The following is a 144,179-nucleotide window of genomic DNA, read 5'->3' on the forward strand; positions in this document are numbered from 1 at the left end:
TTTTTGTGGTCGTCAATAGGTTCTCGAAGATGGCCATTATGGCAGCTTGCGAGAAGAATATCACAGTAGAAACCATTGCTAAACTCTTCTTTAAACGAGTGTGGGTACAATTTGGGATCCCAGAGTCTGCCATTTGAGATCGAGACAAAAGGTTCCTCAATACATTTTTGTCCAGTCTCTGGTCGATGTTGGACACCAAACTCACTAAGTCCACATCCTTCCATCCCCAAATTGATGGCCAGGCAGAGGTTTCCAACAGGATGATCGTACACATTTTGTGCATATACAACTCAAAACATCCACACACATGGGATGAGAGCCTCCCCTATGTTCAACACAGCTATAACTGGGCTCTCCATAGTGCGATTAGCCACAGCTCTTTTCAGGTGGGCTTGAGATTCTAGCCACTGTTTCCCATTTATGTGGCCATGCCATTTGCAGCTACTTAGGAAGGTTCGACTCATGTCTAGTCTAAAACAGATAAGGAAAAAAATTTCATTGAGCACATCCAACATATCTGCTGACAGGTCCATAACATTCTGGAGAAATCAAATGCCAAGTACAAGCAGTGACATTATCAACATCTGGTGCCACACAAGTTTCAAGTGGGTGACAAAGTCTAGTTGCATTTACAAAAGGAATGCCCTACCGAAGCCTATCAGAAACTCAGTCCACTCCGATGTGGTCCTTTCACCATTACCAAGGTTGTGGGAGACAATATATTTGAGCTCAACACTCCCCCATTCCTTGGCTTGCATTGAGTGTTCAATGTGGACCGCCTTCGGCCATACTTTCCACCATTACTAGACACATCCAACATTGTAGAACAACTCACACCAACATAGTTAAATCCAAATTCCATGGAACAAGTTGAAACTGGCCGGATCATGGACACACAAATCAAGCACACTTACCAGTAGAAGATCCAACTATATCTAGTTGTCAAAGCATGCCAACTCCTTCACCATGTAAGTGGCTCACGAGGGACCAAGTTATGCAGAAGTTTCCTCATCTTATGGAGTAATTGAACACAATGGGGACCATTTCTTCCTAAGGGTGGAGGAATGATCTAGGTGGATATTGGTGGCCACCCTCCAATTCCACATGGACCCCCACCATTGTTTCTTTTAGTTTTTTAGCTTCCTTAACTGTAGCTTAGTTTACTTATTTTAGTAGTTTTTCGGGTCCTAAACTTCCAGAGCCGTTTTGAGGCCCTAAACGACATTTTTTTGGCAATATACCACGAGCAATTCCCGAGGAAAATCGTATTTTTTGTCGTAGTTCTTGGAGATATCTTTCCAATGGTGCTTCAAACAGAGATAATATGACCAAGTCACGACCCGGGGAAGTTGGCTATCCAACTAACCCCAATGGGGCCCATAAACTCTTAGTGTTACATCTCCTCAGGTTAGGGTTTTGGTTATTTAGGGTTTGCTCTTATTGTTCAATAATAAAAATGCCCTTGAGCCTTATTCTAAGGAAGTTCAAAGGCATGTAGCCACCACATCTCTTCTCAGGGATAAGATACCATCACCCAAGCTAGTTTATTTCCATTTCTGTTACTAGGCATATTTCAGTACTTTACATTAATGAAACAATGTATTATTTCTGTTGCATCTATGTATTTACGGTTATATCTGTAATTTGTTGTTCCTGTTTAAATCCATATCAACAACTAATTGTAAGTATCGAAGCTTAACTGCTATCATGTGAAGAACATCTCCTACTAATGTTCTTTTGCATGAATTATTTTTTGTCTTAATTTTTTTCCAACTTTCCATAGTCTCCTAATAATAGTCTTCTTCAGAAACAATTTTTATAAAGATAACCCTCATAAAAACCAAAACCCTCGATCTTCTAAAAATGTGACCCAATTTTGGGACGATTCAACAAGTATACACCACATTGGCATTGAACAACTTGCAACATCTAATTTTGTAGCTTATAGTAGTATACTTTCCCAAATGGCTGAAAATTTGTAACCTTTTTTTGCCAAAATTGCTTCTATATTTTATTAACATCATTTCGTAGAAAATGTGCAACCTTTAAAAAAATATTCCCATAATGTCTCTAGTCGAACAACACATGTATTTCCATTATCACTTTTCCTTATTTTTGTATAATTTCATTTATTTTTGTAATTATCTTCATATTTTATTTTTTTGGCTATATGAAAAACAATATTTCAATGGAAAAGGAAAATTTTAAAGATGAGAATTTTTTCTTAAATTTTATAAACCCTAGCAAATTTTACTAGTCTCTAATATTCAGGCTATAAACATTTTGGTGATGCTCTTGTAAAAATATTCAAATTTCTATTAATTTTATCTTTTCCCTATAAAATTTTGGCTATTTTTAAGAGAAAATAATTTTATAATATTTTTGGAAAAAATGGAAATTGGCAAATCTTTTCTTAGGAGAAGCCAAGGAAAATTAGTCCACATAGAAATATTAATGCCTAAATTTAGAAAAGCTATATAGATTCCGAAAATTGAACCAGGTCATTTAACTTGCAAGATAATCTAAATGTTTTATGTCATTAATGTAATCCTCCATTTTCCAATTACACTTATGTTATTTTTTATGGTTTTTCTTAACTTAAAATATTTAATTTTTCTATGAAGAACATGGTTGAATGAAACCAAATTATGAGAATGTAATCACATAATTTTGTTTACAGAAATTTCCAAATTAATGGTATCATTTCTCTAGATACTTGAAAATCATGCTCACCATAGACTTCCTCTTCATAGAGAAAGTGATAGTCATTTTCGTCATTTTGGTGGAGATATGGCTTGAGTTCATAACTGTTTACATACCAAGCCTGACAATATTTGTATTATCCAAATGTGCTTTACTTGGAATGGATCTTATCCAAGTATATAATTTTTTAGAGGCTCTGAAGTGAATATTTTTAAAAGATGTAAGAATGAGAGAGGCTCCTACTCTTTACCCAATTTTAGTAACATAAATCCTAGTGAGAAACCTCATATTTTAAAATTTCTTATGAAAATTGTGGACATTTTAATAACACCAATCAATCCAATATTTTAGGTGATACTTTCTTATGTTGGAAAATATAAATAGAGTGATCAAAAAAATAGCTTTCCATGAAATATATTTGTTATTTGAAGCAACCTCCCATGACATGTTGAACAACTCAGCTTTCTAATATCAAGATTCATGGTACCCACTCCAAACGTCATGAATGTTATGTTAGGATATAACAAGTGATGGGTTCATTTCTTTACAAAATTAAAATGGATAAATATTATAGGGATGATGAGACTAACATGGATTCAGTTTTTGCTTTTCTAGAAAGAGAAACTAATGTGTCTACTAGGATAAAATTTATTGATTGTGACATTGATGAAATAGAGAGAAATAATATGGTAATTGAAGGACTAGTCCCTAATAAATTGTACTCTCATTGTTCATCCTCTAAATTTAAGCTACCCATTGAACGAAAGGAAGTGGGTTAAATAAGAAGAATTATTGAAAATTTAGATTCTACATGTAATCATCCATTCTAATAGCCACATATAGGTTCCTCATCTATCAATGAACTATCAATGAATATATTACTAAAGGTTTACTAGAAAAACCATTCCCCATTTTATTTAGTAGTGGTGATGTTAATTGGTTACATTTACATATTTGTGATGTTGATATGCATGAATATGGTTTTCATGCACTTCAATATTTTGGTCAAAGATTTGGAAGCCATTGTTAGATTCAATATTTCTGGTTGAACATGATTATGTATTGTCATGGCAAAGAAAAGGATTCCTTATTAATACAAAATAATATTGATGATAGTGCACCTACAACTATTTACGACTTGCAGGAGAAACTTAATGATATATTAAATAATCAACTAATGCATATTACTTATTCTCGTAGTGGTACGGGGAATTATTGTATAAAATATCGTACCAAATTGGCTAACATTATTTCCTAACTTATTTTTCATCTTTCCTTTTTACTTTAAGTGTATCTCATGCCAAGTGACCTAACTTACATAATCTAATGCCTTCGGGTGCAAATTCTTATATAGAGAAGCAACATAAAAAATATCCATGTATATGCACCATACATTATATATGTTCTAGGAATTATTTCTCCAAAATTATTTTGGAGCTAACTACTTTTGGTATTGGTTTCTTTTCAATTGATTTTTAAGTTTATTCTTTATAATTTTGACACATCTTTTTCTTCTTTTAATTCTTTGTTATATATTCACTGTAGCTTATTTTTGTTTAATTATGAAAGGAAAAATAGAGTTTTAGGCCACATCCATTGTTTCTTAGGGTTTCCAAGTGCTCCAAACATGGAAAGATTCAATTGGTTTAGCCTTTCCAATGTGTATGTTCTAAAGATATTTTTTTATAAATATGTAATAGTTTGGAATCCGACAGCAATACCTGAAATTGTGGAAGATTGAAAACTTAGTTCTTGCAGCTGTTTATCGTGTTTGTTTTTAGAGGATAGTACTCCATTTTCTTGTTAGTTTTCATGAATGTCTGGCATACATTTAGTATTTTTTGTTGCGAAGCTCATTTAGCGTGGATTGATAGACTTATTCATTTTTGCTATTGGATGGCTTATAACAATTTGAGGTGACCAACAGACCCAATTTCCCATCTAGGCAGGTTGACTCCACCAAAACGATGTATATGGCTTAACCTGGTTTCATGTGAATAGAAAAGAAAAGGTACTACCGTAGATTACAAAAAAAAATTGCAAATGTATTTGGATGTGAAGATCTATCATTGTGTTCATACAAAAGGTTCCTTACAGAAACATTTATTGATCTTAACATTGGAGTACAAGAACCCCCCCATATTTGTTAATGTGACCACTTACTTTTTGTACTCCCAATTTTTTTCTATGGATGTTAGAACCAAATTATTGAATAAAATATCAAGGGATGCTCATCAATTCTCTTTCAAACCTATTTTGGTCAAGATATATAAAAGTTGACATGATTTTATAAAACATTTGTCTATTTCTAATGAGGGTTTAAAATATTTTGAAAGATTTTGTTGGATTATGTTTCTTTTGTACAACTCATTTTATAACATTCCATCAGATATATGATTTTCATTTGAAATAGTGATTCATAATTGGACGAATATTAGATATCAACCACACCATGTTGAATGAGTTCCTTTTTCATCTATAAATGAAGAAGATGATGATGACCTCCTAGTAAAGAAAACCAATGTTGATGAAGATATTGAAGTGTATGTTGTATCTTTGTAGATAGTTCTTAGTTGTTGAACTGTGCGAAAGCATCTAAGTAAGGTTTTTATTTAATTGGATGACCAATGCACTAAAGCTTTAAACAGTTGTAAATTCTAGGTATTTCTAAGAAAATTGAAGTGTTTATTTTCATTCCTAACAAAATTTTTCTTTAAATTCATTTGAAAATCATAAATTAAGAAGCTATATAGTTGATAAACATTCATATTGAACATATAGTTTATCATATACAATATATGCATGTAGAATCTTTCTATAGCCAAACAATACATATCCAAGAGATGATAGAAAGAAACAATTAAAAGATTTAGAAGAACTAACTAAGGAACATTGTTGAATTCTGAACTAGATGGTGATTAGAGTAAATGAATAGCTATGATGGATAGGAGAAGGAGAAAAACATGGGAAATGCACAAAACTAGGGTTTGAAGTAGGGTATCAGTGTTGGGCACCATGGAGGGGCAAGAAGGGGGGAGTTCCACTCCCTCCTACAATCATGAAGTCTTGAACTGCTTCAAGAAGCCAATAGAAGCAGAAACCGGGGGTATCGACAAAGAAAAACAGGAAAATAGTAGAGCATAGGGCTAGGCAGAAAATCAGAAGGAAGTCAAAAGAGAGAAGAGAATAGGAGGAGGCAGTCAGAAAACTTACCATAGGAATCTGATAGGACCATGTAAACCTAGGTCAACAATCACACCCCAAGTGGTGTTAAGTGATCCAGTGCTACAGGCACATAGGGATCACATGGCAACTTATGCAAATTTATGGGGATATGGCCAAGGGAGAAGGCGTTGCATGCTTGGATAAAGAACCATTAGAAACCTAAGGGAGAAATAAATCTGCACCTTGGATCCAAGGGTTTCTTCACAGTAGTGTTCTCAAGCTTAGAGGATAAATACAGAGTGTTCGAAGGAGGACCATACTTCTATGTTGTTACAGGCCTCTATATGCAGCCTTGGGTGATGAATTTTTTTCCGGAGCAAGAGAAATTCACTTCAGTGACGTTATGGATAAGACTCTACTCCCTACCTTTAGATTATTGGTTGCCAAAATGCTTAAAAGCCATAGGAAATAAACTACGGAATTTTCTAAAAGTATCAGATGCCACTCTGCGAGGAAAATACACCTCCTTTGCCTGAATATGCGTAGAAATGGACCTTTCTCGAGCCCCACCAGATGAAATCATTCTAGAAGTTTAGGATGAAGAATGGGTGCAGGCAGTGGACTATGAGCATGTCCCTTTCATATGTTGTAAATGCCATTGACATGGGAACCTCTTCAGAGATTGCCCTTCAAAAAAAATGGAGAACAGTATTAAAGCCACCTCAGAAAACGATACGGAAGGCTTTACCAAAGTGGGAGGTAGAGGGAAACAAGGGAGAAAGAACTAGAAGAAAATCAACAAGGAGAAGCAGCCAAGTCATAATAGATTCAAGATATTAGAAGAAGAAGATGGGAACAATGGAGTGAATCAAGTAATGGAGGATAGTCCTACAGAGAAGGAAAAGGATGACAACATGGAGGATAGACTTGTAAACATCCAACAAAAGGAAGATCTTCCGAGCACTATGGAACTTAACAGGGACCATGAGATGACCCCAAGCGAAGTGGGAATGGAGGATCATGAGCTGCAGGAGATTCTTGAAAGGGAAAATCTAGATCTAGAAACGTTCCTGGAGCAAGGAACTGCCAAAGGGGTGGATTCGCTACCTCAAGAGCAGTTTAACAGAGTACAACAACTTTTCCTCTGGAGATCTCAAGAAAAGGGTTTTGGGGTAAAAAGGAACCATGATAGTCAGCAAAACAGAGGGGTAAAAACAATGGAGGCAACATTGTGACAAGTTCCCAAGAACCCAGGTAGGAAAAGAAGAAGAAAAAGATAGAATGAGTTGCTGACAGAGTGTGGAAAACTGATGGTCAACTTAGGTAAGATGAAAGATCTAACTATTTACTCATTTTCAAATATTTCTTAATGAATCTTACAACATGGAATATTAGAGGTCTAGGAAGTAAAAGGAAACAAAGAAATCTCAGCAATAAAATGAAAGAAGAAAAACCAGATATGGTTTTTATCTAGGAAACAAAATTTTCAATAGATAAAATATGAGTGATACACATCAAATGGCTTATTAAGTATGAATATCTAGAAGTTAAAGTAGAAAACATAGCAAGAGGAATTCTCACACTATGGAACCCTAAAAAACTGGGAATCCTAGATGGTGAAGCAACTAGGAACTACCTATCAGTGGTTATCCAACCTTTGGGTGATAAGGAATTTTGTTTGATCACAAATGTCTCTGGTCCACAATAACTTGAAGATAAACTCAGGCTTTTGATCTCACTGGAGGAGCTAAGAGAAAGATATCCGATTATCACCTGGATTCTAGGAGGGGAATTTCATATGATCAGATCTCTCTTTTGAAAAAAAAGGTGGGACCAGATCGCTAGGCAGATATTCCATAGCATTTCAGAGCTTCATAAACAACATGAAGCTAGTAGATATAGAGACAATAAATGGTACCTTCACCTAGAATAATAAGAGGGGAGGGGTTGCTCAAGCTGCCTCTAAACTAGATAGGTTCATTATCTCTGAGGATCTCATTCTTACGGGCCTTGACTTGTAGGCTTTAATCTTCCCTTTTGGAGGCTCAGATCATTGACCTATTCAACTTGAGGCTTCCTTTATAGGCACTCCAAGAAACAGACCTTTCAGGTTCGAAAAAACTTGTCTTACACATCCCAGCTTCATCAGAAATATTGAAAAATGGTGGATAGAAGATATGAACGTTCATGGAACTAAAATGTTCCTTTTGCATCAGAGATTGAAACACATCAAACTCGGGCTTAAAGATTGGAATAAGAATGAGTTTGACAGCATATTCAAAGCAAGAAACGTAGTTTAGCGGAAACTACAAGGAATTAACCAGAGCCTCCTCACAGATGGCTTCACTGAGGAAAATAAAATACAAGCTGACTCTCTTCAATAGGACTGGGAAGGTTTATGCAAGCAAGATCAGATCTTCTTGAGACAGAAATCAAGGGTACAATGGATAAAAGAAGGAGAAAGAAATACAAGGTTTTTTCACAAGTCTACCATGGATCATAGGTCTCATAATAGGATTTCAAAACTCAAAGATACTCAAGAAAAATAGCTCAATACCCACAAAGAGATAGAATCTGCTCTCCTACAACATTTCCAAAGCATAGCAGAGAAGCCTCCCATACATAGATCACAATTCATCAAGGACTTCACAAAGCACATTCCTAAGCTTGTGACAAGAGAAGATAATTGCAATCTTAACAGGCCAGTGACTGAAGAAGAGATCAGAGAAGTCATCAAAGAGATACAAAATGGGAAAGCTCTAGACCTGTATGGTTTCACTGTTGACTTCTTCAAAGCCTGTTGGGAAATAGTTAAGGAAGATATCCTCGATGTGGTGGATGACTCGAGGAAAAACAAAACTACTTTGAAGGCGCTCAATGCATCTTTCATATCTTTGATTCCAAAGCAGGAAAATTCCATGACTCCAGACAGATTTAGACCCATAGCAATATGCAATGTGGTATACAAAATCATTTCCAAAATAATTGCAAACAAGCTTAAGACCCTTCTCCCAACTCTTGTGTTTGAGGAGCAAACTGGATATGTGGAAGGAAGGAAAATTCTAAATAATATCATTCAAGCTCACGAGGTGGTACACTCTCTCAAGAGCAATAAGCAGGCAGGTATGATCATACAACCTGACCTAGTGAAGGCTTATGATAAGCTAAGCTGGGAATACATCAAGGAAGTTCTCATAGCATGTGGGTTTGACCATAACTGGATAAGATGGGTAATGGCCCTTGTTACTACCTCTAGTTTTTCGATCCTTCTTAATGGCTCACCATCAAAAACCTTTAAACCTTCGAGAGGACTTAGACAAGGAGATCCGCTTTCACCCTTCCTCTTTATTCTCATGATGGAAGGTTTAGGTAATGTGATCAAATTTTCCAAGGAAGAAGGAAAAATCCAGGGTCTTAAACTAACCCTGAATGGGGATGCCTTCACTCATCAACAATTTGTGGATGATACCATGCTGCAGGGTACCCCCACGGTCAAGGAATCTCTTTCCTTCAAGAAAATCCTAAATGACTTTGCTATGGTTATGGGTACAAAGGTAAGCCTTACCAAATCAAAGATTTTATTTTTTAATACTGACATTTCTATTCATTGAAACCTCACTAGAACTATAGGTTTTCAAAGAGATCAGCTTCCATCCAAATACTTTGGAATACCTCTCACAGATAAACCGCTAAGCAAGGCAATTTGGGAGCAAGTCACTAATAAACTACAGGACGAAACCCAGAAATGGACAAACAGGTCTTTGAATTTAGTAGGACGGCTAGTGCTTACAAAAGCTATCCTACAAACTGTCCCCAATCTCATGTTTTCAGCCCTTCCAGCTCCTCAAGGAGTTGTGCAACACATCAGAAATATCCAAAGTGATTTGCTTTGGGGAAAAGGGGAAGAGAAAAATAAATGGGCTTTGGTAGCTTGGGAAAAAATTTGTAAACCCAAGACACATGGAGGTTTGGGACTTGATGACCCTGAAACCCCAAGCAAATTTTTGGGGGAAAAACTTTGTTGGAGATGGCTAAAGAAATTGGTATCCCCTTGGGCCAAGATACGGAAAAAAAAATATGCAAATAATTCATAAGAAAAGGAGCACATTCAAATGTCTGGGCTCATTAAAGGCTCCCACATTTATAAAAAAGCTTGGGAGAATAGAGCCATTATTCAGAAACATAGTTCCTAGGAGATTAGATATGGAAACCTAGCTTAGTTTTGGGAGGAAAATTGGAAACAGGAACCTAACTTGTTAAGAGAAGAATTTACCAATCTCAAGAATGATATTGATGACAAAGGTTTACTCAGGGTAAATGACTTCTGGGATTAGGATAGAAGAACTTGGTATACAGTGATGACTCCCCTTTGAAGGCCCAGGCAGAAGCTCTTGCAACTATCTTGGAACAGAGAAAGATTTTGGCTTCAACATCTTCAGACCAACTGAGATGGGGAAAAACAACGAATTCAACTTCAACCTCAAAGAAGCTAAGAGAATCGCCCTAAGACTTGAACTTCCAAACCCTGGTAAGGTATGGAAGGACCTATGGCAGAACAAGAACTGGATGAAAATCAAACTGTTCATGTGGTTGGTGCAACATAAAAAAATATTGACTTGGAAAACCCTTCGGAAAAGAGGTATAGTTGGTCCATCTAGATGCCAGCTATGTGAATCACAAGAGGAAACAATGGAACACCTACTCAACCTCTACTCATTCACCTCCACTTTGTGGAATTGGCTGGCATAAATCTTCAGACAAATGGAGAGGGACATTTGCAGCATCATAAGTACTTTGAGGAATTGGAGAAACTTCTTTGAAAATGATATGATCAATAAAGCTTGGGCCATAGTTCTAGGATTTCTAATATGGGATGTCTGGAAAGAATGCAACAACAGGATCTGCAAGAATAGAACTAGTTCATCTCAGAGTATCATGACACAGATCTTAAGACATCTCAGAGAGATCGTAGGAACCCTTCTAAAGAAATCCTCTGAGAACGAACCTCAAGAATAGGATAAGCAAATTCTTCTTCATTTGGGCCTACAGGGGCTTTTCCCCTAGGGCATAAAGAAGACTATAAGTCATATAGATAAGGACTTCTGGCAACCTCCCCCTCATGGTTTTATGAAATGCAATATAGATGGAGCCTCTAAAGGAAACCTTGGTATAGTTGGTTATGGCGGAGTAATAAGAGATGACAAGGGTGTCATAAAAGCCATATTTCATAGTCATTTGGGGAGGGCCACTAATAATATGGCAGAGCTAATGGCCCTTGAGCAATGCCTAGAAATCTTGAGGGAGTCAAATTCACATAATACTATAATTGAAATTGATTCTGAATTGATAATTAGTTCAGTCAAGAAGATATGCAATGGCTCAGCTCCAGAAATAATGTCAAAACACTGGAGGCTACTACAGGCCTATCAATGTATTCAATCCCACCTGCAAACCATGAGACCCCTTAGTTTTGTTCATGTGTGTCGATCAGCCAATAGGTTAGTGGATATTTTGGCAAATGAAGGATTACTCTGTTCCAAAAGAAATAAAAGATATGAATGGATGGTGGCTCCCTAAGGACGATTGCGAGAAGACTTTCACAGACAAGCGACCTTAGATAGAGAGCACCATCAGAGAATGAGAAATGAGCAGAGTGAAGACTGAGGGAAATAGAAGATTTGGGGTCATTACAAGGAAGGAGCATTTAGTTAAGTGCGGGCAGGATGACAGACACCTGACTAAAGGTCACCTTTGGTTTTTGGGTGGAAACTGCACCATGGACACTATATTCTTATGGTTTTCGGGTAGGAAGCTACATATAGGATAAGTCTATGAATGGACCCATAATACATTGTTTATGGCCTTTTAACTCTTTGGGCCTGTTTACTTAGTTATTGAGTGGGCAAGTTTATGAGATCGTTGCCATCCTATGGATTTCGAGCGACAAACTGCATGACCGATAAGTTTCCATCCAGACCTGAAATTCTTTCAGGTGGTGACTTATTTTTGTTTCAAGCCCGTTACAACAGTTATAGCTTGTGCTAGTTGTACTGTCCTTTATGGATCTCTTGCATCTGGTGAATTTCAGGCGGTTAAGCTGCTCGATGGTTATCTCCCCATTTGGACCCGAAATAGTTTAGAAAGTTGGCACATAGTTCTTTTTGGGTCCATTTGAACGGATAAAGGGCATACTTGTTGCCATCCTGATATCACCTCTTGACCGTTGGACCTTCGAAGGTTGATCACATGGTCTTCAGGATTTCAAGTTCTATGGAGGTTTTGAGGGAGTTATTGGCATTGTTTTGTGGGCATTTGATACAGTGAACCCCGTCGATAAAGGTTTTTTGGTGGCTTGGAAATAAGGATATAAGGGATTTATCTCACTGGTTTCCCCGATTGATGCCTTTAGGGTGGATGGTTCTTTGGTGTCCATTAGTTTCTTTGCTTGCTTGGATAAGAGGTTGTGTGGGCTTTTGCTCCTTTGCAGCTTTCGCTGCCTTACGTATATTATGTAATTTTTTTCAGATTAATAGATGGTCCTACTCTCACTTGATCAAAAAAAAAACTAAGGAACATTTTTCAGTTAATTAATATCTTTTAGTAATTATAAATTTACATGGGATTTCAGGGAAATTGACACTCAATCTATTCCCAAAATCCTATGTTACCTTAAGCATGTGCATAAATAAATATGAAAAACATAATTGAAGAACAAGAGAAACTCACATATATACACAATTTGTTGGGAATGAATCTAATATCCTTCAGTTATCTTCATAAATAACTTAGAACATTACAATCCTCTCATTGATTCATCGTAAGGGCTCAACCCTACCTTTTTAGAATTACAAAATATTTATAGAGTCTGACTCCAAATATCTGAATTTCAAAATAAAATTTATTACAAACTAAAATATTATCGAAACTAATTTGGATATTTATTAAAATAGAATAGAAAAATAACTATTCTAAATTGATTTGGACAGTCAATGCACATTTTGACATTGTTGTTTGATGACTGATGCTTGAAATTTAATTTTTTGTTTCTTATCCATGTTATTCTGCTTTTTGCTCTTGTTTTTTCTATCTTCCAGTGACTAAAATTTTGCATTTTGTTTTATTCGACGAGCTCAAGTAATTTATTCCATATTTTATCATCTTGGATTTAAAATTTGGTTAACTTCTTGTATGACTCATCAACTTCTGGATACTTTTGAAAAGTAGGCTTAATTAAAAATAAATTTTGAATTTCATGTTTAATAAACAAATCATATTCTAGGCCCTTGTTAGGATATTCCGACACATAGGAAATAGTTAAGTACAACTTGGTCTAGTATAGAGTTAGGTATAGAGTTAGGTAAAGTGTGTTTCTTTACCATGTACATTTTGTAACTTACAATCTGACGGTCACGATATGTAGTGATCCGAAGGTTCATTCTCTCCTCGGTATTACCGACACTTGATCCATGGCTTAACACCCGATTGGTCCATGATCTCTATTTAAAGAGCATGGAGGGTCATTTGTAGGGTAATCCGTCTATGAGAGAAGCATATGTAAATTTTCATTCTTTTATTTATAAATTGCTTGAAGTGGCCGCGTTGTCTCATGCTATGGACTGTTTCCCTCTTTGAGGGTTTTAACCACGTCAAAATACTGGTGTATTGATCTGTGATCTGTTGTGAGCGGTGTCCTTTGGTGTTCTGTCTGAGGAACGTACCCTGTAAATTCCTACATGGTATCAGAGCTATTTGAGGGCCACGTCCGTTGGTGATCCAAATCTGAAGCTGGTAGAACTGCATCCAACTGCCGTTTCCTAGATCTACTGTTTCTGACTGCTTCCGAGCTGAGAGGACTACTCTGTTGTGTTGGGAGCATCTGTTCCAGTGAGGAACCCCTTTCGTTTCATGCGAAAAGGTTTTCGGTAGCCCTAGTTGCGTCATTTTTAAGATCTCGAGGTATATAGTGTTTATTTGCAGTTTACAGTTATTTTCTCTCTCTTTATTTCGGTTTCGGTTTATTTAGATTTTTTTTATTATCGGATCTATACCTTTCATTTCTACGTATGCACTTTGCCGTGCGACTCTGTGTGATCTGGGCAAATCAGAAATAGAAAGGAAGGATTTTTCTCATGCGTATGCTCTTTTCCGCTGCGCCTTAGTGTGATCTCGGAAAATAAGAAACATTGAGGAAAATATTTAGTTTCTGGCTAAAGCTAACTTCGAGCCGCAAGGTTCATTTTTGAAAATATTTAGTTTCCGGCTAAAGCTAACTTCGAGCTGCAAGGTTTGTTTTTTTTGTATGCCCATGTTGGGTTTTGTGTTTTTTGCTTTTTAGGGAAAAAGAGCTTTCTCAAAGAAAGCACGCAACCCAAAGCATCAACCCCCCCCCCCCCCCCCCCCACATCTCTCTCTCTCTCAAACTTTTTGTATAGCTCACTTGGTGCAAAGCTAATTTATGAGAGTAGAGGTCTTGGGTTCAAGTCTCCATTTTGTCGGGGCGGATTTTTTCATTTCCACACATTCCCGCACTTCGTCAACGACTTCGTCAATTTTTTTTCAAAAAGCGATAACTTCTTCATCCGGAATCCGTTTTCAAAACCGCTTTTTTGAAACGGCCTAATTTGTCGAGATCTTTCCATTGGTACACTTAGTTTCAGGATCTACAGCTTCAGTTTCTATTAAAAATGGAAATTCCATGCCAAGTCATTCTTGATAGCACTAACTACTTCCAATAGTGGTCCTCCATTGTGGATTTACTTAGAAGTAAAGGCCTTTACAGAATAGCCATAGGCCAAGAGACCAAACCGAAAGATGAAGATAAGGCAGCTAAATGGGAAAATAGGCAAGACCAAGCATGTGGGTTGATAGGGATGTCTATTTCTCCAGATCTTAGATTCCATATTGCAGAACTTGATACTCCTGATGAAGCACTGCAACAAATTACTAAAATCTTTGGAATTAAAAATGAACTTAAAGCCCATCAACTTGAAAATGAATAGCTTACATTGGACCCCAATAATTTTTCTTGCATTGAAGATTTTTTGTTCGAGTTCAAGACCCTTAGACTTCTCTTGGAAGGTGTTAAGGTTAAGAAAGAAGATAGTAGCCTTATCTACTCCATTCTTACTAAGTTGGGACCAGCCTATTCTGTGTTTGTTTCCACCTTCCATTCTACAAGAGAAGCCTTCATTTCTCAAGTACAAACCTACAAGTCCCCTTCCTTTGATTCCTTTTGTGATTCTTTAATAAGAGAACAAGAAAAACTCTTACACCTTGGCCTTATTCATCTTCGAAACTCTTCTAAGAAAGCGTTAGTCGCCTAGCAGCAACCAAATCCAAAGAATCCTAAGAAGTTGTATCCTAAAAAGAATGGTCCTAAACCAAACAAGGGTCCTAAGCAATTTCAGCCTCAAAATGAAAAATCATTTCAACAAAATGATAAGAAAAATAAAAACAAAGGGAAGAAGTCTGATAGACATTGCAACTTTTGTAATCGAGATGGCCACTTAGAATCCAAATGCTTTAAGAAGATGGAAGCCTTGGAAGCAGCAATGAAGAAGCATAACATCCATTTGGAGCACTCTTCAACTTCAACTTCCTCTTCAGGAATGGCACTTTCTGCATGTGGTTGTCAAGTATCTCGGTCTGGCTATGCACTAAATGTATCTTCTTCTTCTTCTCATTCTCATGAGTGGCTCATTGATTCTAAAGCTTCTGATGGCGTGGGTGCAGGCGTTAGAGTCAATTTCCCAAATCTGTCAGCAAGTTCTTCTATGCCTTGGTTAATTTCCTTTTTTTTTATGGAATGAGCGCATCAGTCATTAAATTGATGGTTCATTTCAAAAATTCCAACATCATGCTTTACTAATTAACCGTGGCTGAAGGCTTAAAAGCGATATCTCTTTTGTAACTTACATATACAATACATATATCCACTTATCTATATGCCCACGCAACATATGTCTATGTTGTATATACCCGTGGAATGTTCTTACCTTCTCTTACATCGGCGATGGTTATAGGCTGCTCTTTGCCATAGACAACGGCTCATATGCCATGGACTGTTGGCTATGTAAACCTCAACTCCCTATAGTGGTTCGATTCAATATATATATCGCTATACCTTTCCATCCTTTATGTTGGGTTTATGGCCGATGTATATACAAATCAGCAATCGCTCAAACAAAGGTCTTTTGAGCGGACCTGATACACCTATAATCAGTGGTTAAGACTTCGCCAGTTCCGCTTTTCGGAAGCTGATACAAATGACATCTTCGCTGTCTCCGCGATGACGGACTCCGCGATATATATTGACTCCAATTTATATCGTTTCGGTTCCAAATTTGGAACTCGCCCTTTTATCACGCTATACTCCCTTCGCCACAGGTTTTATGAACAAAGCACGCAACTAACAGTTTCAAAAGTCTCCTACGCCGGTATAGGTTTATAATCACGATGGTAAGAGCTTATGGTCATAGACTTTTAATCTACTACACCCATCAAATGGAAATCGCAAGAGCTCTTGGTATAGATAGAGGCATATGCGCAATTGAATCCAAGCTTGTATGAACATAAACGAAAGGGAAATCGATTCCTATAATCAATATAGAGTATTGGCAGCGTGAGGAAATCCAGTCATCGATTCAACCATATTAGGGCGCCTTAAAAATAAACTATGCAAGCACTTTACAGAGTCATTAAATAAGAGGCACCGAGAGAACAAAAATTTCAAAATAAAACTAAGGCGCTCGTCCCTCTCCTCTGTCTGATGAGAGCTTTGCTGCCATTTTATTTATAACAAAGGATAGGCCCTCTCGTCCTTATCTAATACAAAGAAAAGCATGCTTTACAGGATGATTTAAAGCTTGAAAAGCTCTATTACAAATAGCATGATTTATTGCTAGAATTTATTCTATTTTTAACTAAGAAAACATAGAAACTGCAAGCTAAAGGACCCCACTCCCTTGCCTGTAAATTTTTTTGGATTTTTGGAATAATTTGGAAGATTTTTCCCCTCTGAGTCACATGCTCCCGCATCAGACTCTGAGGACAAAATTCTTCATGGGCTCTTGTCCATGAGCTCATCTATAGATTTTCCCAATTTCTGTAGAATGTCTTCTATAACCCAAGTAGCTTCAGTGATCGGCTGTCCCTTCCATTTCACCAGATACTGGAAATACTCTCGTGCCCTTGTCTTCTTATATACTTTCTTGTCTAGGATTCTTTCTGGCTGTAAATTCTTGGCTGTGGGTAACTGTTTTACCCAGTCAATCTCTGGAGTCTCTTGATCCTGTGCTTTATCATCTGCAGCTTCATTCTCATACTTGTACAGGTCTGCAACATTAAAAATTTTTGATATTCCCACACCAGGTGGTAATTCAATCTCATAAGCATTTGCAGAGAATTTCCTCAATACCCTGCATGGTCCAATTTTCTTGGATTTTAACTTATTATACTCTCCCTTTGGAAATCTCTCCTTTTTGAGGTGTGCTAAAACCAAGTCTCCAACTTCAAAGTTCATTTCTCTTCTCCTCATGTCTGCTCTGGTTTTATATTGAATGTTGTTGTCCTGTAGCTGCTGTTTCACTTGTTCATGTATTGCCTGCATTCTTGAGGCAAAGTCTTCACCTTCTGCACTTCTCATTTCTTCTTTTCCCAAGTTCCTTAATTCAGATATTCCCCTTGGGTGCATTCCATAAACAATATGGAATGGGCTCTGTCCTGTGCTCCTGTTCGGTGAATCATTATATGCATATTCAACTTGTGGTAACACTTGATCCCATTGCTTTGGATGCTCTGCAGTAAAGCTCCTCAAAAGATTGCCTAAACTTCTATTCACAACTTCAGTCTGTCCATCAGTTTGTGGATGATAGGCATAACTGAAATTTAATTTAGTTCCTGACCTCTTCCATAGTCTTCTCCAGAAATGTCCAACGAACTTTGAATCCCTGTCTGAAACAATGCTTTTGGGCAATCCATGTAATCTTACAATTTCTTTAAAAAACAAGTTAGCAATATGAGAAGCATCACTAGTTTTATAACATGGAATAAAGTGTGCCATTTTTGAAAATCTGTCCACTACCACAAAAATTGAATCATAGCCTCTTTGAGTCTTTGGCAATCCTAGCACAAAATCCATACTTACCATATCCCAAGGCCTATCTGGAATTGGCAATGGAATATACTACCCTGTGTTCTGGCTCCTTCCTTTTGCATACTGATAGACTTTACAATTTCTTACATACTTCTCTACTTCAGTTTTCATTTTTTGCTAGAAGTAAAATCTGTTGAGCTGTTCAAAGGTCTTTTCTCTACCAAAATGCCCTGCAAGTCCTCCACTATGCTTCTCTTTGATTAAATTCTCTCTCATTGAACAATTGGGTATGCACAACTGATTTTTCCTAAATAACAGTCCATCATGTATAAAATAATCCAGCCACTTGCTCTTGCCCGCCAAAACAGGATTTTCACAAGCCTCAAATGCCTCCTTAAAATCTGAATCGGTTTTATATAATTCTTTAAGAAAATCAAAACCCAACACTTGGATTTGACTTTCTTGCAGCAATACACTCCTCCTACTTAAGGAATCTGCAACTTTGTTTGACTGTCCAGTTATATGCTTCAACACAAAATGAAAGCTTTGAAGATATTCGACCCATTTAGCATGTCTTTGGGTGAGTTTTGGCCGTTGTACTATAAACTGCAATGCATGATTATCTGAGTAAAGAATAAATTCTTTCGACATTAAATAATGCCTCCACTTCTTTAGTGCATGTACAACTGCATAAAACTCTTTATCATAAGAAGAATACTTCCTTTTTGCATCATTTAACTTTTCACTGAAGTAAGCTATTGGTCTATCTTCTTGGCTCAAAACTCCTCCAATTGCTTCTGCGCTTGCATCACACTTAACTTGAAAAGTCTTGTTAAAATCAGGAAGAACCAAAACAAGCTTTTCAGTTATTTTCCTCTTCAACAGCTGAAAATTTCTCTCTGCTTCAGCAGTCCATGTAAATGGATGTTTATCTTTCTTTATGGTCTCAATAATAGGTGCATTAATCTTACTGAAATTCTTAATAAATTTTTAGTAAAAACTAGCAAGACCATGAAAACTCCTTACCTAAAAAATACTCTTGGGTGAAGGCCACTCCAAAATTGCTTTAATATTTTCTGGATCCATCTTCAATCCTTTAGCTAAGATAACAAATCCCAAGTACACTAGCTCTTCTTTCATAAATAAACACTTCTTCAGATTCAACAATAATTTTTCTTGCTGCAGCTTCTGTAGAACATAATTTAAATGCCTCAAGTGTTCTTCCTTGGATCTGATATAGACTAATATATCATCTAGATATACGATTACAAATTTACCAATGAATTCTTTAAGAACTTCATTCATAAGTCTCATGAATGTACTTGGTGCATTGGACAGCCCAAAAGGCATCACTCTCCATTCATATAATCCTTCGTTGGTTTTAAAAGCAGTTTTCCATTCATCCCCTTCTCTTATCCTTATCTGATGATAACCACTTTTAAGATCTAACTTTGAAAAATATTTTGCGCCAGATAAGCAATCCATTAAATCTTCAATTCTGGGTAATGGAAATCTGTACCTAATTGTAATCTTATTGATGGCTCTTGAATCTGTACACATTCTCTAGCCTCCATCTTTCTTCGGGCTCAGCACTGTTGGCACTGCGCAAGGACTCGGGCTTTCTTTAATCAACCCCTTGTCAAGAAATTCTTGCACCTGTTTCTTAACTTCCTCATTTTATTGCAGGAGTCATTCTATATGCTACTTTGTTAGGTAGGCTTGCTCCAGGAATCAAGTCTATATGATGCATGATTTTTCAAATTGGCAGTAATTCATTAGGCAAATCATCAACAATAATATCATAATAATTCTCCAGCATTTCTTGAATTTCAATCGGTAATTCAGAAATTTTAGTAGAATTCAATATTACCTTGGGCTTGCAAATTACAACAAAATTTACCTCATTTTCTTCAATTTGCTTCAAGTACTCCTTCCCTCCAAGTAACAGAGTTTTTGGATCAGTCTTCTGTCCTGGTACATCTTCTTCTTGCAAAGGCAACAATGTATGATTAACACCATCTTTTCCAAACTTGTAGGTGTTTCGCTTCCCGTCATGTATGGCTCCTCTGTCATATTGCCAAGGCCTTCCAAGCAATATGTGACACACGTCCATAGGCATCACATCACAAACGATTTTATCCTTGTACTTGCCCACTTGAAATTCCACTTCACACTGTTCACTTACCAAGAGTTGATGTCCCTTTTGTAACCATGACACCTTATAAGGTGTTGGATGCTTCATTGTCTTCAGCTTCAATTTCTCCACTACCTTTGTAGAGACCAAATTATCAGTGCTACCACTATCAATGATCATCTGGCAACATTTGCCTTGGACTTTGCACACTGTCCTGAATAAAGTTTCCCTTTGTGGCGGTTTAGCCATCGCCTCTTTCACTGGCTTAAGAAAAACTTTATTAATTACCAGAGATTCTCCTCTTTCTGGTGTATTTTCTTCTTCTGCTACCGTTGTCGCTGGTGCTTCTTCTTCCGCTGGAGCAACAATTTCATTCCTCTGCTTTGTGTCTGCATTCTCTGGCCACTCAAAAGCTCTGTGTCCCAGCTTGTTACACCTGTAACATCTTATTTCTCTGCCTCTTCCTCTGCCTCCTCTTCCTCTGGAAAAACTCCCTCTGCCTCTTGCATCACCTTCTCTGGTTGCATGCTGGGTTGAGCTGCTACTAGCTCCATCTCTAGGTGCTGTAGATCTACCTCTACCACCTTGACTTCCTTTTCCTCTGAAAGTCCCTCTCTCTTTGGCAGACTACTTCCTTATGAGTTTTTCCTCTGCTTTCAGCGCTATCTGATAAGCTTCCTCTACTGTTTTAGGAGACAGCAGGCTTATCTCATCCTGAATGTCCATCCCGAGGCCATTCATATATCTAGCCACCTTCTCATCTGTGTCTTGGGCTTCTCCAGCTCTTATACTCACTTTATAAAACTCTTCTGTATACTCTTTTACTGTTAAATCTCTCTGTTTAAGATTTTGCATTTGTCTAAACAACATTTGCTGATAATTACTTGGCAGGAACTTACCTCTTAACTTTGCTACCATTCGGCTCCAGTTCTTGATTGGCTGCTTACCAAGTCTCTTCCTTTCTGCCTGCACACCATCCCACCAGAGTGTTGCATGTCCTTTTAACTTGGTGACAACAAACTTTACTTTCTTCTCATCCTCTGTTTCCTCGTAATCGAAGAATTTCTCCATGCTGTTAATCCAGTCGATCAATTCTTCTGGATTCAATCCTCCTTGATATACTGGTACTAATTGGTTCCATGGCCTGGCTGTGCATTTTAACACTGACTGAAAGAATCTCATCTCAGGAGTAACCTGTACAGCTTCCTCCTCTTCAGCAGCTTCAATTTCGGGCTCACTTACATCCCCATCATCTCTATTTCTATTTGAAGTTAATGCATCCACTCTAGCTCGCAGCTCTTCTACTGTTTCCATTAGTTCAACATTTGCAGAAGGTCGTCCTCTTCCACCACGTCCTCGTCCTCTTCCAACTCTGAAAGCCATCCTTCTTCTGCTCCTCCTGAGATTCAATTCAATGTCAATTGTGGGCTCTGATACCACTAATGATGGCATGGGTGCAGGCGTTAAAGTAAATTTCCCAAATCTGTCAGCAAGTTCTTCTATGCCTTGGTTAATTTCCTTTTTTTTTTCTGGACTGAGCACATCAGTCATTAAATTGATGGTTCATTTCAAAAATTCCAACATCGTGCTTTACTAATTAACCATGGCTGAAGGCTTAAAAGCGATATCTCTTTTGTAACTTACATATACAATACATATATCCACTTATCTATATGCCCACGCAACATATGTCTATCTTGTATATACCCGTGGAATGTTCTTACCTCCTCTTACATCGACGATGGTTATAGGCTGCTCTTTGCCATAGACAACGGCTCATATGCCATGGACTGCCGGCTATGTAAACCTCAGCTCTCTATAGTGGTTCGATTCAATATATATATCGCTATACCTTTCCGTCCTTTGTGTTGGGTTTATGGCCGATGTATATACATATTGGCAATCGCTCAAACAGAGGTCTTTTGAGCGGACCCGATACACCTATAATTAGTGGTTAAGACTTCGCGAGTTCTGATTTTCGGCAGTTGATACAAATGACAGCTTTACTGTCTCCACGATGACAGACTCCGCGATATATATTGACTCCAATTTATATCGTTTCGGTTCCAAATTTGGAACTCGCCCTTTTATCACGCTATACTCCATTCGCCACAGGTTTTATGAACAGAGCACGCAACTAATGGTTTCAAAAGTCTCCTACGCCGGTATAGGTTTATAATCACGATGGTAAGAGCTTATGGTCATAGACTTTTAATCCACTACACCTGTCAAATGGAAATCACAAGAGCTCTTGGTATAGACAGAGGCATATGCGCAATTGAATCCAAGCATGTATGAACATAAACGAAAGGGAAATCGATTCCTATAATCAATATAGAGTATTGGCAGCGTGAGGAAATCCAGTCATCGATTCAACCCTATTAAGGCGCCTTAAAAATAAACTATGCAAGCACTTTACAGAGTCATTAAATAAGAGGCATTGAGAGAACAAAAATTTCAAAATAAAACTAAGGCGGTCGTCCCTCTCCTCTGTCTGATGAGAGCTTTGCTGCCATTTTATTTATAACTAAGGATAGGCCCTCTCGTCCTTATCCGATACAAAGAAAAGCATGCTTTACAGGATGATTTAAAGCTTGAAAAGCTCTGTTACAAATAGCATGATTTATTGCTAGAATTTATTCTATTTTTAACTAAGAAAACATAGAAATTGCAGGCTAAAGGACCCCACTCCCTTGCCTGTAATTTTTTTTGGATTTTTGGAATAATTTGGAAGATTTTTCCCCTCTGAGTCACATGCTCCTGCATCAGCTTCTTATCACATGGCCAAAAACAAAGCCATGTTTTCTTCTTTAAATGATTGTAACACCAAAAATATATATGTTGGTGATGATAGATCTCTTAGTGTTGTAGGGACTGGAACTGTTCATATAGACAATGGTCAGGTTAATGATGTATTATGTGTTCCAACCTTATCCTGCAACCTTCTATCTGTATATCAGATAACTCATTCAGGTGAAGGTAAAATCGTTGAATTTTCACCTCACGATGTTGTAATTAAGGACCTAAGAGATCCTAGACAGATTTTAGATACTCGCATTGCTGATGATTCTACAAGGTTGTATAAGTTTCACAACTTTGGGTCATCAAATCTTCCCTCAGTATTTGTTGCTCATAATGATGAAGTGAGCAAACTTTGGCATGAGCAATTTGGTCACTTAAACTATCGCTCTCTTCAGAATCTATGTAAAGAAAATATGGTGACAGGTCTTCCAATGGTATCTTGTAGAGATGGTGTTTGTTTCGGATGTGTACTCAGAAAACATCATCGGGACAGTTTTGAAAAACGTGCCTCTTGGCACGCCTCAGCCCCTTTATAGCTCGTGCATAGTGATTTATGTGGTCCACTTCCAGTTGCTTCATTCTTTGGCTACAAGTATTTCATAACTTTCATTGATGATTTCTCGAGACACACTTGGGTATACTTCTTAAAACTCAAGAGTGAAGTATTTAACATGTTCTTGGCCTTTAAGGCCTTTGTTGAAAAACAATCTGGACATCAAATTCTTAGGCTAAGATCTGATAATGGCAGAGAATATGTTAAAAACACAATCATCAAATTTTGCACTGAGAATGGAATTCAAATGCAACATACTGTTCCATATACTCCACAACTAAATGGTGTAGTTGAGAGGAAGAATCGCACCTTAAAGGAAATGGCTAATTGTATGCTTCAATCTGAAGGACCTAGTCTTAATTATTGGGCAAAAGCAATTAAATGTGCAAATTACATAATAAATCGCATTCCTACTAAGGTTTTAAAGAATATCACTACAGAAGAAGCATGGAGCTCAATCAAACCAGATGTAAGTCACTTTCATGTTTTTGGAAGTGAAGCATGGGCCCATATTCCAGATGAGAAACATAAAGCTTTAGAACCAAAGAGTGAAAAATGTATTTTTGTTGGATATTCTGAAGATGTCAAAGGATATAGACTTATTCCACTTAAGTCCAAAAATGTTATCATTAGAAGAGATGCAAAGTTTGATGAAAATAGATCGGCCTGCGAGCCTTGTTTGACGGATGTGCCACCTCTCCCTATCTCTTCTACTTTTGAAAATATTTCTTCTTTGGATGATGAAAGCGAGGATGAAAATCCTCCCCCACCTTCTCAGGATCCTCCTTCAGCTCCTCAGCTTCCAAAATGGGTCCGTGCTACTTGGGATGCAACAGGTGATCTTGCCGGTGATCCTACAGATCAGCGACGTACACGTTCTCAGTTCGAGAGAGCCTCTTCTTTACTGGCTCAAGCTTCAGTGAATTATGATCCTGACACCTTTGTAGAAGCTTCAGGCCATCCAGATTGGGAAGCATCTATAAATGAAGAATATCATTCATTATTGGCAAATGATACATGGGATCTTGTTCCTCTACCAAAGGGATGAAAACTTGTTAGATGCAAATGGGATTACAGAACCAAGTATGGACCAGATGGGAAAGTTGATAAACATAAAGCTCGTCTTGTTGCTAAGGGTTTTTCACAAGTTGAAGGCATTGACTACACTGAAACCTTCTCCCCTGTTGCCAAAATGAACTCTATCTGCCTTGTTCTTTCTCTTGCTACTTCTTTCAAATGGGAAATCCATCAGATGGATGTTAAATCCACCTTCTTGCATGGGGACTTGCATGAAGAAATCTATATGGAACAACCTACTGGATTTATACAAACAGACTCCAGCCTTGTATGTCGGCTTAAGAAATCCCTTTATGGTCTCAAGCAAGCTCCTCGAGCTTGGTATGCCAAAATGGATAGCTTTCTTTTAGAATTTGGCTTCTCTAGGTGTCATTCTGACAATACTGTCTACACCAAGAAAGTCGGCAAGTCTCTTATCATTCTTGTTCTTTGTGTTGATGATCTTATCCTGACTGGTAGTGATCCCAACCTTATAAACCATGTGAAGTCTAGCCTTAAAAGGAAGTTTGAAATGACAGACTTAGGACACTTACATTATTTTCTCAGTCTTCAAGTCCTGCAATCCAAGGAAGGTATTTCCCTTTCTCAGTCCAAGTATGCATGTGATATTCTATGCCATTTTGACATGGAAGACTGTAAGCCAGCCCCTTCTCCCTTTCAGTTTGGAGTCAAACTTTCAGTCACTTGTACTTCTCCTGAAGTTGATGCTACCTTATACCATCAACTTGTAGGAAAACTTTTGTATCTAACCCATACTCGTCCTGACCTTTCCTTTGTTGTTGGCCTTGTTGCTCGGTTTATGCAAAACCCACATGAAAGTCATTGGAAAGCAGCTAAAAGAATACTTAGTTATGTTCGAGGTACAATTCAGTTTGGGATTCATTACAGTGCCAAAGCAGCTCCTCTATTGTTTGGTTTTACTGATTCCGATTGGGCTGGTGACCCTGATGATCGGAAGTCTAGTGCAGGTTATGTGTTCACTCGTGGTTCAGGACCTATTACATGGGCTTGCAAGAATCAAGGTGCCATTTCTCTTTCTTCAGCAGAAGAAGAGTATCGTGGTGCCGTAGAAGCTAGTAAGGAAGCCTTGTGGCTTCGTCAGATCTTGTCAGAGTTTGGCTTTCAGCAGCAGCATCCGACTACACTTTGGTGTGATAATCAAAGTGCCATTTAGCTATGCAAAGATCTAGTCCAACATCAGCGCAGAAAACACATTGAACTGCACATGCAGTTCATCAGAAAGCTCATTCACGACCATGTTCTTGAAGTGCAATATTTTTCAACATATGATCAAGTTGCAGACATCTTTACAAAGGCTCTCATAGAGGCGAAGTTCACTAAACTTAGATTTATGGTTGGAGTTCAGGAAGTTGTCACTAAGGGCGGATAGGCTCTAGTGTCTCCTTCCTTCTCCTATTGTGTCATATTTGTAAATCCTTCAATCCTATCCAAGTTGTTCTTAAGGGGGGATGTTAGGATATTCCGACACATAGGAAATAGTTAAGTACAACTTGGTCTAGTATAGAGTTAGGTATAGAGTTTGGTAAAGTGTGTTTCTTTACCACATACATTTTGTAACTTACAACCCGAGGGTCACGATATGTAGTGATCCGACGGTTCATTCTCTCCTCGGTATTACCGACACTTGATCCGTGGCTTAACACCTGATTGGTCCATGATCTCTATTTAAAGAGCATGGAGGGTCATTTGTAGGGTAATCCATCTATGAGAGAAGCATATGTAAATTTTCATTCTTCTATTAATAAATTTCTTGAAGTGGTCGCGTTGGCTCAGGCCGTGGACTGTTTCCCTCTTTGAGGGTTTTAACCACGTCAAAATACTGGTGTATTGATCTGTGATATGTTGTGAGCGGTGTCGTTTGGTGTTCTGTTTGAGGAACTTACCTTGTAAATTCCTACAACCCTCAGTGAGATTTCTAGATGATTATCCCTCTGACTTTGGAAAATTTAGTTTTATATGTTGTTATCACATTTAACTTGTGTTCATTGTTCTCTAATGCGATCAATTGGCCACTAGAATTTCATAGATCTCGGAGTCTTTTTTGGTGCAAAGAAATAAATTTTCTATTGAATTTTTTGATCTGCGGATATATGTTTTGACACTTATTATTGAGCTGTAACATTAGATTTCTCCTTGCCAAAACTTTTCTTGTTGTCTTCAATTACAAATTTTTCAATATCTTCCTTTGTTTTGTAATGCAGTACTTTAATTATCCTAGTAGCCTCTCCTAGTTTATGATCGAGATCTTATTTAATCTCTCCTATTGTTCCCTTTGAACTCTACAATAAATCTTCCTGCTAAAAGATAATTTCAATTTATGGTATTAATTTAGTCAAAGATGCACTAATATCAATCCATATTTTCTCTTTAGCTTGAGATACGGTCTATTCAGTCAATGATTCATTCAAAAATTTATAATTGCTTATCAGTTTTAATTTTATTGTCTTCAATCTTCTCAATCTGCACTCTAAGTTTCTCAATTTCCATACCCTTGAAGGATAGATCTCTCATGAACTTTGACAACTTCCCTACTGAATTTTGACCAATGGGCTCTGTCTCTGCTTTAGAGACTACAATTGTAGAAGTTCTTACTATAGAAGTACCCACTATAGTGTTGAGTTGTAGCTCTCTTTCCTTAATGCACTTTTCCATTTCTTCTTCCATTTTCTAAACTTGTATGTTCTTCTCAATAATCATTTGAAGCATTTTATATTTCTCCTTTGCTAGCTCATTGACTTCTTGAGCCAGTTGATGTTCAATTGTTGGCACATTCAACTATTTCCCCAAAGCTTAGATATTGGCATTCATTTTTTATATTATCTCTTATTCTTATTTTACATCTTTAGAATCCAATCCTAAATTCAAAAACAAGGTCCTCAAGTCCCTTAATTCTAGTATCCTTAGATAGAGAAGACATTTCTTCTAGATTTAATTGATAATGAATATTATTTAATGACGCTTTCACCTTAGAAGTTTTCATGGCGGAACTTGTAAAATTTTTATAAACCATCTCCCCTACTTTTTAATGTAGATCAATCTAATCTATTGGATGAATCTGTTTTATATCAAAGGAAAATAGGGAATTTTGATAGTCTTCAAAATATTTAGGTACATGGACCTTTGGATCTAAAAATGCTAATTGGAATTGTCCCCTTTCACTGTCTAATGTTGAAAGTAATCTACTATGAATTGTAGGGGATTATTTCCAAAATTCTGCATATGTGGAAGTCTTTAGTGTCTCATTCTTCTTTTTTATTTCTAGAAATTTTGAAAAAATACTTTGTTTCCTTGAAGAAGGGGAAGAAGGAGAAGGAGAATCTATACTAGTTTCTTTAATCTGCTGAAGTGAAAGTGGAGATTCTTGTATGAAAATTATTTTAGAAGTTCCTTCAAAAGTCTGAAGTTCTGAGGATTCTTCTTCCTCATCACTTGTTGTCTTTCTTCTTTTCATGGCCTTCAAAGTTGTTTGCTATAAATTTGATCCTCATCGTGACTAGGGTTTTGTTGGCCTTTTTAATTATTTCTCTATGGTATTGGAGTCTCTAAAATTGTCTGACTGGATATTTCTTCGTCAACTTCCTATAAAGTGTTTTCCTCCCATTCTTCTTTATTGAAAAATTCCTCAATCTCTAGTTTAGCCACATGAACATAAGGTGTTGATTTATGTGCAACTTTGACTGATGATATAATCCCTAGTGGCCCATAAGACCAACTGAGACTCAGCTCAAACTTCATCTATTTTAATAAATTATCTACCTTGCTATATGCAACTCTTATGTTGGGTATGAATGGGGAAACCTATGCTTTCAATTTAAATTGATATTTTTGTTTTCTAGAAACAAAATGAACATCATCTACATTCGTCATTTGACTAATATATTCAAGAGAAAAAATTCTCATTGAGAGGAAGATAGGCAACTTGTATGGTTGTAGCTCTCATTGATAAATCCTAATTTCTATAAAATTATGATATAAATAATTATCTCCACCCTTTAACTATTCAATAAGATGTAAAATTATTTTAATTTCATTTGGAATCCTAGGAACAACATCAATGTTTAACAAACAATTTTCTACATACAAGAATTAATTGACAAATTTACGAAAGGAGAACTCTTTAGAAGTATTTCTCACTAGTGAATTCCAATGAATAATTGACTATGGAATTCTTGTAATATCCAACTTCTACAAAGGAAACTTAAATCTCTCTCACTAACGATATAGAAATAGATAGACCAAAACTAATTGGTGCTTTAAAGATCCTTGAGCACTCAACATCAAAAAATTGCTCATGAATAATCTCTGAAAGGTACTAACTATAATTGAACATAACTGAGGTCTTTTTACCAAAGGAAAAGATTGATAAAAATCCTAAAATTACTTCATAGAACCATTGGTCATTAGGGCATCCTAATAGGGAAGAAACCAATGAAATGACCTACCTAGACATCTCAGGGAACATGGTAGAAGAATAGGGAGGATTTGTCTTGGGTAATTTAGAATTCTCAGTCATAAAAGATTAAAAAATGTGAGCTCTTTCAGAAAATGAAGGTTTTTGGTAAATCTCTATTAATGCATAAATAGAAAATAAATGTAGGGATTCTTGATAATTCAATTGAAGGGCTTGGAAAATTTACTCAGGCGTTACATAAAACTAGGTTTCTTTATTTTGAGCAATGATAAGTCTCTGACTTGGGAGACAGAAAGCTTCACACCAAGAAAAAAAATATGCAAAATGGTAGGTCCAAGGGAATATAAATTGACTTAATATGGATTCCCACAATGAAAATTCATCACTAGCATCATGGTATTTGTAAAAGGCCCAATTGTTGAGTTCATAAAGGTTGAACTCACAATTGGTCTTTCGAATTTTGAATTGAGTGTCAACTAAAGATAATTCATCTAAATTGATTATAGAAGGTAGCATTGGACTCTCTACAACTTTGGATTTTCCTTTATCAGAATCCATTAAGGAAAAAATAATTATTGGGGATTAGTAGAATAGTTACCCATAAATAAGATGATTGTAAGCTTGAATATTACTAGCGTTCACCTGCATATTCAAGCTAGAAGCCTTGATTCTAAGAGGAATTCAGGAAAGAAGATAATTTTCAATGGGATAGGATTTTAATCAAATGTTGATAATGGGTGAAAATGGATAATGGTAATGGAGTGGGAGAATTTAATGTTTCAAACAATGGTGGAGGATTAAATTCATGACAATTATTTGATAAAGTTATCGGGGATGTGGCGATGGTTAAATGTAGTGGAGGTTTTAACAATGTGTGAAATTGGCCAAAGCAATAGAGGAGGGATGAATGATGGAATGGCGGTTTACAGAGGGGGCAGAGGTTGTGTGTGGTATTTTTGGAGGGGGATACCACAATGCATATGGGTATATCAGGTACCTGAAGGTGGGATCGGGAAAATTGCTTTATGGACCCCCCCCCCCCCCCCTCCCCCACAACATTTGACAATGCAAGAGGGCTCCTAATTATTGAGGAATCATTGATCTGGGAAGGCCCGATCTCATCAATTCAAAACTGAACAGTCACTAAATATATCCAACAAATAAATAAAATTGATTTATTACAAATACGTAATCATTTTTAAAATCATAAGGATTATTAAATTAAAATAAAAAATAAAATGATGTTGCATTTGGATGTGCATGTGATATTAGGGATATTATTTTATTCTTTTATATTCGATCTCTTTGTTATTCTTTCTTTCTTTTGATTTTTTTCTTTTTTCTCTATTTTTCTCTTTTTATTTTTATTTTTGAAAATAAAGGAAAAACTACAAAATATTACACAGGTAAAAATAAGTTAAAACATCGACTCCATCTGGGGATTGCCTCCCCTTGTGGGATGCAAATAACTTGCATATCTATGTGCCTTCTCCTCAGGTTACAGAGTTTATGCTGTGAAAATCACACTTGTTCATTAAATTTAAAGAAAACCAGAGATTTACAATGATGATAATTGTAAACACTTAATATTGAATATAGTTCTTGAGGTATTTCCCATTCACAGGAAATGAGGAGTACTCTCCTTCCAGGTTCTGTAAATTTAATGTATTGTTTCCCTTCCCTTCTACAATGCTAAAAGGTCCCAACGATAAATTATCAAACTTTCCATGCTTGCTACTTTCTTCTCTTCTAGTATCCCATCTCAGAACTAGATTTCCTTGTCTGAAGTCTCTTTATATATCCTTTCTGTCAAACAAACTCTTTATCGAGTCTTGATATTGTCGAATTTTATGTTGAACTTCATCTCTCTTGATTTAGCTCAATAATTTGATTGATTTTTCTTGAAAATTCATCTTCTTATTTATATGGTTCCTACAAAAACTTCATGACTGGAAATGTAATTGTGTAGGAAAAATTGCTTCAATTCCATATACAAGTTGAAAAGGAGATTTACTAGTAGACCTTTTAGGTGAAACTATGTTTTCCCATACTGCATATTTAAGATGACTGTCCCAACTTCTTTTATGATCATATAATACTTTCTTAATGACTTTAATTAGAATTTTATTTGATGATTCTGCCAACCCATTACCTTGTGGATAATATGGTGTAGAATGATGTAAAGTAATATGATATTTCTGACAAAATTCTATCATTTTTATACTACTGAAAGCTTGTGCATTGTCTATAACTATTTGTCTTGGGAAACCAAATTTAGACAATATATTTTCTTCAATAAATCTCATCACTACTGTATCAGTTTCATTCTTAACAAGAGTTGGTTCTACCCACTTTGTGAAATAATCAGTCGTTGTTAATATCCATCTATGTTGATTATTGGAAGTTGGAACTACTTCATCAATGAAATCTGATCCCCATTGTAGGAATGGAGCTTCAATATAAACTAGAAGAAGGGAAAGTGTTCCTAACCTCCGTTTTCCTGCAAATATCTGACATGGGATACAACTACTCACCTTTGCTCCTACCTATGTAAACAATTTAGGGAAATAGAAACCCTCTCTCAAAATTTTATATGTAGTAGCCTTCTAAGCATAATGTCCTCCACAAATGCTTCATGAGATTTCTTAATTACTCCTTCAGTTTCATTTTTGGTCCAACATAGTAAGATAATATTTAAAAGATCCTTCTAATACAAATTTTCATTTATTATATATTATTTCATGGCTTTGCATCTACAAGATATTCCTTCATTCTTTGTGACTTCAAGAGGATACTGAAAATCATGTAGAAAATGGACTATATCCTTATACCAATAGGGTAGTAAAGGAATTTCATTAATATGTAAAGGAAGAGAAACATGAACTATACTTGAAGAAGGTTCTTGTGATTTATTTTCACCTAAAATCTGAGAAGGTTCTTGTGGATTCTTCTCACCTAAGATATGAGAAGGTTCTTGTGGATGCTTCTCACCTGGAATCTAAGAAGGTTCATTTCACTTGGAATCTGAAAAGGTTCTTGTGAATCCTTCTCACTTGATATCTGCATGATATTGTTGATAGAACATATTTTACAATTTGATTCAACCAAAATTTTAGCTAAATCATGTCCTTTAACGAACTTTTTATGTTTGATGTCTAAATCAAACTCAAGTATCTTAGGAATCCATATTTCCCTCTTTCCATCTGCATTAGGCTGAGTCAACAATGTTTTTACTGCATTGTTAGGAACATAAGCAATTATAGGAGAATGCAAAACATAAATCCTAAATTATTTCAAAGCTTGTACGAAGGCATAAGCTTATTTCTCTATGATGTCATATCTCAATTCCACATCTCTCATAACCTTAATAAAAAAGGAAATTGGTTGCTCATATTGATCATCATTTATTTATAATAAAACAACTTCTATGGTAGTATCTCAGGAAAAGTAGAAGATACTAAATTTTTTTGTGTAGTCTGGACTAGCTAGCAACAATGCTTTTGAAATTTCCTTTTCTATTTGTGAAAAAGAATATCTAGCGTGTGATTTCCATTTAAATTATTTTTCCTTATTGGGCATATCAGTAATATCTTTAACAATCTCAGCACAATTAAGTATAAATCTTCTTAGAAATGTTATCTTTCCTAAAAATGACTGAATTTCTTTTTTGTTTCTTGGAAAATTGATTACCTAAATTGCTGAAAATATTTTTGGATCAATAACAATTCCCGGTTTTGAAATTATATTTCCCAATATCTTTCCTTATTTCATTGCAAAGAGTGACTTCTTTTGATTAAAATAAATCCCATATTTTCTGCATCTTTCCAAAACTTTCCTCAAGTGTTTCAAGTGTTTATCATCAGAATTAGAAAACATAGTTAAATCATCAAGATAAATGACAATGAATTTATTTATCTTACCAGCAAATTCCAAATCCATTTCTCTTTGAAATGTTTCTCCCACGTTGATTAAACCAAAAGGAATCCTTGCACACATGAATGTACCCCATGGAGTTGTAAATGTTGTCTTTTTTCTACCTTTTTTACTAACCAAAATCAGGTTATATATAGAAAAACCATCTAACATCGAAATCTTGTTAGAACCTGATACTATTTGAAGCAATTGATCCATATTTGGTAATGGATAATTGTCTTTTAAGGACAATTTTTTTTGATTTCTAAAGTCAACACATATTCTTATTTCTCAATTTTTCTTCCTATTGAGGACTAGGTTAGCTATCCATTCAGACTATCTTAAGGGAACAATTTTTTTGCATCCAATAGCTTCTTTACTTATTTCTTAATTATTGGAAGAAATACTAGATTTATTCTTCTTATTTTTTGCTGAAATGGTTTAGCTTCTAGTTTAAGAGGAATTTTGTGTTCAATAATCGTTGTTTCATAGGTTTTCAATTCCTCATATGGCCATGTAAATGCATCTCTATAGTGTTTAAAAATATTGATATATTTCTCTTTCATTTCTTGAGGCAAAGATGTTGAAATTTTAATATTCTTGATTTCTTTAGAGCTACAAATATTACAGTCTTAGACATCTTCTTGCTGAGAATTTAGTAATGACGTTTTTGACACATCATTATGATCAAATTTTTTTTGAAGGGGAACAAACCCCTTTGGGATGTAATTATTTGATAATTTAATGATATCATGATCATCAATTTTCTGTTTTAAATGTAAATTTTAATCACCCTAATTTGATTTGATTTCATCACTATTTTCTTCCTCAACATGCAAAGCAGAAAATTCATATATTTCTTGTAAGAAAAATTGAACCGTTCATCGTCTTCAAAAACTTGCCAATGTTTCAGATTATCAGGAATGGAAGGTCTATACTTCAATATGATAATTTAATTGCAGGGTATCATGTATTTTGAAAGAACTTGGATAATTTGCCAAAGCATCCACATTGATAATTTCTTCTCTTGGGATTGATGTGATATTGAAGGATTGAAAATGATATTCTACACAATCCCAAACTTCATTTCTATAAGCTATGAGGCTAGGATACTTGGTTTGACAAAGCTTCCTGATCTATTTTACAATCAACTATGAAAGAACATATACTTCCAAGTTTTGAACTTTCAAACTCTTATCTAACTCCAATTGTAAAATAGGGCTTCATATTATGCCACATTGCTTATGACTTTAAAATCTAATTTAAAGGATTGGGTTATATTTTTCTTGTTAGGAGAAATGAGTACAATTCCAACCCTAGCTCCATTTTTAGAAAATGTTCCATTAAAGTACATTTTTTAAATGTCAATTTTTCAAAAGTAAGGTGTATTGACAATTTCATCAATGTTCATTTGAGAATTTGAAAGATCATTAACAACCATAGTAAAGCATCAAAAACATTGATCAATAGCATAAATTGGATGATTAATTGCATGATTTTATTTAAAATGTGTATTTATAAATCTTACTTCTTTGTATAGGCTTAAATGTTCACCTCTATAAACTGGGATTGTAGCATAGGACATGTCCATTTGTGGACTTCCTTCCAATTTAGCACATCAAGATCCTGACAATAACATTCCAAATTTTGGGGGAATATCTGTAACAACTATGCCCAAGATTATACCTTTCATAGGGATCTGAGCAAGTGTTACAACTAAATCCTTCATTAATCCCAAGCAAGGTACTTTCTTGGAATCAAAAGTTTACAAATCATGACATGGTCTAGTGATTTGCAATTGAAGTTTATCTGTGATTGCTTTAGGCATTAGATTATGGGGAGCACCAGAATCTAATAGAAAATTGTATAAAAGGTAATAATGAACTTTCAATGTGACATAAAAAAGAGGTATGCTTTCATCAATCATATATGAACTAGGACGAAAAACAACTGAAGGTTTTTCATCTTGTAAACTAATCACATCCCCCTCTCGATCTACACTTGAAGATTGAATCCATTTAGAGGCTTCTCCGTTGAGCCTCCATTATTGAAATTTTATTAGACATATTTCTTAGTAAAGAGGTTATTTCATCAATTTGATGCTCTTCATCATTATTTTTTATGATGAGGTACTTTCCTCTTTAGATTTCATTTGCTTTTTAGCCTTTTATACCTTTTCTTTTAATTTGCTAGATGTTGACCTATTAGATTCTACTTCAATTGCATTAGTTTTCATGTCTGCTAATGTTTCATATTTTGTCTATCTAATCATTATAGCAAAATCATCTTCAAATTCTTTAGAAAACCTAACTTTAGCTGTAGTGGATGGAGGTTTACAATTTGGGGGCATCTTGTTATAAATTTTATTGAATCTCTTATTAAAATCAACAATAGGTTCACGAGGATTCCTTCTCAAATATTTAAATTACGTTAAATAGTATACGTTGTCCTTTCTAATTCCCCACTGATTCTTGAAAATTTTGATTAATTTAGCCCATGAATTAACATAATTTTCTTGTAGTTTCATGAACGATATTCTAACATTTCCTTCTAATGATTGATAAAAAATTCTTGTGTAAATATCTTCATGCTCAATATTCATGTTGTCAGCAAAATAAAGGAATGCAACCAAGTCATCTTCAATAGATGACATTGTTTCTCCATAAAATCTAGGTAAATGTTTCAAATATGCATCAGAAAAAGCATGAAGTTGAGCTTCTGGTGGAAGAACAAATGTTGTATATTTAGCTGCCACAATTTGTTGAAATCCATCCATTTGATACTCTAATGGAACTATCTGTTTTGGGGAAATAACTTTACTTGAAGATGATTGTGATGGAGTTTTACGATTTTGAAAAATTGAGAGTTAATAACCAATTTATGAACTTTAGGAAAAAAAAATTCAAGATCTTCATAAGCTAGAGGATTAGTATAAATACTAAGATCCTCTTCAGGTTTAGTAGAAGTAGAGGGTTAAGTATGTAGAGTATAAGATTTGAAATGAAATGGTTTAAATTCAAGGAAGGAAATTTTAATATCTTCTTTGCTATCATAAATTTCTAAATAGTAATAAGGAAAGTCAAAGGTCTCAAGGTGATGAACTCATAATGCAGTTTGAAGATCTACTCCTCTAGAAAGTAGTTCTAAAACTTTTGTACGAAAATCTGATAATTCAACAGGTATTGGAGTTAACGGAGAAGGGTCAGATTATGAGGGTACTTTAGATAAAATAGAGGCAAAAAAAACAATAGTGGCTTCTAACCTACGTATAATAGATGCAATTATCATAAGTCTCTATGGATCTAGCAAAGGAGGGAGAAGCTTTGGATCTGACTGAGATATGGTATGCTTGTGTGAAGCTAGATTTAATATGTGGTGTCACGACATGAAATATTTTAGCCTATTGACCTATTATCCACTAATAGGAGGCAATTCTTATCATTTTCTGGGGGAAAACAATCTTCAAACTTCATTCCCCGACAGCAACACTAATATGATGTTGTATCTTTGTAGAAAATTCTTGGCTGGGGACTGTGCCAAAGAATTTAAGTAAGGTTTTGATTTAATTAGATTACCAATGCATTAATCCTTTATACATTTTTAAATTCTAAGTATTTCTGAGAAAGCTAAAGTGTTGATTTTCATTCGTAACAGAATCAACCTTTAAATTGATTTGAAAAGCAGAAATTAAGAAGGTACATAGTTTTTAAACATTCATTTTAAACATCTAATTTAACATATACAATAGATGCATGTAGAAGCTTTCTACAACAAATCAATACATGTTGAAGAGATGACATAGGGAAAAAATTAAAATATTTAGAGGAATTAACTAAGATAAATTGTTCAGTTAATTAATATCTTTTAATAATTATAACTTTGTAGGATCTTTAAGGGAAATAGACATTCAATCTAGCCTTTTCCAAACTCATATGTTACCTTAAACATGTGAAAAAATCAATATGAAAATCATAATTGAACAACTAGAGAAACTTTGTTAGGTCCCTATACTACTAGTGTAACCCCTTATTGTTATTAGTACTACCCCCTTATTATATCGCTGTGCACATGTACTCCCCATATTGTTATTATTGTGCCCCATAGAAGCCCACTGATGGTATTATTGTGCCCCTACATTATTATTGTTATGTCAGCTCTAATTATATTATGACCCATTAAAAACCTATATATAGAAAGGAGGTATGGTAATTTGTATCATCCAAGAATTATTCATTTGTGTAATGCAAAGGAGGTTGCCCCCTCAAAGAGGTTGAATTATAACGTGTTGATCTATCTTTTCTATCTTTTTGTGAGCTGGTTTCATAACATTTGGTATGAGAGCTTTGGATTCTAGGGTTTCGCTGCTCCAAAAAGGTTATTGTGGTATTTTCACTATAAATTTTCCCCTATGAATTTTTAGACTCTAAATAACAAAACCATTTGAGTTGACATCCTGTTGAACCTCGGGTCTGAATTTCAGATTTTGAATCGGTATATTTTCGGAGATATGATCTGAGGAAGTTAGAGTTTTTGAAAACTCCAGAATTCCATCTCAAACAGGTCATCGTGGAATTTGTGCTATAATTATTTTTCGGTGAAGTTTAAGACTTTGAAATTAAAACCCATTTTAGCGACAATTTGGGGGAAGCTCAAGACCGAATTTTAGATCTTGGTTCACTATATGTTTGGAGATATAGTCCAATACATTTATGGTTTATGCAGACTCCCGAATTACATCCTAAACAAATGACCTTGGGAAAATCGTCATAATTGTCTCTCTGAGCATCAAATTGAAATTTCGTAAGAAGTTTCAGAAATAGGATAGATTTAGTTTTCTGTGTATTGTTTTCAGGTCCTAAGGTTGAAACAATGACACATGGCACTTTGTACAAGTTCGCTCTACTAAAACAGTCTATAATCAGGTCATCGTGGGAGATTTGACATAACTCTTCCTTGCAGAATCCAATCTTTATTAGACTTGCTAGTTTAGAAAAACGATGTAAAGGGATATTGCAGGACATAATTTCAGAACTTGGAGATCTGAAATTACAGAGTTACAATCATTTCAAGATCAAGCTCCTAAAATCAAGAAAAGGCGATATGAGGATGTTTGATGGCAAGGATCCTGTAAATTGGATACTATAGATGGAGCAATAATTTGATCTACATGAGGTGTAGCTATTACAAAAGGTATGTATTTCATCTTCATGTTTAGAACTGAATCATTTTTTATGGTATAAAGGGCTTTGTTCTCATAAACCACATGTTACGTGGTCAATTTTCATGGAGGAAACGATAGCCCATTATAAGGATACAAAGAGTAACACCTTCTTTAGCCAATTGATAAATCTCAAACAAAAGTGTTCAATGGCAGAGCCTATTGAGGACTTTCAAAAATTGAATATAAGGGAAAATTATATTCTAGAGAAGTAGAGGATTGATGTCTCGATAGCGACTTTAAAGGATAACATTCAACATGAGGTTCCTCTTTGGGAACCTGATTCATTGGAGAAGGCATTCAGGTTGGAAAGAAAAGTAGAAAGGAAAATTATGGCAACAAGGAAGTCTACCCCTCACAACTATAAAGATGGAAGTGTTGTTTCTCCTAGCCTTCTAGAACCTACAAGGTTGACACCACAACAATTGGAAGAAAAAGGAGCAAAAACGGATTTGTTACAATTCTGATAACAAATACATTAAAGGTCATAAGTGTGCTGAGAAGAAATTATCTTACATTGGTTGTGGAGAGGAGGAAGAAAAGGATCAAGAAACATCAAAAGAAGAGGATATACACCAGGAACCAACCCCAAAGAAAGAATAAATGAATCTGACCATATCTTGTAAAGCATTGGCAAGAATTACCACTCCCCAAACTGTCATGATAAAAGGACATATCAAGAAGAAAAATGTTCAAGAAGTGAAAGATCACATCGAGCATCAAGAAATGAATTTGACCATATCTTATAATGCATTGGCAGAAATTACCACTCCTCAAACTCTCAAGATAAAATGTCATATCAAGAAGAAAAAGGTTCAAGAAGTGAAAGTTCACATCGATAAAGAAGAAATGAATCCGACCATATCTTGTAATACATTTGCCAGAATTACCACTCCTCAAACTATCAATATAAAAGGACATATCAAGAAGAAAAATGTTCAAGAAGCAAAAGATCACATTGAGCATCAAGAAATGAATTAGAGAATATCTTGTAATGCATTAGAAGAAATTACCACTCCTAAAACTCTCAAAATAAAAGGACATATCAAGAAGAAAAAGATTCAAGTAGTGAAAGATCACATCGAGCATCAACAACAATTTCTCCAACTTTTAAAGGATAATGCCACTTTGGTGCAGAATCGAATGAAACAACAGGGAGATCAACATTGTAGAGAAAGAAGTTTTGTTGTAGGTGATTGGGTATTTTTATGGCTACATCTAAAGCAAGCTATTTATGAGAAGGAAATGTTGGCAATACTACATGTACTTACGAAATGTCGACCTTACCTAATGGGAGGACACTTAAAGGTAAGAATGGATCATGATAGTCTTAAATACTTTTTGGAACAAAGATTATCTTTAAAAGAACCAAAAAAATGGGTCAAAAATATGTTGGTTTATGACTTTGAAATCATATACAAAAAAAGGGAAGCAAAATGTTGTTGCAGATGCACTCTCAAGAAAGGATGAGGATGTGGAAGAATTTTTTTGTGCTATCTCTGTTATCCAACCAGATTGGATAAATTAAGCAAGGGATGAATGGAAGAAGGATGAAGAAGTGTGGCCACTCATTCAAAAGTTGAAGAATATCCCAGTTCGAACAATATTGCCAGAACTTGACGAGGAAGGAAAAATCATATTGGAACCTTGAGTAGTCACAGAGACAAGAAACCGAAAGCTATGAAATCGATCAATTTCAGAGTATCTCCTCAAGTGGAAGAACTTACCCACTAAAGATTCCACATGGGAGGACAATAATTTTGTACAAAAGCATCAAGAACTACTCAAGCGTTGAGGACAACAGTTGTTGAAGGAGAGGGGCATGTTAGGTCCCTATACTACTAGCGTAACCCCTTATTTTTATTAGTACAACCCCCTTATTATATTTTTGTGCCCATGTAGTCCCCATATTGTTATTATTATGCCCCATAGAAGCCCACTATTGGTATTATTGTTCCCTTACATTATTATTGTTATGTCGGATCTGATTATATTATGACCCCTTAAACTCCTATATATAGAAAGGAGGTCTTGTCATTTGTGTAATGTTAATGAGGTTTCCCCCTCAAAGAGGCTGAATTCTAAGGCGTTGATCTATCTTTTCTATCTTTTGTGAGCTAGTTTCATAACAAACTCACATATATACACAATTTGTTGGGAATGAATCTAGAATCCTTCAATTATATTTAGAAATAGCTTCAAACTTTACAATCATGTCACTCATTAATTGCAAGGGATTCAACCCTGTCTTCTTCGAATTACAAAATATTTATGGAGTCTAACTCCAACTATCTGAACCTCAAAATAAAATTTACTACAAACTAAATCTGGATATTTAGAAAAATTGAATAGAAAAATAGCTATTCTAAACTGATTTGGACACTCAAAAAACATTTCGAGGCTGTTGTTTAATGACTACTACTTGAAAATGAATTTTCTATTTGTTTTTCCTATTATTCTGCTTTCTTCTCTTGTTTTTATGTTTTTTGGTCACTGAAATTCTGCATTCTATTTTATTCGATAAGCTCAAGTAATTTATCCCATCTTTTATCATTTTGGATAGAAAATTTGGTTAACTTCATGTATGACTCATAAACTTCTATATACTTTTCAAAAGTAGGCCTAGTTGAAAATAAAAGTTGAATCTTATGTTTAATAAACAAATCATATTTCAGACCCTCTAGGAAAGATTTACTAGTCATTATCCCTATGACTTTGGTAAATTTAGTTTTATCTGTTGCTATCTCATGTAACGTGTGATGAAAATTTTCTAGTGGGATCAATTTGTCACTAGAATTTCACAGATCTGGGAGTCCTTTTTGGCACAAAGAATTAATATTTATATGGAATTTCTTGATCTACGCTTCTATTTCTTGGCACCTATTCTCCAGTTGTAACATTATATTTCTCTTTGTAAAAAACTTTATTGTCTCTAGGACTACATCAACCCTATCTTTACTTCCAAATTCTTCAAGTTCTTCCTTTTTTTGGAATGTGGGAGTTTGATTATCCTAACAGATTCTCTTCGTTTATGATCTATATCTTCGTTAATCTCTTCTACTACTACCTTTGACCTCATCAATAAATCTTCTTGCTCAAAAATAATTTCAATTGATGGGCATAATTCAGTAAAACAATATCAGTCTAGATTTTCTCTTTGGCTTGAGATAAAGTCTATGTAATAAATGATTCATTTTCATAAATTTCTAATTTCTTAGTTAACTTGTAATTTTTATGTATTTTGGCCAAATATGCATTATTAGTTTTAATTTTATTCTCTTGAATCTTCTCAATCTTCACTCTAAGTTTCTCAATTTCCATATCCTTCAAGGATAGATATCCCATGGCCTTTGACAACTGCTTTGCTGAATTTTGATTAATCGGCTCTGTCTCTACTGTAGAAAATGTTGTTGTAGAAGTTCCTATTGTAGAAGTACCCACTGTAGTGATAAGTTGTAGCTCTCTTTCCTTAATCAATGTTTCCATTTCTACTTCCATTTTTTGAATTTGTATGTTCTTCTCAACAATCATTTCAAGCTCATGCTCTTTCTCCTTCTCTAAGTAACTAACTTCTTGAGACTGCGGATGTTCACTTGTTGGTAGCTTAAACTATTTCCTCAATGGTTGGATATCAACATTCCTATTTTTTATTATCTCTTCTGTTTCTTTTACATCTTTAGGATTCAGTCCTAACTTGAAAACTAGATTCTAAAGTCCCTTAATTATGGTATCCTTAGCTAGAGAAGACACTTTTTCTAGCTTTAATTAAGAATGAATATTATTTAATGATGCTTTCACCATAGAAGATGTCATGGAAGAACTTGCCAAAGATGTATAAATAATCTCCCCTTCTTGTTTATGTAGATCAATCTGATCTATGGGATGAATATGTTTTGTATTAAAGGAAAAAAAGTAAGTTTTATAGTCTTTAGTCATTTTAGTTACAAGAATCTTTGGTTCCAAAACTGCCAATTGGAACTATCCCCTTTCACTCTCTAATGCTGAAAGTAGTCTAGTCTGTGTTGTAGTGGATTGTTTCCAAAATTTTACATTTTTGGAAGTTTTCAGTGTCTCATTTTTATTTTTTTATTTATAGAAATTAAAAAAAATTACTTTTTTTCCTTGAAGAAGGGGAAGAGGGATAAGGAGAATCTATGTTGGTTTCTTCAATCTCCTAGAGTGAAAATGGTGATTATCCTATGATAATTATCGTAGAAGGTCCTTCATAAGTCTTAACTTCTGAGGATTCGTCTCCCACACAAGTTGTTTTATTTCTTCTTTTCATGACATTAAAATTTGTTTGATGTAAATCTAATCCTGATGATGACTGAGTTTCCCTTTTAATTTTTAATTCTTTCTGTGTGGTCTTTGGTGTCTCTAACATTGTCTGACTAGATATTTCTTCCTTGACTTCTTGTAAAGCATTTTACTCCCATTATTCTTTATTTGAAAATTGCTCAACCTTTGATTTAACAACATGAACATAAGGTGCTGATTTTTGTGCAACTCTGACTGATGATATAATCCTTAGTGGGTCATAGGAACAACTAAAACTCAACCTGAGCTCCATCTATTTCAATAAATTATCTACCACTTCCTATGCAGCTCTTATGTTGGCTATCAATGGGCCAACCTGTGGTTTCAATTTAAGTTGAGCTTTTTTATTTCTAGAAAAAAAGTTAACATCATAGACATTCATCATTCGTATAATATATTCAAGAGAATAAATTATCATTGGGAGTAATATAGGCAAGTTGTATGGTTGTAGCTCACATCCATAAATCCTAGATTCTATAAAATTCTGCTATAAATACCATTGTCCAATATTTAACTATTCAATAAGAAGTAAAATTATTTTAATTTCAATATAAATCCTAAGAACAACATCATTATTTAATAAACAATTTTCTACATACAAGAATTGATTGAAAAACAAACTAAAGGAGAACCCTTCAGAAGTCTTTATTACTATTGAAGTCAAATGAATATATGACAGTGGACTATCTGTAATATCCAACTTTTTCATAGGAAACTTAAATATATTTAATTGAAGATATTGAAACAGATAGATCAAAACTGGTTGGTGCTTGAAAGAGCCTTCAAAACTGAACTTCAAAAACTGCTCATGAATAATGTCTGAAAGGAATTTATTTTAGTTGAACATAACTGAAGTCTTTTTACTAGAGGAAAATAATGGTAAAAATCATAAAATTACTTCATCAACCCATTTGTCACTACCATATCCTAATAGACAAAAAGTTAAGGAAATCACCTACCTAGACATCTCACGGAAGATGACAGTCGAATAGGGAGGATTGGTCATGGGTAATTCAGAATTCTTAGGCATAAAAGATTAAAAAATATGAGCTCTTTCAGAAAAGGAAAGTTTTTGGTAAATCTTCATTAATGAATCAATAGAAAACATATGTAGGGATTCTTGAGAATGCAATTGAGGGGATTGAAAAATTGACTCAGGGGTTATATTAAACAATGTTTCATTGTTTTCAGCAATGATAACTCTCTCACTTGGGAGATAGTGATCTTCATACCAGGAAATGAAATCTGGAACATGGTAGGTTTAAGGGAATATACATTAAGGTAATATGGATTCCTAGAATGACAATTCATCACTAGCATCCTAGTATTTTTAAAGGCCAATTATGAAGGTCATAATGGTCAAAATTGCAATTGGTCTCTGCAATTTTTAATTAAGTGTCAACTAAGGGTAATTCATCTAAATTGATTACAAAAGGTAGCATTTTAATTCCTACAACTTTGGATTTTCCTTTATGAGAAGCCATTAAGAAAAAAAAATATTGGGGATCAGTAGAACAATTACCTAGAAATAAGATTATCATAAGTTGGAAGAATGTCGATGCTTACCTACAAATTTGAGCTAGAAATCTTGACTATAAGTAGAATGCAACAAATAAGATAATTTCTAATGGGATAGGATCTTAATAAAACTTTTATAACAAGCAAAAATGGATAACGGTAATGGAGGGGGAGAATTTAATGTTTCCAACATTGGTGGTGGATTAAATGCATGATGGTTATTTGATAAATTTATCGGGGATGTGGCGATGGTTAAATGTAGTGGAGGTTTTAGCAATGTGCAAAATTGACAGGAGGAATTATAGAGGGATGAATGATGGAATTATGGTTTGCGGGTGGGTGAGAGGCTTGTTTATTGTTCTTCATAGGGGGGTACCGAAATGGATGTAGGTATACCACATAACCGAAGGAGGGATTTGGAAAAATGCTTTGTGAAACCCCCTCCCCCGTCCATTAATAGTGGGCAACATGGGGTGTCCAGCAATTGGGGTCATTGATCTGGGTGGACCCAATATCATCCTTTCAAAAATAAACAATATTTAAATCTATTTGACAAATCAATAAAATCAATTTATTACAAATAGATAATCCTTTTTAAAATGCTAAGGATTATTCAAATAAAATAAAAAATAAAATGATGTGGCATTTGGATGTGCAAGCGGTACTAGGGATATTATTTTATTCTTTTATTTTTTATCCCTTTGTTATTGTTTATTTACTTTTATTTTTTTTTTATTTTTCTCTATTTTTCTTTTACTTATTTTATTTCTGAAAATAAAGGAAAAACTACAAAATATTACAAGGGTAAAAATAAGTTACAACAGTGTAGAAACTTTTGCCTTGGGCACTTACTCCAAATAATGTAAATATTTTTTACCTTCACAATCTCAGTGAAGCGAATTTAATATATATTATAACTCAAAACAAAAAATACCCTCATATGATTTTATACAACAAGTTATTCATTTTATAATAAATGGAAAACCTGAAGCTATTACTATTGACAACTCAGTTGGGAAGGCATTTGTCTCACCATATTGCATGTCAAAAAAACAATGACTCCTTTTAAGATTATTTTATGCCACTACATTATGAAAAATATGACTATATTAAAATTATTATTGAAGGAACAAATTGCACTAGAAATATTTTCATATTCATTGTGTTTCTCATGATCTTTCTACTACAATAGATAATGGTATTAGCCTACTTCTATTGTTCAATCCAACTGGTATTTCTATGTTTAACTTATGGATTAAAAAAATACACACATCTCTAAATATTCTTATTAAAGATATGTTACCACTCCATGGTCAAGATTTGGAAATATTTCAAGAAGAACTGAGTAATGTTTGATATATATTGATTAATGAAATGATATTTATAGGTTGAAGGTTTTTCATGGAAAAAGATTCTCATTTGGTAGAAGAATTCCCATATAATAGATCTACTCCATCTGGTTGTACATCTACCTTTTTGTTATTGATCTTAGTGATTTAACACCACCCCCCCAACCCCCCCACCCCGCCCCACACCCCCCCAACCCCCCTACCCCGCCCCACAACACCCCCCCCCCCCCCCCCAAAAGATAAGCCTTTATATGTAGGTAAAATGATGAGAAAAGTATTATAAAGAAATTTCAAAAATTTTGTGAATTTGGATACTATTTTATGACAAAAATAAAATGATCCAAAACAAACCACTATTTATAATATTTTATCTAACATTGGGAAGGTAAAATCCTTACTTTCTGTTTGTGATACCCTTTCTGCAATTAATTTTAGAGACATTATTGTCTTACATTTAATTGTAAATATTTTGGAAATGTTGGTTGTGGGGCTAAGAGTGAAGTTAGTTGATTAATGTATATAATTTTTATAATAAATAAATGTTTATGTCTCTTGGAAATGATGTTGGAGACGATAAATAAGTATTTATGCTTATTGTTTTCCAATAAATTATTAAGTGGTTATCTGTAAGTGGTGGACGGAAAAGAGGAAAGTGGAAGAGGTCACAATTAGAACCTTCACAAATCCTCCAAAAATTCCTAGGAGAAATATTTCCACTAGGAAACAACATAACTGGAGAGAAACGTTATGTTGGATGGAAATATAAGCTTAGTGCGACGAAAATTCTAAGCTAGGGGAATATATAAAAATAAACATACCTGGACAGAAAGGAATTCTTTTGGCAGAAAAAGAAACCTTTTTTCCTTTTTTGGAAAAACCCTAGGTGTTATATGAAAAAGTCACTTTTGCAGACAAAAATGAATTTCGTAGATCTAGTGGTCTAATCTAAAACAATAGAGGAAAAAAAATCAATTTTTTTGTTGAATAAATTGAAATATGGAAAAGATACATGCCAAAAAAGAAAAACTAAAAAGAGAAAAGGCATCCCAAAAAAATAGGTATCTATTTTTAGCAGTCAGAGTTACACTTGAGTTATTTTTGGAAATTGCCACTAAGTGTCATTTTTTCCTAGATTTTTGGCCTTCGTGTCATAAACCCTAAATTGACAAAATATATTTAATGGACACCCAAGAGCTCATTTACACATTCAATCTTGCAGCTCTAGCATTCTTGAGGAAATCTAGGAGCCTTTGGCACAATCATCGGAACATTTTCGGGTAAGTCTTACTTTTGTAGTATTTTCCTGCTTTTCTGCCACTTTTGTTTTCTTGGCTTGTAAAAGTGTTGTTTTACTCATTTTATTGAACGAAATTTGGAGTTATGATTTGTTTTAGCTTGTATAATTGTTGTTTTAAGTTTTTCATTTCCTTTCCCAAGCGTCGGATGCATAACCCAGTTTTTGCACTAATGGTCACCATTGTTGTGACTCTGTCCACATGCTTCATCATTATTCATTGTGATTGACCCTGAACTAATTTTACTAGCATGCATCATCATTCACTTAGATCTGCACCCAAATTCACTTCTACTTTCATATCTTCTTATTTTCATGTTGCCATTGGACAAACCTAGGCTACCTTGGCCTAGATATAGGTCTTCCCAAGTAAGCACTGTGATTTTTTGAATCTCAAGGCTCCACCTTGGCTCCACGAATTGTGCAGAGACTACCAAGGCTTGGTTCCAAGTGCACAATTCTAGGATTCAGTCCTCAGCCTTGGTCACTGGGATTCCGCAATGTGCAGTCCAAGCCAGCCTAAGCTAGACTAACTGAGCATTACGCAGTTCCAATTAGTAAGACCTCCCTACTATCAGATGGGATTGTGCAATGCGCAAAACCAACTAGAAATTAGTCACTGTGAGAGATAGTATTGCGTAATTATTCCTAGCAGTTGCTTAGTTTATTGTTTCATATGTTCTTGAAGTGCTTCTGGTTTCACACTAATATTTGCATGCCATGTGTGTCCTCTCTGTCTCGATGTACAACATTTGTTGAGAAATTCTCCAATTGTTACAGGTCACATGGATTCCAAGATAGATACATCGTAGGATACTATTGAAAGTAACATTGGGGATGTAGTTGAGTAGGTGTCCATGAATTTTCGAGTTTATGCAGACATTTATATGTTCATTGAGAAGGGCACGAAGTTAACATGGTAGGAAATAAAGGATATATTCATAGTGGACTTCAAGGAAGATCTAGAATATCTGTAGGTGTATGTCAATATCCACTAGTCATGATTACACAAGGTTGCATTCATGTACCCCACCTTCCCATGTACGGACATCATCTAAAGGATTCTCTCACACACAAATCTTGAGACTATGACATTTAGTAGTTCCAGTCAAACACATCTTTCTACCTTAATTAGATGTATCGCTTACCTCAGTCGGTGAACCACATGGATGAACTTTTCTATGCCACCCACAAATATGTAAACAACAGAGATATTATAAAGCATTGGGTGAGAGAGCCATCAAAGTTAAAATAAACACCCAATAATGTTTACAAGACAAATCCACTTAGAAAGGCCTACCAATTCTTGATCATCTTTGAATGAAAATTGTATGGTCAAGAGAGCATGGAGACCTTTCCACAAAATTGGGTGGTTGTGTTGGACTAGTTGCTGAATGGTGAAAAACCATTCAAATGGTCAGATATGTTGGCTCATTAGTTGAACGTCTAGGTGACTAATGCCTATAATACACTTAAGGATGATAAAGTGATATTCTACATGTTCGCATATATACTTTATGCAATCTGTTCCCAGCATCAGTTTCCTAGCATGGGTTGGATATGGACAGCAGAGGAGCATGCCATCAATATTTATTGTAAGTTTCATTCCAAGTGTAACTACCTAGGAGTTATGGTGAGGCTAGCTGACCATTTCACCACCCCGATGTGCACATTGATCTTTTGATAGGATCGAGCTTGCATGTCCCATGAAGCGATGGATGAATTGCTTAACATTGCAGATTGGTATGCCTCACCCCATGGCATCTTCATCAGGATGTTTGGTAGACAGAAGCCTCTACATGTTCTACCAAGCTATACCATGGAAACGTTGGTCATGCAACTAGTCACATATCACATCCCCACAGGGTTATAAGAAGGGCTCCATACAAGGAAGAATGCACGTTGGCTTGGTATTATTCTTTGGATTGGATTGTATGAGATTAAGATATTGAAATATGAAGATGCTGAAGCTAAGAAGATAGTGCAGTTTGAGTTCGACACTAGAGATTACAATCTGTATGATCCCCACTAGATTTGCAGGAACCATTATGCGAGGGTGTATTATTCATGGATCCACGGAGCATGTCATTGGGCAGAGGAGGACCCTTGGATGTATTGTTACAACCACTCCAATCTCAATGAACCATTCAATATAGTCACAACATAGAAAGATGTTATTAATACAATAGCACCATAGGAAGAAACAACAACAACAAAAATAATAAGGAGTAAATTGACAAATGATAAGAGTAAAAGGAATATGGCCGAGAATCTAGAGGCTGAGAAAAACTATAAGTTCAACAAAGATCCTCTCATTGTGAAGGAAGGAAGAAATAAAAACAAAGGTTGAAGGAAGTAGAAAGGGAGGTTGTAGGAAACGTAGAAGAATTTGAAGGAAGAATAATAGCTAAGAAGAAGAGAGGGAAGAGAAGCAAAAACTAGAACAAGAAGAAGGGAAAGGTGCAATGACAGAGAAAACTACACCCATATAGGTTGAGGGGTTAGAAGGGCCAACAGATGAAGAATAAGGTGAGCAAATGTAGGATGAGGAGATTTCTTAGCAGATTGAGCAAATGGTTGAAGAAAACGACAATGAGTTGGGATAGGATCCACAAAACCAAGATATATACCTCATTTCAAGAGCATTTGAGGTCACCCTGTAGTCTCCACCACCTCCAGTATCATAACCAATCCCGAGTGAGCAGGAGAGGATGTTCTCCTTGATGTTGATCCGGTGATGGTTGTGTACAAACTGTCATTTGATGAGTTGCAACAGAATATTGTACAAGCGCGGGGAAATAATTTCCCAGATGATCACATGTCACCTTCATTTACGAAGGAAACAATGATAGTGCCAAATGTCAAAAAGCATCTGGTCGCCATGGATGATTCCACTATGTATTATGCATGAGCCACGAGCTCAAATGTCAGTTTCTTGTTAGGAGAGAATGAACAGATGGAAAATAAATTGCAAGCATTGAGGCAGAAAGCAGGACAATCCACAGGATCAGTAATGGCAGAGATGAGGAAAGTGATACTTACTGAAGTATCAACTCTTGAAACCATGAGGAAACTCTATAACAAATTTATCACCATCCATAAGGAAATTTTCCATCTATTTTGTTTTCATTTGCGATGCAGTAATATTTTTAAAACTCTCAAGGACATACACGCTGCTATCGCCCATGTGCAACAATGGACAATGAGATACAAGGGAGCCCCGCTCCCCTTGCCGAAGATGATGAAGCCACAGGTAGAGATAAAAAAGTAAAATATCCAAATGGAAAACCAAAATTATGAGTAGCTCGCCCCATTCGTTGTATAAGATTTTGGTTGTGATGGTGAGAATGCACAAGATCCCGTCAATCTGTTACCTCACCGTAACTAAGGAGAAGAACCAAGTCTCACTAGAGATCGACATGTACATGGAGCAACTAAGGAGAGAGGCCACTAACGATGACTTAGAGATGAGCGCAAAAAACATGCAGAAGTATATTGGTGGTCTTGTTGTGGTCAAGAACATGTTGCGCATGCTTTAGGAGGAGTTTGATAGGGGTGTGAAGACCATATACCCATTAGCTATGGAGGCAAAATTTCTCTTTCAGAAAGACATGATCAAGTAGTATGGGGACACAATATCATAGTACCAAGCTTGGTATCAGTATGTCACCAAGAGTCATGAACTAGATATTGTTGAGTTGGTCTTTCCATAAAATTCTAAGTCATATTTTTTTGTCTTGTTAAGCTATCTCTAGTCTATTTTGTCTCACATGGGTACATGTGGAAAATATATATTATTTGTAAAAATGTTGCAAGTGAAATTCCAAGTGTCATTAGTGGAATGTGAATAGTCACTATGTAATGTAATGAGTTATTTGTAAAGAAGTTGAAGAGTCATGAGGGTAGTGAAAGAGTCAAAGGGGGATGTCAAGGGTCACCCCGCCCTTTTATATAAATAGAACCTCCTAACTCATAGAAGAGGGTTTTGGGAGTCATGATATTGGCTAATCTTAGGCTTAAAAAAGGATTTGTTGTATTGTGACAAGCCTTGTCTTCTCCATAGCATAGAGCAAATACACTTCTTTGGAGGAGCAGGTGTTCTTAACTGTAATGTTCCACTATTGGGGCTAGTGGTTGTCAATGGTGTATGTATGGATGGAACTTTCACTTATAATAATATGTCTGAGCCAACACGTTTTCATGCATATGTTGTTATTGCGGTTGGACTATTCTAGTTTCTTTAAAAAAGTATGTTGTTCAAATTACGCATTTTCTTATGAACTATTTTGCATGCAATTGTATGAACTGGTTGAAGGCGTGTTGTTGGATTAACCCATCACTTTGTTTTGTGGATTATTCATCACCACAACTTGTGATGTCACTCTGCTCATGTGTTCCTTTCAGGTTACGTACTAATATAGGCTTCTAAGCAACACACTTCATTTTCCCCTCTGCGTGTTAGAACCCCCCATGCATCTCACTTGACTCCCTGCAAGGTCACACACTTTCTTCTGACCAAAGTCATCATACTTATATCTGCACGCTACCATGGTCAAGGAACTATATTACCACCGACTATTGGTACTCCTACTCCAAATGGTATGAGGTCTAGTTGGGAGTTCTTATTAGCGATATCCTCTTGAATGTTGGCGGGCTCAGGACTGTCAACATTATTGGAACTCAAAGGAGGGCCAAATGACAAGTTCAACCCTCTAAGTCTATTTTTCATCTCTCCACATCATTCATGACTTACATCACAATCTCAACCCTAACATGTTTTACTCACTCTCAGGATTTCAAAGTGTCAGAGGATGTTATACATGACTTGTCATGAGTTAAATATGGTGGTGAAAGTGGAACATCCTTGTTAATTCACAGAGTTTCCTTTTTCAGTTTCTGTGATAGAAATGAAGGCCCCTTAGATGGCATTTCCTATGGGTTGTTCGCTTACACGTTTGAAGGGTGCGTTAAGAAATGGTATCTCACATTGCCCGCAACCTCTATACACCATTTCAATCATGTGATCAGAGAGTGAGGCTGTGGTTTCCTTCATTATGACTGTAAAGCACTTAATCATAAAATTCTATATTTGTGAGAAGCACCTCATGAATATGTTGTGCATTTTTATGAACGCTTTCATCATCTTTGTTTTGAATTTCTAGAAGATGAAGTTGATTCAAAATCTATGATTGAAATATTTCAGTATCTTCTTCATGTCTTGAACTATCCACAAGATTTATAATATTTCGAGCCCCTCCTAGCATACCTTGGTGTTAGAGCCTATAAATATGATATAGAAAAGGTTGTTGTCACAAGTGACCCTCCATCCTCTTCTCATCAAATATCTCTAACTCTTCATGACAAGGTGGGAGAAGTTTTCAAAGTACCTATTGAACTCTCACCTCCTCCCACCCCACTTGCTCTAGATTTTAGCACATATTTGGACTATAGGCATAATTGTTGTCATGTGGTATCATCTATATTACCTCTGTCCATTGGTTCCTTTGATCCTCCAGATTTTGGTTTTTTTTTATATGTTTCATATTCCACATGTGGTTTTCACGAGGATCAAGTTATGCATGGAGTTGTTGTTGAGCATCCAACCCGCACTATCATTTTGGATGAGTATGTGTGCGAATCTAAAGAATACATTGTAGTGAAGGGTGAACTCCTATCCAGACCTCGTCTTCTTTATCCTGACATCTTTAACGATTCTTCCTTTTTTGATTTTCTTGTGAGAATTTCACCCCAAATGTTTCTACTTATGATCATTCACAGAACATGCTAGATGTCAATCTTTCATTTGATTACAGAGAGGACAAATATTTCTTCCTAAATCTACTTAATCTCTCATATTTCATTTCCAGAAATCAGAGGGTGAAAATTTTTCTTTCACATCATGAGGATGTCAGTTTCCATATTTATTTTTTTGATCATGGTTGTTGTCATATTTTCACTCTTTCATCTAGTCAAAATTCTAGTTCACCTGCTATTCATATTTCTAAGCCATCGGTCTTTGACGATAAATCTTTTGTTGAGGTAGAAACCCCTCAAGTTGTCGAGGCACTTCAGCCCAAGTTGATGGTTATGTCAGGTTATCGTAGCCTTGGAGTCAGTTCCACTTTTGATTAGAAATTTGTTGAATCACCCCAGGCTCCTCATCACTCTCTTGTTTACATTGAAAACCAATCTAGTTTATATTTTTCACATTCTCCACTGGAATCACACAATCTATCCCTCATGCATTGGAGGAGTCATATGCAGAAAGCACTATTGTGAAAGAAAAATTTTCTTCTTTATTCATGTTTGCTCATTTTTTACGTTCGAAGGAGTGTATATGTTTCTCATCCATGCAAAATGTTACACAACACTGTGATTCATTTGTAGAATTCCTTTCATGTGTTTTCAATATTTTCTTTTCTATAGACGCATTCAAACATCAAACATTTTTGTTTGCATTGTTTCATCTTTCTTGTCAATTGGTTTTCTTGAATATATTTCTAGTTCATCGTAGGAGTAGGAGAAGTGTTTTATTTCCTACTTTTGTTTTTCTTACTTCATTTCACTTTCATTTTACTTCTTTCCTTTGCTTGTTTGTTTGTTTTTTTCACCCTTAGGATTAGTTTCCCCATGAAACCGTGTTCGACTTCTTAAGACAAGCAGGGTGAAATACAAGATGACGTGTACAACTATCAACTTTTGGTTATCTGTCTATTCCCTCTCCTTATCAAGATATTGCATTTATTTTAGTCAATGATAGCCTGATGGAAAATACATTCCCTTTAGGGTTAGTCTTGGTGAAATCGCAATGCTTGCACTTTAACTAGTACAACCTACTCTAATAGGTTTTCTATATTCGATTAACCCTTGTCAACTAAGTCAAGTAGAGTAAGGTGAGGCATAAAACCTTAAAAAGTATGTCATATATATATATATATATAAACATCCTTCTTTGAAGGGACAACCTCTTCTGCTCTCAATAAGTTGGGATCCCTCTTCCGCGTCATGAAATAAATAAGTGCCTATGCACAGTTCTTTGAAAAGAGAAAAAAATGAAAAAATAAGATAAAGGTAAAAGAAAAGAAATACGTCTTTTGCAGAGAGGTGAAGCAAGTAAATCTCATGGGGTACTTTCCAAGATTGTTGGCAGTGGAGCAATGATTGTGTTTCTAAAGTGACTCCAGGAGGGTACTGGCGAGTCCTGCTGGTGGTGGATCAATACCAGAGATGAAAATAAAACTCCAAAAACATATATTTCTTGTGCACCAATATACCCTTGTTGTAGCAGCTACAATCACCCTCCAAAAATTTTCCTTAGCCTGTTATGGAGCCTCCCCACCAACCTTACATAGCACTTTGTCTTGCTTTGTCAAGTACTCAAGATTCATTGTTTTCATTGCACAAAGGTGTTTTGCTATTCAACAACCCCCCTATTTATTAATGATAGTAGTTAATATTACATTAATAAATGGGGACCCTTTAAAAAATCTATCCAAAAAACAAAACTTAGCATTTAGACATTTCTTTTATTTTTTGGAATAAAGCAAAGATATCAATCAAATCCCCCTTTTTTAGAAAACTACTAGATGCTTACCTACCCACATATAGCATGATTAAGCACCACTAAAAGACATTTCTAGCCCTCAAAAATCAAGTAAAATAATTAAATAAAGATTCTATGCTCGAAACTATCATAAAACCAACATAAACTAAGTCCTTAAGCTTTTTAGGCTTAGTCTTGCATCACATGACACCGCTCATAAAGGACCCGCCTTAAAAAGGTTATTGAGAAACATGCGAGATGCAAAATTGTGATGGTGTTATAACCTTTATCACATTCCATTTCTGGAATTCAAACGAACACCGCAAACTTACCACTAGCCAATATTGTGAAATGTGATCAAGACCTGCACACACTCCTTAAATATATCATAAGCCAATTTTTTAGGTCCACCACTCATTAAAAAGGGTCTTTTACATAGATAAACCTAGCAAGTAGTTATGCTATGAAATGATTAATGAGTGGCTTGCATCTTGCATCTCGCAGAAACAAAAGAGGAGGTAAGAAAGGCAAAAAAGGTAATGCGATATTGCGATCTGCGATATTGCTTCGCAAATCGCACAATCTCCATCATCCTAGTCCAAAGGCTCGCCACCCTAGAAGCTTTCTTCTCATTTTACGATGTAGACATTTATGAGCATTAAAGCTAAGGGATAACGAAGCATTAGTGAGTATTTAGTAAGAGATAACTGCATTTATGTGTGAAAAGCCATTTAGCATGATATGATATCTTCTTACATGCGTTTGAATAAAACTCCTTTTATCACCTTTACAAGTTATCTGCATTATTTCATTTTATGTTCATTATAATATTTGTGTATCCAATAGTTGTTGTTCTTCACTTTAAGGGAAAATCCACAGAGCAAATCATTGAGAACAACGGTGAAGAAATGCAAGGTAGTTGTCTCTGAGAATTCAGAAATGACTCCTCTATTTACCGATACTACATGCAACACAGAGGGAGGAACCTATACATGGGAGGTCATGTATAATATACTAGAGGAAGAGCATCCAATGGTTCTGGAAACAAAGATTACAGTTGACAAACATGATTACTCAGATGCTTCCATGTTAGAGACGGCATGCTCATTTTTTCACCGCATAGTTGTGCGCCCGAATATAATACCTTATACCAACATGGTTAAATGGGTTATTGATGAAGCCAACATTTCATACAGAGAATTCAAGACAAGAAGCCAGGAGGTCATGGGATCTTTTACCCCAAAAACCTACGGCTTATGTACCACCTACCAGAGCCACAAGTCATCTACAACAGGCAGTTTGTTGAGAAGTTTTCCAAAGATAACGATGAACCAACAGACTACACCCAGGCCTGCTCAAATAATGGGGAAAAAATCAAGAAAAAAACGGTATGTACACTACTTCGTCTATTTGTCCCCATCATAGTTTTGCAGTGCCCATGTTATGTAGACTATTTGATAGATCTGATAGTACTACGTTCTCCCCATTGTGGTTTTCATTAATAGATGTAGCTATTAACACAATTGTAATGAATTGGGCACAAATTTTGTCTCACAATTTAGAAAAAAAAAATATTAAGTATAGAAGGAAAAGAATTCTTGCTTCGAGGGATTACCCTCCATTTTTTATGAGCGCCTATGTAATGGATGCAATTTGTTTTAGTTCAAAATTCCCTATCATGGGATGGAAATGGACTATTCGAAATCCACTTCCCATTCACATATACAATAAGGACATGTGGGAATCCAACTTTCAACCACATTTTTTCAAGATTTGTCATGGAGTTATTCTCCCTATTCACAAGTGCCTTTATAATCGAGATGCCCCCAGGTTTTCCCAAGAAGCTAATGTAGATATCCTCCCGGTGGCCAGATGGTTTGGGGAGGAAGCATTTACGTATATCAGGGTTTTTGGTAGCATCACCTCCCCCCATGTCCTCCCATACTATGTTGTAGACAAATTGATGGCTAGAGAGATAGCTTATCAAAGAACTAGTGAGGGAGGGATAAGCAAGATTTTAAAGGAATCAAAAAAGGCCATCTTGCCTACATTCCCTTTACAGTCTGGATCATTTGCATTGCACGACCTAGGGCATGCATTTAGAGAAGCAGAGAATATGTTATCTCTGTGATTACCCAAATTCTCTGGAAGACAATATGACTTGTTCAGCACTGTCGAAAATTTCACCACTTTAGTGAAGATAAAAGTATTCAGTAATGAGGAAGATTCCTTTGATGACATATTTTTGCAGAAAAACACCTTCACATAGGTGAATCATATGGCATAATTAATTTTTGACTGTGAAGATCTGGAAAAATTTACAGCTACACAAAAACGAGGATAGGAAAGGTCCCATTGGACCAATTATTGATTGAACGAATAAGGGAGCCTACTCCTAGTGTGACTATAGAAGGTGAAGCCAAAGAAAATTCTAAAATGATTCTAGAGTAGAATGCCTAGACAAATCTACCAGGGAATCACAGAAGTCATCACAAAATGGGAAAACCAGAAGCATGGAGACAGTAAAGGATACAACCCAATCTACACAGAAGATAGCTGAAGAAAATTTAGTCAGCAAGCAGGATAAAATCCTTGCCACCTCCACATAGCCAATAAAACCCTTGGTAATTTATTTAGAGGAAGAGTGGGACAATTTTAATAAAAGTCTCAACACAGAGGAACAAACGCCAGAGTTGCAAACTCCACAACATAAAACAACTCAGGAAATTACAGCCGAAGAGATTGTAAATACATAAGAGGTAGAACACATCCATGTTAACCCCACCTCCAAAATAGTTTTGAGAATTGAAGAAATTCCCCCTCTAGATGTGTTTTATAGCCCACAACATAAGCCTGTGGTGAAAATACAAAGAAAGAAAAGGAAGTTGGACTTTACAGCTGCTACTACCCCTGAAAATGAACCAATCGATGTTCTCTGGAAAGACTCACCTCTTGACCCATCTGCCAATATTACTAGACTCTCATAGTTTGCAGGTGCTTATGCTACAACGACCATGAAAAAAGAAACATAAGTAAAAATGTTGCTTAGAGAAAAAGAAGATAAAATAATGTCACTTGAGCAACAATTACAGTAAGCAAAATTTGACCAGCAAGCAGAGATACAGTTAGCCAAGCTACAACGAGAATTCAAGTAGATGAAAATAGAAAATCGAACCATCTTAGCCAAGAAGGAAGCAAAAATACAGGCAATAACTGATCTACACAAAGATGATCCAAAAATTGATCAATTTGTTACCGAAGCACTCGGTCTTAACTCCCAGCTGATGCACTAGAAAGAATTATTGTGTGAAATGATTTCAAAATGAAAATATTATTGAGAAACAAGTGATAAATTGACAAGTCAAGTGGTGGAGATGAGACTTGAATATGATGAGATCTTTAAAAATGTCTCTGATTTCATCTCCTGGCAGAATAAAAAAGATGGGAGAAAAGCTGACTTGCCTAAACTAGAAGAATTGCATAAATAAATCCTATTTGCGAGCTGGGATTCTTGGCTTGAAGAAGCAGAAAAGGCAACAATAGACGTGGTAGCAGCAACTAACATTGTCATAGAAAATATCAATGAAAATTTACATAGTGCCAACCTTGTGGCAGATTCCATTCCAGGTTTCCTTCCTAATGCGAAACAACTTGAACTATAGTGGAAACAGGAAACAGAAGAAAAAGCAGAAGTGATAAGGAAGACGACTAGGCTAAACTTGGAATCATATTGGCAACATTTGTTAAAACCTCACATCTATGGATGACCCTGCGATGCCTAACCACTTCTACGAAGAAAATGGCACCAACACTGACCGATGTTGTATTCGCTGGACAGTTGAATGCTGAAGTCGGCCAACCAACACATCTCAAGCCCATGATGGACATTTGTGATCTAAAGGATCAAATGAAGGATAGTTAGTCACCATGTTTATTTCTATTTTGATTTTATTTTTGCATAATTTAAGGTAAGTCTTTTAAACCTCCTCAAATATTTTTGTAATAATCTATTTTTAGTTTTATAGTTTAAGTATTTAAACTCGTATCATGTACTTAGAGAGGGGTCCAAAAATTTTATCATAAATTTTAGAAGAATATGAGTTATCCCAGGTTAGTGTTACCTCTCAGTTCACCCCATCTCAATGGTTAACTAGAGCACAAAGTGAAAAGTTCGGAATCCATTTGTTCGAATTTCCTCTCCCAAGCAGTAAGAAAGCTAAGAAAACACCATCTGAATCTCACAACGAGGTTTTATCATCATCTTCATTCATTCCATTTATACTTTCACAAGAGCAATCATCCACCTCGTTGATGAGCGTCATAATTGGCTAATTATGTGGGCCTTCATTGGCCTTAATTCACCTCCTAGATTAGTCAAACCAACTATTCTCAAAACTTATTGCATAATTTTGATTATATTTTGTTTATGAGATGAGTTAGAGTTGCATATTTTGCTTTGTGGTCTAATGTGCATGTAATGCAGGAATAAAGGAATAAAGGGTAAAAGCAAGGAACTGTGGCAAAGACCTTGGTAAAAACTCAAATGGGACAAGGGAGAGTAATTATAGGAGGTAAATCCTCCTCATTTACAACCCCTCCAATTGAATATTACTCCATCAGCTCGAAGTTCAAACAACCATCACTTTAAAGACTAGAAGAGAGCCGAGCAAGAGAAAGGGACATAAACCTGTTTTTCTTGAGTTGGGAGCCAAGCCTCCCTAATTGGAAGGAAATCGTTAGATACTTGAGATGTATAAATAGAGAGGCTTAGGACCTCAGTATGATTCAGACTTCTATTGTAAAAACTCTGCTTTATTTCTAAGTTGCAAGACTTGTGACAGTTTGTTATGTAATCCATGGTTTTCATATTGAAAATGAGTTATGTTTTAAGCCTGCTCTGAGTTAATTCAGAGGATGGAAGCTCTTAGGTTAGGGCCCGACTCGAGCAGCCAAATCTCCTCTTTACTATACATGTATGCTAGCATAGTTTACTGGTTTTCATTGTTCATTTGCTTAAGTATCATAGATTCATGTTTCTGTTCATTTGTTTAAATAGATTTCTAGTTCTATTCATCTGTGTTGTGCTTCACTTTACTTCCATTTATGCCTTCTTTCAGTTCATAGGTTAGCTAGGAGAAAAATACCACCATAAGGTTTCTCGTAGGTGTCTCAGCCTCATCTCCTCCCTCTGGGACCATGACTTGAGGAAGAGATCCTTCAACAACCCCAAAAACATAGGTTTCTGGTTCTTGCATGAGCTATGGAGTTCATCGTTTGATGTTGTTACTCGTTCACCCTCAGTGTGTTTTCTTGTCGTTTTCATTTAAAAAACAACTTCAACACGTTATTCATGCATCGCTTCCTCGTTGTTCGACCCACAACACACCTTCACAATGACCATCTGATTCATTATTTTTTGTAACTGTTGCCTCACGTGAAGTCTTTCACTTACTTTATGCACTTTAATCTCCACCATCTATCAGTCTCTTGATCTGATGGCTATCACATCACCTAAACACTTTATGCACTTTAAACATCTATCGTTGATCTGCCTCGCCTGATTCGACAGCTATTGCGTCACTCAATCGCCAACTTGCTTGGCCGATCTCCACTGTTGATCAGCCCTGCCTGATCCAATGGATATCATCCAATCTCGTGCAGATTATTGCATGATCGTTATTGTTTAGTCAATTTAGTATTTCCTAAATTGCTACATTAATTGTCAATCTAAGAGTCGTAAACTAATGAAGTGTGACGCACTGTATGTGCAAGACAACCTCTTTCATACTTTTTTAAATTTTATTTTGTTTGGGGTTTTGTCTTTGTTTGTCTCCTATTGTCAATGGAAATCCTATTCCTAAGTTTTCAGAATACTTTAGAAGGCAAGTATGGATATAGATTCAAGACAAGGTTTTATTCCCCTTATAATAACTTCTAGAGCTTAACACTTCAAAGGATATCAAAACATACTAGTGATAAAATGAGTACTTGAACAAGAATGTAAATGTGCAGCTATTTAAATCCAACAAATGATGAAATATTGATCATGAAATCATTGTCTCTTTTAGAGAGAGGAGGAATGACCTGTTGTAGAGTTTTATGAACCCAACGTTTTGGACTACCAAGTGAGTCCATCATCAGGGGAGAATGCGTCAATAGATATTCTTAAAATCATAATGATGTATCCATGAGCTATAATTAGGGTATATATATAAGTTATTAAACAAAAGAAATAAGAAAATAGGTCGGCTCTTATCTTTTTATTTAATTAATTAATTAAATTATTTATTATTTATTATTATTATTATTATTATTATTATTATTTAATTAATTAATTAATTAATTCAAGGGGATAACTTAATCGAATAATTTTATTATCTATAGAATTAATTATTATGTTTAATTCTATTTTAAATAATTGGTTCCATTGATTCATTAATTTGGTTAAATAATAAATTAATTTGTTTGATTAATCAAATTAATTAATTTAATTATGTATTCTTTATTAATATGTTTTATTCATTTATTTACATTATTAATTTATTAATTTAATTAATTAATTAATTAATTCATTAATTAATAAGTTTACAGGGATACAAAAATGAAAATTAAACTATTGCACTCAAACAAACCAAAAATTGCAAACTAATGAAAGTAAAATCAATTGACTTCACTTATAATCCAATAGCTCGCCATGTAGCTTTTTAGGGTTAAGCCATGGCTCCGTAGATAACGTCAATAACATGAAGAATTGATATCTAAATTACCTACTTGCAAATGAAAGTAAAATTAGGTCACTTCACTTATAATCCGATAGCTCGCTAAGTAGATTTTCGGGGTTAAGCCATGGCTCTCGAGATAACGTCAATAACATGAAGAACCTGAGATCTAAATTACCTACTTGCAAATGAAAGTAAAATCAAGTTACTTCACTTATAATCTGATAGCTCGCCAAGTAGCTTTTTGGGGTTAAGCCATGGCTCTGGAGATAACATCAATAACATGAAGAACTTGATATCAAATTACAAAGATGAAAGTAAAATCAAATCGCTTCACTCATAATCTGATAGCTCGCGAAGTAGCTTTTCGGGGTTAAGCCATGGCTCTGGAGATAACGTCAAATGACATGAAGAATTTGATATCGAAACTAACTAACAACAACAAATAAATAAGACTAAAATCAAAGCATAACTAAAATTGAAAAGCTAAGAAAACAAAGTCAGTAGAGAGGCCAATCAAATGTCACTATTTGATGCAAAAAGTATATGAAAACGCTCGAGCATAGCCTATCCTGAAACACATTGATCAGTGTTAGAAAAAATATACAGTTTTGGTAACTCATGTACAGGAATGAAACATTAACATCATAAATGAATTAGGAAATATATACACAGATGAACAAGCTATGAAACATTTACAATGGAAATAAGAAAAAGATACATGAAGACTTTACAGAAATAAAGAAACAAAACCTCAGCTAGTAGGGGCCCTCTGCACGGCCTTGGTTAATACGTTGTCAATCCAAAATTACGCTCACACAGTCATAAGAAACAGATTCTTTATATTGTAAAACAGAGGAAGTATCCTCTCGTTACAACAACAGGACTAATGCTACGACAATAGTATATAAACTAACAGCAAGACTATATCAAGACTAGCTACATGCGTTCGCAAACGCATTATTTATAGAGGAAATTACATAACTATTTTTTATGAAAAACCTTTAGTAGGGGACACGTAAAAAGACAGAACCCGTGAGCTTAGCATCTTGGTTGCCATGATCATTCAATATACATCTGTCAAAAGGGATCCAAGGATCTAGGAATAGTCTCGGACCTTTCACGTGTTGAAAACAGAAACCTGTTTGCTGTAGGACTCCTTATTTGGTTGTCGTTTGACCAAGGCTTTCCTTTACGAATTTGGCTGAATAGATAAAACCTGGTCCATGTCTAGCTCATTCCTGAACTGCCCACATGCCTCGTTTTACTTGCCGACACCTGTAACTTATAGATCAATAAAAACAGTTGCGGAATCACGAGTCAGCTACGGAAAGTGACTACATTCTGCATCTGATGAACAAAATCTAAGTCAAATAGAAAACAAAAAATATAGTTAGAAAACCACTTAAATGCACTCTTATAATCAATATATAATAATCTTTGATAGCTTATGAGCCACTGGTGAGGTGGAAAAGGTTTAGGAAAGTATGTAGAAGAGAGGTATTTTTAGGTCTCAACATACCCCCATTGTGAAGGTGTTGCACGTCCTCATGCAACCAAAACTATGACCATCCTTCCTTCAGTTCATTTGTTCTGAGACCTTTGCTAATACATTCAGCCTTCTTTTATTCTTCCTTGGTACCGCTGTCATCCTAGGCTTCCTCATTAGGCACCTGTATTTGAGGTTAATAAGAGCTCTGCTCAACTTCCTGCTCTTTTTCTTCAATTTCCTATTTTTCTTCTGTCACGGCCCAAGATGCAACATGGTGTTGTTGTGGATAATTTTATCCAACCTACTTTGTTCTTTCAATGTTTCATTTTCTCTTTTGATGTGTCTATTCAGAACTTCCAGTTCAAAAACTTCATGTTTTAGTGATTGGATTAAAACTTCCTGGGCTGTATTAGTCTGAGTAGATGAAGTGCCTTGATTTGTTGCAGTCTTCTCCAACGATTCAATAAAATCATACATCTCTTGCTGGGTTGGATCTATTTCAAGTGTAGCCTTTCTTGGACTGGCCCCAAAATCTGGTTGAGAAGGACTGATCTCAAAATCTGGTTGAGAAAAAGGAGAATGTTGTGGGCTATGGCGAGGAGGGATTGCTGGAGATTGTTATGGTGTTTCCCCTCCTAAGTCCATGAAGTGGACCCCTTTAGTTTGTACTTTCTTTAGTTTACCCTTAAGTCTAGAGCTCCTCAGATTTTGTGAGCTAGTGTATCCTTTCTCTGCACTCTGTTTTTCTTTCCCTTTTCCCTTTGTTGTAGTTGATTGCTCTTTAAGGTAGATTAGTCTTTCAGAAAGTATTTGATCCTCTTCTGAGGATGGTTCTGGGGTTTGATAGACAACTTCAATATTTATTTTCCCCTTTAGTTTCCCTTGCTTCCTAACCTCAGCTCTTTCTTTCCTACTTTCAGACAACTTCTCTTCCTTACTAGTTTCTTTAGCTATGTTAGTAGGAGTATCCTGAATGTTCAAACTTGTTTTCCTTCTCCTACATTTCCTTGCTGAGCTACTTTCAGGTGTTTCAGGTGGGTCCTGAAAGAAGTTTCTAATCAAGAACTATTCCCAAGTGTCCTTTCTTTCCTTCAATTGTTTTTCAATCAGAATTTTAACAAGGTTGTGATGGTAAAGGTGAGGCTCTACATCATTCAGATTCTTTTGTATAGTTTTGGACATCTTTTTTAGGCTACCAAATAGGAAATAAGGCAAATTGATTGTTTTGTTTTCTAGAAAATTCATTAGTAACCTGATGTGGTACATATACATGGACCCAAACCGTCCTTCACATGTAATAAACTTCTGAATTGTGAATAATAAACTAGTCCACTTTTCCTCTAGAGAAGAGACGGGGATTCCACATTTGAAAATGGTTATATCCATACCTGGATTATGCAAGATAATCCTCCAAGGCCTCTCATCAAAGTCTTTGTTTTTGAACCACTTTCCCCCTCCAGTGGGAGCTCTGTTGCTGTTGCAATGGATGCCTCTGTGACTGAAAAATAGAGATCTCCAACCTCACCTTCCACGCCATTAAAAGACCTTGCAAATGTCTTTGTGACTTCTTTATTGTGACCTTTGAATTTCTGGATGAATTGCAGCCACCATGCCTTCCTTAATATGCTTTTAAACTATGGATAACCCTCCATGAATTTAGGCACGTCTGGCTCCATTCTTACCAGAAGGCCCATTCATTCCTCCTGCCTTAAAAATACCTCTATGGGTGATGGCCTGTAGGTGTTGGATTGATGGAGGTGGAACGATTGTGTGAGAAGACGATGGAGAAGGATTGTGGAGCAAACTAGTAGTTGTAAAACAAAAGGACACAGAACATGCAGTGAAAATGAGTTCACAGAGCGGAGGCTTGTATAAACATGCCAGTACTAACAAACGCAATCTTCAATAACAGAGTGGGTCTGGTAGAACTTTGAATTAAATGGATGCGGAGTGGACGTTAGCACGTTCATAAAACGACTGTGGATTTGTGCGGAAGATAAGCGTCGTGGTCAAATAGATTACTTCTTCATAATTACTCGGTTGAACAGGTGTAATGCAGACATACAATTAAGTATGAGTTAGATTCGGAGGTGGATCATGAGGCCGTTAGAAATTGATGTGGATTTCGTGGTGGAATTATGAAAAGGTAATGGAGGAGTTATGAAAGCTATCAATGCGAATCATTACACATAATGGAGCTGGTGGTTTCACAACTATATAGATTATGTTCTTTAAAATGCTATTTGAAATAAATTTTTCTCATACCTTAGAATCTTACCACTTCCATCCACTGACCTTTGATTGGCTACTTCTTGTTGGTGCTTTAGGTGATAACATCTTCAAAATATCTTTCTCTTCCATTCTCGCATTTGGTTTTTATCATTATTTGGCTAACATCTGATTATCAGTGCTGAGTAACAGAGTATTAGCTACAGAATCAGAATTCAGCTGCGGAAACTAACACAGTGAACATATGACTGAATGGAGATAGATGGAAATGTGTGATGATTGAATGAATGATATATGAAAACTGGACATGAAAGAACTTTTTATTGGTGAAATGTGATGATGAAATGGAACGAAGTGAAGTGAAATGACATGAAATGGAACAACTATGAATGAAATGAGAGGGATTTCCTTTTTGGAAAATATAGGGCATCGGAAGTTTTTGATTTTCGCCCTGTATTTTTTGTATAAGACTGCTAATCAATGATTGGTTTTCAGGCTTATACAATTTTTTTTTTTTAAGAAATAATGAAAAGAACAAAGACTAGGCTGGTGGAGAAGAAGGATTATTATTCACCAACCTTATTGCAAAATTATCTTGAAAGATTTTGACAAATTCCTCCTTTGAGAGTGGATTATGATAGATCTTCAATCTGTGACCATTCACAATGAGAGGAGTTTGATATTCATCAATGGTTTTGATTCTTACTGCTCCATTACTAAAAACTTCTTCAATCTTGTATGGCCCAAGCCAATGAGTCTGAAATTTACCTTTGAAATCTTTGAACTTGGAATCAAATAGCAATGCCCAATCTCCTTCTTGAAACTTTTTCTCCTTGATGTATTTGTCATGCCACTTAGCTCTTTGATATTGAACTAGATCAGTTCTTAGGATTGCGTCTTGTATGATCTCATCTAGTTCATTCAACTGCTCCAATCTATGCTTTTGAGCTTCTGATAGATCCATTCCCAATTAAACTACCATCTTGAAGGTTCTAACTTGGAACTCAATGGGGAGCAGAACTTCTTTCCCATAAACAAGTTCATAGGGAGAATTTCCTGTTGTGTTCCTCCATGTAGTTTCGTAGGCCCATAAGGCTTTAGGAAGCCTTTCTGCCCAATCTCTTTAGTGTAGATGAACAATCTTTATAATGAATCCTTCAATAACTTTGTTTGTGAACTCCACTTGACCATTTGCTTGTGGATGGTAAGAAGTAGACTTTCTGTGCTTGACCTTGTAATCTTCCATCAACTTCTCCACTAGTTTGGATGTGAATTGACCTCCCTGATCTGTCACAATTTCTCTTGGAACACCAAAGAGAGTAAAAATATCCTCATAAAGAAAACTAACAATTGAGTGCTCAGTAGTAGAAAATAATGCTTTGGCTTCTACCCATTTAGTGACATAATCATTACATACCAATATATACTTTCTCTGTTTAGATGGTGGATTAATAGGTCTAATAAAGTCTAAAGCCCATTTTTCAAAGGGTTCGATGAGTACCTGTGGTTGTAATGGCATCTCATTTGAGAGAGTGGGCTTCCCTACTCTTTGGTAGTTGTCACATCGTTTGACATATTGTTTTGCATCTTTGAAGAGGGACGACCAATAATATCCTAAAGAAAGGATTTTATAGGCTATCCTCTTGTCAGAAAAGTGTCCATTTCATGGTTCATCATGACATGCTTTTAGAATATCAGGCATTTCATCTTCCCTAACACATCTTCTGATCACAAGATCTAGCCCTCCCTTAAACAATTCATTATAAATCCATGAATATTTTGAACTCCCCTGAATAATCTTTCTCCCTTCACTAGGAAATAAATGTGGAGGTAGTTTCCTTGTAACCAGATAGTTAGCTATATCTGTGTACCAAAGAGTCTTAGCAATTACTACAAATAAATATTCATCAGGAAACTTGTCTTCTACAGGAGAATCTTCTTTAATATTCTGAATACTAAACAAGAAATCAGCTACTGTGTTTTGTTTCCCTGGTCTATCTAACATAGTAATATTGAATTCCTGTAAAAGTAGGAGCCACCTTGTAACTCTGCCATTAGTAATGGGTTTGTTCACTAGATATCTAATTGTAGAATGATCAGTATGAATAAAAGTTTCATAGCTTGTTATATAATGTCTGAACTTATTGATTGCATGAATCACGGCTAATAACTCTTTTTTAGTCACAGTATAATTCAAATCAATGAGAGTTAAATTTTACTGGTATAGTAAATGGCATAAGGAACTAAATATTTTTGTCCCAACACAACCCCTAGAGCTGTATCGGAAGCATCTGTAGAAATATGGAAGGGAAGTTTCCAATTTGGTCCTCTCAAGATAGGCACTTCAGATATTCTTGTTTTCAAAGTTTCAAATGCTGATTGGCAATCAGGACCCCATTTGAATTCACAGTCTTTTGTAAGTAGCTTAAAGAGTGGAGATGCTATTTTGGTGAAGTTTTCTATAAATCTTCTATAATATCCATTAAATCCCAAAAAACTTCTAAAATCCTTTTGACAATTTGGAATAGGTAATTTGGAGATGAATTCAACTTTTGATCTATCAACTTTAATCCCATCCCCTGAAATATGATGTCTAAAACAATACCTTCAGTAAACATCATAAAGCATTTTTCATGGCTTAATGAAAGGTTTGTTTCTTTACATATTATAAGGACTTTTTCCAAATTTTCTAATGCCTCTTCAAACGAATTACCATAAATTGTAAAATCATCCATATATACCTCTACACAATCGTGGATTAGATCAGAAAAAATTCCTAGTACTGCTCTTTGGAATGTTGCGAGTGAATTACATAATCCAAAAGGAAGCACTCGATAGGCAAAATTTCCCCATGGAAAAGTAAATGTGGTCTTATCCTGATCCTTAGGTGCTACCTGAATTTGATTATAACCACTAAAACCATCCAGAAATGAAAAGTACTTTTTGACTGCTAATGTATCTGATACTTGATCGATAAAGGGAAAAAGAAAGTGATCCTTCAAAGTTTGTTTATTCAATTCCCTGTAATCAATGCACACTCTCCATTTACCATTCCTTTTGGGTACTAAAACCAATGGAGAAACCCATCGCTATTTGAAATTGGGTAAATGAGGTTTACATTGAGTAGTTTTTGGAGCTCTTCTTTCAAGATCTTCCTAAGATTTGGATTCATCCTTCTCTGAGGTTGTCTGATTGGTCTACTGTTTTCCTCGATATAGATATGATGGATGCCGGTATTAGGGTGAATACCTTTCATATCAGTATACTCCCATGCAAATGTAGCAGAGTGTTTTTACAAGATTCTGGTTAGCTCTTCTTGTTGTGGTTTTCCCAAATTTTTGTTGATATTCAATGTTTTACCTAGAAAAATTTTGATGGTAGAACTACCAAACTCTTCCATAGAGTAAAGAGACATTTTCCTTGATGAAAAATATTCAATATCAGAATCTAATTGAAATTGTGTGTGGTCATATTTTGAAGATGTTTCAAAATTTTCTAATGTGTTCAAAATTTGGCTATCTTCACTAATTTCAGAGGTAGTAAAGACAGGTTGTATAATATCTTCATCATCGACCCATTCATTGTCTCCTACTTCTGTAATTTATTTTGCTGGAGGATACAAATTGAATTTCTTTGTCGAACTACCATCAGAAAACTACATATCCCCAGATCTATAACTAATGAAAGCATCAGTTGTGGCTAGCCTAGGTCTTCCTAAGATGAGCGAGTGTCCTCCTAGATTACTCTTGGGAGTCAAAATCATGAAGTCTACTGGATATTCCCAAGAATCTAAGGAGACTAAAATATCTTCTAATACACCATCTGGTTCGATTATTGATCTATTTGAAAGTTGCAGTAAGGTGGGTGTAAAAAGAAGATTAGGAAGTTTAAGCTGTTCCATAGTCTATCTACTCATAATGTTTATAGCAGCCCCTAAGTCAATCTAAGTATTTGGAATTTCTATCCCATTTATGCGTGTCTTGACAATTGGACTACCTGGATCCACATATTTCTACATGGTAATTTTTCCCATCATGATATCTGCAATTTTTCCTGCCAGGTGGATTCTTTTTGTATCTCTTGGTTTCCTACCTAGTCTTTTGAAAATCAACTCCTTTATTGTTTTTGCTAGATTAGGAATCTCTCTAATGGCTTGTAGCAAGGGAATCTTGATATAGACATTTTTTAATTCATCTAGGAAATCATAGTCAGGCAATAAGATTTGTTTTTCCACCCCTTTGTCAATTTGTAATCTTTTAGGGAAAGGAGGCGTGGATGCAGATGCAGGTTGCTCAACTATAGGAGTTGTGGGGGTTGACTCTTTTTCTTTTACTTTTTGAATGATTGGATTTTGAGGAGATGCTTACTCAGAACTTTTATTGACTCTAAGAAAATCCTCCTCAGAGGCATCTTGCTCTTGAACATCTATAGAAGTTTTTTCTAAAACTCTATTAGATCTGATTTGAATATCATTAAGAGGAACAATCATATAGGTAGGAAATTGTTGTCCTTCTACCATGTAAGCATTATGAGAATTTTTGTTGTTGGGATTTGGTAATGGCTGGGCTAGTAGTTGATTTGTATTTTGTTGAAATGGAAGCAAGAGTTGAGAATTTGGATTTTGTTGAGAAGATTGTTGTTGTGGAAATGGCAATGAAAGTTGTGGGTTCTGATTTTGAAGTCGTGGATTTTGTTGTTGATTTTGAAAATATGGAGGGTATTGATAAAATTGAGAAAATATTCCAAAAGGATTTTGCACCCCTTGTGCCCATGATTGGTACGAATTTTGAGGTTGGGGCCAAGGTTGTTGCAAAGAATTCCAATTTTGGTGGGAGCTAAAAATTCATAGGATTATTAAATCCTTGATTTTGTTGCCCTTGCCAAGGTCTTCTTAAAACAAAACAAAGGGATTCTACTGAATTTGGATCTTCCTAAAAGACAGCTTTGAGCCCAGGAATTGAAGGACAATCCTTGGTCTCATGACTTTATGAGAAAATCATACATGTTTCTACAACTTTTGCATGCAAGGGGCATTCCCTTAGAGCATGTTTCTTTCTACATTTTGGGAAAAAGATGGCCAAGGCATCGGCTTCTGCTTTCTGCTTGTTTTGAATTTTAAGGGTGTCTAGTTGTTCACTAAGGCTCCCTAGAATATCATTTTTGAACTCATCAAGCATATTGCCAATCTCTGCCCTACTTACTGATCCAGTTGCAGACTTGTTTGCTCTAATAATAGAAGGATCTCTAGGCCCTTTTCTATTTTTAGATTTTCTCCTTGAGATATGGACACATAGTTCTGCTATGTCACGAAGTGGGAGTTGAGAAATGTCTCCCTTCCCCATCATGTTTAAAATATCTATCCATTCATCTATAATGGAATTCAATAGAAGGGCTTTCAAGGTTTCCTCATCTAAATTACTCATTTTCGCTCTCTTTAGGTTGTATTGAAATATTTCAAGTAAATCCTCCAAGTTTTCATCTTCTTTTTGGCATCATTTTGAATACCTCATCCTTATGATTAGTGGGCATACAATAATCTAGGTATCTATCCAAAAATATTTGTTTCATATCATTCCAAGTCCTAATAGATTGAGTGACTAACCCCATGAACCATTTCAAAGCAGCTCCTTTCAATGTTGAAGGAAACAGTTTGAGTTTTTGAGAGTCTTCCATATAGTCATAAGTTCGGCACAAGACTTCAAATTCAAATAGAAATGTTTCAGGATCCTCACTTTGCAACCCATAAAGTTTGGGAGGACAGGTGGTGAAATATTTTTCATGGTCATGTGGGTTTCCTCATCAGCTATAGGGAATCCAAATGAGTCATCTCCTTCCCTATTTCCCCCAATATTACCTCTACCTCCTCCATTGTTACCTGTATTATTTCCTCTTCCTCTACCTCTACCCCCTCCTCCAAATCCATCTACTACTTCTTCTGTCATGATAGTTTCCTAGATGTCACTCGGTTCTTCTATTAATGGTTGACGAGAGAGAGTTTCTCCCTTTCCTTCTTCTTCAGGTAATTCTACTTCTTTGATTACAATATGTTCCCCTGTAGAAGTGAAGAAAGTTTCTTCTCCTAGATCAGATTTAGTAGATAGTGTGAGAGAATCTTATAATTCAGCTGCTACCCCTTGAATTCTAGGAATCCTAAGGCTGGGGGTATGATTCTGGGATGGAGGTGTATCTTGTCTATGCCTTAAAGTAGCTGGAGTTGTGAAAAATCAAACTTTTGGCCCCTAGCTATGAACCTTCCCTTAGAATCTCTTTCTCTATGCATGTCATTTTATATATATATTTATTCGGGTTAATAATTCTCTTTCTGATCCTCCAGATCACACTAGGTGCAAGAAGAGAGCATACTCAAGAAATTATTGAACTAATAACTCTCTTTTTTGATCCTCTAGATCACACTAGGTGCAAGAGGAAAACATAGTTCAAGAAGTTATCAATTTTTTCTTCTTTTTTTTTATGTAAGAGATCAGTGACCTAGTTACACTTCCCCGGAAATGGTGCCAAAATGTTTAGTCAATTTAGTGTGTCCTAAATTGCTACATTAATTATCAATCTAGGAGTCGTAAACTGATGAAGTGTGACACACTGTCTGTGCAAGACAACCTATTTCTTACTTTTTTTTCTTTTATTTTGTTTTGGGGTTTTGTCTTTGTTTGTTTCCTATTGTCAATGGAAATCCTATTCCTAAGTTTTCAGAATAATTTAGAAGGAAAGTATGGATATATATTCAAGACAAGGTTTTATGTCCCTTATGATAACTTCCAGAGCTTAACACTTCAAAGGATCTCAAAATATACTAGTGATAAAATGAGTACTTGAACAGGAATGTAAATGTGTAGCTATTTAAATCAAACAAATGATGAAATACTGATCATGAAATCACTCTCTCTGCTGCTCATCTAAATACAGAAATGAAAATTAAACTATTGCACTCAAACAAACCAAAAATTGCAGACTAATGAAAGTAAGATCAATTGACTTCACTTATAATCCGATAGCTCACCAAGTAGCTTTTCGGGGTTAAGCCATGTCTTTGGAGATAACGTCAATAACATGAAGAATTGATATCTAAATTACCTACTTGCAAATGAAAGTAAAATCAAGTCACTTCACCTATAATCCGACAGCTCACCAAGTAGCTTTTCGGGGTTAAGCCGTGGCTCTAGAGATAACGTCAATAACATGAAGAACTTGGTATCTAAATTACCTACTTGCAAATGAAAGTAAAATCAAGTCACTTCACTTATAATCCGATAGCTCGCCAAGTAGCTTTTCAGGGTTAAGCCATGGCTCTGGAGATAATGTCAATAACATGAAGGACCTGATATCTAATTGTAGAGGTGAAAGTAAAATCAAATCACTTCACTCATAATCTGATAGCTCGCCAAGTAGCTTTTCAAGGTTAAGCCATGCTCTGGAGATAACGTCAAGTGACATGAAGAATTTGATATCTAAACTAACTAACAACAACAAATAAATAAGACTGAAATCAAAGCATAACTGAAATTGAAAAGCTAAGAAAACAAAGTCAGCAAAGAGGCCAATCACATGTCACTATTTGATGCAAAAATTATATGAAAACGCTTGAGCATAACCTATCCTAAAACACACTGATCAGTGTTAGCAAAAATATACAGTGCTGGAAAATCATGTACAGGAATGAAATGTTAACATCATAAATGAGTTAGGAAATATATACACAGATGAACAAGCTATGAAATAGATACAATGGAAATAAGAAAATGATACATGAGGCTTTACAGAAATAATGAAACAAAACCTCGGCCAGCAGGGGCCCTCTGCATGGCTTTGTTTAATATGGTGTCAATCCGAAATTACACTCGCACAGTCATAAGAAAGAGAGTCTTTATATTGCAAAATAGAGGAAGTATCCTCTTGTTACAATAGCAGGACTAATGCTACGACAAGAGTATATAAAATAATAGCAAGACTATATCAAGACTAGCTACATGTGTTTGCAAACACATTGTTTATAGAGGAAATTACATAACTGTTTTTTTTATGAAAAACCTTCAGCAGAGGACAAGTAAAAAGACAAAATCCATGAGCTTAGCATCTTGGTTGCCATGATCATTCAATCTACAAAAGGTGGATGTTGGATTTGCGTCATGGAGACGGTCTACAACTATCAAAAGGGATCCACGGATCTAGGAACGATCTTGGACATTTCACATTCTAAAAACAGAACCCTGTTTGCTGTAGGACTCCTTATTTGACCTTCGTTTGACCAAGGCTTTCCTTTACAAATTTTGTTGAACAGATAGGACCTGGTCCATGTCCAGCTCATTCCTGAACTGTCCACGTGCCGCATTTTACTTGCCAACACCTGTAACCTAGAGATCAATAAAAACAACCGCAGAATCATGAGTCAGCTACAGAAAGTGGTTGCATTCCGCAGCTGATGAACAAAATCTAAGTCAAATAGCAAACAAAAAATATAGCTATAAAACCACTTAAATGCACTCTTTTAATCAATATGTAATGATCATTGATAGCTTATGAGGCATTGTTGAGGGGAAAAAGGTCTAGGAAAGTATGTAGAAGAGAGGTAGTTTTAGGGCTCAACAGTTATCTGCTCGAGAGCATGAAAGAAAAGTGGTTTTCTCATGCTATGTGTCGTGTAGTAAGGCTAATCATATGAAATTTCAGAATTCTGCCTACGTCCTTGAGGGCACGTGAGAAACTACTTACCGCCTTAGAAACCCACTGCATCATTTCCGCACGTTCCTTTTTCACACGATACGATCTCCACCGTCCATATCTTGACTTAGCCTCCATGATAAGACCTCGGTTGCTCATCCTATGTGTTCACCCTATTCATCCATCTAGTCATTTAAGCCTTCATGATAAGATCTTTGTCATTCATCGCTTCATTACCCTATATGCCCATCTCTTCACTTAATTCCTCGTGATACAGTGTCCGCCATTCATCTGTTTCATTAACCTTGTTCATCCATTTATTTGATTAAGACCATGTGATAAGATATCCACCATCCATCTTCTGCCCGTTGATCGATCTAACGGTCCCTATGCACTACTACGTCTTTACGTCCTTTCATTTATTTCGACCTCCGATTGCTCTTCCGCTTGAAAACTGATTTAGCTTAAGTTTCTTTTCTTACACCTTAGTATAGTTTGATGCTCTTTACCTCTGAAACTTAAGCAGTACCATTAGGTTAGTGTTGATTTAGCAATTCTGTTAGCATAGATGTTTAGATGGTTATTTAGGTTATGGTGTAGTTTAGCATTACATGTTGCTTTCTTCATTACTGCAGTAGAGTAGCTCTCTCTTAGACTAGGTTTTCTCTTCTTCCATCAAAGAATTCAGCTTCTTCTGACCCTATAGAAGTCTGGCTTGGAACCCCTAGGGTCTCTTGCCAGATAAACAGTGACAATAAGCAAGACCTTCACTTCTACTTGTGCATATAGCACTGTCACCTCCAAGTTTGTACAAATGCTGGGTTGAAAAGTAAAGTTGGTATCCCTGGGAGTTGTAGCATTGTTGTTGCAATTCCTAGGCTCATCACTTTTTGGCACCATTGTCGGGGAGGTGTCCAAGTAGAAGTAATGATTGCTTTCTTCTATTTTCTAGTCTCCAACTTTCTTTTCTTCTACTTCTAGTCTTCAGTTTTCTTCCATTAGTTTTATTTCTGCAAAAGTAATTTAGTAGCTTCCTTTCTTTCATTTGTCATTAGCTGCTTTCCTTTCCATTCTACAAATACTTTCTAGCTTTAAAGAAAATCTTACAAAAACCAACCCAAAAACATTTCCTTTCATGCCTCTTAGGAATAGGGACAATTTAGTGAAATTCTTGACAAATATCCCCACTGCACCCAACAATCAACTTGCTCTCTTCTTCGGTGACTATGAAGTGGAAGAACCTTTAGGTGAGAAACCTTACATATTTGAAGAACCTACAAGGGAAGAAGAAGAGGAAGAACCCATTCCTACTGAACCAATGGCCAGAAACCAACATGACAAGGGAGATAGAGAGAGAATTAAGAGTGCCTTCCCCGTTAGGGAAACCAATGGGGACACTAAGATGAAGAATATAAGCCCCTTTGCTATACCTCATTTCCATGGCCTAACCACAGAGGACCCTGACACTTTCCTATTTGAGTTTTTTGTTATATGCCGAACCTATGACTATACAAATGATGAGAAAAAGTTAAAACTATTTCCATATACCCTCAAGGATGCAACATTTCACTCGTTCATGGGTTTACCTGGATATAGCATCACAACTTGCGCTCAGATGCAGCATACTTTAAACAACAAATATAGGGACTACTGTAGGTGAAAGGATACTAAAGAAGATATTTTAAGGATGACCATAGGCCAGGATTAATCCTTAGAAGACTATGAAGAAAGATTCCAACTCAGTTACAAAATCCCCAGGTGCACACTTGACCCTGAGTCACTAAAGTTGGTCTTGCTTAGAGGAGTAAGGGAGGATCTCCTGGATACCTTACATATGATAGCAAGAGGATATATCTATCAATTACCCTATGAGGATATTAAGACTGTCTTTCGAAACCATCGTAGGGTAGCCAGGAAAAAGGGTAGGGGTAGTCAATCTATGTCCAATACATCATCCTGCAACTTATCCATCAAGGGTGAAAATGAAAATATGCTGGAAGATTTCAAGAGTGATATGCTGCAAACACTTGCCTTGCGATTGGACACCATGAGCATCAAAAGGAAGCAAGAGGAAGTAGAGAGAGCCTTGGCCATCTTTTGTCCTAGATGCACCAGGAGGCATCCTAGGAATGAATGTCCATTGAACCGTATTAAGATTTTCTCAGTTTGTGAAGAAAACCACTACACAAACAAGTGCCTTTCTTTACCTGGACTCAAAGTTGTATATCAAGGAGCTGAAGGGGTCATTGAGCAACTTTGCTACATTAACCAAAGGAGACCTCCTGGGCCTAGACCATTCCAGTAAGGTATGCAAGGGTCATCCCACACATATTACAAACCCAACCAAACCACAACTATACCTTCTTGGGGACCCCTTGCTCATCCTTCCTGATCTGCACCCTCTCCTTGGTCCTATGCATCTCAGTATCATTCGTAGCCAGCCAGCCACTCATTTCAACCTTATGTTCAGCCACAACATCAGTGGAATACCCCACACTAGGGGTGGAGGCCCCAATTCAACAATGTTCCAACCCTATTGCCTCCACCACCTACCCAACCACAACTCCCGCACTTTGCTCCACCCAAACAACCCCAAATGCCTACTCAACCAAATCCAAATAATAGGTAGGCTCAACAAGTATATAGTGGAGAGACATCATACCCAACTTATGCTATACAAATCAAGGAGATCAACCTAAGATCCAGGAGAGTTCTCCCATACAACCAACCACCCTCTCCACATAGGGAGGTTGAGGAAGAAAGAGAGGAAAGCAACCTTAAATTAAATCCACCCTTTCTTGAAAGATTAGCCCAACCACTCGAGCCTACCCTAGAAGAAATTAAACTTCTAGGAGAATTGAAAAACCAATGTGTAAAGATCCCCCTTCTCTAGGAAATCAAATATGTTCCCATTTACAATAAGTTGATTAAGGATAAATGCTTCAAGCATCCAGGAAGAAGAAAAAGGGATGCCCCTACCATTAATGTCATTGGGTAGTTCTCTGACCTAATGCTGGGGCAGGTAATATGTCAAAAAAATTTGGACCCTGGAAGCCCTGTAGTAGATGTGCACATCAATGGCACCATTGTCCCACACACTTTGATTAATCTTGGGGCTGCAATTAATGTGATGACCAAGGACACCATGCTCAAGCTCAACCTCCAAGGGTCATTGGGGAAGAGCAAAATAGTTCTGCAACTTGCAGACTATTCCACAGTAAACCTTGAGGGAATTGTGGAGGATGTGATGGTCTCCATTGACTCCTTGGAGTACCCTGTAGATTTCCTAGTTCTCCAATCTAAGGATAATCTTACTGGTTGCCCTCTCATCCTTGGGAGGCCATGGTTGGTCACAACTGATGCTTACATTAACTGCAGAGCTAGGAATATGACCATTAAGAATGGCCATATGTCCAAAAAATTAGTCCTATACCCTCCTTCTCAACCTTCTCTAGAGCATGATTTACCTTTATGGTTAGAGGAGGAGGAAGAAGATGAGGTTTATTCTGCCCAATTTTATGTTTTGGAAGCAACCATAGGAGGAGGACAACAAGATGAGGATGACTTAATTAAACACCTGCTCCAAAGACCAAATCCTAGTTCATTACCATTAGAAGAAGAAGTAAGGTAAACCCAGAACAATAATCCAATTGACTTATGCTTGGCCGATTCCAACCCATTCCGTGTCAAAACCATAGAATTTGGCCCAGAGAAAACTTTGAAAATTAATCAATCTCTTTCTGCTTTAGAAGAGGAAAAGCTATACATGTTGAGAGAGAACCTAGAAGCCTTCGCTTGGAGTTATAAGGAAATGAAGAAAGTACACCCCTCAGTATGTACTCACCACATATACATCAAAGAAGGTTGCAAGCCAGTCAAGAAACCACAAAGGAGGATGAATCCAACTCTTAAAGACACAGTCAAAGAAGAACTGAAAAAATTGCTAGATGCAGGATTCATTTACCCTATCTCAGAGAGCAGTGGGTCTCTCCTTTAGTGTTAGTTCCCAAGAAAAATGGTAAATGGAAGATTTGTGTTGATTATAGGGATTTGAATAAAGCCACAAACAAGGATCATTTTCCCCTACCCTTCATTGACCAAGTGTTAGATGGCCTGGCAGGGAAGAGGTTTTTTTCATTCTTAGATGGATTCAGTGGGTACAACCAAATCCAAATCTTCCCAGAAGACTAGGATAAGACCACATTCATGTGTCCGTAGGGTGCTTTTTCCTATAGGGTCCTTCCTTTTGGCCTATGCAATGCTCCTGCCACTTTCTAGAGAGCAGCCTTGAGTATTTTTGTTGAACTAGTACATGATGCCGTGGAAATCTATATGGATGATTTTACACCTTATGGCTATGATTTTCAAGAAGCACTAACTAACCTAGGCAAAGTATTGCACAAACACATTGAAATGAACCTATCTCTCAGTCCATAAAAATGTGAATTCTTAACGACTCAAGGGACCATGCTAGGTCATTCAATATCTCAGCAAGGACTGTGGATGGACACAAACAAAATAGCAATCATCCAAATGGTCCCACCTCCACAAAAGTAGAGAGATGTTAGGAGTTTATTAGGCTTAGTTGGATACTATCAAAGGTTCATAAAGGACTTCAGCAAGTTGGCCTCTCGTTTGTTTGGGTTGTTGGCCAAATATTCTGAGTTTATATGGTCAAAGAGCTAACAAAAGACCTTAGACATTCTAAAGGGTAGGTTAACCATTGCACCAATCCTTAGAGGCCCAAACTAGGCCCTCCCTTTTAATATTCATGCTGACACCTCACATAAAGCCATAGGAGTAGCCTTAGGTCAGGAAGAGGAGAAATTGCCCTATGCCATCTATTTTATCAGTAAGAACATGTCAAGGGATGAGCTAAACTATCCTGTGACCGAAAAAGAAATACTGGATGTTGTGCGTTCATTAAACAAATTTAGGCATTACATTATAGGCTATCAAACATTTGTCCATATTGATCACGTTGCAATCAAATATTTAATGAACAAACTAGATGTGAATGCTAGAATTATAGGATGGTTGCTTTTATTACAATAGTTTGATCTAACAATTGTTGATAAGACTCATAAGGAAAATGGTGTTGCATACTTTCTATCTAGGATGAATCTACCTGCAAGTGAAGAAGAAATGGTGGATGACCAGTTACCAGATGAGCATTTGCTTGCTATTTCAATTCTCTCCCCATGGTTTGCTAATATAGAAAACTATTTGGTATCATCACAATTCCCACCAAACAATCCCTCAAAATAAAAGAGCAAGATAGTCAGGAAAAGCACCCCCTTCACTTGGATTGGGGTCAATCTGTTCAAGCTTGGCCCAGATCAAATCTTAAGAAGGTGTGTAAGGGAAGAGGAAGTTTTTGACATCCTTCTGGCCTGTCAGATGGGCCTTGTGGAGGTCACTTTGCAACAAAGATGACATCAATCAAAGTGTTGCAAGTAGGCTATTATTGGCCTACTCTTCATCAGGATGTGAAAAAGTACATTAGTCAGTGTGATCGGTGCCAAAGGATGGGAAAGCCTACTCCAAGAGGTGAAATGCCCCTACAACCTCAAGTGACTTTTGAGCCATTTGGAAAGTGGGGCATGGACTTCATTGGGCCTATCAACCCTCCTTCAAAGAAAAATAGCACATCATTGTGTGCGTTGATTATTTGACTAAGTGAGCTGAAACCAAGGCAATTAAGGCAGGAACAGAAGAGAAGGTGGCTGAGTTCCTGATCTGATAATGAGATCTAAGACAATTAATAAGGTATTATAGACTCATGTGCATGGATTTGTCTATGTTATTTTATACAATGGATCAATAAGATTGCGAAATAGACAAACAATGAAGCAGTAAAAAAAACATAATAGACAACACATAACACAACAAATTTAATGAGGAGTTCACACAACACTCCTGGGCTACATCTCCTGGTACAGCCTTTAGTGGAGGCCTCTCTATTATGTCTTCAAGCAGAGTTTTTAAAATAGTATGATATCAATTTGAGACTCAATAGACAACAGATGCAACAACAAGAGCTTTGCTTGAACCTCTCAAGCCTCTCTGAGTACACAGACTCCCTCAATGCTCTCTATTTCTATCTTAACTCTGTCTCGGCATTTGCCTGCAATACCGCCTATCTGTTTGCTTTCTTTCTATGGATTTAAAGCCAATCTGGGCTGCATTTCTATTTCTCAGCTTTTCATCTCCCGGGCCTCTCTTCGCTCAAATCCCTCTTCCAGCATTACACAATCATGGCATAATGGCTGAACGAGAGGTGGCCACCTATTCGCAACGTAAGAGTGCCTTGGGCCCTTGAAATCCTTTGGATTCCCAAACGCAGATGTTTTCTGTTTTATATAGGAAAATGCATTCACAACTATTCATTTTGGACTTCAAAAGTCCTTAAATCCAACCTATTTTTCTATCGGGTCTGCCTCTAAGTTGCCATCGCATGTCGTAATGTCCCTGCTCCAAAGCTCCCCTTTTTATTTTTGAAATATGTCAAAATTGGGAAAATGCATTAGAAATGGCTTTTCTCTGAACTTGAAACAATATATAATACCCTTAAGGAACCCTTTCGCGTCTAGCTTATTGCATCATCCTTCATCCTTCACATTTCATTTAATAACGAAAATTGTGAAAATACATTGAAAATCTCTTTGCTGCAGATCTCAAATTTTATGGAATAATATTCATAAACCCATCGGGTCTAGTTCATTGGATAGCACATAATGGTTTCCCCGATTGCGATATCACAATCGCTCATCACAATAACCCATCGGCCATTGTAAGCACTCCCGCAATCTCTGATAGCAACCCTGCAATGTAATATGTGTTGGCATTATTATGCATGTGTTGTACTTGATGGCAACCCACTTGTAGCAAAACATCTCACTTATACATAACTAGATGAATCTACAGAAGAGAGATCAAATGTGATAGAACACATATGATGCAGGGCAGCTCAAAGGAATCAGTTCAGATGTAATGTACAATGAAAACTCATTAAGTTGATAGTTCTTAGTATGGCAAGTTAGCTTTGCCATCAAGTCCAAAGGGGGAGATTGTTGGCATTATGATATAAGTGTTGTCCTTGATGGCAACTCACACAGATGACAGATCATAGTGTAGCAGGTCAGTAGCAAATAATTGATGATCAGACTATGAAGAATGAAGAAAGAAAAGTATATACGTAGGTTCACTATATACCAAGTCGTGTACACATGCAGGTTCACTATATACCAAGTCGCGTATATACGCAGCTTCGCTATATACCAAGTACTGTATACACGCAGGTTCACTATATACAAAGACGCGTATACGTGCAGGATTGCTGATCAAAAGTCGCTTATGCGTATGCACGCACTTTCAAGCACAGAAAAGTGTGTACATGTGGGAAAGCTTATTTTTGGGTTCGTGGTATTTAGACCTATGGTTTTGGACCTTGGTATTGCATCCGAAGTATTGAACCTAGGTACTAGGTCCCTAGTATTGGTTCTAAATGGTTTTGGACCATGGTATTGAGTACGGCCCAAGACTATAAAAGGAGAAGAACATCCTTAGGCAAAGGAATTGAGAAAGTCTTGAATATCTAATGATGTATGAGATCTAGTATCTAGGTTATGGGTTCATGATGTTTTGCTTGATCTTAGCTAAGGAGGAATATTAGCAGTTGATGGAGAACAAGATCTAAGGATAGATCGGGATCAAATGGTTTGGAATGAATCATCTCTATATGGTTTGATCATGCTTGTTCTAGATCTGTATACTGACGCAGGTAATGTTCTGATCTGGGGATAACTTAAGATTGAAATAGTTGCAAAACATGAATGAATATTTACAGATGTATACGCTGGTTGACATTGATAACAGCATGTACATACGCAGGTTAGATACATCTAAGTAGCGTATACAGTATGAACTATGATTTTTGAAGTTACAGGTGGTTCTGGTTGTTGATGCAAAGTCTGAGTTCTGGTGACTGTTTACTGGTGTCAGTATTCTGCATATTCAGCTTGGTTGATTGTGAGATCTATAATGGATAAGAATCATAATGACTTATCTTTATGTGATCTGATGGACTAGATCAGGTTGCTAACATATGCATTATCCTTGTATATGTAATGATCTAGGTATGTCTAAAGTCAGAAAGTGCAGCGAAGTTATCAGTAAGTAATTGTTGAGATATACGCTCGTTCACTTTGGTGAAGTTGCATATACACACTGGTTTGGCTCTTCCAAGTAGCGTATGCATGATTTCTAATGATACAGTTGGTTCTAAATATTGTTGTAGAGTTCTGTGTTCTGCTTTGTGTTCTGGTGATTGCAGTTTTTTGACTGGGTTTCAGTGATTCAGTATTGGGTGATTCAGAGATTGATGATGCTAGTGTTGATCAATTTTGTGCTTCAATGATATTGATGGGTCCAGTATGAAAATTGGATGAAACTTGCCCTTTTAGATTATGGTGTTGTGCTTCAGGAGTATCTTGTTTGAAAATTTATGAAATGTGGTACCTGGAGGATGAAAGAGAAGGTTGTAGCCTTCTGTAGGTTGGCACCTACGTACCAGTACATCGGCTAGTACAAGATCTAAGGGGGTGGTAGTTCCCTTCCAGTAGCAGCTGGAAAACGTGTGAAGGTTGGAGCATTCAATAGGCTGGCACCTATGTACTAGTACATCGGCTAGTACAAGAGATAAGGGGGTTGTAGCTCTCTTCAAGGAGAAGCTAGAGAACAAGAGAAGGTTGTAGCCTTCTACAGGTAGAAGCCTGTGTACTGGTATAAGACTGCACCAATACAAAAATATTGTAAAAAGAAGTTTCTTATTAAAATAAGATAGAGCTGACTTGCAGCAGGTGGTTTTCACCCACATTGGGTTTCCACCTTATATCATGGTGTTCATGTGTGCTTCTTGTGTGTGATGATTTTTTCTACTTTACTGCACCTGTTTACTATTCATATGGTTAGTAAAAGTTCTAATGCACTAACTAAAGATCAACATTTAATGGATTAACTGAATCATAAGTTTACTGGATATATGCTAGTTGCATTAGACACAGTTGCATGTACACGCAGGTTCCCTTCACTGAAGTAGCGTATATGAATCTGAGTATGGAAATGAAAAAGTGTTTGATTTGATAATACTGATTCACCCCCCCCCCCCCAAGTATTATTTCCAACAATTGGTATCAGAGCAGGTCCTTTGGTAGAAGCTTGATCGCTTGAAGGAGATCCGTAGATCAAATGGAAAGAAGCTTAAGAAGAAAGTGCCTAAGAAGAAGAAGACATCTCAGAAGAGCTATGACAGTGGGGGAATCGATTGGGGAATATATGGAAGAAGCACTTTAGATTCAAAATCACTTCAGAATGAAGATGAACAAGCAAAAGAACTATCAGGTATGAATTTCTTATCCTCCTGTGATACATTTATCCATCCATTTGAAGATGATGAAAGTGATAGCGAAACAACTAAATTTTCTCTTATGGGTGAGCAAGAAAGATATCAAATAGAGGTAGAATTTAAAAGGCTTACAGATAAAATTAGAGAGCAACAAGATCTATTGAACAAAAGGGAATATGCCTTCAAAGAAGAAGCTACCAAACTAAAAGCTCAACTAGAGGAAGGAAAGAAGGTAAGGAAATTATTCAAGGACAAAGAAGATGAATGTCAAAAGTTGCAGGATGAAGTGACATCATTAATAAATGAAGTCAATGAAAGGATCACAATGATCAAGAAATTCAGAGATAGATCTAGTTACTATGAAAGTCTTGAAGCTACAATCCTCTCGCTAAAAGAAGATATTGAAGAATCAAATAAGCAAAATAAATAACTACTCCAAGATCTTGAAAAACAAGAAAATGAAGTTCTTGAACTAAGACAACAGTTGGAAGAAGGAAGAAAATCTGAAGAAAACATGAAGAAGCAGTATCATGAAAAGGAGGAGCAACATCAGATTGAGGTAAATATTGTAAAAGATAACTTAGAAGAAAAGGATAAGCTCTTACGATTTCAAGATAGTACTAAGATCTTGGATGATATTCTTAGTAGTTAAAGGTCTCCTGCTATAAAAATTGGCCTTGGTTTTTATGAATCTGTTGAAGAAGAATCTAGCTCACAAGGAGAGGCAAGGAATTCTAATGAGAAATCTAAAAAAATCAACAACGAGATGAGAGGACAACCCCATCAACAGCCAAGGAAAGAAATTCTTCAAAGAAAATCTTTTACTCCTCCGATGAATAATGTTGAATGTTATGTATGTCATAATCTTGGACATGTTGTAGCTAGATGTAGAAGAATAATGGTTCAAGACCATCACACAGAAAGACCATCACGTTCTAGGTACTTTAAGGGATATTGCTTTGCTTGCAATATGTTTGGTCACAGAGCTACTGATTGCTACAGAAGGAATATGAAACATATGAGATGTTATGCATGTAACAAGCTTGGACATATAGCTAAGGATTGTAGGAACAAAGTATGGGAACCATACCAAAAGGAGAAAACATCATCACACTTGAAGATATGGAAGAAGAAGGAAGTACAGTCAGAAAGATGTGGCACAGCACAATATACAGACATAACAGACTCAGAGGGAGATGAAAGTATAAAGCTTCAGCGTCCCAAATCTCATACACAAGTTTCATAAAGGGAAGTCGTGTATATACGTGAGTTAGTTACTTCACAGTCACATATATGTTAGTTTGAGGAAAAGCAGTAGGGACAGGCTCAAAAAAATGGTCTGATATGATTCGGTCCATTATTTTCTCTGTTTGATAATGGTTACAATCTACTGATGATGTGTGGAAATGTCTTGACACTTGTAAGATGTTTTAAAGGGTTTTGATCTTAAATTAATGATGATGATGCCTTGATACTTCTTGCTGATATGCATTATCAGATCTGACAATGAACAGATGGCACAGGTTCAGGGGGAGCATATGCTTTTAATAATGCATTGTTGGCATTATGGTTAGTATTCCTTGGTAATGATGCTTATATGGCTAAATGATATATCTTGCTATGATATGGTTATGAGTTATCCATGACAAAATCTCATATGATTCTTGGGGTTACATAGTTGGTGTTCAGATCAGAATTGTGGTTGATTCTCTTATGATGAATATATGGTGCTTACATGGTGATCTTCATAAGGATAAGGAGAAGTACAAAGCTTGAATACAAAATTTCATTACTTGATGATGAGTCACTCATATGCTATTGTTGACATATAATATAGTTATGATGTAGGATTCCTATAGTTCTTGGCGTTCACATGGATGGGCATTGTTGTTGTTAATGATATCAAGAAGTCTTGAGAAAAGATCTTGAGCTCAAGATACATAGTGCTAGATATAGTATGTTGGATGCATGGATGATTACTCAAAGTTGCATTGTTGGAGACATGATGATGATGAGTTCTTACCTATATGATGATAGGTTGATACTTACATATGTTGATTGATGCAGATGTTACCAAAGTGATGATACTTGGATCATGCAGTTCTTGATGAGATGGCTATGGTGTTTTTCACATATGATATAACGTGAATGATTGTGTATGTCATATGCAAAATTCTATTCAAAAGGGTGAGTTGATATCTATATGCAGACATACCTTGCTATAGGTTGATTACATATACACTAATGGACATATACAGGTTGCTGGTCTAGATGCTATTGACAGATGCTTATGGAGCAAATCATACATTGTGTATGATAGTTGGTGATGACTATCATGGTCTTATTTAGATGTTTGGTCTCTGTTATAAATGTTATGTAAAGGTCATATCAAGACTCATGATGCAATAGTTTGTCTCTATCTACTGTAGTCATTTGATGAACCCCTTTTGGTCATATGATGTAATTTGTACCCCCACTATGCATGGCAAAGATGATGTAATCTTTCAATCATGTATAAACAATTGGTATCTAGTGTATCCCCACTTGGTTGGGTGGATGAGTCAATATTGGTATATCCCCACTTGGTTGGGAGATGGATGTATGTATGAGTCACTGGTGATAGGAAAGTCATTTATGATAGAGTCGTGTTCTTCTTGTAGAACACCTTTTTGTAGAACTTGCTTATAGTTAGGGGGAGCATGAACAACACTCTTCAACAGAGCAAAGATTTCAGCATGTACTCAGAGGGAGCATGGACAGATTGGTACAACTTGGCATATACAAAGGGGGAGATCAATCAGAGATTTCAATAGGTACTCAGGGGGAGTATGGGCAGTGGAATGTATATCAAGGAAGAGAATATCTTGGTCCACCCTTTGCCCTTGATGTCAAAGAGGGAGACTAACTTTGTATGGTTGTTGCCATCGAGTCCAAAGGGGGAGATTGTTGGCATTATGATGCATGTGTTGTACTTGATGGAAACCCACTTGTAGCAGAACATCTCACTTATACATAACTAGATTAATCTATAGAAGAGAGATCAAATGTGACAGAACACATATGATGCAGGGCAGCTCAAAGGAATTAGTTCAGATGTAATGTACAATGACAACTCATTAAGTTGACAGTTCTTAGTATGGCAAGTTAGCTTTGCCATCAAGTCCAAACGGGGAGATTGTTGGCATTATGATACAAGTGTTTTCCTTGATGGCAACTCACACAGATGACAAATCATAGTGTAGTAGCTCAGTAGCAAAGAATTGATGATCAGACTACAAAGAATGAAGAAAGAAAAGTATATACGCAGGTTCACTATATACCAAGTCGTGTACACACGCAGGTTCACTATATACCAAGTCGTGTATATACGCAGGTTTGCTATATACCAAGTAGTGAATACATGCAGGTTATACACATAGGTTCACTATATACAAAGACGCGTATACACATTGGATTGCTGATCAAATGGCGCGTATGCATATGCATGCACTTTCATGCGTAGAGAAGCGCGTACATGTGGGAAAGCTTATTTTTGGGTCGATGGTATTTAGACCTATGGTTTTGGACCTTGGTATTGCATTCGAAGTATTGAACCCACATATTGGGTCCCTAGTATTGGTTCTAAATGGTTTTCGACCATGGTATTGAGTAAGGCCTAAGACTATAAAAGGAGAAGAAGATCATTAGGAAAAGGCATTGAGAAATTCTTGAATATCTAATGATGTATGAGATTTAGTATGTAGGTTATGGGTTCATCATGTTTTGCTTGATTTGAGCTAAGGAGGAATCTCAGCAGTTGATGGAGAACAAGATCTAAGGGTAGATCGGGCTCAAATAGTTTGGAATGAATAATCTCTATATGGTCTGATCATGCCTGTTCTAGATCTGTATACTGACGCATGTAATGTTCTGATCTGGGGATAACTTAAGATTGAAATAGTTGCAAAACATGAATGAATATTTACAGATGTATACATCGGTTGAATTTGATAAAAGCGTGTACATACGCAGGTTAGATACATGTAAGTAGTGTATACAAAATGAACTATGATGTTTGAAGTTACAGGTGGTTCTGGTTGTTGATGCAAAGTCTGAGTTATGGTGACTGTTTACTGGTGTCAGTGTTTTGCATATTTAGTTTGGTTGATTGTGAGATCTATAATGGATCAGGATCATAACGACTTATCTTTATGTGATCTGATGGACTAGATTTGGTTGCTAACATATGTATTATCATTTTATATGTAATGATCTGGGTATGTCTGAAGTCAGGAAGTGCAACAAAGTTATCAGTAAGTAATTGTTGACATATACGCTCATTCACTTTGGTGAAGTTGTGTATACATGTTGGTTCGGCTCTTTCAAGTAGCGTATGCATGATTTTTGATGATATAGTTGGTTCTGAATATTGTTGCAGAGCTCTGTGTTCTGGTGATTGCAGTTTGTTGATTGGGTTTCAGTGATTCAGTATTGGGTGATTCAGAGATTGGTGATGCTACCGTTGATTGATTTTGTGCTTCAATGATATTGATGGGTCCAGTATGAAAATTGGATGAAACATGCCCTTTCAGATTATGGTGTTGTGCTTCAGGAGTATTGAGTCTAAAAATTTATGAAACGTGGTACTTGGAGGACAAAAGAGAAGGTTGTAGCCTTATATAGGTTGGCACCTACGTACTAGTACATCAACTACTACAAGAGCTAAGGGGGTGGTAGCTCCCTTCCAGTAGCAGCTGGAAAACGAGTGAAGGTTGGAGAATTCAGTAGGCTGGTAACTACGTACTAGTACATCGGCTAGTACAAGAGCTGAGGGGTTTGTAGCTCTCTTCAAGGAGAAGCTGGAGAATGAGAGAAGGTTGTAGCCTTCTATAGGTAGAAGCCTATGTACTGGTATAAGACTGCACCAGTACAAAAATATTGTAAAAGGAAGTTTCTTATTAAAATAAGATAGAGACGACTTGCAACTGGTGGTTTTCACCCACATTGGGTTTCCACCTTACATCATGGTGTTCATTTGTGCTTCTTGTGTGTGATGATTTGTTCTGTTTTACTGCACCTATTTACTATTCATATGGTTAATAAAAGCTCTAAGGCACTAACTAAAGATCAACATTTAATGGATTAACTGAATCATAAGTTTACTGGATATACGCTAGTTGCATTAGACACAGTTGCGTGTACACGCAGGTTCCCTTCACTGAAGTAGCATATATGAATATGAGTATGGAAATGGAAAAGTGTTTGATTTGATAATGCTGATTCACCCCCCCCCCCCCGCACTCTCAGTATCATTTCCAAAAGTATGGGCCGTCGATCTACACGCTTGATCGACAGTCCAAACTAACTATGCCAATCACCGTCGCCATACATATATGTTAAGCACCGATCCCCGCTAATTGTCTGTGCCAATTGCAATTGTTGATTAGATCTGGACCATTGATCGGCCAAATATGATGGTTGTTGTGCATTCATTTGTTCAACCTCCAATACTCTGTTTTTTTCACTGAATTCACGTCTTTTGCCTCCTGATAGTGTTTTTCCTCATTCTGAAAGGCTTTCTCCTGCGGTTTTCTTTGGTCTATGGCATGATTTTTTTAGTTTTTCAAGACTTAGAGAGTGTTCTTGGATCCATTTGGATCACGCGCTCCCACTGAAAGAGGCTTTTGGACCACCAAAAGTTGGTTTTCAAGCATTGCTTAAGTGAGGATACAGCTGCCTCACTTGCCCAATCTCTATCCATTTGGCACTGCTGGGTCTTGAACCTTTGAGTCCAATTCTAAGGTAGTCCACATCCCTTATGTGCGTAGTCCTCACCTTCCTATCTAGAATTGTATCTTCCTGTAGCTCATTGAGGTATTCAGGCAATAGATCATCAATGGAAGGCAATTAACTTTTCTCTTCACGATCTTCAATTAATGAAGGTTCCAGCAATCTTAAATTTTCTGCATTTACCACTGAATAGATATGCATGTATGCTGGTATATCAAGGTGGAGAGCGTTCTCACCAATTTTCTCAAGTACTTTAAAAGGCTCGTACCTTATTGGCTTCATCTTCTTTCGTTCACCTTGCATTCTGTCCTTGCTGATATACAACTAGACTTGATCACCAACTTGGAAGTTGTGCTCCACTTGGTGTCTATCATGCCTTTCCTTGCACTTGGCTTGGCTCTTTTCCAGTTGTTCCTACACTTCCTGGTGAATTTCTTGGATCTGTTCGATGAACCTAGTTGCTTTGTCCACATCACTATGTCCATCAACTGCCAAGTCTTTTTCAAAGACAAAATCCAAGGGAGACCTTGGTATAAAACAAAAACAAGTCTCAAAAGGAGATCTCTGTGTAGAAGAATGTTTAGCACGGTTGTAAGGATGTTTCACATAACATAAATGTTCATCCCAAATCTTGGGATGCTTGCTGCAATAAACCCTAAGTAACTGGATAACTTTCCTGTTCACTACCTCTGTTTGGCAATCTATTTGTGGATGAAAGATTCTTCTTTTCTTCAGTCTGGTGTCCATTAATTCCCACAGACTTGACAAAAAATTCCCAATAAATTGGGAGTCTCGATCAGATACTATGGAAGTGGGTAACCCAAAATGCACCCAAACATGTTGAAAGAACAACTTTGTTGTTTGTTCAGTTGTAATCTGCTTATTAAAGGGTATTAAAATACAAATTTTGCTAAACTTGTCCACAATAAGATAGAAATAGTCATGTCCCTTTCTAGATTTTGGTAATCCCCCTACAAAGTCAACGGAAACACTTTCCCAAGGACGGGAAGGGACTGGTAGTGGAGTGTACAAGCCTAGTTTTCTATTGCTAGGCTTATTTTTTGCACACATGGTACACCCTCTTACATATCTAGAAACTGTTTCATGCATTCTTGGCCAATAGCAGTATCTTTGCAGCTGTGCAACTGTTTTACTTAGACAAAAATGACCTGATATCAGAGAAGTATGTGCCTCCCTAATTATGTTAACTCTTTCTATTTGTGGAATGCATAGCATTCCCAACTGATACAAGAGTTGGTCCTTAACTTAGTAACCCAATTATTCTACCTTTTCGTCATTACTTAAAGCTGCATATACATCTTTAAAGTCTATATCTTGAGCATATTGTTCAATATAGATTTCATGCGTTACTGAGTTATGCTTAAGTATAGTAGATGCATTTATGATTGGTCTGGACAACATATCTACAACTTTATTTTGTATTCCCTTTTTATATCTGATGACTAAATGAAACTGCTATAGGAAACCCATCCACCTATAGTGTCTTGATTGCAGCAATTTAGTTTGTGAGTGAAAATACTGATGTGGCTAATGATCAATATGTATTATTGTTTCTTTGCCCATTAAGTAATGTTTCCACTTATTCACACTCTGGACTAATGCATACAATTCTTTATCATATGTAGGATAATTAACTACTGCAGAATTAAAAGTCTCAGAATGATAGCATATGGTTTTACCATGTTGCATCAACACTGCTCCCATGGCATAGTCATTGGCATCGGTTTTGATCTCAAATGGTTGTTGAAGATTTGGCAATGCTAGTACTGGTGTTGTACTAATTTTTTCTTTCAAGTTGTCAAAGGATTTTTTCTATTTGCCTCCCCACTGAAACACCTTGTTCAATCCTATCAAAGCATGTAAGGGAGCTGCAATTAAGGAAAAGTTAGCAATAAACTTTCTCCAATATTGTGTTGCTCCTAAGAAGCTTCTAACTTCTATAGTAGACTTGGTCTTAGGCTAGTTTACCATGATTACAACCTTAGAGGGATCTATCTTCAATTCACCAACCCCTACAATATGACCCAAATAATTCAAATATGTTTTACCAAATTCACATTTTGATAATTTAACATAGAGACTTTCTTGCTTCAAAACATCTAGAGTCTACTTTACATGCTTTAAATGTTCTTCCCATGTTTTACTGAATACAAGAATGTCATCTAGATATACAATTACAAAATCATCAATAAAAGGTCTGAGTACATCATTCATAACTCGCATGAAAGTGGCAGGAGCATTAGTTAAGCCAAAAGGCATAACTAGCCATTCATACAACCCTTGCTTTGTTTTGAAAGCAGTCTTCCATGCATCTTACTCTGCTACTCTGATATGATGGTAACCACTACGCAAGTCCAACTTGGAAAAGTAAGTAGCTTCCTTCAACTGATCCAAGATACCATTAATGCGAGGAAGGGGCTAATGACTCTTGATCATTATTTTATTCAGTGCTCAGTAATCAATGCACATCCTCCACGAACCATCTTTCTTCCTCACCAACATGATTGGAGATCCGCATGGTGATGTGCTTGGTCTTACACACCCTTTCTCAAGCAGCTCCTGTACCTGCTTCTTGATTTTTTCATTCTCTAAAGTGGATAACCTATACATTCTGATGTTAGGAAATGGAGCATATTGCCGCAAATTAATATCATGTACAATTTCCCTTTTGTGTGGCATACCTTTCGGTTCTTGAAATAAGATATCATATTGTGAAACAATTTTTTCTAAATCGGCTTGTTGTTTAGCATCACAGCCTTCAAATACATTCGTTTTATCAGGTTTCTTTTCCTTTACAACCATCAATATAAATTGCTTGAATCAATTTACAATTCTTTTCATTTGCCATGAGTTTATGAGAGTATAATTATTCTTGAGTTTATGAGCTCTTACAATATATTTTATTCCATCTTTAACGAGTGGATACTTATTTTCAGCTCTATAGAAAATTTCTTTTCTATCATACAAGTAAGGACTTCCTAGAACAATTCCACATATATCCAAGGGAACTATATGTAACTCAACCTCATCTACAAATTCTGACCCAAAAGAAAACCTAAGTTTACATTGTCTAGTCACTTGTAGCTTTGCTTTATCACATACCCAACCTAACGGATATGGATTCTTGTGAGGTGTGGTTAGTAGTCCCAATTTATTTACAATTGCTTTAGAAATTAAGTTTACTTGTGAGCCACTATCAAACAAAATATCAACGTTTTGATGCTTGGAAATAACCCTAATGTGAAAAATCTCATGTCTTTTCCTCTCATTTTATTCACTATCAATAGTTTGGGCAGAATTACTAGTAGATGCTTCAGAATTTTTACCTTTTATACCTGTGGCTGCAATTGTTGTTTCATCGCGTGAGTCTGACCCGAAATATTTTTGTATAGAAGCAAAAATCTTCTTCTTATTTCCATCGAACTTCTTGGGTTTCAGATCCAGATGCAAAGAAAATAATGTTCATCATCATGTCCAGCCTTCTTGTAGTGAGTGCATTAAGGTTTGGCCTTTTGTACAACATTTTCCTACCTATCTTTCCATTTCTGCTTCCTCTTTTCCTTGTTCTTACTTGCAGTGGGTTTGGATGATCCCCCAATCTCTAGGTTCACATTCTTGTCTCTAGCCTCTAGATGGGTAGCCTCAACATCTATGCTAGTACGGTTAAACATGAGAATGGTGTGCCTCAAATAGCTGTGTAGACCACCTATATACTTTAGCAAATTTTCAGGTGAGTCTAAAGAAATGCCTAGAATCAAAGATCTTTTTCTAAATTATTGGGTGTAGCTTTATACACTTTGCCCTTTTAATTGGTGAAGAGTTTGCCAACTCATCATAGCTTGATGCATATAAGCTAGTGGATAGAATTTTTTTTTTCATTGAAGAAACAAATTCACTCCAGATAGAAAGAATTTTACCATGCTTCTTCAAGTCAGCTTGTGTCCTGCCTTCGCACCATACCAAGGCAGTTCCTCCAAGGTGTAGGCTGGCCAGCTGAATTTTTCTCCTCTCTGAATCAATATTCTACAGCTTGCAATACACATCAATCTATCTGATCCAGTTATCTAGCTTCTCTGCATTTAATTCTCCATCATATATTGGCAAATCAAATTTAACATCTAATTTAATCAAAGATGTTTTCTTTTCAGGGCTATTAGGAGGTGTGGATAGAGAAGTGTCTTTTCCTTTCCCTTTGCCTTTAGAATGGCCATCTATAAGAGATTCTTTTGCTCCTTTGTCTTGTTTGGAAGTTGAATAATCTTCACTTCAACCTTCCTTAAATTCTCTATACAATTCTTCTACCATGGCTCTAATGGTCATGAAACTGTCCATGAACTAAAAGTCTGATTCCAAGGGATTTTATTCTGCCATTTTCCTCCTAGGATGGACTCTACCAATTTCTAGGTTAGTTTCAACCAGTCCTCCTTCTCCTAATTTGAGCTTTGATCTAGTTATCATTCACCAATCCAACACAATCTTGTCTAACGTTAGTAAACCTAAAGCTCTGATACCACTTGATCTGATAATGAGATCCAAGACAATTAATAAGGTATTATAGACTCATGTGCATGGATTTGTCTATGTTATTTTATGAAATGGATCGATAAGATTGTGAAATACACAGACAATGAAGCAGTAAACAAAACATAATAGACAACACATAACACAACAAATTTAATGAGGAGTTCACCCAACACTCCTGGGCTACATCTCTTGGTCCAGCCTTCAATGGTGGCCTCTCTATTATGTCTTCCCGCATAATTTTTACAACAGTATGAGCTCAATTTGAGACTCAATACATAATATATGCAACAACAAGACCTTTGCTTGAACCTCTCAAGCCTCTCTGAGTACACAGACTCCCTCAATGCTCTCTGTCTATGTCCTAACTCTATCTCGGCATTTGCCTGCAATACTGCCTGTCTGTTTGCTCTTTGTCTATGGCTTTAAAGCCAATCTGGGCTATGTTTCTCCTTCTTGGCTTTCTGTCTCTTGGGCCTCTGGCTGTTCGAATCCATCTTTGAGCGTTACACAATCATTGCATAATGCTTGAAGGGCAGGTGGCCACCTATTCACAATGTAAGAGTGCCTCATGCCCTTGAAATCCTTTGGATTCCCAAATGCGGGCATTTTCTATTTTACACAAGAAAACGCATTCACGACTGTTCATTTCAGACTTCAAAATTCCTTAAATCCACCCTACTTTCCTATCGAGTCCGCTTGTAAGTCACCATCGCATGTCACAATGGCCTTACTCCAAAGCTCCCCTTTGTATTTTTGAAATATGTTAAAATCACGAAAATGCATTAGAAATGGCTTTTCTCCAGACTTGAAACAATATATAATAGCCTTAAGGAACCCAACAAGACACTAGAGAACATCTTAACCAAGGTAGTGAGCAACAACAAGAAGGATTAGGGAGAGGGACTAGTTGAGGCCACCTCGGCTTATAATACAACATGGAAGACCACCACTAGATTTACACCCTATGAGTTGGTCTATGGGAAAAATGATTTTTTGTCCATTGATTTTGAATATAGCACATTGAGGATGGAAGCCCAACTAGATTTTGATCTCAGTCATGCACAGAAAAAAAGATTGTTACATTTGAATGGCTTGGATGAATTCAGAATGCAGACCCTCCCTCATCAAGGCACTGAAAAAGAGAAAAAAAAATAAGGATTCAGGTGAAAACCTCCATGAGACGCCTGAGTCCCATCTTTGGGTTGAAAACCTTGTGAGGCGGCCCAAGGATGAGAAAAAAATGAAAAAGAGTAAGAATATCCCTAGGCGAAAACCTCTCTAAGGTAGCCTAGGTGTTTTAAAATATAATAATAATAATAATAATAATAATAATAATAATAATAATAAAAGGAAAAAAAAACATAATTGTTATTTGTAGGTGGCTGAGAAAGACAATCAAGGAGCAAAGAGAAGATCCAAAGGGAACCCTGCCTCACATATATTCATCTCCTCCACTCCTTACCATGCATCCCTCCATCAATTCCCTTGTTTTTCACTTCATTGATTCAATTCAGGAAAAGATTGTGTTTTCTATAGGATCCCCTGAATGGTAGATTCATTAGGTCCCCAAAATTCATATTAGACATTATCTAACCAATCACCTCATCCATTACCATCATCCATGCATCCACACACACTCTTATTCCCTCTGTCCATTCATTACAACATCCTCACAGCACCGAACAACATGATAAAGAAATTTTAAGCGAGACACCAAACATTGCCAAGTGTTAATCCATGAGCTCCACATCAGCAAAAACATCAGATCTATAGTCACAGACACCTCCAAAAGCCAAGAAACCATCAATATACAACAAAAGAGGAGGATGGATGACCATGCAACAAATAGACAATGCAGCACCTCTAATCTTTGATAACTGCAGCATGCCATCAAGACTACAGGTAAGTATCCCACTCACTCACTCATATGCATCATTTGATCAAAAGTTTTAAAGGTTAAGAGGTAGTTGGTTTATAAGTGAAAAGGTGGCTAGTTAACTTCGCCACCTTCATTCAGTCATCACATACAAAGCATGGTGTCATCTCACACATGGCTTCAGTCAACTCAAACAATAGAGGAGGATTAGGACAAGAAGTGGTTAACTATGGATTTAAAAACTGTGGGAGCTGATTACAAGGAGTGGGAATGATGAGGTGGTATAAATGGAAACAAAAAATCATTTACATGCATTCATGCATTCCACCTCCTTCAAACTCCCTCGCTCAAGTTGCGCTCATAAATTTGGCCACCCACTTGATGCAAGGATCCGTCGTTCTCCAAGAGAATTCCTACAAGAACCCTCTACAGGAGTAGTCTACACGATACATAGAGGCAGTCTATAGGATAGGTAGAGAGGGGTTCAAGAGGGAATATCAAGACAATTCTCCACTGCCACCATTCTAAAGAGGTAGATCTAAAAATCCATCCCCATTTACAACCAAATGAACTAGAACTCCTATAAAAATCTAGTGGATTAGATACACAGGAAACTTTCTTTTCTCAACAATTTGCTCATTCCCTCACTCCACACAGTAGAATCCATGCCATTGTTATAGTTAGATGGCTCACTATAGATCTCACCCCAGAGTTCATCAGTAGGGTCACCACACTTCCCCTAGGAATTGAATGGAGAAAATAAGACAAAGTGGATAGTCAGGTGACAAAAAGGAAATTCTTTTTAGAAGGTGAAGAACCCAGAGAGGAACATGATGAAGCAAAATAAAAGGAGGATGATGCTAAAATAAAAGAGGAAGAAGGCATTGAAACATAGGAGAAAGAATAGAAATCGGCCATCCAGCATAGGATTCCAGCTAAATCCTATGCTTTTTACCTCAGAAAACAATTGCTTCAATTTCAGATTAAAACACTAGCACAAAGGGGCACCATGCCATTTCAGGACTGTAGGCAGTTTATTGATCTTTTTGATAAAACTGGACTAGAGGATAGGGCAAAAATGTCTATTATTTACTTGCACAACATGGTCCTCACAGACATGAATATTTGGGATCCTAATGCAGAGCTAGGAGATCTACAATCAATGGCTTTGGCATCATTAATGAACCATGAGAAGTCAAGGGCTGCAGAGATTAAAAGAATATTGGCCAGATAGAACAATCAACTTTTTTTTTTCATCAGAGCTGAAAAATAAAATCCCATGGCCCTAATCAGCACCCACAATCTAATTTCAAATTATCCTCAGCTGGCACCTAGATATCTTGCTGCCCAAGAGCAAGCAATTTCACATTTTGAGGATATTTTTAGACTCCTAAGAGATGATAATATACATGCCTGCTAAAGGAGATGGAACACACTGCCACACAGCTTGAAGATCAGTGAATATCACTCCACTCAAAGGTTGATAATGGCACTCAACAGGACACCTATGTATAAGAAATCAATGCAAAGGTTGAAGTTCAATTGGATAGGCCTAAAACTCAATCCACCACTACTCCTAGGGATGCTAGGAGGGAGAAAAGAAGAAGAGGAGAAGAGGGAGTGGGAAGAAGTAGAAAGGAAATCAGGCTTCTATGAATAGGAAGAAGAGACCACAATAGAAGCATGGGATGTCAGAAAGGCTACCAGAGCCATGAAGGACATGGACATTAACTAAGTTGCTCAGAGGATGAGCAACACTTTCAATGGGGGGTGATGACGAGTCTCATCATTGGGTAATTATATGGGCCTTAATTGGCATTAATTCACCTCCTAGCTTAGTCAAACCAACTATTCTCACACCTTATTGCATAGTTTTTATTATATTTTGTTTATGAGATGAGTTAGAGGTAGATATTTTGCTTTGTGGTCTAATGTGCATGTGATGTAGGAATAAAGGAATCAAGGGTAAAAGCAAGGAACTACGGGAAAGACCTTGGTAAAAAATTGAATGGGAGAAGGGAGAGTAATTATAGCAGGTAAATCCTCCTCATTTACTACCCCTCCATTGGAATATTCCTCCATCAGCTCAGAGTGCAAACAACCATCACATTGAAGACTAGAAGACAATCGAGCAAGTGAAAGTGACAGAAACTAGTTTTTCTTGAGTTGGGAGCCAAGCCTCCCTAATTTGAAGGAATTCATTAGAGACTTCGAATGTATAAATAGAGAGCCTGAGGACCTCAGTAGGATTCAGACTTCTATTGTAAAAGCTTTGCTTTATTTCTGAGTTGCAAGACTTGTGACGGTTTGTTGTGTAATCCATGGTTTTCATAATGAGAATGAGTTCTGTTTTAAGCCAACTCTGAGTTAACTCAAAGGGTTGAAGCTCTTGGGTTAGGGCCCGACCTAAGCAGCCAAATCTCCTCTTTACTCTACATGTATGCTAGAATAGTTTCCTAGTTTTCATTTTTCATTTTCTTAAGTAGCATAGATTCACATTTTTGTTCATTTGTTTAAATAGCTTTCTAGTTTTATTCATTTGCGTTGTGCTTCAGTTTACTTCCATTTATGCCTTCTTTCAGTTAACAGATTAGCTAGGAGAAAAATACCACCACAATGTTTCCCGCAGGTGTCTCCACCTTATCTCGTCCCTTTCGGACCATGACTTGAGGAAGAGACCCTTCAACACCCCCAAAAACGCAGGTTTCTGGTTCTCACATGAGCTATGGAGTTTTCGTTTGATGCAGCTACTTGTTCACCCTAACTGTGTTTTTCTGTCATTTTCATTTAAAAACTACCTTCAACACGTTCTTCATGCATCCCTGCCTCACCATCTGATCCATAACAAACATTCACAATCATTGTCTAATTCATTATTTTCTCTAACTGCTATCTCGTGTGAAGTATTCCACTTACTTTATGCGCTTTAATCTCCATGTTGATCTGTCTCTTGATTCGACGGCTATCGCATCACCTCAACACTTTATGCACTTTAAACCCCCACTATTGATCTGCCTCGCCTAATCCGATGGCTATCACGTCACCCGATCGTCAACTACCTTGGCCAATCTCCACTGTTGATCAACCCCACCTGATCTAAGCACTACCGTGCAATCTCGGACAGATTATTGCATGACCGTTATCCACCTGAGAGCACGCGAGAAAAGTGGTTTTCTCATGCTATGTGTTGCGCAATAAGGCTAATCACGTGAAATTTCAGAATCCCACTTACGTCCTTGAGGGAGCGCAAGAAACTACTTACTGCCTTAGAAACCCGCTCCATCATTTCCGTACATTCATTTTTCATGTGATATGATCTCCGCCATCTATATATTGGCTTAACATCCATGAGAAGACTTGAGTCATTCATCATGTGTGTTCACCCTATTCATTCCTCTAGGCACTTAAGCCTTTAGGATAAGATCTCTATCATTCATCGCTTCTTTACCTTATCCACCCATCTCTTCACTTAATTCCTTGTGATACCATCTCCATTGTTCATCTATTTTGTTAACCTTGTTCATCCATTTATTCACTTAAGACCCTGCGATAAGATCTTCACCATCTATCTTCTGCTCGTTGATCAATCCAACAGACCCTATGCGCTACTGCATCCTTACATCCTCCTTTCATTGATTTTGACCTCCGATTGCTCTTCCTCTTGAAAACCAATTTAGCTTAAGTTTCTTTGCTTACAACTTAGTATAGCTTGATGAACTTTACCTCTGCAACTTAGGTAGTAGCATAGGTTAGTGTTGATTCAGTAATTCTGTTAGCATAGCTATTTAGATGGATAGTTAGGTTATGTTGTAGTTTAGCATTACATGTTGTTTTCTTCAATACTGTAGTAGAGTAGCTCTCTCTTAGACTAGGTTTGCTGTCCTTCCATAAAAGAATTAAGCTTCTTCTAACCCTATAGAAGTCTGGCTTGGAACCCCTAGGGTCTCTTTCCAGATAAACAGTGACAACAGGAAGGACCTTCACTTCTACTTGTGCATATAGCACTGTCACCTCCAATTTTGTATGAACCCCGGGTTGATAAATAAATCTGGTAGCCCTAGGAGTTGTAGCATTCCTGTTGCAATACCTAGGCTCATCACTTGCCACTCCAGATCATGATTCACATAGTTACAGGAGCTACATCTTCCTCTACCCAATCACCTTCAACCACTTCTACACCTTCCCCTACCCACATACCAGCAATGGCATAGAATCCTCCAAAGCCATGTACAAACCTAGGGGCTGTTATGATGGCTGTACCTTTACATCAATTACTAGCACACCCAGAGAAATGGTTGCCCAAATTCAATCATGATAATGGCATATTAGCTCAGGAACATATAAATAATTTCATGTTGTCCATTAACATGAATGAAGTAGTGGAAGAAGACGCAGTTGTAATATTATTCGCATATACTTTACAAGGAGCAACAGGATCATTGTACTTTCATTACCATCAGGTTCTATTAATAGTTGGGATGCTTTTCAAGATAATTTTTTAACTAAATTTGGAGATAATAGATCTACAACTACTCTAATCAATGATCTCTCCGACTTGAAAGTTGAACCAAAGGAACCCATTAAGGACTTCAACCTTCGGTTCATTAAATTATTGAATAAGATACCAACGGCATCTAAGCCTAGCGATGAGGTCCAAAATGAGTGGTACATTTTTTTCTCTACCATCAAACATAATTATCTTCATTGATAGAGTTGGCAAACCAGCTTTGGCTAAAAATATGAAAGATGCAATAGCTGTGGAGAAACGCATTCTAGTTGTGGAAAAGAAAAACGCATTAGAAGAATAGAAATGTAAGAAAGTAACCTTTAGAGATGACTCTAAGAAGAAACCACCAAAATATCCTTTTGGCCTTGAATGGTTACAAAAAGTCCTCAAGACCATGTCTAACGAAATGGTTGATATTAAAAACAGGTAGCAAAGACTTCCTCTAGGAAACCTCTTAGACAATTTAAAAGGAATTCCCGTGTTGATCCTAAACTTCCAAATGCTATATCAAATGTTGGATCAGATGGAGAGGAGGACGAAGTTTCAACAAACTAAGAACAAACAGATGATAAAGAAGTAGCATAATTACAAGGAATGTGGGATTTTATACTTCCCAATGAAGAAATGCAAGAAGCATTACCTGGCTCTACCTGATTTAAAAACCCTGTTGAATTGCCAGAAACAAGTCCAAAATAGAAGGCTTCAATGCCAACCCCTAGGGATAAAGAAACAGGTAAGAAATCTGTACCAAAATCCACTCAAACTATGCCTACTCAATTGGATCCTTCTCCTTCATCTAAAACTTTGATAGTTTCTGATGAAATGGAATATAATATTATTGATGATGTGAAGAAAACTAGGGAAAACATCACCTTTCATGATCTTATTAAATTGAAGCATAAACATAAGTTACTTCTTAAATAACTTAAAGTAGTACCTACTACGCCGCTTCCTGCTGTCGTGATCTCACAAGCTGCCCAAGAAATGGAAAGACCCCCTAGCGCTTCTTTGAACAAGATTGATCCAACTGATATAGCTTTAATTTGGGGAAGATAAAAACTCCACGCTTTGCCATTTCTCCTTGCTTTTTAAGTATTTAGTAAAAACTTACAGAACTATCTAGTCAATTCTGGAGCTTCGTCTAACATCTTACACATAACAGTTTGTGCAAAGTTGAATGTTGAACCTTAGAAATTTGTTGTATGAATAGTTTAGTTAGATCACTCTCAAGTTGAAGTTGATGGGGAACTTAACCAAGTAACCATTAGACTTTCATCAAAACCTAAAGTTCTCCAAGTCACTGACATACTTGTAGTTGACATTCCTAAGTTCTATGGCTTAATCCTTAGTAGAGATTGGTCAGAAAAACTTCATGGTTATTTTGCAACTGACTGGTCTCACATGTGGCTTCCCTATAATGGAAAACCAAATCAAATAAGGGTTGATCGTGAGAAACATCAAAAGTACATAGTGATAGAATTAGAAGGATAAAATGAACTAGTCGCATATAGCAACAATATCATTGGAAACTATTTTGTAGAATCATTTCTAGGGAATTTCAACGCTAACACTTCACCTTTGTTAGAAAACTCTGTTGTCTCTCAAGTTGAAAATGTTTCCCAAACAGACACTTCTAAATGTGTAAATTTTGTAGATAAGCCTATAGTTATATCTTTATTTTGGAAATTATTTTTTGATGGATCTAAATCCAATCATGGAGCAGGAACAGGTTGCATCTTAGTCAACCCAGAGGGGGAAATGACTATGTTAGCATGCATACTTGAATTTGATTGCACAAATAACACCGCTGAATATGAAGCACTAGCTCAAGGTTTGTATAAGGCAATTGGCCTTAACGTCAAATACCTCCAAGTATTCAGAGATTCAAAGATTGTCATAAGCTAGGTGAGAAATACTATACACTATTTGTCAGGACATTTGAAACATTATCAGTCATTAGTCCAAGACCTGACTCTCCAATTTGCGGCGTTTAATATTTCCCCTATTACAAGACTTTAGAATGCTATTGCCAATCTTCTAGCCAATGTCGCTTCCAATCTTATCCCACTAGAGGATTACAACCCAGATCAATTTTCCATTGAATTGATTTTTAGGCCTTCTATTCATGATAATATCACCAACTAGAGAGTCCTTAACAATGATCTGGATATCATAAGCTTCCCAACCTCAAAAGGATCTTATGATGACCATATAATTGATGAAGACTAGCATGATAACCAACTTAAACAAGAAATAATCATTAATGCTATACCAAAATCTGTAGTTAAGTTGGAAGATTTATATGACCTCAAAGACAAATTGAAATGATCCACCAATTCAGAACTTCAGAGTTCAACACTGAGGTTTGAATTGATCAATCTAGGGAGTGATCTAAAACCTTAAAATATTAATTTAGGTCTCAGACTTACATTAGTCAAAAAGACAACTTTTATAGGTTTTTTGAAAAGATACAAGAATGTCTTTGCATGGAACTATGAAGATCTCAAGACATATGACACCTCTATTATTCAACATACTATCCCCATGATATTTGATGAAATACTTATTCAGCAAAATTTGGGGAAGATCCATCCTAATTTAGAAAGTCAAATTAAATCTGAGTTGAATAAACTGCTGAAAGCCAAAATTATTTTTCCTGTCAGACATTCCTTGTGGGTTTCCAATCTTGTCCCAGCCAGAAAAAAGAACAACGATATTCAGATATGTATAGATTTCCGCAACCTCAATAAAGCTTTCCAAAAGGAAAATTTCCCATTACCCCCTATTGAACATATTTTGCAATCAGTAGTAGGTTCAAAGTTAATGTCTTTCCTGGATGGATTCTTAAGTTATAATCAAATCTCAGTACATCTAGATGAGCAGCTCAAAACTACATTCAGAACAAAATGGGGCACTTACAATTATCAGAATATGCCATTTGGACTCGTCAATTTCGATGCCACTTTCTAGAGAACCATGGATATAGCCTTGAAAGGTTTAGTAGACAAATCAGTAGTGATCTACTTGGATGATATAACAATATACTCCAAAAAATGCAGTAATCATCTAAGAGATTTAAAGAAGATCTTTGCATGTTGCCAAAGGTATGGAATTTCTCTTAACCCCAAGAAGTCTTTTTTCGCATTAAGTGAAGGAAAGATCCTTGGATTCATTGTGTCCATAGTAGGAATTCATATTGACCCAGATAGAATTGGAGAAAGTTCTGAAATACCTTTATTCCACAAGAAAAAATCAATGTAATCTTTCCTCGGTCAGATAAATTTTGTTAAAATATTTGTCCCTGACTTCTTAAGAATTGTTTTACCTCTTCAATCCATGATAAAGAAAAATTATCTATTTAAATGGGGACATTCGGAACATGAAGCTTTTAGCTTGATAAAACAAGCAATCATAAACGCCCCATCTTTAACAACACCAAATTTTTCAAATCATTTCATTCTATATACTTTCACTTCTGAGAAGTCATATGCAGCCATATTGACACAAGTAAATCAAGAAAAACTTGAAGCCCCAATCTCTTTCTTTAGCTCCAATTTGTAGGGAGCTGAATTAAATTACTGAGATGTTGAAAAACAAGCTTTTGTTGTCTTCAAGTCTATAAAACACTTTAGTCCTTTTCTCCTCAAAACCCACACTAAAGTGATAGTAACATTCTCAGCAGTAATAAATCTTTTAATACAAAGGTATTTAGGTGAAAAAAGAGAGAATTGGGTGACAGCCCTGTAAGAATATGACATAGAAATTAAAACAATGAAAATTGTAAAAGGTCAAGGTTTTTACAGGATGTTGGCAGGAGCATCGAATCTATCAGAATTTCAGTATTTAGGTGACGATGTACAAATCTATGAGGTAAGCCTTAATGACATAGAATCAAGGTATTATGATATCATCTTTTACTTGAAAAATGGATATGCCCCAACCCAATTAAATTACACAAAGAAAAGAGCCTTGAGATTAAAAGCTAGGTAAAATCAAATTGTCATGGGTGTGTTGTTTAAAATAAATTATGATTTTGTCTTACTTAGATGTCTTCAAAAATCTGAGGCAGAGAAGGTGTTGTAGGAACTTCATGATGGACCAGCTGATGGTCACTTTGGAGGTGATACTATAGCACATAAAATTCTGCATGCCAACTATTACTGGCCAACGTTGTTCAAAGATGTACCCAATTATGTAAGGAAATGTAAGATCTGTCAAACAACTGTTGGAAGATAGAGGAAACCCATGCTACCACTACATCCAGTCAACGTTGACCAACCATTTGAACAATGGGGATTGGAGGTGATAGGTGAGATTGTTCCTCATTCTTCTAAACAACATAGGTATATCCATACAGCCATTGATTATTTCACCAAATGGGTAGAAGAAATTCCACTCAAGGTAGCCAATTCATAAAATATTATTGAATTTATAGATCAATTTATCATCACCAAGTTTGGCCTACCATCTGCTTTGATGTTTGATAATGCATCTTATTTTTCAGGCAATGCTATGATAGAATTTTCTCTTAAAGAGGTTTTAAGCTTAAGTATTCTACCAATTACTATTTTCAAGGAAATGGGTTAGCCGAATCCACAAAGAAAAATCTCATCAGGATTATTAAACGAACTGTTGACCAAAGCCAAAATAACTACCATAAGTCTTTAGTGTTTGCTCTATGGGCAGATCGAATAACTTAGAAATCCTCTATTGGCACTTCTCCTTTTAATTTGGTCTATGGGAAAGAAGCATTCTTTCCAACAAATGTAGCTATTCCCTCCTTAGCCTTAGTTCAATTCATTGAAGAAACTCCTTCCTTACCTATGTAGGTTAGACAATTACAATTTCTTAAGCTCGAAGAGGAAAGGGAAAAAGCAAGGACCACACATGCACATCATCAGTATTTAGTCAAAGCCTCCTTTGATTCAAATTATATAACTTCAAAGTATTTTCAACTCAGAGACCTGGTATTGAAATGGGATAAAGCCCACGAAGAAAAAGGTAAGCATACCAAGTTCCAAAAAAAGTGGCTTGGCCCAATTTAGATTGTGGAACAAATAGGCTCATCGACTTTTCTGTTACAATATTTATCAGGTAAGAAAGAATCTCTACCTTTTAATGGGCAGGTTCTAAAGAAATAGTTTCCTTAGAAGATTATCTCTTTTGTTCACTGTATATTATTGCCTTTGGTTAAAATTTTCTTTTAGAAAGAATAAAACCAATTGAAAAGCATTTACCTTTGGTTTTACAAAGGATAGTCTCTTTTTAATTTTGACTTTTTGCTTGTGTAAGTAAATATTGTTATGAAAGTAATATTCACATATGAAATATATAGTTAAGTTCTATTGCTCTTAAACTACCTGGTTTCTACCTAAATTATCTGAATTTTGATGAAACTTAGCTTTAAGAAAGAAACTTTTCCTTTGCATTAGTCCAGAAAAGTATGAATAACAAAGCAAAGTCCCTCTCGAGAAAAGCATCTTTAAAACTCTACAATTTTCATCCATAAGTTCTTAAGGAGCCAATGATTCTCCCCACTTAATCAACTTTTATTTTTAGAGTGTAATTCTAAAATACACTTAAACTTAAAGGATATGAGGTCCCATTAAGAGCCGACTTACCATGATCATAAGATTATAAGTAACTGACATTACCAATACTACATATCAAAATAGGGTAATGGCTTAAGATTATATTAATCAAAGGACAAGGGGTCTCATCATGGGCTAGCTTGTTCAATTAAATTACAAAATAAGTTAATGGCATTGTCAATGTTGGTCACCAAACTAGGACATTGTCCTTTAAGAAATAAAAGATGAAGAGCTGAAGCAATAGTGAATTAGTTCATAAAATAAAGAAATCAATAAGTATAATTACGAGCCTATCTTTAAGATTGGATTCTAATATAAGTGGGATAATTAATTTTTACTGGTTAAGAGGTAACCTTGTTGAGGCTATGAATGCCTGCTGGCAGCAGAGGCTCTACCTACGACAACTGAGTATACCAAAAAACTGATCTCAAAAGAGACTTCTTGCTTTTATCTTCAAAAACCAAGTAAAGATTGATGTAGACAAAGTGACTTTTTATGAGAAAAGAATAATGAAAATAATGGTAGTTAGGTAGATGTTGTCTTATTAATAAAGAGTAGTATTGCTTACCTTATATTCCATATAACTTATTTTATTTTCAAAACTATCTTTATTTTGGAAGTTTTAGAAATTTCAAAAAACTCTCAGAGATAACTGGTTCTTCCAAGTGAATCACCAATTGTTGTGCTATTCAACAAACCCCTTCTTTATTAATGTTAGTAGTTAATATTACATTAATAAATGGGGACCCTTTAAAAAATATATCCAAAAAACAAAACTTCGCATTTAGGCATTTCATTTATTTTTTGGAATAAAGCAAAGATATCAATCAAACCCCCCTTTTTTTAGAAAACTACTAGATGCTTACCTACCCACATATAGCATGATAAATCACGACCAAAAGACCTTTCTAACCCTCCAAAATCAAGTGAAACGGTTAAAGAAGGACTCTATGCTCAAAACTATCATAAAAATGACATAAACTAAGTCCTTAAGCATTTTAGGCTTAGTCTCGCATCGCATGTCACCATTCATAAAGGACCTGCCTTAAAAAGGTTTTTGTGAAACATGCGAGATGCGAAATTGCGATGGTGTTATAACCTTTATCACATCACATTTCTGGCATTCAAATGAAAACTGCAAACTTACCACTAGCCAATATTGCGAAATGCAATCAAGACCTGGACCCACTTCTTAAATATGTCATAAGAAAATGTTTTAGGTCCGCCACCAATTAAAAAGGGTCTTTTCATAGGTAAACCTAGCAAGTAGCTACATTTTGAAATGATTAATGAGTGGCTCGCATCTCGCATCTTGCAGAAACACAACAAGAGGTAAGAAAGGTGAAAAAGACATAATGTGGTATTGGGATTTGCCATATTGCTTCGCAAATTGCACAATCGCCATCATCGCAGTTCAAAGGCTCGCCACCCTAGAATCTCTCTTCCCGTTTTACTATGTAGACATTTATGAGCATTAAAGCTAAGGGATAAATAAGCATTAGTGGGAATTTAGTAAGAGATAATTGCATTTATGTGTGAAAATCCATTTAGTGTGATATGATATCTTCTTACGTGCATTCGAATAAAACACCTTTTAATACCTTTACAAGTTATCTACATTATTTCATTTTACATTCATTATCATCTTTGTGTATCTGATAGCTATTGTTCTTCACTTTCAGGGAAAATCCATAGAGCAAATCATTGAGAACAATGGTGAATAAAGGCAAGGCAGTTGCCTCTGAGAAGTCATAAATGACACCTCTGTTTATGGATACTACATGAAACATAGAGGGTGGAACCTCTACATGGGAGGCCATGTATAATATACTGGAGGAAGAGAAACCAAGGATTCTAGAAACAAATATTACAGTTGAGGGACGTGATTCCTCATAAGCTTCCATGTTAGAGATGGCATGCTCATTTTTTCACCGCATAGCCATGCGCCCGAAGATAATCCCTCATACCGACATGGTTAAATGGGTTATTGATGACGCTGACATATCAGAAAGAGAATTCAAGAAAAGAAGCCAAGATGCTATGCGATCTTTTATCCCAGACAACCTATAGCTTATATACCACCTACCAGAGACACAAGTCATCTACAACAGGCATTTTCTTGAGAAGTTTGCCAAAGAGAACGACGACCCAGCAAACTACACTCGGGCTTGGTAAAATAATGAGGAAAAAATCAAGAAAGACAAAAATGGTATGTACACTACTTCGTCTCTTTGTCCCCCTCATGGTTTTGTAGTGGCCATATTATGTAGACTATTTGGCAGACCCGATAGTACTACATTCTCCCTAGAGTGGTTTCCGTTAATAGATACAACTGTTAATGCAACTGTAATGAATTGGGCACAAATTTTGCCTGACAATTTAGAAAAAATAATAATCGAGTATAGAAGGAAAATAAGTGTTTCTTTGAGGGTTTACTCTTCATTTTTTATGAGCGCCTATGTAATGGATGCAATTTGTTTTAGTTAGAAATTCCCTATCATTGGATGGAAATGGACTATTTGAAATCCACTTCCCATTCACATATACCATAAGGACATGTTGGAATCCAACTTTCAACCACATTTTTTCAAGATTTGTCATGGAGTTATGCTCCCTATTCACAAGCGGCTTTACAATCGAGATGCCCCCAGGTTTTCCCAAGAATGTGAAGTAGATATCCTCTCGGTGGCCAGATGTTTTGGGGAGGAAATATTTACATATATTAGGGTTTTTGGAAGCATCACCTCACCCCATTTCCTCCCATATTATGTTCTAGACAAATTGATGGCTAGAGAGATAACTTAGCAAACATCTAGTGAGGGAGGGATAAGCAAGACCTTAAAGGAAAAAAAATGGCCATCTGGCCTACATTCCCTTTACATTGGGGAGCATTTGTATTTCACAACCTAGCGCATGCATTTAGAGAAGAAGAGAACATGCTATCTTTGCAATTACCCAAATTCCCTGGAAGGAAATATGACCTGTTCGGCACTGTTGAAAATTTCACCACTTTGGTGAAAATAAAAGTATTCAGTAATGAGGAAGATTCCTTTGATGACATATTTTTTCAATAAAACACCTTCACAAAGGTGAAGCATATGGCACAAATTAATGAAAAGGGATAATTGAAGTACTCATTGTTCCAAGAGATATAATATGGATAGATTCTATAAAAAACAGGTTTTTTTTTCCAAAATGAGGTTTAGAAAAGGGAGATGTAATTTCATAAATATAAGGTTGGAAATTTTCAACCATTTGGGAAGTACATTACTATCATTATCAAAATCATATGTCATAAGTTGTTCAATGTCCACGTCTTGCATACCTGTTTTATTCTCTCTTGGACATGTTCCCTCATGATGTTGACATTGATTTAAACCTAGTAGTGGTGGTCATCATCATCATATTGGTTTAAAGAGTCTCATGGTATCGAAACTCATGTGGTGGACCTCATGATCTAGCTGGTTTACATGGGTGTTTAGCTAAGGACTCAATTATGGATTCGATTGCTGATGTCATTCATCTTGGGATGCCAACACAGGTTCCCACATGAGGAGTCATCTAATGAGATGATTGTGTTTTCATTTATGTAAACAAAGTTGGAGGCCTTGAAGTGATGATTCAAAGGCTTGACATGATCTTGCATAGGATCTACAGAATTAGGAGATGATTGTAGCTTTAGATGATTGGAACAAGAGGAGTTGGAGTAGGTTTGACTGCATTTTTGGGCTGAACATAGGGTAACACATCTTTCTTGTTGAAAACCAATGTTATACCCTAGGGAAAAACACATTCTCAATGCATGACCAGTGTTAATAAGGCATTCCCTGAAGGGATGATCAACATTTGCCCTTCTAGAGTCATTTTTCCAAGTTTTGTGCATATTCCAGAGACTTTTAGTGGCATAAATTAACTTTATGTGGTAAGTTGAACACATTAAGGATGTGATGATAAGAATAGTAGAAATTCTCCTCTTTAGGTGAATGGTGTCAATTTAATGATGTTTTGTTACATGATTTCATTATGTCTATGGTAAATAGAATGTAAATTAGAGGATATCTAGAATGTATTGTAGTTTATGGATGTTTATGTAAATGATTTAATATATTTGATTTCCCAATATATATATATGTTTATGTTTGTATTCCAATTTATTTGTAGCGTATTTTTGAAAAAAAAATAGTATAGTGCTAGTGCCTGCAAAAAACATAACCTCTTTTCCATAGGAGCGAATCTCATGTAAACACATGACATGAGAATATTCCAGTCAACAAGAAATGATTTTTCATTCCTAATGTGAGATAAAATATTACAAAAATTGGTACACTTTGGACCATTTCCTTGTTGTTTACAATTGTATCCAAAGTGACAACAATGTTGAAATTTCTCCATAACATTATTCCAACTATTTTAACTAAATTTAAGGTTTATCTTTTTTAAGAGGAAATTAATGGAGATTACCATCAAGAATGATGGATCTAACCACCAAATGGAGTAGATATATAATCTTCAAATGCTTCTCGCAAAGGACAATTTATCTACACAAAAAACCTTGGACATGTAAATATCATTTCATAAATCTATATATATCAAATATGCTTAATTTATTCTTGAAATGTTGTCAAATTTCATCCATGGAGTGGTCACATATCTTTGATAGGAAGGATTAGATAAAAGTGTATTGTTTTTCAGTATGGTAAAACAATCAATACTTGTTGGAGCACCAAGAAATACAAATTAATACAATTAGATACTAAAGTACAAAGATAATGAGAAACACAATCAACAAGAAAATAATTTTTAGTTCCAATTTTTCCATGGATAATCATTTTACGCCTCATCATGGTTTTCACGATAAAACAGTGGTATAAAATGATCTCAAAAAAAGGTAATTTTTTTACAAGGAATATGGTGCAACAAATGTGTTCCCAATTAATTCTTCAATAAGATGGAACATTTATTATAAAATGAATAAATCGTTCTGCAACATAACCTGACTTCATTATATGTTTCCTATTATAATCTATATCGAAGTTCCTTTGAGAGAGATTATGAAATTCTCAAATATTTGCATTATCTGGATAAATTATTTAAGGAAAAATATGATACCCCAAAATCTTCTTCAGCATTGGGATTTTTTGTTTGAATTAGGAATTACTCAGAGGGGTGGGTGGATCAATAACAATGAGGTTATTAAAATATTTTATGAATAAGGCTTTAATTATTTCCTCAAGTATCAGTTACTTACGAGAGAATTCATACATAGTACAAATGAACATCAAGATTAGGCATTCACATGGACATAAAATCCATCACATGCGCAACATACACATATTGACATAGGTATTTTCTACGTGGAAATCCAAAGGGAGAAAACCACCAGTTTGTTTGTTTTTATGATATAAATTAAGGACCTACATAATGAATTTCTTTTGTTTTTGAGAACCCAATCACAGGAGGCACTGACCCCCTTAGGATAGTAAGCCCCTAATTTCCAAGAGGCACCAACCTCTTATGAATGTAGGCCACCACCTTCTCTAACCACTGTTCTACCTTTCACACAATTTTCAAACTAAAAATAGGGGAAAATATAGCTATAAAGAAATAAAAATATGATCCACTTCACTTCTCCTTTGAACTATGCTCCTTGCTGCTCCTTCATATCTAATCACATACCTCACTAGCACTTTGTCTCAATTTAAACAGTTGGGTCATTCACACCAATTTTGTATACTCCACTCTGTAGTCTTCATCTCACACAACAATATTGTATTCCCCAATTTTACTCAATTTTTCTCCTCTATTTTGTTTATCTACAGTGATAGGAATGATTCTCTCTCTGTTGAGGATTAACCTGCCATTCACACTGCCCAAGAGTACTCTTGCATGGTTGTAAACGTCGATGTTGCATCAAACTACCTGATCTCTTCAGCCACATTAAATATTTGTAATGGGCTACTGAGAGTTTATGTGTTAAGAAATAAATCCTCAGTCAACCTGCACACTCCAACAAGTCTCTCCATGCCTATTCATTTGACTACAATGCTCAGAATATATTCCAACATGGCTTTATTCCTTTTGTAATCAATCTCCTACCCTTGAGGGTTTGATCTTCATTTAATTCAATGAGGCATGCATGAAGAGATCATATATGACTTTTCTCTGCTTATGGAAGACTCCATTATCTCATCTTGTGAAATCATGGTCCTATTTGTTCTTCGAGCTATCGATCTATCTAGTGACCATTACTCCTATGACACCAACTCATATGTGTGTATATACTCTCAACTTTTGACTCGTCCGTCCTTCTTACTGATACAATTTTAGAGATTATCTTATCATAACATTATTAATATGGAATGTTATAAAATTGTGGGATTTGTATATTGGTCTTTAGCCCCTTTTGTCTTAGATTCTTATTGTTTTTCCACCATAGGACTAGATGTTGTAACTGACAGCTTCATACACATTTGTATTGGGATTTTAGAGCCCCGCATATAACCTTATTAAGTCTGGACATTACGAAATTGGGAGATTCCAATATTGGCCTTTAGCCCCTTTCTTGTTTCCCGTATTCATTTTCACCATAGGACGAGGTGTCATGACCGATGACATAACACTTAGGTGCTATGACCATCAAGATCCGATTGAGGGAATATCTTATTGTTTTATTTCTATACACCTTTAACTTTTTGGGCTTGGCAATCATCGAAAGCCCCTAGTATCGAAAATTTCTCATAATTCAATTATAGGGGAGTTATGAAATCATGACCTCTGATACTCTGACCTCCGAGATTGCATGTTCCTCTTATCATTAACCCCACGTGGCATCTCCATAGTGGTGACATGTGCCACCAATATTTCCCCATTAGTCCACTCAATAATGCTTAAAATCGCTACCTCGTTTCCTTCGTACAACCACGTCATGTTGATTTCGTCTACTTCCATCATCTCCAGAGGGAAAATAAATGACCATCTTGTGTCTTGTTTGAGGAGAGAGAGAGGGTCCCTCGGTCTTTGTTTTTGGAAAAAAATATATTTGTAATTCTCTCCTCCATGTAACCCTTGACATTTTCAAAAGAATTAAATTTATAAGAAATTACAAAATCCTGATATTTTGAAGGTCTCAACCTCCAAAGTTACAAGATTTTGAAGTTCTAAGGGATCTTAAATCTCCAACCTCGAATATTCTAACCTCCTGAAGCTCCGACATTCTGAGAATCAACTCTCTTGTTGAATCACAACTTTCTCAAAAAGAAATTACAATGAGGTTGCGAAATCTCTGAACTTTGATATTCTGACCTCCTAAAGCTCCCATGTCTCTACCCTTCCGATGTCCCCAACCTCCGACGCTATGAGATTTTGGGTTTCAAAATTTGACCTGCTGCTAAGGGCTTCAAGATCCTTACTTCGAATATCAATAACTTTTGATCTCGAGATTCATTCATGGATTTCCACATATCGTTGGAAATATCTTTCTAAGAACTAACAAATTGTGCTAACTCCAAGAGTATCTAAGATGATCTATTTAATTAGAATCTCCTCCAATGTCTATGACTCCCAACCATCATAGCCATCATTCTATGGCTTCTCTAATAAGTCTACTATAGTGATTATTCTCTACAGATCATTGCAGCAACCATGAGACTCCCCCCAGAACAAACATGTTCACATCAATTCTAACATCTACTTCTTTTCCCCCAATGCTAGTCCAGTTGACATCAATGCATATATACGTAGTTTCGTCAATCAATGAGACAATGTAAATTGTCCAACAATATCCCCCTTTGGCATTGATTGCAACAACATAAGCTCTCCCTGAAACCTGACATGGTCTTATCCCTTGTTTTTCTTCTATGTTGCACTTGTAATATTCCCCTCATTTGGCATCTATGGCAAAATATATTTCTGAAAAATCCCCCTAAACCATTGCAACCTACTCCTCAATTGATCCCACATGCTGATTAACTACCATCACACACTTTAATTGAGTCATTTGTGAGGAGGAGTCAAAATCCTATCTATTTCACGAGATATTCAAAGGGTCCTCTTGTCTGTGGCTTATTAAAGATGTCTTCAAGTTGGACTTTAGTGGCTACATATTCAAGTCTAACAATGCTAGCTACAACCTACTCTCTTAAGAAATGGAAATTGACAGGGATGTGCTTAGTATTTGAGTGGATGAAAGGATTATTAGAGATACTTATGGCACTAGTATTATCACACATGATTGGAATAGGATCATTCAACTCTACCTTAATGTACTTCAAGTTCTGCTTCATCCATAGAATTTGCGAGCAACAAGTGGTAGCTGCTATATACTCCGCTTTAGCAGTTGATAAAGAAATGGAGTTTTGTTTCTTGTTGACTTAAGACTAAGAAATTTCCCAAAAATAATGTTGCACCAGAGGTACTCATCCTATCCATGCTATCAAATTAAATTATTTTCTTTTGGTGTACCAAAGTCCATAATTAGTTATTCCTTGAAGGTATTTGAAAATCCTTTTGACAACAATGACATGACTTTCATGATGGAAGCTTCAAATTTTTCCACAAGATCCACTATCTGCATGATGACTGGTATTGAAGTTGTGAGATACAACAATATTCCTACCATTGATTTCTACTCAATATGATTTACAAGTGGTGTCTCATATTATTTGGATAATTTGTAGCTTATAGCCATAGGTTTTCTAACTCGCTTGCAATATTCCATCACAAGCTTCTTCAGAGTTTATTATAGGTACTTGGATTGGGAGATAAGTACACCATTTATTGACTGATAAATTTGTATTGCTATTATGGAGGCTAAAACAACCCTCCAAAGTTTTGGCCTGCACCCAATTTCGGAGCCTCCCTTCAGGGTTTCACTTGATGGTTGCGCACACTCGGGTTCACTCCGTGAGCTCATGTGAATCTTCACACCCACCTTTCTTGTCCATTTCACCCAAGTTTTTGCATGTTGATGTCAATGTCATGCTTGCGACCATGTTCTGGTCACACCCAAGGTCTTCACTTCGTGTGAACTTGTGTTCACTATGTAAAACATTTGTTGCACTCACACATGGAGTCACATAAACTGTCGCACAAGCATCGTCACAGTTGACCAAAACAATCAATCACAAGTGTCGTGCCTGTTTCTTACACCGTCAGAAATGGAGTTTTATTTCTTGCTGAACTAAGACACTAAGAAATTTCCCAAAAATAATGTTGCACCAGAGGTACTCATCCTATCCATTCTTTCAAATTAAATTAATTTCTTTTGGCGTACTAAAGTCCATAATCAGTTGTTCCTTGAAGGTATTTGAAAATCCTTTTGACAACAATGACATGACTTTCATTATGGAAGCTTCAAATTTTTCCACAAGACCCACTATCTGTATGATGACTGGTCTTGAAGTTGCGAGATACAACAATATTCCTACCATTGATTTCTACTCAATATGATTTACGAGTGGTGTCTCATATTATTTGGATAATTTGTAGCTTATAGCCATAGGTTTTCTAACTCACTTGCAATATTCCAGCCCAAGCTTCTTCAGAGTTTCTTGTAGGTACTTGGATTGGGAGATAAGTACACCATTTTTTGACTGAGAAATTTTTATTCCTATTGTGGTGGCTAAAACAACCCTCCAAATTTTTGGCCTGCACCCAATTTCGGAGCCTCCCTTCAGAGTTTCACTTGATGGTTGCGCACACTTGGGTTCACTCCATGAGCTCGTCTGAATCTTCGCACCCACCTTGCTTGTCCATTTCACCCAAGTTTTTGCATGTTGATGTTAATGTCATGCTTGCGACCATGTTCTAGTCATACTCAAGGTCTTCGGTTCATGTGAACTTATGTTCACTATGTAAAACATTTATTGCACTCACACATGGAGTCACATACACTGTCGCGCAAGCATCGTTACAGTTGACCAAAATGGTCAATCACAAGTGTCGTGCTTGTTTCTTACACCGTCGGTCTGTCATGTTGCGCATGTGTGTCTGGATGGTCTGAGTCGTCTCGACGTCTATTCATGTAAGTGTGCAATTTCAAGATCACGTGTGCATATTTTGATCATTCACAAACTTAGTAAATTTGTTGAAAATCTAACAACTAGATTCCCCTCTTACAGCTAGACAATCACCTCACCATTGGCTTGGTTGACTGTCACCCAGAGCAATGCAAGAGCACCAACCAAGGCGTTTCATGTTGCGCTGCTCGCAAGAGAATCAATAAACCTTCATGTTGGCCAAATGGAGAATTTGACCTGGTAGCCACCCTGGGACCGACTCCTCCCAAAAATTCCATAGAGGGTGCAGATGTTGCCTACTCTGCTCACTGAGAAAACTGTGCCAACAGGCTAGACTGACATGAAGTTCCAGTCCCTGTCTCCCTCAGAAATTGTGTAGTTTTTCTAGTCAGCCCTCCAGTTAGTCAACTGGCTGATCACCCCAAAATCTACAAAGCTTTCATGAGCGATCCCTTTGCTGCCCAGCAGTTGCTCAACTCAGAAACTGTAGAGAGGTGGCTAGCAGGCCAGCCTCTCAGCATCAGCGCAATTTTTCTCGCCAGCAGCTGCCACTAGTCGACTGCCAATTCCCCTCAGGAATTGCATAGTTTTTGTTTCCAGTGACCCAATAGCTAAATCCCAGTTCCCCTTAGGAATTACACCATTTTGGCTGCCATACTCCCTCTCCACACTCATTCCAAAACCTACACAGAGTTTTCCTACCTAGCCTTCAGCCATCCTGGACTGTTACTCCCAAAAAATGCGTAGTTTGTCCTCCAGCTGAACCAGACCCCACAGAAAATCACTATCGATCTGGATTGCCTATCTTCATCACCCAGTGACTCCTGCACAATTTTCATCAGCTATTCCTGGAGCCTCCATCCTAGCTCACAACCTTGTCCCTTTCCCAGTCATCTGCACTCAAAATGATCATGCATCATGGTAGACTAGGAGGTTTTTGGATTTGATGTCATCTTGTCATCAGTGACTGTGAATACAAGTACACAAAAAAACATGGTGCAACGACGAATGGGATGAGTGAAGGGAGCACATGCAGAAGGACATGCTCAGCAACAAATGAACAAATTATGCATGCAAAGAGATGTGCTCACGAATGGATGATCATGCAAAGATGTGTTCATGGATGGGCAGATGAGCAAACATGAAAAATGTGTACACAGATGGATAGATGAACGAACATGCACTTTTCGTGAATGGACGAACCTATCAAGACTTCCAGCATACAAGAAAGGAGCAATGTGTGAATGCAACATCAAGTGAATCCAATGAACATCGAAGACTCTGTGCATGTTGCCATGCAGAGGTGAAACTATGACACACCATGAGGACATCCATAACCAATTAGACTACCGCTCGATATGCACACCAACAGTAGCACGAATGTAGCAGCACTGCCATGTCGAGTCCTGTCATGAGTCATGTTGTCCACATCTCTACTGTGGGCCATACTGTCAAAAAATGTAATGTAACTTGGAAGTCCAAGAGACCCACTTGTTGTATGAAGAGTCATGTAAAGTCAAAAAGTCATGGAAGTCCAACAATCAGGAGGGTAGTCGAATAGACACAAGGGTCAGTTTCACCCTTGGCTATAAATACCCCCTCATTTGTAAATGCAAAGGTCTTTTCACCTTAGCTCCTCCCACATAGCCTTAAGAGTTTTTAATATTTTCTTTGAGGATTAAGTAGTGGCTCAAATTCCCCGCTCACGGGGTTAGTGATGTATGGTGTAACGACGTGTCTTGGAACTTTCTCTTAATTTTGAAGTTTGCTAAAAGGCTAGCATGTTATCACACATGTATTGTAACTGTTGTAAGAGTAATATTGAACACTTGTGATGCATGTTCCTTTAATTTATGTTTAACACTTGAACTAATTCACTTGTTGTAATACATATATGTTAATGAAAATGTGTTGTATATGTTGTTACCATTATCTCACCCATCAGACAAAATTTTTGACATAAAAATTTCTATAACAACCGTTGCACTTTCACAGACCCATCCGCTGAGTGTTATACATGTTATCTTCCTTTGTGTGTTGTGACAACCACATCTGTGTGGACTGTTCCTTCGGAAGTTGTGCATGTCATGTTGTGTTGTGTGTTGCTAGTAGAGTTGGGACTTTCCCCAACCGACCTAGGACTCACTCCCACCCTCCCCCTCTACAGTGAAAGAACCATTGACACAAGTGACACTGGCAATTACCAGGCACGTGAACCTCACTTCTCAGGAGACAAAGGAGACCACTCTCTTGTGTTGACAAGTAAGAGTAGAGGAATATATTTAAGATAATGGCAATTGGGCCATGATATTAATGGGATTCCCACACCAAATAGTGTGAGGTCTGGTTGGGACTTCATACTGGGGTGGTCCCTTGAATGTTGGCGGATCCACCACCGTCAACATTTCTAGTGGTAGAAGGATGGAAAGTAGTTGTATATGGCTGAACGTCCTCTCAAACTCACTCATCAACCATATATTTAAGGTAATAACTTGCACTGCCTCTCACCTACGTGTAACTCTATAGTTGGTTACTTCTCACCTCCCAAGACTAAACACAAGATTTGTATCATCATTTTCACTTTGTCCATCCCATCACCCACCAATTCGCAAAAGTAGTCAGATTGATCCCAGGAATAAAACATTTTCCATACATATCAAGGAAGAAAAAGGCCACTCCCATAGTGGTTGTTGTACCATCAGTAGAAGAAGAATTTCTTGACAGACTTGAAGGTCTCACAGAAGATATTGAATATGGATAGGAACCTCTGGTCTTCCGACAAGGCGAACGAGACACCGTCGTGGTGTTGGGATCAGAATCTGGTACAGGAGGTGGAGGGGAATTTAGCAGAGGAGGTGGAGGTGGAGACGGACCAACAGTTTCAGAGCCATAACCGTCAGATTCTAAAAGAGAGGAGGAGGGTGAAGAAGAAGAAGAGATGGCTGACCCAAGTCTGGAATGGATGACTCAGGGACCATTGGCTCTCTTGGATATTTTTCATAAGATGTCGAAGCGAGTGGAGAAAATGAACATCCAGTTCAACCCTAACAGCACGTGATCCGGATTAGATCCTTAAACACTCTCTAAATTTCATAACTCCAAAAAATTTGTGCCAAAGTTTTAAAGACTTACAAAGGTTGAGATTATCAGAAATACCCTTGGAACAACTATAATTTGTGAGCAGTGTGGAGCAACGAGGACCTTCAGTCAAGCACGTAGACCGTTGGCCCATGGTAACATGCGCTGCCACGAAACAGCAAAATGAGAGGTCTTTTGGAGAAACGGGGGAGGTTTCTGATATGCAATTAGCGACATATCACTAGGAAAACCCCTTAGCGAAGGAAAAGCCCCAAGCGACCGGAACCAAAAAGTAAAAAACCGTACGGAATTCTCCGATTCCATCAGAGGTGGGTCCCACATGAAAATTGGCAAGATATCAAAAGGGCTTTAAGTAGCAAGCGGTTTCAACCAAGTCCCACTCGATGCCACACATTGGGTGCCACGTGTCTGGTAGAAGAGAGAGAAAACCACTCACATTGGATGGGTAAACGTCATGCAACTTAACCGCCCAATATGGACGCAGACCATAGGACCTAGGGGCTCCAGATCGACAGCGGACATGTCTGACAAATGACCGTATTCAACGGGGTAAAAAGGCCGAGTTGCATAAAGCTTGAAGGATGGCATGAAATGTGAGCTGGCAGAAGAATCATGTTCACGGGCAATCTAGGAGTTAAATGGAAATAACGACCGTTCAAACATTTCCAAGAGAACTGACTGTCAGTTCGTTATGAAATAGGTGGCCAGCTCCCTGTGAAGCATTACACAGTGATGATGATGCAGAACAGGGGAATTCAAACAGTCGGAGGCAAAAGAACTAGAACACTGGGAAGCAAAAATGAACAATCAGAAAGCAGATTAGCTTTAAAGCCACAAACTAGCAGAGACAAAGCAAGCATCTAGAAAGTAGTAAAGTAGCGAGAAAAGCAAGTAAGAAAGCTAAGAGCAGAGAACATAGAAAGTAAGTTGATCTAACTTGTAGAGCAAAGGCAACATCGAGATAGAGCTAGAGAGAGTTAGAGAGTCTATGTACTCCAGAGAAGGCTTTAGAGGTTCAAGCGAACTTCTCGGCATAGGCCTGTCATGTATGAGTCTCAGATTGGGTTCATACTACTGTGACCAGCAGAGGTTGAGTTTCAGTAAGGAGAGTCTATGTACTCTAGTCCTACTAATCTATATCTGTTGAATGAGACTCAAATTGAGCTCACTGTTTTAAAAAATATGCTTTGAAAACATAATAGAGAGGCCACCACTGAAGGCTAGACCAGGAGACGTAGCCCAGGAGCATTGGGTGAAATCCTTATGACTTGTCGTATTTACATGTTTTCCTGTTGTTTCTTCTCTAATTGCTTCAGTGTCTATGTATTTCATAATCTTATCGATCCGATGCATAAAGTAACATAGGCACATCCATGCACATGAGTTTGTAATACCTTTAATTCTTTGTCCTGGATAAATTCCAGATCAAGTGGTATCAGAGCTATAGGCTACTAAGGTTAGACAAGCTTGTGCTATATTTTGTTGTTGAATGCTAACTAGATCAAAGCTTAAATTAGGAGAAGAAGAATTGGTTGAAGCTAACCCTGAAATTGGAAGAGTCTAACCTAAGAGGAAAATTTTAGAAGAAAACCCCTTAGAATCAAACTCCCAGTTCATGGATGGTTTCATGACCATGAAATCGATGGTAGAGGAAATGTATAGAGAATTTAATAAAGGTATAGAGGAAATGTATAGAGATTCAACAAATTCCAAACAAGATAAAGGAGCAGAAGAATCTCTTCTCCATGACCACTCTAAAGACAAAGGGAAAGAAGAAAAACTTCCCACACCTACTAGTAGCCCTGAAAATAAAAAGAAAACATCTTTGATTAAATTAGATGTTAAATTTGATTTCCCGATATATGATGGAGAGTTGAATGTAGAGAAGCTAGATAATTGGATTAGATGAATTGATGTTTAATGGAGAGTGCATAGCATTGATTCAGACAAGAGTAAGATTCAGCTGGCTAGCCTATGCCTTGGAGGCATTGCCTTGGTACGGTGGGAAGGTAGGACACAAGCTGACATGAAGAAGCATTGTAAAATTCTTTTTGTCTGGAGTGAATTTGTTTATGCAATTAAAAATAAATTCTATCCATTAGCCTATATAAAACAAGCCATGATGAGCTGGCAAACTCTTCGCCAATTAAAAGGGAAAAGTGTACAAGGGTACAGCCAAGAATTTAAGAAAAGAGCTTTGATTCTAGGAATTTCTTTAGACTCACCTGAAACTCTGCTGAGGTATATAGGTGGTCCACACATCTACTTAAGGCACACTATTCTCATGTTTAATCCCACTAGCATAGATGAGGTATTTGTTCATGCTACATATCTAGAGGCTAGAGGCAAGGATGTGAACCCAGAAGTTGGGGGATAATCAAAACCCACTTTGAGCAAAAGCAAGGAAAAGAGAAAACATAAATGAAAAGAAAGGAAGAAAAATACTGTAAAAAAGACCAAATCTTCATGCACTCACTATAAAAAGGATGGGCATGATGATGAACACTGTTGGATCCTACATCCGGAGCTGAGACCCAAGAAGTTTGAGGGCAAAAAGAAGAAGATTGTTGTAGCTGTTTAAAAGGATTTGGGGTTAGACTCAGGAGATGAAACAACAATCGTAGCCACAAGAGTAAAAGGTAAAAACTCTAAAGCATCCACTAGAAATTCTGCACAATCTATTGATCATGAAGAAAATGAGAGGAAAAGACATGAGCTTTTTCATATTCAAGTTATTTCCAAGCATCAAAAGATTGATACTTTGTTTGATAGTGGCTCACAAGTAAATTTAATTTCTGAAGCAATTGTAAAGAAGATGGGATTACTAACCACAACTCACAAGAAACCATATCCATTAGGTTGGTTATGTGATAAAGAAATGCTACAAGTGACTAGACAATGTAAACTTAAGTTTTCTTTTGGGTCAGCATTTTTAGATGAGGTTGAGTTAGATATAGTTCCTTTGGATATATGTGGAATTGTTTTAGGAAGTCTTTACTTGTATGATAGGAAAGCTATTTTCTATAGAGCCGAGAACAAGTATCAACTCGTTAAAGATGGAATCGAATATATTGTAAGAGCTCATAAACTCAAGAATAATTATACTCTCATAAACTCAGGGTAGATGAAAAGAATTATAAATTCTTGCAAACAATTTTTACTGATGGTTGTAAAGGAAAAGAAACATGATAAAACCATTGTATTTGAGGGTTATGATGCTAAACAGTAAGCTGATTTAGAAAAACTTGTTTCAGAATATGATATACTATTTAAAGAACCTAAAGGTCTGTCACCCAAAAAGGAAATAGTACATGATATTAATTTGCAGCAAGATGCTCCATTGCCTAACATCAGAATGTACAGGTTGTCCACTTTAGAGAATGTAAAAATCAAGAAGAAGGTACAAGAGCTACTCGAGAAAGGGTTAATAGGACATAGCACATCACCATGTGGGTCTCCTATTATCTTGGTGAGAAAGAAAGATGTCTCATGGAGAATGCGCATTGATTAGTGAGCACTGAATAAGATAATGATCAAAAACTATTATCCCCTTGCTCGCGTAGATGATCTATTGGATCAGTTGAAAGAAGCTGTTTATTTTTACAAGTTGGACTTGCATAGTGGCTATCATCAGGTCAGAGTTGCAGAGCAAGATGCATGGAAGACTCCTTTCAAAACAAAGTAGGGATTGTATGAGTGGTTGGTTATGCCTTTTGGCTTAACTAATGCTCCTGATACTTTCATGAGAGTAATGAATGATGTACTCAGACCTTTTCTTCATGATTTTGTCACTGTAAATTTGGATGACATTCTTATATTCAGTAAAACATGGGAAGAACATTTAAAGCATGTCAAACAGACTCTAGATGTTTTGGAAAGAGAAAATCTTTATGTTAAGCTCTCAAAATGTGAATTTGGCAAAACATATTTGAATTATTTGGGTCATATTGTAAGGGGTGGTGAATTGAAGATAGATCTCTCTAAGGTTGCAGTCATTGTAAACTGGCCTAAACACAAATCTGCTATAGAAGTTAGAAGCTTCTTAGGAGCAGCATAGTATTGGAGAAAGTTTATTGCTAACTTTTCCTTTATTGCAGCTCCCTTACATGCTTTAACAGGATTGAACAAGGTGTTTCAGTGGGGAGACAAATAGTAGAAAGCCTTAGACACCTCAAAAGAAAAGATTAGTAAAGCACCAGTACTAGCACTACTCAATCTTCAAAGACCATTTGAGATTGAAACAAATGCCAGTGACTATGCCATGGGAGCAGTCTTGATGCAGCATGGTAAACCCATATGTTATCATTCTGAGACATTTAATCTGTGGTAGTTAACTATCCCACATATGATAAAGAATTGTATGCATTAGTACAGAGTGTGAAAAAGTGGAAACATTATTTAATGGGAAAAGAGACAGTTATACATACTGATCATCAACCAATTCAATATTTACACTCCCAAATTAAGTTGCAACAGTCAAGACACTATAGATGGATGGGTTTTCTACACCAATTTCATCTAGTCATTAGATATAAAAAGGGCATACACAATAAAGTTGCAAATATGTTGTCCAGACTAATCATAAATGCATATACTATACTTAAGCATAATTCAGTATTGCATGAAAGCTACATTGAACAGTATGCTCAAGATATAGATTCTAAAGATGTATATGCAACTTTAAGTCATGGAAAATAAGTAGAAGAATTGGATTATCATGTTAAGGACCAACTCTTGTATCATTTTGGAAAGTTATGCATTCCACAAACTAAAAGATTAAATATAATTCAAGAGGCACACACTTATCTAATATCAGGTCACTTTGGTGTAAGTAAAACAGTTGCACAGCTGCAAAGATTTTGTTATTGGCCAAAGATGAATGAGAAAATTTCTAGATATGTAAGAGGGTGTACCATGTGTGCTAAAAGCAAGCCCAGCAATAGAAAAATAGGCTTGTACACTCCACTACTAGTTCCTTCTCATCCTTGGGAAAGTGTTTCCATGGACTTTGTTGTGCGGCTACCTAAATCTAGAAAAGGTCATGACTATTTATATCTTGTTGTGGATAGGTTCAGCAAAATGTGTACTTTAATACCTTGTAAAAAAATATATTACAGCTGAACAAACTGCAACGTTGTTCTTTCAGCATGTATGGGGTCCTTTTGGATTACCCACTTCCATTATATCTAATCGAGATACCCGATTTGTTGGGAAATTTTGGTCAATTTTGTGGGAATTGATGGACACTAGACTAAAGAAGAGCATCGCTTTTCATCTGCAAACAGATGGCCAAACAGAAGTGATCAATAGGACAGTGACCTAGTTGCTCAGAGGCTATTGCAGCAAGCATCCCAAGCTTTGGGATGAACATTTATGTTATGTGCAGCATGCTTACAACCAAGCTAAACATTCTTCTATACAGAGATCTACTGTTGCGACATGTTTTGGTTTCACCCCAAGGTGCCCCTTGGATTTTGTCTTTGGTAAAGACATAGTGCTTGATGGACATAGTGATGTGGATAAGGCAATCAAGTTCATTAAACAAATCCAAGATATTCACCAGGCAGTACAGGAACAACTGGAAAAGACCCAAGCCAAGTACAAGGTAAGGCATGATAAGCATTGGATGGAGCATAGTTTCCAAGTTGGTGATCAAGTTTGGCTATATATCAACAAAGACAAAATGCAAGTTGAAGGTAAGAAACTGAAGCCAATAAGGTATGGACCTTTCAAGATACTTGAAAAAATTGGTGAGAATTCTTTTCACCCTCATTTACCAGCTTACATGCACATCTACTCAGTTGTTAATGCAGACAGCTTGAGACTATTTGAACCTTCATTGATTGAAGATCCCAAAGAGAAAATTCAATTGCCTTCTATTAATGATTTGTTGCCTGAATATATTAATGAATTGCAGGAAGATACAATTCTAGACCAGAAGGTGAGAACTACGCGCAAAGGGGATGCTAAGTAACTCAGGATTTGACTCAAAGGTTCAAAACCAAGAAGTACGAAATGGATAGAAATTGGGTAAGCAAGGAATTTATACCCTCACTTTATTGATGCTTAAAACCAACTTTGGTGGTCCGAAGGATTTTTTAGTGGGAAGGTCGTGATCTGAATTGGATCCTAAAACACTCTCTAAGTTTCATAACTCTAAAAAATTCATGCCAAAGTTTCAAAGACTTACAAAGGTCGGGCTTATCAGAAATACCCTTGGAACAACTGTAATTTGTGAGTAGCGTGGAGTGACGAGGACCTTCGGTCAAGCGTGTAGATTGTTGACCCTTGGTAACACGCGCTACCATGAAACAACAAAAGGGGAGGTCTTTTGGAGAAATGGGGGAGGTTTTTGATAAGCGATCAGAGGCGGGTCCCACACGAAAACTGACAAGGCATAGGAAGAGCTTCGAGTGATAAGCAGTTTCAACTGAGTCCTGCCTGATGCCACACACTCGATGCCATGTGTCCACCAGAATAGAGAGAAAATTGTTCACATCGGACGGGTAAACATCATGCAACTTACCCACCCGATATGGATGGAGACCATAGGATTTGGAGGCTCCAGATCGACGATGGACATGCAATCCGACGGATGACCAGATTCAATGGGGTAAAAAGGCCGAGTTTCATAATGTTTGAAGTCTAGCATGAACGATGAGTTGGCAGAAGAATCATGTTCGCGGGAAATCTGGGAGTTAAACAGAAATAACGATCATTCAAACATTTCCAACAGAATTGACACTCAGTTCATTATGAAACAGGTGGCCACCTCCCTGTGAAGCACTACACAGTGATGATGACGTAGAATAGGGGAATTAAAACAGACAGATGTAGAAGAACCAGAACGTCAGGAAGCGGAAATGAACAATCAGAAAGCATATTGGATTTAAATCCATAAATTGACAGAGACAAAACAAGCAGCTAGAAAGCAGTAAAGCAGTGAAAAAAGCAAGAAAGCTAAGAGTAGAGAACATAGAAAGTAAGTCGAGCTGACCTGCAGAGAAAAGGCAGCATCAAGACAGAGCCAAAGAGATTCAGAGAGTCTCTGTACTCTAGAGAAAGCTTGAGAGGTTCAATCAAACTCCTCAGCATAGGCATGTCATGCATGAGTCTCAGATTGGGTTCATACTACTGTGACCAGTAGAGGTCGAGTTTTAGTAAGGAGACTCTGTGTACTCCAGTCCTACTAATCTATATCTGTTGGTGAGACTCAAATTGAGCTCACTATTGTAAAAACTATACTTTGAAAACATAATATAGAGGTCATCATTGAAGGCTAGACGAGGAGACATAGCCCAGGAGCATTGGGTGAAATCCTTATTAAACTTGTTGCATTTACATATTTTCCTGTTGTGTTTTCTCTAACTAGTTCAGTTTCTATGGATTTCACAATCTTATCGATCCATTGCATAAAGTAACATAGGCACATCCATGCACACGAGTCTATAATACCTTTAATTCTTTGTCCTAGATAAATTCCAGATCAACACGATGAAGAAAGAAGACCATTTGGATAACTTCTACCTGCAGTTGCAAACCCTTGAGGTACGACATGACAATGTAGCTTGTAGATTGTTTCCATGCACCTTGGACAGTTGCGCAGCTGCATGGTATCATAGCCTTCCACCAAATTCCATATAGAACTGGGGTGCATTAAAATGCATGTTCCTTGAAAATTTTAATGATGACAAGACCCCAACTATGTTACTCAAAGAATTGGGAAGCCTAAGGATGGAGGGGAAAGAAAAGGTAAAATACTTCCATGAGAGGTTTACAAACATATTGAACAAATTTGCAATGGACACAAATCCTCATGACTCCATTACTATTGATTACTACACGTTCGCAATGTCGACTAGCATTATGTAGTTCGTCAAGCGAGCTATGAAAACAACACTTCTGGAAAACTTAATGAGGGTATTTCTATAGAAAAAGAAAAGGATGATGAATTAGAAAAGGACTCCAAAAATGTGAGTAGGAATTGCCAAGCGATGGTGAGTAAGGGTAGAGACGGCCAAGCGATGGTGAGTAAGGGTAGAGACAAAGAAGCAAATGATATTGAAACCCTCACTCGCCTCGTGAAGAACGTGACAAAAGAAGTGTCCAAGATTAAAACAATCAAAAATAGACACATCCATAGGTAGACATTTGCCTAGAGAAAGAAAGATAGGTTAGCAGCTCATTAGGAAGCAACTGATTCTCTCAGAAAATTGTGTTGAGCTCCGTGTTCAATCTCAAGCAGTGCGCAGATCCTGAGTTCTGATTGTTCCATGAAGAACATCACCCAGAGAACTTCTGTTCGGACTCGAAGTGAGTCGTAAAATAGGTATGCAACCATAAATTTGATGCAGAAAATAATATGCAGGAGTAGCCAGATGACAAAGATGATGATGAAGGTATTGAACCTGATGAAGCATCAAGTTTTGGGCATGTGGTGAATGCATATGAGTTCTCACAAGGAATTCCAAAGATGAACATCGAGGAGTAGCCCCCAAAGAAAAATGACCATTACAATCTTAGGAACAAAGGGGCTCCCCTTATAGTTGGGGAAACATAAGAAAATATGAGACTTTTGTTAAGGAAGATACACCGGCCACCCCAAAGAAGAAAACACAAAAAAATCTAGGAAGACTACAATGGACAAGAGTACGTCCAGGAGATGAAAACTTCATAACACTCCGTCAGACAACACGAACATCAGCCCTACCTCGGACAACTCGGTGAGCCTACCACCTCTAGACTACAAAATTGTATATGACATGAAGAAAACTCGGGAAAACATATATTTTTTCAAGTTAGCTAAGATCCAGAGTCAGTGAGACATGATGCTGCATGCATTGGGACAGAAATCAATAGACATCGAAACCTCTACCAGCAAGGAAGCAATCACACCTCCATGATCACTTTCTATTGTGCTCAACATACTCCGTATGGAAGAAGCAAACTGAAGTCTTCCTCCATTCCTTCTATCATTTGAAAATCTTAACTATGATGTTCACAATTGCTTGGTTTATTATGGCATGGAAGCTAACGTCATGCCGCTTTCCATTACAAAGAAAATCAATGCACAATGGAGTGAGACATCTGCATGAATCATCCAACTCGATAAAACATTGGTACCAGTGATTTGTGAACTACGATATGTGATCATTCGACTATATCATGACGACCGAGTCCACCAATGCATCAACATGGTTGTTGTGGACATACAGGAAGCATATTGTCTACTACTCAACAAAGATTGGCCCAACAAGCTAGATGAATATTTTGCTACAGATTGGTCACACATGTGGCTTTGGTATAAGGGAAAATGCAACCAAATCTAGGTATTATACGAGAGTTATATGAAGCACAATGTCACTCCTCTTAATGGTAAGAATGAACCATTCGCCTTCGCGAAACTCATGTTTGGCAACTGTCTCCTGGAAATAGCGTTGGGGTTTTATCTTGCATGGCTAGCTCCAACCCCACTAGACACATAGTTGGGACTCCTTCCTTGCCCAACTGATGGTAATGAAACATGTATAGTTTATTGTATCAATAGTAGCAGTAACAGTAGCAATATTACTAGCGTGTTAAGCGGTCGCTATATAGACAAGTTGTGTACCATGTACTTTGACGGATGAAAGACACAGGATGGCTCAGGAGCTGGGTGTGTCTTGATCGATCAACCCATACAACCAAAAGCATCTAGTTTCAAGTCACTTGGAGTTCAAGTGCACGAAAAATGTTGTTGAGTATGAAGCACTCGTGTTGGGCTTATAGAAATCCATCAACCTCAATGTGGTCATGCTCAAAGTGGTAGGTGATTCATAGACAGTGGTCGACAGGTACGTACACCATTCACTGTTTGTCACCGCATCTCAAAATTTACCAACAAGACATATGGTGATGAATATCTAACTTCTAAGCGTTTAATATCATTGTTGTAACAGGTATGTGTAAAGTAGCTGCCAATGCTCTTGCAAACAAATCTTCAAGAATGTCATCGATTAGGGATAGATTTACTATTGAAATTTTGTGCAAACCACCTATCCCAAATAACATAACTAATTTACGCGTGTTTAATGATGATCAATAGATACTGCATTTCATGGCCAACGTTGGCATCTTCAGATATGTAGTAATAGATGATGATGAGCATGAGCACCCTCTGCAAGCAAAAGATGGTAATAGGAAAGGCCAACTTATCACAAAGAGTGTGGCAACATTGGAAAGGCTTTATGACTTGCAAGAACGTTTTTAGGGGCCAAGGAACAACAAGACCAATAGTTCCACCATCATGCACGAAATGATCAAATTGGGAATAGAAAAATATCCAAAGTTTGTCAATCTTGGTACATGTTGCACATATCAAGAGCGGCAAGCCATTTTCCACTTGCTCAAACAATACCAATTTGTGTTCGCGTGAATGTATGATGATCTGAAAACCTATGATATGTGAATCATCCAACACATCATTCTGATCAAAGAAGGGGTCAAGCCATATCAACAGAAGCTGAGAAAAGTACATCCGTCACTTGAACCCCTCATACAGAAAGAGCTCACTAAGCTATTGGATGCATGGATCATATACAAAGTTCGTCATTCCACATGGGTTTCAAACCATGTTCCTATATGCAAGAAGTCTGGGAAAATATGCTTGTGTGTTGATTTCCAGAATGTGAACCGCACCTCGGCCAAAGACAACTACCATATGCCGTCTATGGACAACATTCTGCAAACAGTATATGGGGCACAAATGTTTTCTCTTCTCAACGGTTTCTCAGGGTAAAATTAGGGTCTGGTAGTAAAACCCGATAGACTTAAGACTACCTTCCGTACCGAGTGGCGTACGTTCTCTTATAGATGAATGATGATTGGGCTTGTAGATGCAAGTGCAGCCTTTCAGTGTGCCATGGACATCACTTTTTGTGGACTCATCAAACAGAGCATAGTGGTATACCTTGACGAAGTTCTTGTTTTCTCAAGAAGACGAGACAACCACATATGGCATCTGAATAAAATATTTGAGTGATGCCAAAGATATGGGATTTCCTTGAATCCAAAAATAGCTTATTCATAGTGTCTGAGGGGAATTCTCTCAGACACATTGTTTCTAGAAGTGGGATCAAGGTGGATCTAGACCAGGTTCATATTATTACATAGATTCCTTACGCAGTTAACAAGAAATCTATGCATTCCTTCTTGGGCAAGATAAAATTCCTCTGGAATTTCATCTCATATTATGCGTAGATAATTAGGACCATGCAGGATACGATCAAGTAAGATGAAATATACAGCTAGGGAAAGAAGGAAAAGTTTTCATTCACCCGGATCAAGCAGGCCATTATAGAAGCACCTACACTCTATATCTCAGACTTTAAGAAATATTTCCTACTATACAACTTTGCCTCCGACATTCGCTCACTACAATACTCACTTAGAAGGATGAGATGAAGGATGAACACCCAATATCCTTCATTAGGACAAACATGAAGGGACCAGAACTCAACTACCCTACCATTGGCAAGCAAACATATGCAGTTTACAAGGCGGTGAAACATTTTAGGTCCTACTTGTTGAAGAACCACTGCACAGTCTTCGTCCCTCACCCAACAGTCCGCACATTACTTGTACAACAAGAATTGGGTGAACGACATGTGAATTGGATGACAGGCTTTCAAGAGTACAATCTTGAAATCAAGCTAGTTCACACAGTTAAGGGATATAGGCTTTGCAGGCTTGCAACTGAAGCAATACACGCACTAGAGAGTGAAGAAGAGCTTGTTGGCTGGGAGTAGGAAATTGAGATGTATGATATAAGGCAAGAAACACCCACTGAATATGGAACCTCTTGGTACGTAAATGTGCACTAGTACCTCGAGCATGACACTGTACCCTCTCACTTTTCTATCAGGTAGAAGTGGGCATTACACCTCAAAGCCTTAGCATATCAGTCAGTGCACAGAGTGCTTTAGAGGAAGCACAATAATGGAGTTTTTCTCAGGTTCCTAGAGGCAAATGAATTAGAGAAGGTACTACAATATTTGCATGACGGATCCACTAGGGATCACTTTGCAGGAAACACCACTAAACACAATGTTATGCAAGCCAGTTTCTATTGGTCCACATTATTCAAGGAAGCACACGCTTATGCCCATAGGTGCTCGGTCTGTCAACAATGCACCTATAGGACATGAGGATCAGCAGCCCTAATGCACTCTATTGCAATGACTGAACCATTCCAACAATGGGGCCTGGACATCACTGGGGAAATATTCCAACATTCATAAAAAAAACACCACTACATTCTAATATCAAGTGATTACTTTACATGGTGGACAAAAGAAGTTTTGCTCAACAAAGTGAACGACCAAGAGGTCATTGGCTTCCTCCAACAGAACATCATCCCACACTTCGATCCTCCAATATCACTTGTTTTTTTATAATGCAACGTACTTTTCATCTTTGAAACTTTATCTTTTTTCATTACAAAATGGTTTGTGTTGAAACACTCATCTAACTATTACCCACAAGGAAATGGTCTAGCAGAATCCATGAATAAAAACCTCATTTGCCTAATAAAAAAGACCATTTTGTCTGAGCATCACAACTGACATACCACCCTAATGAATGCATTATGGGATGATCATGTAACACCCAAGCCCTCTTTGAATACCTCATCATACTTCCTGGTTTATGGTAAAGAAGCCATCCTCCCACCCAATATCTACTAGATTTCACTTCAGCTCTCCCAAGAATCCCAAGGCAAGCCTTGCCATCTAGCCTAGTGTAGGATGAATGCTCTCCATAAACTTTAGGAAGAAATGATGAAATCAAAAGAAAACTTCAAACTCCACCAGAACCATATCAAGAGATTGTTCGATAAGAAGTCTTCAGGGAAAGATAACTTAAGTGTTGGTGACTTAGTTATGAAATGGGATAAGGCCCATGAAGACAAAGGCAAGTACACAACATTGTAGTCCCCATGGATTGGTCTATAAACAGTCAAGGAGAACCTTGGCCCACACAAGTACCATTAGCAATCACTTGACGGGAGGTTTGACAACCTTGCTATCAATGACCAAGGGCTCAAACATTATCTCCACTACGCTGGGCCGTGCCCCGTGCCATGCACATATTCTGCTTGTTGGTTGTTCTTTTCATTTTGTTTGACTTTCTTACTATCATTTTACTTATTTGGTTTGTTCTGCTTATTATTTTTGTTTACATTTGTTTTGTTTTCTTGATACCTTACTATTTTTGTTTCTGGAAATAAGTGATGCGAACTACTACATTCTAGATTTTGAATAGAGTATGTGGATGAGACTTGAAGAAACTTGTGATACTATAGCACTTGGCCAATCTTGTGTCTGTCTTCTTTGTGCTTGGTTATAACCTTGGACTGATGAAGTCTTGATGAAAAATATGAGCTGTCTGTAAGGGAATTTTTGGTCCAAACATGAACTTGTGTCCACATTGGGAAACCCCGTGCCTGTACTCAGCCTTCTACTCTGTGTGTTCAAGCTTATCCAACTAGTAGAAATGGAGAAGGGGAAAATCTAAATGAGCAAACCTATGTTAGAGGTCTTACATGCTTCTCTGAAAGGAACAACCTCTTCTACTCTCAATAACTCATGATCCCTCTTTTTCTCCAAAAATAAATAAGTGCCTATGCACACTTCTCTTGAAAATAATACAAAGGAGAAAGAAGAGAAAGGCTTCCTACATAGGGAGGTGAAGCATGCAACTCCACCGAGGTATTGACCAAGCTCACTGGCAGTGGAGAAATGCCTATGTTCCTGCGTGACTCCATCCGGGCACTGTGCAGGTCCGCTAGCAGGAGAGAAACACCAAAGATGAAAACTTATACTCTAAAATTCTTCAACTTGCAAGCTAAACTATCCTTCCTGAATTCGAAACACTATGATCAAGATAAGATTTAGATTATGTTTAACTGAGTTGGCAAAAGGTGAAAGGTGTATGTCGATGGGGTAAGTGGGGAAGCTGCCATAACCTGTACAATGACTCAATACTCCTCGAAAGACCAAAGCCCTATGTTATCAATGAACTAAAATAGAGAAGCTGGAGTTCTACCAGTGTGTCACCAAGTGTTGTAGTAGCTACAACAATGCTCCAAAATTTTGGCCTCCACCTCTGAATACCGGTAGTTTGATTGTGCTCACCATATCGAACTGTGGAGGTGGTGGAGGTGGAGTGGGCGGGGATGGAGGTGAGGGAGGTGACGTGAGTGGCAGGGTAGATAGAGGTAGCCATGGAATCCGCTGCCTTAGCAAACTGATCCACTCATATAGCTCAGATGGAGAGGATGCAAAGAAAATATCATGGATTTCTATATACACGTAATGATCTAGCCAACTTTTCTATGATACTAGCGGAGTTCTGTTTTCCTGTGTCGCGAACTCGTGAATCTTCTTTTCCAACCACTCTTCAATTTTATTCTTTGTTGGGTTCTAGTGGCATGAAATTAGACATCCCTTATGCAGATCCTAGTCCCAGCAACAGAACCATTTGTTGGCTTAGTGGGGCTTGACCCAGGTTCGAAAGTGATTTAGCCAAGCAAATCCCGGTACTACTGGCCCTTTTGGCAATAGTATGTGGAGTGTGGACTGAGGTCTCACCCAAGGTAGTATGGGAGGGTGCGAGAACCAGGTTTTCGCACCTTTGGGATGCATGATATGTGGTGATTGGTACGCGATTCAACCTTCCCGCTTAGTGGGATACACGCACCTGCAAGCCCTTTGTGTCCTTCGCGTAGCTCTAGCTACAATGCGACCAATGTTAATTACCCAAACCTTCCTTACTGAGGTTCTGCTTGCTAATTACTTAGAGGATTTTCATACATAAGCATTCATATCAATGTTTACCAAGTGCGCACATATAAATAAATAGATATATTTAACACATAACATCAAAATACAGATCCATGAAATAGATGCACAATATGCCAAATCAAACTTATCTTTAATAATAATCCTTTTCAAGTTCAGTTCAATATAAACCTGACTTCACCCTGTGCACTGAGCTGCAGGGGTCCGCGTACTCAGCTGCGGACTCTACTAGGCCTCTACGCACTCAACTGCAGAGCCTCTACCTACTACTATGACCCAATACACTTCAGTTCCACTTCTATCCTCTAACCATGCCTTCACATTTGTCTACTACTTTCTTACTTGCCCAAAAAATAACTTTACACTTAGAGCCTTGCTCGATTTATACAATCCCATGGTCTGCGGACCATGGGTAGGCCGAAATAACTTTATATTATTTTACAATTCTTACGGCGGACAGCCCTATGACTCATCCTAAACTTTTGCGCTCCGTGTCCGTACTTCGCAGAGTCTTTACATTACATTGACCAAAACTCAGTCTTTAAGCCCCAAAACATGCTGTGGGGGGGATCCACTGCCCAAAATGCCCCCAACATAATCATCGTGATCATCCTGAGTCACTCTACTGGTGCGAAGCTATTTGCACGAAGCCACTCCAAAAGTGTTTTGCTGCACAAAGGTTCACAGCGCTCTGTTTTGTTGTCTACTAAATCTGCTCTAGTCCTTCTTTTGAATAATCTATGTCTGGCTCGTGTCTTTTCTTTGGTACCAGCTTATAGTGCTTATGTTTATAGCTACGTGACCCTGTCTGGCTCCTTGGGTCATGAAGATTGTGCTTTGTTAGGTTAGTCAAATAGTTGGCCCACCCATGTAGGGCTTCAGGTCACTGCCATTTACTTTTCCTGGGAAGGGTTCTCCATTAAGTTTAACTAGCTAGACCGCGCCTCTGTCTATAACCTCTTTTACCACATATGGTCCCAACCAGTGCATTCTGAGTTTTCTAGGAAATTTTTTGAACTTGTTGTCATACAACAGTACTAAGTTGTTTACCTTGAATGTGCGTAACTTGATATGGCGGTCATGCAAGGCTTTCTCATGGTGCTTTTGTAGCTGCTGGTGAAATCCAGCCAGAAATCATTCTTGCTCGAGTTCTTCTAATTGTGTGAGCCTTTCTTCCAGAGTTTCATGGTCTAACATGCCTATGAGTGCTACTATTCACAGATTGGGTACGATATATTCCATTGGCATGACTGCTTCTGTACCATAGAACAACTAGAATGGTGTCTGTCTCGTCAATTTCTTGCACGTTGTCATGTACGCCCATAACACGGCAGGTATGCGTAGGTCCCAATCTTTCAACTGCACATTACAGATTTTGATCAACACAGTCTCTAGTATTTTATTGAATGCGTATACTGCTCCATTAGCCTGTGGGTGGTATGGTGTACTTTTCTGGTGATAAAACTGGAACTCTTCTATGAGCGTGCTGATGGTTTCATTCAATAAATGTGTTCTAGGATCTTCCATTAAGATTTTCTGGCAGCCAAATCGTGTCAACATGTTTTCGAACAAAAACATTCCAGTTGTGGCAGCTATGCAGTCCTTGACCAGTTGTGCTTCTGCTCATCGTGTCAAATACTCCGTCGCGGTGATGATGCAGCGTGGACCTGTCTTTCCCTAAGGTTTGATTGGGCCTACAAAGTTGATTGCACATTTCTCAAATGGCTATAGTGTCATTTGGGGATTTAATGACATCTCATCCCTTCGTGATGGTTTTCTCACCCTTTGACATATATCACAGGCCTTACAATGAGCTTTCGAATCCTGGTCTAGGGTTAGCCACCATAACCCTGAATACTTCATCTATGAATGGTGTCATGAATGGATCGTGAACACAAGCGTCGTTAAGCTTCCTGAGGTCCACAGATATTCTTCTTTCTCCCTTCTGTTTTTTCTCTTGCACTACCATAGCACTCACCTAGTCAGATTCTTCCACTGGTTCAATAATTCTGGCTGTGAACATTTTGTCTAATTTGTCGTTGTCCTTTTCTTTATACTTGGGATTCAAGCGGTAAGGTCATTGATTAACTTGCTTTGCGTCCAGTTTCAGAGTGATCTTCATCATCCCTAAGTCGCCAATGATCCCCTTTAAGTCCATGATTTTGGTCGGGAACAAGTCTTGATATTCGCGGAATAACTTCGTGACTTTATTCACTATAGCATCATCCCAATAGTCCCTGAGCGTCACGTACTTCAGCTCTGCTTCTATGCCAATGTTTACCTGCTTTGTTTTGAGTGGTGTGATGATGTTGAGATCCTCAATTAATGGTCCTCGAACCTCATGACAGCCTTCAGTTTCTGGAATATCAATATTTCGGGGGTCGTCATCATCCTCCTCCAACTGCACATTATAACACTCTAGCACACTACTTAACTGTACCACCCATTCTGGCTGCAACATTTCCAATTGCTCCCGTGGTATTTTGAAGCTGGCGAATTTTACTGCTTGCAGCACATTGTCAACAGTATCTGACCATCGGTCTTCAAATGTGAATGTTAACAAAAATCCTTCGCGCAAGACATCCCATTCGCCTGTACCATGTCAGAGTTCTGTCTCAGTATACCAGTTCATGGGTATTACATCTAGGGTATGGTAGAATAAATGTACCCATTTAGGTTGTGGTTCTTCTCCATAGGCCTTGGTCCATTTCGCGAGGTGCGTGTGCGGGTCATCTTGTCCATTGTATTTGTCTTATAATTGTAGCTGCGGTTTCCAAAATTGTAGGCACATAATCCTTCTACATCTATTCCAGTCCTCAAAACGTCCTTGATGTGTTCCCCACCAGCGCGTAGGTGTTGTGCGCAGTGCCCACTTCAACACATCGAATCATTGTTGTTCCAGTACTTCCCTTTCAAGCTTACTCAAGAATTCATCCATCGCCATCAATCCGTCATATGTTGACAGATATTCAGCCTCTATTGTTACACAATGCAGTGATCTAATCATCATGTTGCAATTCAACATTGTTAATTCGTTCAACCGATTCTGCAAACACTCTACTTCTTCTTTTGAATTCGAAGTGCAAGAGCTTTCGTGCTCCCACGAGATCCTCCCATTTGTAGTTGGATTCACCCAATCCTGGTCTCGTGCAGTTATATTGTAAATACAATCAAGATCATCATTTCTTCCATCATCACGCACTCATTCAGTGTAGCGGGCCCCTTCGGCTGGGTCTAGTGGGACTACTATGCGTAGCGACTTTTTCTCGAAGATCATTTTGCGCTCCTTCAGATTGATGACTCCGTTCATATCGGTGGCCGAGTCTATTCCTAATAACATGGGATAGGGATTGTTGTCATCAACAATCTCTATCACTTCCAAATCCGTCTATGTGCTCGCGCCTTCAATATCAACTGTTATGCCTTGCAGCCTCCCCATGGGCAAAATATTATGTTGGTTCGCCATGCATAATTGAATAGGGGACCATTGTAACATGGGCCTGCCCATACATTGCCATGTTTGCTTTGGTAATACATTCGCATCTGAAGCCAGGTCTAGGATTACCTGATCCATTTCACACTCACCAATCTGCACAGTCAACCTCATCTCCCTTCCAGTGCGCAATGCATGCTTCCCCAATTTCCAGACTACATGCAGTTCTTCTGACTCCGCTCATCTAGTGATCAGTTTGTGTAGTCCCTTAACTACCTTTTTGTTGTGCAATAGTTTCATGCATGTCTCTAGAAAGGTATTAAGCATAGAAGGATCCATCCTTGGATCTGGTTGATCCTTACTACCTAAAGTGGAGGCGTCCGCGAAGCTCTTCTTAGCTTCCATGAACATATCCTTTGCGCATTCTAATTCAAACTCAGGTTCCTTTGTAGGAGCCTTACGAACCCATGTATCTTCCTCGAGCTACTTCCCCTTATCCTCCCCCATGGTCACACCACTTTTGAGCATCATGTTCACATTCGGGTCTTCTTCACGTGGTTCAGATCTCAGCATTTGTGTATTCTGAGTCAAAGGAGGCTATAATACCCCTTTTTCACACATCTATGTGATCAACGTAGGGAAATCTATTGTTTCATGATCAAACTGAGCAAAATATGAATAAGATACCCTCGTTGGGTTGGTACAATCATGGACATAGTGCCCTGGTCCTCTGCAATTGTAACAAATTAACTCTTCGTGGCACCTTCCTGGTCCCATTCCTCCTCGTCCCTGAAATCTAGTGCGCGCCATCCCCACAACTAGGTTGAGGGCTCACATTTCTGTCTGCATTCTATAGGCTATGGTATGACCCATCATTAACTCACAGCTGCGACAAGTGCGCTTTTCGTGGCCTACAGACCTACAAAAATTACAAAACAACTATTGGGGAGTCTGTGTATACTTCTCCGACAAAGGACAATTATTTGTCGTTTGTTTTCCTCCTATCTAAATGATCGTGCACCATAACGCGACTATCACACTAGGCCCTGCCTATGCCTCTAGTCTCAAAGGAATTGGTCCCCCTCCCGCCATGTAGTTCGCAAACACTGGACAGTGATCCTTTTCATGGCCTTGGCCTTTGCATTTTATGCACCATACTTTCTTGCGCACCTCTGGCTGTAGTGCCCTATCCTGCTTCAAACTTTGCATTTCCAAGCATAGATTTTGTAGCTGCACGTGGATTTGTTGAACTCCCAACCCAGGGTCTTGTATCAGGGTCTCATGCAACCTCACCGCCATCTCCAATGCTTCGGCCTGGGTAGAAAGTTTCTGATGTGACACCGTTGTTCTCAAGTGTGGTGTCAGAGATGCTACAAACCATGTGTGATGTCGTGCATCTGTTAGTGTCATATTGGCTTCAAAGTTCTTACTCTTCAGCCTTTGGTCTAGATCCTAGGGAGTCTCACCTGGAAGCATCACGATCTCTTTAAACCTGATAATTGATTGCGTCTCTAATTTAGGCCTGCTAAATTCACTGTTGAACTTATTCTGGATCTCTGCTATCCCTGCTTTTGGGTGGTCGTTAGAGTGCTTGATGTACGACATTAACGCGTGATCCTGTTGTGCACTCACCAATGTAGCCTTCTTAATATTGTCACTTGTGACGCCTTCTCCTTCCGATACTACTCTTACCATGAACCAGAATTGGTCTGGATCCTCATTCCCTACTCCTCCAAATACCAGTAGTTTGATCGTGCTCGCCATACCCAATTATGGAGGTGGAGTGGGTGGAGATGGAGGTGAGGGAGGTGATGCAGGTGGCGGGGTGGGTGGAGGTAGCTATGGAATTCGATGCCTTATCAAATTGACCGCACTTCTCAAATAAAATTTCACAAGCTCGTCCTCGCTTTCTCGCAAGGGTGAAATTAAGGGACTATTTTCTAATTCTTCAATGCTTTCGATTTTGTAGATTCTTCCACTCTGTGTAGTCCCAAACATTAATTTATTCGCATAACTCGCTTTTCACATAAGAGCATCTTAATCTAGGTATTCAAATATTTAATATACGTACCTCGTGGTCCGTTGAAAAAATGTCGTTCTGCCTCGCTGTAACTGACGGTCGTGTCCACCGCGAAATCAGTGATAATCTTGGCATTATGACACAGGTTTGGCACTATGACACAAGTGTTGTCCTTGATGGCAACTCACTCAAATGGCGGATCATAGTTCAGGCTCTTAGAATGAAAGAAAAGGAGACATATGCAAGTTCCTCTTAACCAGGTCGTGTATACATGCAGGATTGCCGATCAAAAGTCGCGTATGCCTATGCATGCACTTTCATGCTCGGAAAAGTGCGTACATGTGGGAAAACTTATTTTTAGTCCATGGTATTTGGTCCTTGGTATTTGAACCTATGGTTTTGGACCATGTTATCTCGTCCAAAGTATTGAACCCAGGTATTGTGCCCTAAGTATTGGTTCCAAGTGGTTTTGGACCATGGTATTGAGTAAGGTATAAGACTATAAAAGGGGAAGGCGATCATTAGGAAAAGGAATTCACTCAATTATTGAATATCTTATGAAGAGAAAGATCTAGAATACTGGTCATTGGGTTATGATGCATAGCTGGATCTAAACAAAGGAGGAACCTAAGCACTCGAACAAGGATAATTTTTATTGATGGGTCAAGATCTTAAGGCTTGACTAGTAGTATCTTTGTGTGATTTTGAACTATTATATTTGGTGCATGAATTGATCTATAAATCTGATAATCTAGGTATAACTAATGTCTGAATATTTGAAAAGGGAAAATTATCTTTTATAGATCTGTACACAGGTTTGGCACAACAAAGGCGTGTATACACGTTGGTTCAGTAATTCAAAACAGCGTATACTCTGGTTTGCCTTCATACAGCAGCGTATGCATGCAGGTTCTTCATATTGAAGTAGCGTACGTCTCATAAAATATGTTTTAGCTACTTATGTTTATTGCTGCAGTATTTTGGGTTCGGGATTGGTGTTTGCTTACTGTTACTGTAATATGGTTACAACATTCAGAGAAGTGATTTATTGATTCAGTTTTTGTTGGTGCAAAGGGCATTGGTTGATGCAAATACATTTGATGTTTGATTGAGGTTATTTATGGATCCAGTTTGAAAATTTATGAAACGTGGTCCTTGGAAGAAAAGAGAAGGTTGTAGCCTTCTGTAGGTAGAAGCCTGTGTACTAATATAAGACTGCACCAATACAGAAATACTGTAAAAAGAAGTTTCTTATTAAAAGAAGATATAGACAAATTGTAGCAGGTGGTTTTCACCCACATTGGGTTTCCACCTTATATCTTGTGTTCATGTGTGTGATGATCTGTTCTGTTTCACTGCACTTGTTTACTGTTCTTATGGTTAATGAAGTTTTGATGCATTGATTAAAGATCAACTTTTAATGGATTAACTAAATCATAAGTTTATTGGATATACGCTAGTTTCTTTAGACATAGTTGCTTATATACATGTGTTCCCATAACTAAAGTAGTGTATATATATCTGAGTATGAAAATGAAAAAGTGTTTGATTTGATAATACTGATTCACCCCCCTCGCCCTCTTAGTATTATTTCCAACAATTGGTATCAAAGCAGGTCCTTTAGAAGAAGCTTGATCACTTGAAGGAAGATCTAGCATCATGAGCAACTACGAAAAAGAAGCATCCATCAGGCTACCAATCTTTTATTTGAGAAACTTCGTCTATTGGAAGGTAAGAACCACAACCTATGTTCAATCTCTTGGTACAAAAGTTTGGGATATCGGAAAAGAAGAATACAATGAGTCAGGACATATGTCAGAAGGAGAGGAAGAATCAAACTTTGTCAAAAATCTTCAACGGGGTTCTGGAAGATTCAGAGTTAAGCTACCTTTCAAATGCTTTGCTTGTGGAAGAGTCGGTCACTATGCTGCCAAATGTCCTCATAAAGATAAGCTTGATAAAGGTAAGGAACCAGTTGAATGGAACAGAAAATAGAACCTAAGTAAGAAGAGTTATTATACAGATGAAGACAATGATGTACTTTCAAATAGTGATGAAGATGAACATGGTAATGATTATAGACTTTTGATGGCTTTTGAAGATGATGGTTTCTTAGATGCTATAGATGAAGATGATCTCTATGAAGAAATTTCTAAACTTAAAATCTGTTTAGAAGAAAAGAGTATGATCATAGATACTCTGACATTCCAACTTGCTGAAAGGGAAAAATACAATGAAAAGTTAGAATGTGAAATTGTGGGACTTAGAAAAGATATTGAGAAAACAAAAGCTCTTAATCTCAGATTTTCTAAAGGATTTGAAACTGTAGATGAGATTATCAAATTGCAGCATTCTCCTCTAATCAAGACAGGTCTTGGATATACTGAAGAAGAATCTCAAGCACAAAAGCCATCCACCTCCAAATGTTATCTTGATGCAACAAGAAGAAGTGAATAGGTTGACAATCGTCAGCAAAGGCATAAAGAAAATCACTAGGAAAATCGGGGTCAATCTACTTCAAGGATGAATAGAAGCTACAACCAACCGTAGGTAAATAATTCTCAATTTGCCTCAAGAATGAATGTCAATGGAAACTACAATCACCTGGTCGCTAGATTTGATAATCACAGGAATTTCTTTAATGGTCAATGTTTTTCATATCATAAATTTGGACACAAAGCTGCTCAATGTGTTTCCTACAAGACCATTGTGACTCGAGAAGCACGAAACCAAAGGAGCATGACCGGGATCATGAAGAGGACCTACAGTAACTTTTTTGCTCTTGAAAATGAAATAGAATACTCTATTTGTAATAACTTCGGTCATGAAGATTCTGAATGCAGGAGTAAGTTTTGGCAAACATATCAGAAGGAGAAACCTTCATTGGGTCCCAAAACATGGAGAAAGAAAGAACCGCAACCAGAAAGATGTGGTATAGACTTATATGTGGAAGGATAGGAAAATTAGTGGTACATTGACAGTGAATGCTCGAAACATATGAAAGGTCATAAAGAAAAACTTCAGTCATATAGTGCCTTAGAAAAGGAAAGGAAGGTCTCATTTGGAAATGACACCCCTGCACTCATAAAAGGTAAAGATTTTGTTCTTTTGAAAGAAAAGGTAAAATCTAGAAATGTTATGTATGTTGATGGCTTAAAGCATAATCTATTGAGTGTTAGTCAAATGTGTGATCAAGGAAATGAGGTAATATTTCGATCAAATGGATGTATTGTTTGTGAGATTGATATAGGAGAAACAGTGATCAAAGGCATAAGAACTTCAAATAATTTATACATACTCAAGGGAGGATAGCAACAATGTTATCTAAGCAAAAATGATGAACATTAGCTATGGCACAAAATATTTGGGCATCTAAGCTTCCCTCAGATAAGGAAAGCATGCAAATATCAAGTGGTTCGTGATCTCCCTAACATTAGAATCCCAGATAATATGATATGAAAATCATGTCAATTTGGTAAGCAAACCATAACTCATTTCCCTGAGAAGGAAGGATCAGTGACTAAGCCACTTGAACTTGTCCATACTGATTTATGTGGTCCATCAAGGAAAACGTCACCTCAAGGAGAAGAATACTTTATATTGTTCATTGACAACTTTTCCAGAATGTGTTAGATAGGACTTCTGAAGCATAAAGACGAAGCTTTCGAAAAATTCAAAGCATTCAAAGCCTTGGTTGAAAATGAATCATATCGCAGAATCAAATGCCTCAGGTCTGATCAAGGAGGGGAATTTACCTCAGATGAATTTTTCAACTTTTGTGAAGAACATGGAATACGAAGGGAATTCTCTACTACAAGGAATCCTCAGCAAAATGGAGTAGTGGAAAGGATGAATAGAACGGTTCAACAAATGGCTCATGCTATGCTTGATGAGTCTAGAACTCCTGCAACCTTCTTGGGTGAAGTTGCATTTGCTGTCGTTACTATTATGAACAGAACAAACATCCGGGTAAACAACACTCAAATTTCTCATGAACTTTGGTATGGTAAGACTCCTATGGTAAAATACTTCAAAGTTTTTGGAAGCAAATGTTACATCAAAATGACTAATGAAAATCTTGGCAAGTTTGAACCTAGAGCAGATGAAGGCATTCTCCTTGGTTACTCTTCCCGAAGTAAAGGATATAAGTGTTACAATAAAAGACTTAGAAATATTGTTGAAAGTATTGATGTGGTCGTTGATGAAGAAGGCAACACTTCAAAACAGATAAAAGCTGAAGATTTTGAAGACGAAGAGGACTATCCTTCAACATCAGATTAGACTAATGCTGAAGAAGAAACTTATGAGGCACCAGAAGAACAGATAAGAATAGAAGAAAAGACTCCATCCAGGTATGTTCAGAAGAACCATCTAGAGACTCAAATTTTCGGGTAGAAAGAGGCAGGTGTTCAAACAAGAAGAACTATAACAGAAGTTTCAAGCTATCTAGCATTGCTGTCCTCCATTGAACCATGAGATGTAAGTGAAGCATGCAAAGATGAATGTTGAGTCAAGGCCATGAATGAAGAACTTGAGCAGATTGAAAAGAATAACACTTGGGAATTGGTTCCTAGACCTAATGATAAGAATGTCATAGGGACCAAATGGATATTCAAAAACAAGCTGAATGAAAATGGAGATGTTATTAGAAGTAAGGCCAGACTTGTTTGTAAAGGGTATGCTCAACAAGAAGGTATAGACTTTGAAGAAAATTTTGCACCGGTTGCTAGACTTGAAGCCATAAGAATGTTCCTTGCTCTTTCTAGCTTTCAAAAGTTCAAAGTATATCAAATGGATGTGAAATCTGCCTTTTTAAATGGAGACTTAGAAGAAGAAGTGTATATTGAGCAACTAGATGGATTCATCCTTGGAAATGATCCAAAACTTGTATGCAGACTTAAGAAGGCACCCTATGGTCTTAAACAAGCTCCAAGGGCTTCGTATTATCATCTGGAAAAATACTTCCATCAACAAGGTTTTTCAAAAGGATCAATAGATAGAAATATATATATATAAATTGATAATGATAAATTGCTAATACTTGTTGTGTATGTTGATGATATCATCGTTGGTAGCAATGAAGAAGCCATGAGTCAAAACTTTGCTTTCGTGATGTAGAAAGAATTTGAAATGTCCCTGCTTGGTGAGCTGACATATTTTCTGTTGGAATTATGATACAAGTGTCGTCCTTGATGGCAACCCACTTAGAGGTTGATACAGGTGATGGCAACTCAATCAGAGGACAGATCTTAGTACAACAGGGCAAGAAAGATATATACATAGTTTCATTGTGACAAATTAGCGTATACACGCGGGTTGGACCTGCCAAAGTCGCGTATGCGTGTACATGGACTCTCACGCAAGGAAAAGCGCGTACATGTGGGTAAACTTATGTCTTGGTCCGTGGTAGTTAGTCCTCGGTATTTGAACCTATGGTTTTGGACCATTGTATCTCCTCAGACATGTTGACCCAGGTATTGGGCCCTTGGTATTGTTTATTATGGTTTTGGACCGTGGTATTGAAAGAAGCCTAACCTATATAAGGAGAAGATCATTAGGCAAAAGAGAGGAGCAAGGTATGGACGTCTGACGAAGTGGGAAGATCTAGTATTGCTGGTTATCTGTTTGTGATGCTTGGCTATGGTTGGATATGACAGCGAAGGTATAAGTAATTATCTTTAGATCTATACGCAGGTTGTCTCTGGTCAAAGCGCGTATACACGCGCTTTTGATATAGTCAAGTAGTGTATGCATTATGATATTTGGTGTTTCAGGTTGCTGTTGATTGTAGTGGTTGTTGCAAATTTATGGGCTCTGGTTTGTGTTCTGTGTTTTTGATGACAGGGTTTCAGT

This window comes from Pinus tabuliformis, chromosome 8 (genome assembly GCF_031772625.1).
Source record: "Pinus tabuliformis cultivar Carrire ecotype Pingquan chromosome 8, CPIR1, whole genome shotgun sequence".
In the NCBI taxonomy this organism is placed as follows: domain Eukaryota; kingdom Viridiplantae; phylum Streptophyta; class Pinopsida; order Pinales; family Pinaceae; genus Pinus; species Pinus tabuliformis.